We start from the raw sequence: 144,179 nt of genomic DNA, 5'->3' as shown, positions 1-144,179 counted from the left end.
ATGTCTCAGTGAAGACACATCTCATTTACTCGCTCGAGCATAATTCCTTAACACTTTTTTTTTCGCAGGAGAATAGTGCTCGTATATCTTGGTTACACGGTCAGATCGTGTGTCTTTTCTTCGGGAGTAGGCCGACAGATCTTCAAGTAATTTATCTTCTATGTATACATACAAATACCACCCTAACAGAAAATAATATAGGTAACGTTGATCGATTGTTTCGATACTGAATACAGGGCTTGTGTTGAGGGCGCTAATTTCAGAATAAATTATGCTGGAAAATTGTTTTTTAAAAGTTGTAAATAAGAAACTACAATGTAATTTCTTAATTATTGACATTTTTTAAGATATAAGCTCATCTTGATGTTATGCTCATCGAGACCTTTCATTTGAGTACCCACATGGCATTTTTTATATATCTTATATATATATGGTATTTGTGAAATATATAAATATATAAAATATATGAAAAATTGATGTGGGTACTCAAATAAAAGATCTCGATGAGTGTAACATTAGGATGATCTTATATCATTAAAAATATCATTAGGCGACAAAATACAATGTAATTTCTTAATTATTGACATTTTTTAAGATATAAGCTCATCTTGATGTTATGCTCATCGAGACCTTTCATTTGAGTACCCACATGGCATTTTTTATATATCTTATATATATATGGTATTTGTGAAATATATAAATATATAAAATATATGAAAAATTGATGTGGGTACTCAAATGAAAGGTCTCAATGAGTGTGACATTAAGAAGAGATTATATCTCTCAATATATAAATTTTATAAATGATAGATATAAATATAAATTCTAAAATTTTTTTCTTGTCACAACAATCCCATTTTTTTTTTAAATAATTTTTTTATCACAGCGTAAGAAAAATAAATTAATATCAATATGTTACTATGTGAACAATTACCATATACACGAGAAGAACAAGATTAAACTGAATAAAATTTCAGATTGTACTCAGTGACATCTGTATTGAAAAAAAATTTCAGATAGTAACTACTATAATTCAGAAAGAAAATGGCGCAGATGTCTCTAGGTATTATCCAAGATTCTACAGCGTATAATTCAAATTCTATAGGATACAATCTCAGAATATATCCAGTGGAATCTTACGTGGTATAATCTGAAATTTTACTGGGGGAAATGGAAGATTACAATGAGTATAATCCAGATATCACTCAGTATATAATCTGGATTATACACGGAAAAAAATAAATGAACATGATGAAATCATGTTGCAGCCACATGATTTGTCATGTTTCGGCTACATGACAATCACACTTCGGTAGTATGAGAAAAATCATGTAGCAGCAACATGATTTGTCATGTTTCGGCTACATGACAATCATGTTGTGGTAGCATGAGAAAAATCATGTAGCAGCAACATGATTTTTATGTAGCCTTAATACCACGAAATTAAGCTGCAACAACTATATATTTATGCTTCAGAAACATTTTTTATTATAAAGTAACTAGGTTTTTTAGGGTTTATAATATTGCAAATGAAAATAAGAGTAAATTATTGAATTATACAATTTGTGAACGATATCTTTGTTTATTCAAATTATACACCATTTTTATTGCCAGTAGCTTTGATTTGTGATAGAAGTAATTAAATTATTATTAATTGTTATTATTTTTAAATTTAGTGTCTTGTTGCAACATAATTCAAGCCTTTTTTTATCGATAGACAAGGTACAGTTAGAGGTAAAAGATTAAGGTTCGTTACACAATTAGCGTGACTATTTATTTTTACATTCCACGCATGATAATGACGATCATATGCTATAGTTGTTATACCATACATGACAAAAAAACATCGTTCGCTACTGCATCTGCAATATTATAAATCCGGAAAAATCTAGTTGCTTAATAATAAATAATTATTTTGAACCATAAATATTTAGTTGTTGCAGCTTAATTTTATGCTATTAAGGCTACATGAAAATCATGTTGCTGCCACATGATTTTTCTTATGCTACCACAACATGATTGTCATGTTGCCGAAACATGACAAATCATGTGGCTGCAACATGATTTCATCATGTTGCATTTACTATTTATTTTTTTCCGTGTACTAGCTACTATCTGGAATTTCTTTTCACTACAGATGTCACTGAGTATAATTTGGAATGTTATCCAGTGTAATCTTGTTCTTTCCATATACTAAGAAAAAAAATTAATTTCGTCAAATTTTTCATTTAATTTTCAACATGTTACCCTATGAATGAATGAATATGATAAATTTTGATTTCAGTACTTACTGAAAAAAAAGGTATTGGAAACTATCAAAAGTATCACTATGATAAATATACTACATTTACTGGGGAGTCTAAATAAAGTCATGTCTTTTCTCGAGTAACAGCTCTTATATATACCAACGATTTATGGGTTCTAGTAGAGGGTTTACGTGCCGATATATACGAGCCACGGTGTTAATCCGAATTAGAGATGGGGAGGATGCTTGGACCTGGCTCATAAATCCTCCAGAACTACCGACTTACAAATCGTTTTGGGGCTGGGACGAAATGTGCGCGCGTCGGGGGAAACACTAAGAAAACTGTTGAGAATTAAATTCTAAGATCGAACATTTTTTTATTCTCTGGAATTATTTTTTTCTTAACATAATTGACCCTAAATAAAATATTTTAACGTCGTATAAATTTTATTTAAAGAAATGAGATATTTCAATAAGGCTATGATTTATTTTTGTCATATATACGTGTATACGTATATGACATCGTAAATAATAGCAAAGCTGCACTCTACAGTGTGCATGTTTCAAAGGTATATTGAGAGTGTTTGCTGTTTCAAACGGATTCATGTGACACGCGAACTTTTATTTTTTCTCTTTTATGTGCATTGTTCGATTACTGTTGTTATTATTGTCACTATCACAATTATTTTTAAGCGCGTAGAAACATGAAAATTTTGCACGTTAAAATCTCACATCATGTAATTTGTATACAACTGCAATTTATGGGTGTGATAATATAATTTATTATGATTTATAAATTCTACGTATTGAGAATGTAAAAAACTATACATGCAATTTTTTTTAAATAATTTTTTTACTTCTAATTAAATTATTAAAAAAAAATTTTCCATTTTCTTAGCGGAAAGTTAAAAAATTTTTCTTGAAATTCTATTCTTGGTGGAAGTCATTTTTTCTTAATTCAAATTATAGTATAATCTTGTTCTTTCCGTGTATATGGTCATTGTACACATGGTAACATATTGATATCAGTTTGTTTTTCTTACTCTGTGATAAAAAATTTATTTTTAAAAAAATTGGGATTGTTGTGACAAGAAATTAAATTCTAAAATTTATATTTATATCTATAATTTATAAAATTTATAGATTGAGAAATATGATCTCTTATTGATGTTACACTCATCGAGACCTTTCATTTGAGTACCCACATGAGTTTTTCATATATTTTATATATTTCAAAAATATCAGAAATATCATATATAAAAAATATATAAAAAAAATCATGTGGGTACTCAAATGAAAGGTCTCGATGAGTGTAACATCATAATGAGCTTATATCTTAAAAAATGTCAATAATTAAGAAATTATATTGTATTTTGTCACCAAATGTCAATAATTAAGAAATGACCTTGTATCTTTTGAACGATCGACATTTTTAAAGATATAAGCTCACCCCGAGATTACATTCATTGAGACCTTTCATTTGAGTACCCACATCAATTTTTCATATATTTTCTATATTTATATATTTCACAAAATACCATATATATAAAATATATAAAAAATGCCATGTGGGTACTTAAATGAAAGGTTTCGATGAGCATAACATCAAGATGAGCTTATATCTCAAAAAATGTCAATAATTAAGAAATTACATTGTATTTCGTCACCTAATGATATAAGCTCATCCTCATGTTACACTCATCGAGACCTTTTATTTGAGTACCCACATGAATTTTTTATATGTTTTATATATATTTCACAAATATCAGAAATATCATATATATGTATGAGAATAATTAAAATAATTCAGTAGCACCATAACATAAGAACTGTTTACATAATAATAAAAACCAGTCCTAAATTTTTCTTCGTTTTAATTTAAAAATAAAATAGCAATAAAATTTATTGTCACCTGTCAAAAACATTAATTTGAATAACATTGAGTATTTTATTACATCATTTAACTCATATAAAATGTTCATTCGTTCATTAATACCAGTGTATACTTCAAAAGAGAAATCTGTTAAGTATGATATATACATGTAAATACATATAGACATACATGTTTACGTATAATAGTGGTGTCATGTCGCTGTCACATACAAAATTCCGCGTAAATAATGTGAATTTATGATTTCGATTGCAAAAAATAAAATAAAATAAAATTTATCGGCAACTCGTACAGTTACACCGAAAATAACGTTTAATATTTTTAACAGTTTATACAGTTTATATATGTAGCCGTTAAATAATTTACACAGGTTTATAAGAGAGAATGAGTTGGACGACATGTCGACCCAGCCAGATTTTAATTATCGATATCGATTTATTGGCAATATATAATAACGACGTTACGCGCCGCCACATGGACCGATGTTTATTTACATTGATGGTGGCAGATGGAAACATAATCCTTGCTCACGAATATTCACATCAATTTATTCTATCCTGTATAATAGAAAAATACCTTTTTGTAATTTTCCATCACGTCTATTATCTTTGCGTTTTCGTTACCTATTAATTTCAATCTGTAAATTTATAGCATTATTTTTTTACGCTTTTTAATGTCTATCGTAACTGTTGAATACTTTATATTTAATACGCGGCGATACATTAGCTCACTTAATAATTTTATAGATATAAAAAATAATTCATGGTATTAAAAATGATTTATTGATACACAGAAAGAAAAATTTCTTGACTCAAGAACAAAATTCTTGGCTCAAGAAAATTTTCGGGTGCCTGAAGGAAGACCGAAGTTGTGTTGGGCGAAGTAAAAATTTTTCAAGAAATTCTATTCTTGGTGGGAGTCATTTTTTCTTAAATCAAATTATCATAAATACTTGATACAATAAATTTTTATATTTGATCAAGATTTTTAGATACTTTAGAGAAGCAGCGCCACCTACTTCAGCTAAGAAAAAAATTTTCTCACCTTGAGAAAATTTTTCTCTTGAATATTTGATACCCATTTTATATTATTTTACGTGCAATTATACATATTGAATGAAAAAAATGATTCAATATTATTTTATCTTCCCATTCGACATGTTAATTATTAAAAATATTAATGAAAATTTACTTCTATCTTTATATTTAATTTTTTGGAGCAAGAGAGAAATTTTCTCAAGACAAGAAAATTTACTTCTATCAAGAACTAAATTTTTTGGAGCAAGAGGCTGAATTTTCTCAAAACAACAAGATTTCTTTGACTTAAGTAAATTTTCTTGGATCAAGATACGTTTTTCTTAAAGCAAGAGGATTAATTATGTTGGAATAAGTAAAATTTCTTGTGTCAAAAAAAATTTTTTTTTTCGCTCAAGAAAATAATTAAGAAGAAAAATATTTTCTTGGCTCAAGTGAACCTTTTCTTCTGTGTATAATAAACCTTTAAACTTTTTATAAAGATAACTTGAAGCTTTGAAAATCTTTTTCGAAAGTGGTTTTTTTGGAATAACTTTTAAACGGCTCTACCGATCAATTCCAAAAACTAATCAGCTCTTAACATCAAAAAACCACGTCGATCGCAGCCAATCCGGTCAAAATTGGTTGATTCGTTCGTGAGTTATCGTTGACGATAGAAAACCGAAAAAAGTGTTTTTTCGTAGGGGAGGGTGGGGCACAGCGGCCCACTTAAGCTTGTTATTTCTTTTTATGGTTTCTAACCATTAAATTTGTTTATTTTCCGTCTATTTCGAATAAATCAGTCGAAATTTTGCAGAAAATCGAAAAAAAAAAAATTTTTTTTCTGGGGCATGATGGCCCACTTCCCAAAAAAAGCATATAAAAAAAAATTTTTTTTTACTGAAGTCATTACTATCAAAATCTGGAGATTCTCCTCCCAATAGAAGTCGTCGGGGGAAAACCACGATTTTTACGAGTCTTAATTTAAAGATCACCAAGAACTCAAAGAAGAAAAAGATCAAAATGAAACAAAAAAAAAAGAACCTCAGTTTGACAAAAAAAAAAAAAAAAAAATCAAAAATCAAACCCAAAAAATTTGAAAAAAAATGCTTAAAATATAAAAATGATGATATCCATTGTCTTTATTGCATTGGACTTTACTTCGAATCCACAGTCATGGATTCAGTGTAAAAATTGCAATAAAAAATGGTCTTATGATTTTTGCGTCGGTAATGACGAAGATTATTCTCACGAATATGTCTGTGATCATTGCGAATAATCGTATATCGACGTTCTAAGTAGCAAATTGTCTTACTTCATTTTAAAGAATCTTCCATTTGTACGAAAATACAATTAGTCCGAAATTTATTATCACTTTAATAAAGCATTTAATATTTAATAGAGGTATAATATTTTAATTAGGATCATTCAAATATTTTATAAGCGAACTATAACTGCGTCAAAATTTAAAAAAAATCACCCTCTAAAAAATAAGGAGTTAGACCAATTGCTAATTAGACCGTCGATATCAAATTATCTCGATGTGATTTCTTAATTTTTGAAAATTTATATTTCATGTTTTATTCAAAATTTAATTTTTTTTAACGGTTTTAAAAAATTATTATAAATTTTATTATAAAGCTGTTAATTAGTTTTAAATAAATATTAATTAATAATATAATTAATTCCTTTTCTTGCACTTAAAAATTTTAAACCTACCCGACTAGAAATTTCAGTGAGGCAGTGATTTGGCGCAAGTAAGGCATGCCGAATTCCAAACTTGCAGTAAGTGAGGCATCCAAACCAGGCCGAAGTTTGGGATGTAACGCAGTTGCGAGGCTCAGCTTAACTTGGCTTCCTGATTAGATTGCAGTTTGGAAACCAAATTCGCAACGAAGAATCCAAATCAAATTCTTTCTTGATTTTTAGCTTTTTTATTATCAAGCGAAAATTAATAATAACAAATGCTTATTTTTTTATCTTCTTTTACTATTTTAAGTATAAATATTAAATTTAGGACTAAATTTTTTAAATATTTCATGAATAAAAAAAAAAACAAATTCTTTGTTGCTTTTATTTAATATTATTTTTATTATTTAATTTTATTTTTTCTGTAATTTTGTTTTGTTTTTTGGAGCGTTTTTTAATCTGAAAAGGTTTTTTTGATTGGTAGATTTGATAAGTCAACGGGGAAGGAGATGATGGAGGAGTTAGATACACTAATCACACATAACACTTAACTTTACTTCACACTCACCTTAATAGTAATTATAATTAGTAATTATTAATTATTAAAAATCGTACATGTCGAACGCGAGACTCGAACACGGTACCCGACGCACGAGGGCCCTATACCATACCGCGACGCTACGCCGATGATGAGCGAACTCTTACTTCAAAATACTTATAAGCACAATCAATGTTCGGCTTGCCTAATTTAAAACAAATAAGATTCGAATTGGGCTAGCGTAAGTTCGGAAAGCCAAGTTCGCTCCAAACTAGCAAAACTCAGGTTATCGTTACTTGAAACCAGTTCGGCGTTCCCATGATATATCAGACTTAAGGAATCCATGAAACTTTCCTAGTTACGTTCAAATATGGCAAGCCAAACATTTCGTTCTGCCTACCTTGGTTTTTATAAGGTACAACCTAGGCAAGCCTAAGTTAAGCAAGCCAAACTTGCCCCGAATTGATTCTTCGGCATATGCCTCACTGAAATTTCTAGTCGGGTACATGAGACACCATGTTTATATGTACAATACACAAATACTCTCATAAATACACACTTTTATATGTATAGAACTAAAAGGCTTAACCTTGGAAAGACTTAAAGCCAAATATCTTCTCCCACTCCGTTTTAGAGTACTTTGGCAAGAAACGCCGAAGTTCGTCAAACGTTTGGAATGCCTAACTTGCAGGAAATTATAAAATCCAAAGGTCTACGGAAGTTCGGTTTGCCAAACTTAAAAGTAATTGGGGCCATCTATGGTAAGACGAAGTTTGGCGAATGTTTGGAATACCTAACTTGCAGGAAATTATAAAATCCAAAGGCTTACGAAAGTTCGGTTTACCAAACTTAAAGGTAATTAGGGACATTTATAGCAAGCCAAACTTCGGCAAATCTTTGGTTATCGTTACTTCCAGCTAGTCAGGCATTCCAAAGGTTCGCCGAAGTTCGACTTGCCATAGATGTCCCAAATTACATGCCAATCTTCATTTTGCCTAACGTGGATTTAAGAAGGCGCAAATTAGGCTTGCCTAAGTTAGACAAGCCAAACTTGCCCCTCACTAATTCTTCGGCATTCCGGCATTCAGGTACCTACAAGAAAAAGTACAGAGATGGTATTCGGCGAATAATTGGTTACATAAGTTGACGATAATTGAAATCACATGTTGAGTCTCTAATTCAAAATTAGAAATATGAATAACGTAGAGTAAGACATCCTTAAAAGAACTCAAATAGGAGTTAATAATACAATTAACTTACTGCTTTGATTTCAAAAAACTGGGTTTTCAATTTTTTACCAGTCATAAAATTCGATTTTTTGTTAAATTTTTCAGTTCAATTAAATTTTTTCATTAATTTTTAAATTTATAACACAATTTTTTTTAATTTCCGAAAATCATAAACGATCATATCGGTTACTTGGATTTTTTTATTTTTTTATTTTATATATTTTTGTAAAGAAAAAAACAAATTTTTTTTTCTTAATAGTCTTATGAACATGGACTTAGCGCGATTTTTTTACAGTGAAACTGTTTTTGTTCGGATTTTAGTATTTTTTGTAATTATAATAAAAATTTACAATTGGTACCAACTTAATTAAATCTTGCGTTGGTTGCATTTTTTATAGCAAACTATCCCCTTGAAACTACAGTTTATGTAAAAATAATTCCAGCGCACCTTGGCGGGTGTAGATGCAAGCTGTGAAATATCTTTTTTTAACTGTAGTTTCCCATCTAATGAAGGATTACTATGCATTCTCGAATTATTTAGTCTGTGGCAGATCACTTTGCCCATCGAAAAAAAGTCAGGATCGAAATTTTTGCGTTGCTATAGTTTGTGCTGATTAAATTTAATAATTTCAATTAGATTAATTGTTATAAGTAAATATAATTAATTAATAACAGTCAAATAAAGTATGAATTACTGTTATAATATACAATTTAGGAAAAAAAAGTACCATAGAATTAAATAAAATTTTGCAACCTCAAAATACCGTTCTGCTTACAGTAAACATAGTCGGTAGTCTGGCGCTCCGTTTACAGCAGATTTGAACGGAACTTGGCGCCAGATTCTACCGAATCTGTGGATTATATTTTACGAAAACAAATCTAAATTATTCTTAACCTATAATTAACACTTTCATTTAATAGAAGACGCGAAAAATATTTCATTATTCAACTAAAAGAATGGAAAATAATTTTTTTTTTTTCATTTTAAAGCCATTATAATTTTTGAAAATTGATTAAATAAATTATAAAAGTTCATTATTTTCGTCAACTATGATTTATTTACCACAAATAAACCATATCTTTACCATAAATAAACTATTTATTTAACGCAATTAAATCGCTCAAATATATTATATATTTACCAGAAATAAATATTTATTTGGCTATATCAAAATATCTTATATCTTTGGCATCTTACTTCAATCAAATATTTTATTTTTTTGTGTAAAAAAATAAAAATCACATAAAAATGAATTCTCATATAACTGAAAATAATATCAATCCAATAAATGATTATAAAACAAGTTAATAATAATAGTAATTTAAAGAAACAACTTTTTTAAGCAATCATTGATTAAATATTATCCCACAAATCAGTTATAAATGTAACTACATTAAATTAACTTGTCTTTCAACATTTAGTTTCTTTAAAACCAATTAATTAAAAATTGAAAAAGCTTATGACTAACAGAAATAAAATATAAAATTTTCCCATTTATAACGTACCTTTCATGTTAACAAGTCTTTTTTTCATACTGATATACAAAAAAGAGATCGACATACCGTCAAGTAAAACGAGTCATCAACGGATGAACATGCACGGCTATACTTTCTATATACATGTATGTGTGTTCGTGTGATATATATTTATATATGAGTTATAGAAGAGAGCCAACAAGAGCTAGTGAGTGAATGACAGACAGTACGGACAGCAACCAGACAGGAGACTGACAGCGCGGCGGCAGGCTGACAGCTTTGGCCTCGCTCTCTGGTCGCTCTTCATGCGGTCATCGTAACATCAAGTAATACCAGCTACCGGCATACGTGTTGCTTCTCATCTCTTGTCCATCAACAAAAACCAATCCAGTTCCACCCTCTTTGTCTTTTATCTTTTTTTAATCTCTTTTACCTATACTTACTCACCTGAAATGACTGTATATATATACAGTCATACATACATATATATATATATAATCATAGGAATCCATTTCATTATTATTATTATTATTATTATTATTATTATTATTATTATTATTATTATTATTATTATTGTTGAGTCACTTTTTGACTGCCGTGACTTGTGAAATATGAATAAATAAAATTTTCCGTTATTAAATAATGACATTTGTTAAATTGCACTGTACTTTCTTAAATATTGACATTTTTTAAGATATAAACTCATCTTGATGTTATGCTCATCAAGAGCTTTCATTTGAGTACCCACATGCATTTTTTGATATATTTTTCATATATACATATATATAAATATATGAAATATATGAAAAATTGATGTGGATACTCAAATGAAAGGTTTCGATGAGTGTATTGTCGGGGTGAACTTATATCTTTAAAAATGTCAATAGTTCTCAAGACATTTGTTAAACTGCACTGTACTTTCTTAACTATTGACTTTTTTAAAGATATAAGCTCATTCAGATGTTACACTCATCAAGAGCTTTCATTTGAATACCCACATGCATTTTTTGATACATTTTTCATATATACATATATATATATATACATGAAATATATGAAAAATTGATGTGGGTACTCAAATAAAAGGTTTCGATGAGTGTATTGTCGGGGTGAACTTATACACAGAAAAATAGATTTCTAGACTGGAGAATAAAATTCTTGGCTCAAGTAAATTTTCGGGTACCCGAAGGAAGACCGAAGTTGTCTTGGCCGAAGTAAAAATTTTTCTTGAAATTCTATTCTTGGTGGAAGTAATTTTTCTTAATTCAAATTATCATAAGTACTTGATACAATAAATTTTTATATTTGATCAAGATTTTTAGATACTTTAGAGGGAAGCAGCGCCACCTACTTCAGCTGAGAAAAAAAATTTTCTCACCTTAAGAAAACTTTTCTCTTGAATATTTGATATCCATTTTAGATTATTTTAGAACGCAATTATACATATTGAATGAAAAAAAATGATTCAATATTATTTGATCTTCCCATTTGACATGTTCGTCAATAAAAATATTAATGAAAATTTATTATCGAGATATTTAATTTTTTGGAGCAAGAGAAAAATTTTCTCAAGACAAGAAAATTTACTTCTGTCAAGAACTTAATTTTTTGGAGCAAGAGAGAAATTTTCTCAAAACAAGAAAATTTTCTTGGTTTAAATAAATTGTCTTGGATCAAGATACGTATTTCTTCAAACAAGGGAATTAATTTTGTTGGGATAAGTGAAATTTCTTGTGTCAAAAAAAAATTTTTTTTTCGCCCAAGAAAATAATTAGGAAGAAAAATATTTTCTTGGTTCATTAAATATTGACGTTTTTAAAGATACAAGCTCATTCCGATGTTACAATCAAGAGCTTTCATTTGAGTACCCACATCTATTTTTGATATATTTTTAATATATTCATATATATATATAAATATATAAAATATATGAAAAATTGATGTGGGTACTCAAATGAAAGGTCTCGATGAATGTAATGTCGGGGTGAGCTTATATCTTTAAAAATGTCAATAGTTCACGAGAAACAAGATAATTTCTTAATTATGTATCTAAAGATAGAGCATTTTCGAATGCAGCCTAAATCCTTATCATAAAAAATTAACTATCAGTGAGAATGATAGAAAACCTTGAAAAGACAAAAATTCAAGTCAAGACCTTTACAATGACACTAAATTTCACTAAAGAAATTGATTTTACCATATGAATATCCTGGAAACAAAATTATTCTTATTCTTTTAATAATTAAATAATAATAATATTAATAATAAAAAATTATCGTTAAAATTATTATTATCATTATTATTATCCCAGAATTGCTCAATATACTTCAAACGTCAGAGTATAATGTTAATCAGTTACCGTTGGCTCATTAATAGCACCTAACTAACACATAACTTGCACTAACGACGTGCAGTCCTCATTAGTTAAAAGCAAACAAGTAACATTGGTAATCACGCATAAGAATAATAAAACGATATTGCGGTAGTATACATACATATATGGTGTAATTTATACATCCATAGGATACTTTCATGCGTATATATGTACATAAACGTCTGACAAGACTCAATTTAAGGAATCGAGAGTGAAGAATCTGATAAAGGAGGTTAAATAAATGTATATGACGATGAGCTTGTATAAAACAGAAGATAAAAAATCTAGAATGAAGAAGAGACAAAGTGTTAACCTGCGGCAGGTGAGTGGTTGGAATTATATGCTCGTATCAGTGAAAAAAGGAAAGAAGAAAGAATATATGTTTTGTGTGTGTGAGTTTACATACATAAAAGACAGCCGAGGTTACCATTATATACACAGCCTTGAATTACAATGCCCTGTAATGACACGGCGAGACTTTACTGTATAATTTATGTCCATAAAAATAAAATCATAATTACAGGGGGCGAGGACTGCGAAAAGCCGGGTAATAATACATGTCTGATGTTGTGTTTTTGTTGTTATTCTTGTTGTTACTGTTGTAACTTGTTGTGTGATTATGGTAGTGCCGATGGTTGCGTGCCATGACTTGACGCCGCGATATTCTATCCTAAGAAACCGTCCAACGCTAACCAAACTATTCCTTCTCTTTTTCTATGCGTATAATGCATATACGCCCGATAATAAAGAAAAGAATTAGCCTTTGAGTATATTACGAGTGTAATTTCACGATTAAGTGCATATAAAAGCTTTATTTTTTATATATGACTAATAAAGTGACGTATTGCGTATATTTTCTGTCTTTTATATCCCCAGGCACAAGGCGACTTATATTCTCCCCGGAAGAAGTCACTGCCAGCGAAAAGTTTTAGCGACTACTCGCCATCTGGTGGCGAGTGATAAACTAATTAAGTGTATCTTAAACGGTGTTTAATTTAAGGATAATTAAGGGTGAGCAATAAATTTGTTCCGTTTTAATTCTTTAATTGAAATGTCAGGATTTGAATCGATCGATTACAATACAAGAATCTTCACATCTAATTCAAATCATTACAACCCTTACATAAAAAAGGCTAGATTTATTATTAAACTTTAATAAAAAAAACAGAACTTAAAATATAATTATTTTTTGGTTGATTTTACGGTTTATTAATTATTATTATTATTCTTTACTTGTACACCTCTCGGTTTTTACAAGGCTGATTCCTCTTTTTCTCCTAGCTCTACGCTTTTTCTATTTCTCATATTGGACCTCAGCAAGTCCCACCCGACACTTCATTTCTGCTTTTAATTTTTGCGGCTGTGGACAGACTTGTGCTTTCTGTACCGTATTCACCCTGAACCTCACCTTCTCAGGCTGTTGGAACAGAATCATGGGGAAACCACAGAGAAAACCCATGATAGTCCAGTTGGAGCTGGGCTAAGTCTACAGTGATTGATAAGAAACTCTTCTTTATCGACCACTGGAGCATTAGGCCCCTCTCCTAGTGTGCAGAGATCCCTCGCGCTAGCCAACTGGTCACCCATTCAAATTGTTGCTTAAATGTGTGATCGCACAAGTCGGACGTGTGCCGCCCGGCTATCTCTGTCACTTCCAGAGGCTGGCAACGTAACTTAACGCACATATCTTTAATTATAATCACTGAAAAATATTGGTGCGTGCTGGGATCGAACCCGGGTCCCACTCTTTCGAAAAGCAAGCACCGAGCCGACCAGGCCATTGCCAGCCTTCGGTTTATTAATTATTTTGTGCAAGTCTCGAAATAGTAAAAATTATATTGAAAAAGTGTAAACACAGCTGAGGCTTTTTATAACATATGTCGCAAATTTATCAAACTATGAGCTATAAAATTTGAATGAAACAAAAATAAGCTTTAGCTAAAGCTCACTTTAGTCTTCATCTTCATTTTCATTCTCTTCCATTCTTTTCTCTTGCGAGAGGAAATTCTCACCTACGTTGATGTACATGTCGATTAATACAACACCTACTTTGTTATTTATATATAAGCATATCGGACTTATCTTAATATCAGCGGTAAATGTACGAAGCAAGGCTCGAGCGTTGTAAATGTGAATAATCTGAAAATTTTATCAATAAAAACAAAGAAGAGATAATTTTTTTTAAATTGTTAATTCTGATTACGAACTTGTAATTAAATTAACTTATATTCTGCATGATCTGAATGAAATTTTAGAATAAACAGATCCGAATACTCCCCTCAACATCATCAAGTAGTTCACATTACTGATATTATTTATTCGTGTGATTATTTTATGTTTGTTGACAGATGACAGATGTGAAGTTAGTTGATTTGCTTTTTGAATAGATTTTATTTTTTAGTCTATACATTGCAGTGCCACCTGGTGGCGATTTGCGTCAATAGGGATAGCATAATCGTTTTCTCCATGAAAAAATACATCTGCATACTAATTTTCATGACAATCGGTTGAACGATACGAAAATCGGTACTTTACAGCGCCACCTAGTGGCGAGTTACATCAATGGGCATAGCATATAAACCTTCTCCGTGGAAAAAATACATATACATACCAATTTTCATAATGATCGGTCAAATAGTTTCTGAGTTTATCGATGTCATGTATACAAACATCCTCTTTTATATTTATAGACAAGAAAAGGATTGTAAGATTTATCAATACAAGACATTTATACTATAAGGCTGTTTTTTTTTTTTTTTTTTTTTTTTACAATAGTGGAAAGACTTCCTGCGAACTTATTAGATAAAATATAAACCGTAAAAGGATAATCATTTTACAAACGTTTCGCGTGGCAGCGAACAACGTGCTGCAAATCGTCACGAGACTATAGTCATTCTACTTCTATTTCATTCTATTTTCTCTATCTCACTTAGCTTGTCTCGTATCGTGAAACGAGTAGAATAGCGGGGCAATAGAGGAGATTGCGCGTTGATGAATGCTCCCATTACACGAACACCGCTAGTTACTTCTCGCTGATAAACTACAATCATTACTCACTTTCCTGGCGTGACCTTATTTCCTTTTCCCGATCATCTTTATCATTACTTCACATGTATACACGTTTGCACAAATTATTAACAGTAAATATTTTATTGATTTTGATCAGTTAGTATTAATTCATTGTTATTGTTGAATCAATATATATGGGTTGTTACATTCTTATTAAATTAAATATATTGCTTCTAAATTTAATTTATAGTTAAATAGTTAAATAGTGAGATAAAACTTACTAAGTCAGATTAAAAATGACTTGATAAATTATTGTTTTAATTTATTTGAGGATAGCTCTAGATATATTTTATTTGACAAAGATTTATGCCATTTTTCCATCAAAAAAGTGAAAATAAATTTAAATATAGAGTTTTTTTAACTTTTGATAAATAATGCGTAAATTTGCAATAAATAACTATAAAATAGGGCAGAAAAATAGTAAATTTTTTCGGGAAGTTAAAAAATTTTTTTTCAAAAAAAATTTTTTTTTCGAAAAAAATTTTTTGTTTTCAATTTTTGAATATATAAATAAAAAAAAGAAAAAATAAATCTCTTCGGCGGGGAATCGAACCCCGGTCTCCCGCGTGACAGGCGGGGATACTAACCACTATACTACCGAAGAATACATTACTCGTGACAGCTAAGTTACTACATAAAGTGAAGAAAATGTGATAGAATCGATATGGCACATTATTAGAGATAGGTAAAGTCAAAAAATTGAATTTTTCACTCAATTACGCCATTTTTTCAATTGATTTTCTTCAATTTTTCTATCAATTATAAATTTTTCCATTAACTATCTAACACTTTTTAGTTCCTCGATTAGAAGTACAGTGTAAACTCTATATAACGACACTGAAGGGACCGTGAATTTTATGACGTTAAACAGAGAGAAGAAAAATTAGAATTAGAAAAAAAAAAGTTTACATTAGACCATATTTTTATTGTAGTTATGTGCATAGAAAGCAATTTTATTTATTTATTAACAGCCTTATAGCGTATATTCTGTTATTTTTATCTAACGTCTTTTGCTGCACCAATAATTTTGTTATATTTTTTTACATATCGACGATCTAATTAGCAATTGGTCTAACTCCTTATTTTGTAGAGGGTAATTTTTTAACATTTTAATGTAGCAATAGTCCAATTATAAATTATTTGAATGATCCAAACCAAAATATTATACCTTATTAGATATTAAATGGTTTTTTTAAGTGATAATAAAATTTTCACAAATTGTTTCTTCGAATAAATGGAAGATTGTCTAAAATGGAGTTAGACAATTTGTTAATTAGAACGTCGATATTTTTTTCATATCTTGCGATATTGAGGGATCTTGGTCATAAAGGAGATATTTTTCTAATAATTTAGCTGAATTTCTTAGAAAGTTCGGAATGCATGATGTCACTTAATTGTTGTCGTTATTGAGAGTGAGTATAATGCTATATAGAGTGTATCATTGTATGAAAGACAAGCTAAACCAACCAAAGACAAGTGATTTTGACGCTTTAAGGAGTTTGTCGTTATATAGAGTAACGTTATATAGAGTTTACACTGTATATTTAGTTTTAGATATACAGTACTTGCAAGAACATCACTTTTGCATCCGTATACCTGACCCATTCCCTTTCCACAATTGACCCCCTAAAATTGCATTTTTTGTTGTAGGCGTAAGTTAATTTCACAACTACAGTCAACGCTCTCTGTATTTGACTCGCCCGTACAGGACCATTCTCTGTATTTGACTCGTCCTTGTCCATAAGAGCTGTGTAAAATCGTCAAATACAGAGGAAGAATGTGGTCAAATACAGAGAGGTCCAATACAGAGAGCGTCGACTGTAAACACTTTTCTGGGTCATTAGTCGACCAGATATCTATGAAGCACGCGGGTGCTGTTGCCTAATACACTGAGAAAACAATTCATTTAAATGAAATGAGGCTCGTTAACTATAAATAAATCTCTTATTTAAATATCACCAGAAATATTTATTTGATACAAATAAATTTATTTATTTGAGACAAAGTTATAGTATATTTGAATGAAATCCAGATTTGTTTATAGTTAAGGTAGTTGTTGCGTGATAGGCATTTCAACAGAAAATTATGAAATTTTTTTTATTGAAAGATAAATATATTAATAATTCACTACCAAAATTTCAGATCAATTGACCGCACCGTTTTTGAGTAATTAATTTTCGAAATTGTATCTTTTACACGTAGAGGTATAGAGAGATGGTAAAGTTAGTATGAAATCTTCCATACCACTCGAGTGGGCCAAAGATTTCATACTAACTTTATCATCTCTCTATACCGCTACGTGTAAAAGATGCAATTTCAAAAATTAATTACTCAAAAACGGTGCGGTCAATTGATCTGAAATTTTGGTAGTGAATTATTAATATATTTATCTTTCAATAAAAAAAATTTCATAATTTTCTGTTGAAATGCCTATCACCCTACAACTACCTTAACTCTTCAGCACTCTCGCAAAACGATTTACTATCATTACTCGCGCGATGAGAAAAACTCTCACGCCTTTTGTGGAAGCGCACGCATGCTTATAGCCCCTTTAATTTAATAAATCTCAAACAAGAAAAATTTTTTAAAACAAATAAAAATTGACTTATTTAAAAATAATATTTTATAATAATACATCCAAACACAAATGCAATCTTACGAGAACCTCCGAACTGTACCGATCAGACCCGATTTTTTAAATTCTGACCCCTCTACTTTACTATTGCGATGAGAAAATATCTCACAGAGTTAATAAAATTTATTTTATTTTTTTATAGTATAGAACAATTAAAATAATAATATTGCAATCTGAAATAATATTAATTTTTTGGCAGATAGAAAAAAAATCACATAGTCATTCCATTTGAAATTTGAAAGAAAATTTGAGTTATTGATGAGCGTGACAGAAAATCTCATAGCGAGAGTGCTGAAGGGTTAACAAATATTTCTTTGGTGCTAACAATCGTATATTTCAACCAATTAAGATTTGTTAACTATAAATAAATGGTATGTTTGAATATACTCAAAGCAATGATTTTTAGTTTTAGGTTAAGAAAGTTGTAAAAGTGGTCATATCGAACGTTTGGGGTAAAATGGGCACTTCTTTTGGAATTATTAATTATACTGAAATTAACAATGACAATAAAGTTAGCCGACATCTAAAAATTTTTAGAATTTTTTTTATTGAAAAAATTTAACAAAAAAATTTTTTTTTTAATTTCATTTGTAAAAAATTCGAAAAACTGTAAGTTCAATTAAAAAAAAATATTATTTAGTTCTAATTTAACATATTAAGCAAAATAAAAAATGTCGACTAACTTTATTATTATAAATTAACAGACATCTGTAAATTTTTTCGACTTTTATAACAATAAAATTATTATGAAAAAATTTTAATTAAAAAATTTCACATGTTAAAATTAATAAAAAATAAAAATTATAAGTGAAAATTTTTAGAAGAATTTTTTTATTGTAATTAAGATCAATAGGTAAATTAATATTATAATAAAATAAATATAAAAGAAATAGTAGTTGGTCACAAAAAAAGTCAAATGTAAACAATACTCTTACATTCAAAAATAGCGACACCAAGCGTAATTTACTTGAAGCGAGATTTGTTAATAGTTAACAAATCTTTATTTGAATGAAATAAATGAGTCGATTCAATTAAATAAACCAAAATGAAGTAGTATTTGATTCACAGTAATATATATCCGAACAAAAACAGTTTCACTGTAAAAAAATCGCGCCAAGTCCACGTTCATAAGACTATTAAGAAAAAAAAATTTGTTTTTTTCTTTACAAAAAGATATAAAATAAAAAAATTAAAAAATCCAAGTAACCGATATGATTGTTTATGATTTTCGGAAATTAAAAAAAATTTTGTTACAAATTTAAAAATTAAAAAAAAAGTTTGGAACGTATTTAGTGTGCGCGGTTGCAAAATTTAAAAAAATTTAAATACACAATGACGCACACCAAGTACGTTCCAAAATTTTTTTCTTAATTTTTAAATTTATAACAAAATTTTTTTTAATTTCCGAAAATCATAAACAATCATATCGGTTACTTGCACTGATAGAAAGATTTATTTGTATTAAATAATATTTGTTAATAGTTAACAAATCATTTATTAGAGACCACTTTTTAGCATTAAACAAATATTTCTTAGTATTTAAAATGATGTTTTTGTATTTAATAAATCTGACATTCATTTATTAAATATTAATAAATCTTTTTAAATACTAAGAAATATTTGTTAAGGACTAACAAATGGCTTTTAATAAATGATTTGTTAAATATTAACAAATCTTTTTATCTATAAACAAATCCTTCTATCAGTGTGGATTTTTTAATTTTTTTATTTTATATATTTTTTTAAAGAAAAAAACAAATTTTTTTTTCTTAATAGTCTTATGAACGTGGACTTGGCGCGATTTTTTTACAGTGAAACTGTTTTGTTCGGATTTTAGTATTTTTTGTAATTATAATAAAAATTGACAATTGGTACCAACTTAATTAAATCTTGCGTTGGTTGCATTTTTTATAGCAAACTATCCCCTTGAAACTACAGTTTATGTAAAAATAATTCCAGCGCACCCTGGCGGGTGTAGATGCAAGCTGTGAAATATCTATTTTTAACTGTAGTTTCCCATCTAATGAAGGATTACTATGCATTCTCGAATTATTTAGTCTGTGGCAGATCACTTTGCCCATCGAAAAAAAAGTCAGGATCGAAATTTTTGCGTTGCTATAGTTTGTGCTGATTAAATTTAATAATTTCAATTAGATTAATTGTTATAAGTGAATATAATTAATTAATAACAGTCAAATAAAGTATTAATTACTGTTATAATATACAATTTAGGAAAAAAAAGTACCGTAGAATTAAATAAAATTTTGCAACCTCAAAATACCGTTCTGCTTACAGTAAACACAGTCGGTAGTCTGGCGCTCCGTTTACAGCAGATTTGAACGGAACTTGGCGCCAGATTCTACCGAATCTGTGGATTTAAATAAAAGAAATTTGTTAACATTAAATAAATATTTTTGATTCATTTCAAATAAATCTGTGCATTTGAGTCAAACAAACCGTTTTCTCAGTGTAGGCTTTACTCAATTTACAAACAAAACTAAACATTAAACGTAATAATTGTATTATTGGATAATGGGTATATTATTTAAATAAATAAAGAAATTTACGATCTTTCAGTTACATTCTTAATAATAATAATAATAGTAATACTTATTTTCTCACCTCCGGGCGGAAAGCGTCAATTTTCCTCCCGCTGCGCTAAACGAAAATGCCGCTTTCCGCCTCCGTCGAGGAGAAAAATAGTATACACACCACGGGCAGTAAATAAGAAAGTCTCAGATCACATGTTTATTGACCTCGGCTTCGCCTCGGACAACAATTACATGTGATCTGAGACATTTCTTATTTTACTGCCCTAGATGTGTAATATACTATTACCCTAATAATAATTTTAACAATTTATAGAGTATCTAAGAGTAGGGTGCGCCAGGAATCTATAGATTTCCTAAAGACACCCGCCTGATAAATTATAAAAACATTCGCTGGAAAATCCAGAACTTTACACTTATATAAACTTATTTCTGAGGTATGATTCTGTTCTTTATAAACTATAGTTTCAGAAAAATAAACATGGCAAAAATTACATGTTTCATAAAAATGTCTTTCACAAAATAAACAATTTTTTTTTAAGTCTATAAACATATAGAAAATATCATCTAAACTAAATATCATCTAATATCTTATAAACATCCATTCCTCAAAACAATATTCGATACTACGGATTAATTTTGAATTCTTTCGTCTAAATAATGACACATATTCCAACATGTATCATCAATTAGTAGATTTAACCCCCTCCAGGGTTTCGTTGCCCGTCATGATCAACTCGGTCTATTACAACTCCGGTTGAAACAACTCACTCAAAATAACTTATGTTGAAACAACTTTTGTCCAAAATGACTCTGTGCCAAAATAACTCCCGGCAAAAACAAGTCTGCACTGATAGAAGGATTTGTTTATAGTTAAAAAGATTTTTTAATATTTAACAAATCATTTATTAGAAGCCATTTGTTAGGCCTTAACAAATATTTCTTAGTATTTAAAAAGATTTATTAATATTTAATAAATGAATATCAGATTTATTAAATACAAACAAATCATTTTAAATACTAAGAAATATTTATTTAATATTAAAAAATGGTCTCTAATAAATGATTTGTTACATATTAAAAAATATTATTTAATACAAATAAATCCTTCTATCAGTGTGGAGAAAATGACTTCTGACATAATAACTCGATGATGCCCATATTTTTATTTGAATAGATCCACGATAAAAAGAAAACAAAAAAAAATTTCTGGGGGTCCAGGGGCGAAGCCCCGGTAAGGGTTGGGGGCGGAGCCCCCCATTTTAATTAACCCGTCAGCACTCACGTGAACTTTTCGGTAATATTTACTCTCGTGATGAGAGATTTGCTCACGTTTAATCTGCATGCGGCCGGGCAGCTATACAGTTACGAAGATACACGAACTAGCCCGAACGTTACCGAAAGTAAATTTTTTTTTGTTACACCTATAATCTCGTGATGAGAAGAATGCTCACAATTTCCGACGCGCATGGGAAAAATATTTTTTTTATAAAATATATATAATATTAAAGCATTTCAAAAGTTCATAATTTGAAAATAGGTAAAATTCCTCGAAGGTAGAAAAAATTTCATCTACCCTTTCCATTTGAAAAGAAAAAGTTTTCATTGTTTTAAATCGAGCGTGAGCAAAATGCTCATAACGTGAGTGCTGACGGGTTAATAAAATTTTATTATTTTAATTCATTTTATTGAAGTCAAAATTGTATTGTCTGAGTTATTTTGATCTAGCACCCTCCTCCAGGCCCTCAAATGAAACTATCAAGGAAAATAAGAATGGACCAACCCCAGATCGACTTAAAAGAAAAAGATTTTCACCAAACTTTAATACTTCGCCCAAGAAGTTGAAGTTTTTTCTAAGAAACAATTGAGTTTAAAATTTTTAAAATTTTAGATCTCATATTCATCATTTCAGGTCTAAGTATTACAAAATTTCAAAGAACCAAAATCAGGATGTAGTAGACCAAATTTTTAACGTTTCATCAGCATAATTCTGACTTCATCAGGTAACCTAAATCCGAACAAAAACAGTTTCACTGTAAAAAAATCGCGCCAAGTCCACGTTCATAGGACTATTAAGAAAAAAAAAATTTCTTTTTTCTTTACAAAAAGATATAAAATTAAAAAATTAAAAAATTCAAGTAACCGATATGATTGTATTTGATTTTCGGAAATTAAAAAAAATTTTATTGTAAATTTGAAAATTAAAAAAAAAAATTTGGTACGTATTTAGTGTGCGTGGTTGCAAAATATTTTACTTTTAATGAAATTCGTAAAATCTATTCACCAGGACTTAAAAAAAATTGAAATACACAATAACGCACACCAAGTACGTTCCAAAATTTTTTTTTTAATTTTCAAATTTACAATAAATTTTTTTTTAATTTCCGAAAATCAAATACAATCATATCGGTTACTTGGATTTTTTAATTTTTTAATTTTATATCTTTTTGTAAAGAAAAAAGAAATTTTTTTTTTCTTAATAGTCCTATGAACGTGGACTTGGCGCGATTTTTTTACAGTGAAACTGTTTTTGTTCGGATTTTAGTATTTTTTGTAATTATAATAAAAATTTACAATTGGTACCAACTTAAACCTCGCGTTGGCTGCATTTTTTATAGCAAACTATCCCCTTGAAGCTACAGTTTATGTAAAAACAATTGCAGCGCACCCTGGCGGATGTAGATGCAAGCTGTGAAATGTATCTTTTTAAATGTAGTTTCCCATCTATTGGAAGATTACCATGTATTCTCGAATTATTTAGTCTGTGGCATGTCACTTTTTACATAGAAAAAAAGTCAGGATCGAAATTTTTGAGCTTGCTATAGTTTGTGCTGATAAAATTTTATAATTTCAAGTAGATTAATTGTTATAATTGAATATAATTAATTAATATCATCAAAATAAAGCATGAATTACTGTTATAAGATAAAATTTAGGAACAAGAAGTACCATAGAATTAAATAAAATTTTGCAACCTCAAAATACCGTTCTGCTTACAGTAAACACAGTCGGTAGTCTGGCGCTCCGTTTACAACGGATTTGAACGGAACTTGGCGCCAGATTCTACCGAATCTGTGGATAAGATTCAAAAAAATTATTACTATTTTTTTTTTAACAATTTGGAAAATTGTTTTTCAACAAAAACGAAAAATTTTTTACAAATAGACGCCATTTTGTCAAAAATCAAAATTTTTCTTATTCCTTCGTCCAATACCTGCATTAATCTATCCTGTAAAAGAATTCACCATATTTTTTGATTTCAGATAATCCAAACCACCGAAATGGAGATCACCGCCAAGCGCCTTTTTTTTAGAGGTATTGTATTCTTGAAAGTAGGCTCTATTTAAATAACCATCACTTGTAATTGATAATTAAAAACTGTGTCTAGAAAAAATTCATAAAAAAATGTTGTTTTTTTAGCTTTGCAACTGCGTAAAACCCCTTAAACTTCAAACCGACGTTCTTTAATTCAAAATAATCTCATTGTATTTGAAACTATACATATATTAAATTTTTTATAAGATTATTACATCGTATTTATTATAATATCTTTAGAAGTAATCTTTACAAGTGATCGTACATACTGATATTAAATTAAATTAAATAGCTGTTTTATAGCTCCGTCAATAACTTACAATAAACCTTGAGTCACAGCGTGTGGGAAGTACAACACAGCTGAAACTTCTATAAGCCTGTCAATTTCACAATACACGCGATTAGAACCGCAGGCGTCAACATTCAAACGTATTTGTAGCTAATATCAATAATTCACACGCTAACTGTCTGTAGTTTTGCCACTGACTTCAATTTATAAACACTTACAACTTACATTCATTCTAATGTTTAGATTTGTATAAAATATGCACTTTTAACTTTTCTAAATTCGATATAAATAACAAAATATAAATTTACGTAATAATGATTTTAAGGAGTAAATTCAAAATGATGATTAATATTATAAAAAATAATGTCTCAGTAAATGAAATATACCGGACGTATAAATATATATACAATATAATATGCCATCAAAGTGTATATTTACATCTATATCTATATATAAGTACACATATATACAAACACGTTGAACGCCTACGGACGGTGACAGTGCCGGAAGATTTATGATGCTATAAAATATCATTTGTATTTCACATCGAAGCGGGGGTTTGATTAATGCACCGAGCTGCGCACGATGAATAACCGACATGTTGTTATAGTAACATCAATCTTGAAGGAAGCGCAGAGGGTGTAAGAGAGAGATAGAATGATTTCGCGGCGTTGATAAATCGTATAGATCGGTCACTCTCCCACGATTCAATCGTTGGCACTTACGCCGGTAAAGCACGACAAGACGGATAAGACAAGACACTCGCGTGTCGTGCTTTGTCAATCTTTATTTAAGGTACCAACACTCCATCTATCTTAGACGGTGTTTAATTTAAGGGTAATTAAGGGTGAGGAATAGAATTGTTCCGTTTTAATTCTTTAATTGAAATGTCAGGAGCTGAATCGATCGATTACAATACAAGACTCTTTACATCTAATTCAAATCATTGCAACCCTTACATAAAAAAAAGGCTAGATCTATTATTAAACTTTAATAAAAAACAGAACTCAAAATAAAATTATTTTACGGTTTATTAATTATTTTGTGCAGGTCTCGAAATAGTAAAAATTATATTGAAAAAGTGTGAACACAATGCTGAGGCTTTTTATAGCATATGTCGCAAATTTAACAAACTAAGAGCTATAAAATTTAAATGAAACAAAAATAATCTTTAGCTAAAGCACACTTTAGTCTTCATCTTCATTTTCATTCTCTTCCATTCTTTTCTCTTGCGAGAGGAAATTCTCACCTACGTTGATGTACATGTCGATTAATACAACACCTACTTTGTTATTTATATATAAGCATATCGGACTTATCTTAATATCAGCGGTAAATGTACGAAGCAAGGCTCGAGCGTTGTAAATGTGAATAATCTGAAAATTTTATCAATAAAAACAAAGAAGAGATAAATTTTTTTAAATTGTTAATTCTGATTACGAACTTGTAATTAAATTAACTTATATTCTGCCTGATGTGAATTAAATTTTAGAATAAACAGATCCGAATACTCCCTCAACATCATCAAGTAGTTCACATTATTGATATTATTTATCCGTGTGATTATTTTATGTTTGTTGACAGATGACAGATGTGAAGTTAGTTGATTTACTTTTTGAATAGATTTTATTTTTTAGTCTATACATTGCAGTGCCACCTGGTGGCGATTTGCGTCAATGGGGATAGCATAATCGTTTTCTCCATGAAAAAATACATCTGCATACTAATTTTCATGACAATCGGTTGAACGATACGAAAATCGGTACTTTACAGCGCCACCTGGTGGCGAATTACATCAATGGGCATAGCATATAAACCTTCTCCGTGGAAAAAATACATATACATACCAATTTTCATAATGATCGGTCAAATAGTTTCTGAGTTTATCGATGTCATGTATACAAACATCCTCTTTTATATGTATACATATATATATTTTTTAAATACTACGAAATATTTCTTAAATATTAAGAAATATTTTTTAAATACTAAAAAATGATGTTTAAGAAATGATTTCTTAAATACAAAGAAATCTTCTTAAATACTAAGAAATCCTTCTATCAGTGTATAGAAGATAGATAGATTTGAGCGATTTAATTCCGTAAAATAAATAGTTTATTTACGGTAAAGATATAGTTTATTTGTGGTAAATAAATCATAGTTGACGAAAATAATTAACTTTTAAAATTTATTTCATCAATTTTAAGAAATTATAATAGCTTTGAATTGAATAAAAAAAATTATTTTTTAATCTTTTAGTTGAATAATGAAATATTTTCCGTGTCTTCTATTGAATGAAAGTGTTAATTATAGGTTAAGAATAATTTAGATTTGTTTTCGTAAAATATAATATTTTAAACAACTTACCATATAAGTTAGGTATGACTTTTTCTAATCTCCAATTAATTAATAGTTCATCCATCGAAGAATAGAATTAGTGATCACTATTATGTACGCAAATAAACTATTTTTCTTCCCTCCGGGCGGAAAGCGTCAATTTTCTGCCCGTCGCGCTAAATGAAAATGCCGCTTTCCGCCTCCGTCGAGGAGAAAAATAGTATACACACCACGGGCAGTAAATAAGAAAGCCTGAAATCACATGTTTAGGGGGCGTCCATAAATTACGTGAGGCATTTTTGAGAATTTTTTAACCCCCCCTCCCCCCTTGATAAGATTTCGTAAGATTTTCCTCAACTCCCTCCCCCCTCCCCTAATCTCACGCGAGATTATTCAAAATTTATGTTTTGGCTGTAAACGGGTTGGATTATTGAGAAAAAAAGTGCCATTCGGCTACACCCGACATGGATAGGTAGATTTCTTGTTTAAATATTGAAAAAAACACGTTATTAAAAGGCCGTAATGTCCTAAAATTTATTTTTTATTATATTTTTGCAAATAACGATATGAGACTGACTACAGCAAATAGATATTTAAAGACATCTACCTAAAAAATAGGATTTTTTACATATAAAAGTCATTTGATGATAAAAGCTAAAATTTAATTTATTATTGATTTTTTTTGAATTTTTTCAACTACGAAATAAATTGAAAAAAGTATTAAAAGTCGACGAACAATAGTTTAAATTGAAGATAATTAAACATATTATGACAAAATTGTATTAAAATTACGACATGAGACCGGCTACCACCGATAGATTTCTAAAGAAATCTATACCTAAAAAATTAGTGAATCCTATCGATCAATAATCAAATTAAACAATCGAGCGCTACTTTGCTGCTCTGCAGGGTTCAGACGAATACAACAAACACTATTGTGTCAAATTTGGCCATATTTTATTATAGAAATACTTTTTCACGCAATTTTACACTGTTTTCTGCTAGAGAAAAAATTACGTGATATTTGTTAAGATCCCCCCTTCCCCCTAAGTGAGATTTGGTAAGATTTAGCATGATCCACTCCCCCCCCCCCCTAGAACACCTCACGTAATTAATGGACGCCCCCTTATTGACCTCGGCTTCGCCTTGGACAACAATTACATGAGATCTGAGACATTTCTTATTTTACTGCCCTAGATGTGTAATATACTATTTTTGAAACGTCGCTGTAGCTTTAAGTTGTAGTCAAAACAATCAACACTTGGTAATAATGGCGGTCACTTTTGGCGCGGTTCAAGGGACGTCATGAGAGCTATAGTTGCGAGTTTTAATACCAAAGATGTAGTTGTTTTCGAGAAATTCAGCATCTTTACCACAAATAAATGATATACTTCTGACGAATAATAAAATAATTCGAGTCAACTGTTATATTTACTTGTACCAAACCTATATAGTTGTCATAAGGAAATATTTAAAAAAACGACTCAAATAAATTGATTTGACAAATATTTCTTTTTTTCTGTGAATTCAACACATCCAGTTTCAATAGGAATTGATATTTAATTATTGTTATTGTTGTTATAATAACAGCATATCAAAAAAAGGCACTATAATTATTTGACACAACAAAGAAGGTTTTGATATGAAAAAAAGTGTTCTTTTTTGTACGAACTTACACAGGGCTATAAAGGAAGGCCTTAGAACCCCGGAAGCGGAAAGTTACTGCCAAACGATTAACTCGAGCCGCTTTGGAAAGTGAAGCCAACATCAGTTAGCAAGCTCCCAGGGCAATACGTTTCCTCGCCCTTATTTCCACGCTCGTCCATCATCCGAGAAACGATGATTTTATGCAGAAAGCGGAGCCGGGCGTAACGCACCGTAACGTAGCCGGCTAACGCGAGGTAATATATCATACAACAGCGAGTAGTCGTAGTACAAGGTCTGGATGGATACACATAGCTACATTTATATTCCTCGGCATATACATATATGTTCCAATGTAAACGCCCATATACGTTGCGAAATGTACAATAGTCTGTAGACTAAACCGCGAGACTGGAATAGTGCCGGATGAAATTCGACCCTAACACTTGGGAACTTGCGACCTGCTTGCGAGGTCATATAACTAATGCCAATATGCCATTGGTTTGAGTTTAAACCATGAAAAGGTTCAGCTATATGCCACACCAAATAAACCTGAAGGGAGTCAGCGTTGTTGGTTGTTGTTGTGTTGTTCTCTGCATTGTAAACGCTGTTTATGTGCCCCAATAATTTACCAGTGGGGCTTTTTGAGAGCAGGGGGTCTCTTGTACTCAGGACGAATGAGACTTAACCAAAGAGAGAGAGAGACAGAGAGAAAGACAGAGTGTCTGGGCGAATAAACAGGAACAGAGATTTACGCGAGAACACACTCAATGCCCTTTATATGCACATAACGTATGGTTGGCTATAGATCACAATTATGGTGTAATGGGTGGTACCTACTCTTGTATTCATATATGGATAAGATATTATTTTTGGCTGTCCCCAATCTCATCACGGTTTTTGTCAGTAGGCCTTTTGATCTAAAATGATAATTCCTTTGAGACTTGATGAGGTATTTCAAGGATAATAAATTTTATTGAGATCTGAGATCGTTGAGAGTTTTGCTATTTTTATTCTGATTTTAGTACAAACAATTCTGATTAAGGATTTTAGATTGAGGACTTTTTAATTCAGGGAGACCCTATTTATTTTGAGATTTCTGAGTTAAGAGGCGTGAGAAATATTAAACAATTAATCTATTAATTTTGTGCAAAGATTATTTTATTCAGTTGGCTAATAATTTTATTAGAACTTATTTTTATTCCATTTTAGTATTTTAAAGTTAGTTGAAGCCAAATTTTTGCAGAGTGAATACACTAATTAATATCAAATGATTTTTCATAATTTTAATATTTTTTTTTATAAACTTTTCTCATTCTATGCATTGGCTTGACTGTAATTTGGGCCGAAAACATCCTATTTTTTTTTTTCAACTTCAAAAATAAAGTACCGAAAGACAAAATAAGTTACTGTTCTATTCCGCTAAATTTCTAAATACACGATAACTCGAATTATTTAGACTCTATAACTCGAAAAAAAATTTTATAGTACATATTTGTACTCTATAACTCAAAGTTCACAAGAAAGACTTGAATAAGTCAAAAATTTTTAAATGATAATGTCAAATCTTGGACATTTATTTTCCTAATTCATGGAATGAATTCTCAGTAATATAAATCTTTAAAGAAATTTATTTTCAAAGTAGTTTTGTATTTAGTCGGCTCTTAACTTTCGTCACAAGATGAGCGAATTATACAGTAAAAAATTTTTTGTCTGCGTCAAAAAATTTTGTGTTAAATATTTAACACTTTTCTGTCTAAATTTAACACTTTTTGTGTTAATTCTCATAAATCAACCCAAAAAAATGTTAAATATTTAACACAAACTTTTTTTTTACGCAATGACGCAAAATTTTTTACCGTGTAAGCCTATTGTAAGTCAAAGTTTTATCCGTAACAACTTTTGTATCGTAAAATACTTGCTAAGTCGAAAACTTGATAACTCGAAATTTTTTTTACCCCTGATTCAGAAAGATAATTTGAAATGATTACCTTCATGTTAATTGTATATTCATATAGTATTCAAATCCGATACTTTTAAATCATTTTAAATCATTCTTAAGGGGCACAACCAGTGTAAAATTTTCAAAAAATCGATTTTTTTCATATTTCGATAGGTTATATCTTTAAAAATAACATATTAGAATTTCAAATCGATATCTCAAATAGTTTTTGAGTTACAGTCATTTAAATACTAGACGCTCGAAGACAAATGATCCGATCACTACCAAATTTTTTTCTGCATGTTCTGTAGATAGTTCTCCATACGATGATCCCCCAGTTTTTTGATCTGATCAAAAATCGAATTTTGGCAGGTCAATAACGACCAAAATATTGGGTAAAATTCAACTTTTTTTTAAAAACGCTGCCATTTTGTCAATTTTTGATATTTTTTTTCGACCGTGAGTCATCGTACGGACAATATCTTCTAGTTTAACGAGATTTTTTTAACTTCCCGCTAAGAAAATCGAAGATTTTCAAAAATCGGGAAGTTATTGTTTTCACCCCGTTTTGCAAAAACCGAGTTTTCATCAGATCTCGACGTTCGAAGGTCACAGGAAGCTTCCCTGACTATCCTCGCGAGGTTATCACAGTGTCTGTATGTGTGTGTGTGTGTGTGTGTGTGTGTGTGTGTGTGTGTGTGTGTGTGTGTGTGTGTGTGTGTGTGTGTGTGTGTGTGTGTGTGTGTGTGTGTGTGTGTGTGTGTGTGTGTGTGTGTGTGTGTGTGTGTGTGTGTGTGAAAGTATGTGAACCGCTTATAACTTTTGAACGGTTTGACCGATTTCATCGCGGTTGGTGCCATTCGAAAGAGTTTGACCAAACTTAGATTTTGAAAACTATTTGGACCGATTCAGATCAATAGATTTTGAGAAATCTTAAAAAAACTGAAAAAAAATTTTTTTTCAAATGTGGTTTTTTTGGAATAACTTTTAAGCGGCTTAAAGATTCAATCCAAAAAACTAATCAGCTCTCAACCTCAAAAAACCACGTCAATCGCCACCAGTCCGGTCAAAATCGGTTGATTCGTTCGAGAGATATCGTGAACGAAAGAAAACCGAAAAAAGTGTTTTTTCGGAATAACTCCGAAATTTCTAGCGCGATCAATTCAAAATTTAAGATTCTTTGTGAGGCTTGAAAAACTGCGTCGAATGCTGCCAACCGCGTGAAAATCGGTTCATTCATTCAAAAGTTATTGCGGTTTAAAAATTCAAAAAATAGTGTCTTATCAAATCTCTATCAGACTTTTGAGCTCGAAGAGCTCAAAAGCATAGGAAAACAATATCTTTGAGCTCGGAGAGCTCAAAATAACCCATAAATTGTATTTTAGAGCTCGAAGAGCTCAAAAACGTCATTGGTGCAATTTTAAGCGCCTAAGTATGGAATTAGCGGGAAGTTGCAGGGATGGCCTTTAGGGTCAACCGTTTTCCTAATTTTTTTTTTTTGGTTTTATCGACGGAGAAGACCAGAATCACTCCAACAGTGGAGGACCTTTTTTTTAGCGTCGTCGGAGATCGCGTGTAACTCGGAAAATATTTAATTTTTTTCTTCAAAAATTTTACCGTATATTCTTAAAATATGTATTAATATACTCTTAAAATTTTAAAACAATTCATACAGGAGTTTTTTTTTATATTAATTCCCAAAAATCGCCTTTTTTTTAGCCTATCAAACTGGTTGTGCCCCTTAATCATTTCAAATTAAATTTCTTAATCAGGGATATCTCTTGAAACTCGAATTATTAATAAGAGTTTCTACTGTATTTGCAATATGCATTTTCTTCAACTAACATAATCTATTTTACGACTACCGTTATAATGACATTGTTACGATATTGGATGAATAAAATCATCCATCAAATTTTCATCTGGAATTGATATTTTATCATAAATATTAATCCTCCATAAATTCCGCAGACTTACCAAAGGAATTTCTGAATTTGTTTTAAATCAAAAACAATTTCTTCAAATTACATTTTTCAATAATTAACTATTTATTCCAACAAATTATTTGCAAGAGCCCAAAATTTTAAATAAATTCCTACCCAAGACCAATAATAGATCGAAAATTCTAAAACTGACCTTAACTTAGAGCCTTAGTTGCCTCAGTAACGCCATCTAGCGTAAAACTACGACATTATAGAAGAATTACAGATTCCTGCAAGCTACATAACTTTAAAATAAACAACCGGGTTTGATTTCCTCAGTCTGACTCGATTAAATTATTACATTAAAGCCCACCCAGGCATGATAATCCAGAATATAGAATGACGTACCTCAAAGTAAAGGTCGGTCAAGCGTGATTGGGCACTGTGAGCGTAGCGCCCTCAGGTCCTTAAATATCCGTGTGTAAAACTTAGCAACCCCGTGGTAAAATGAAATTATATTTGATGAAGTTTATAGTCTGCCAGGTTAATTCCTTTGCAAACTCATATTGCATTGTGTATGTATAAATTTAAGTTCACCATACACACAAATAACTAAACCCAACAAATGCTTAAAGCGTGTGGTGTATTTAAAGCGAAACATAAAGAGTAAAAGAGGTACTTCCCAAGTCCTGGGGGAATAAAAAGAAAAAACTATTTACTTGGCGCTGCAAGTCATGTCCATCACACGGAACATAACCCGCGTATTTTTAAAAATGTCACCAATAAGCTTGAAATACTTATGATGCGATTAATAATCCTGAAGGTGTGTTCATCAGGTAAAAAGGAAAGGTAGATAGCCACACACCGTGAGCAAGTTGTTATATTGTATGTGCCAGAGGCTTGAGGCCGTGTTCCCTGTCAGTAACAACTCTCGTCGACGCGCTTGTACAACCACCACCACCACGGCGACTTCTCTTACCATTGCTAAGATTCTCTTTCTCTTGTATGAGCACACATATAAGAATGATCGAATACAACGAACAAACTAGCAAAGCCAACTAAGCAGCCCGCGGGACCTTTTACAAATATATAAACCTGCTATTTCCTCTACGTGGCAAACAACCGATGACTCGACGCGAGGCGTCGCCTTTCCACCCAATTAATTTATCCAACGTATGGTATGCATGTATAGATATTTATATATATTTATATGGATGGGTGTATGTATGTATGTGGGTAAAATGTATACGAGTAGCTTGGTGGCGACGATGGCAATTTATTTAGTGCGGCACGCCAAGCGCGTGCACCCTCGTGTGTGTAGTTTAATTGATGTTGTACGATCGATGTTGCGGAGGGTCGTGGCCCACCTGGCTGTGGGTTCGCACGTTAGCCTGTCACTGATTGAGGACCGTAAAACCGTAAAACCAACCAATAATAATTGTTTTATATCGACGAAGATGGATAAAACGACACACGGCGTGCTAACAAAATATCATCATGTATCGTCATGTGGATAAGGGATTTATCATTTTTGAAATATGACTTTTATGGGAGTTTTGATATGCAAATCCGAACAAAAACAGTTTCACTGTAAAAAAATCGCGCCAAGTCCACGTTCATAAGACTATTAAGAAAAAAAAATTTGTTTTTTTCTTTACAAAAATATATAAAATAAAAAAATTAAAAAATCCAAGTAACCGATATGATTGTTTATGATTTTCGGAAATTAAAAAAAATTGTGTTATAAATTTAAAAATTAAAAAAAAAATTTGGAACGTATTTAGTGTGCGCGGTTGCAAAATATTTTACTTTTAATGAAATTCGTAAAATCTATTTACTAGGACTTTAAAAAAATTGAAATACACAATGACGCACACCAAGTACGTTCCAAAATTTTTTTCTTAATTTTTAAATTTATAACACAATTTTTTTTAATTTCCGAAAATCATAAACAATCATATCGGTTACTTGGATTTTTTTATTTTTTTATTTTATATATTTTTGTAAAGAAAAAAACAAATTTTTTTTTCTTAATTGTCTTATGAACGTGGACTTGGCGCGGTTTTTTCACAGTGAAACTGTTTTTGTTCGGATTTTAGTATTTTTTGTAATTATAATAAAAATTTGCAATTGGTACCAACTTAATTAAATCTTGCGTTGGTTGCATTTTTTATAGCAAACTATCCCCTTGAAACTACAGTTTATGTAAAAATAATTCCAGCGCACCCTGGCGGGTGTAGATGCAAGCTGTGAAATATCTATTTTTAACTGTAGTTTCCCATCTAATGAAGGATTACTATGCATTCTCGAATTATTTAGTCTGTGGCAGATCACTTTGCCCATCGAAAAAAAGTCAGGATCGAAATTTTTGCGTTGCTATAGTTTGTGCTGATTAAATTTAATAATTTCAATTAGATTAATTGTTATAAGTGAATATAATTAATTAATAACAGTCAAATAAAGTATGAATTACTGTTATAATATACAATTTAGGAAAAAAATGTACCGTAGAATTAAATAAAATTTTGCAACCTCAAAATACCGTTCTGCTTACAGTAAACACAGTCGGTAGTCTGGCGCTCTGTTTACAGCAGATTTGAACGGAACTTGGCGTCAGATTCTACCGAATCTTTGGATGTCCCAGCAATTCGCTCGCGAGCTCTCGTGTTTAAGTAATATTGTATTATGTCTGACAGATGTATCATTTTCGAGTTAAAAGCTTGTTATATTATTGCACGCCTCATAATGCTGACTGGGATTTTGCATTGTTTTCATATTGTTTAGGTCAAGATAGTTTCCGAATTTTCACACTGCTTCTATTTTGTTCATATTAGTTCTGTAAAACTATAAAAAGGAGATTAATGATCAGGAAACATGAAATATGTACACGATTTATGAGTTATTTTTGTCAGATACTTGAAGTCAGAGTGATGCTGATGACGAAACGGTGTTGTTTGGTATCAAAGGAAAAATTGATCATTTTTATAGTTTTTTATACCTGATATATTGATGATTATTTACGAAAATTCTAATGAAATTTTGAATGGTATAAAAGTTTTTAATAGCTTTGAATGTTTTTAGAAAAAAATTAAACTAGTAGCTTTTGTAAATTTTTCTACAGCCTTTTTTTCATTCAAAAATAAAAATTTTAAAGAAAAAATTTGAATTTGGATCATTTTTGTATAAGTTATGAGTGAAAAATCAAAAAAAGATTTTTTTAATTTTAATTCGAAATATAAAAAAATTACGGTGTCGCGACTAGATAACCGCGACAAAAAAAAAAAAAAAAAAAAAAAACCAGGACAAAATAACCAAACGACAAAATAACCGAAGAAAAATAAACCGTGGACAAAATAACCAAACGACATTATAACCACGTAATAAAATAATCGAACGAAATAGTATATTTCTTACCTAGGGCAGGAAAATAAGAAATGTCTCAGATTACAGGTAATTGTTGACCGAGGCGAAGCCGAGGTCGACAAACATGTGATCTGAGGCTTTCTTATTTCCTGCCCGTGGTGAGAATAGATAGATAGATAGATAGATAAAAAATTTATTTGACTCTGGAACCTAAGCTCCCTCAAAGCCATCAATATTTAAATTACATTGGTATGAATACTATTTTTCTCCTCGACGGAGGCGGAAAGCGGCATTTTCATTTAGCGCAGCGGGCGGAAAATTGCCGCTTTCCGTCCGGAGGGGAGAAAAAAATATTTTCGCATAAACACACAAAATTTATGAAAAAAGAGCACAATACGGTAAAAAACTCATGTGTTGGCCTATTTTCGAATAAATACACACAAAATCCGTGGAAAAAGAGCACATCAAAATAACGCTTACTTCCCCTTCCCCTTCCACTTGAAGCGGGGCAGGCTCCTAAAATTAAAATTAAATAATGCTGTGAAGCGGGAAAGAATAGGAGTTACGGTAATTATTACGTCAAGCGTTCCACATTCACGTAACATGATAATTGGTAGGAAAGGATTGAAAAAGGAATTAGAGAGGACCTTCTTAATGTGAGTTTATAGAATATGCGAGAAAAATTATTAGATAGCTCGGACTGGGATTCGAACCCAGAACCTTCCGAAGACATGTCGGTTACTTTACTATTTGAGCTACCCGTTCTATACTAAACTTCCTTTTCGCTTATTCTATATACATTAAGCCACACCGTCCATCTTACGGTAAGCATTTTTAAATCATACTTGTTGATCTATTTTCGAGAGATTAATTATAAGCTTTTATGATCTGGATATTTTGTCATCCTATTATTTTATCCATGGTTATTTTGTCTGCGGTTTTTTTTTTATTACGGCCCAAAAAATTACATAAGAAAAAAAAAAATTTTTTTGAATCGGATGCTTCACATAATACTCAATTAAATTTATATTGTATTCCGTCGTCTGAATTTTCTTACTAAAATAAAATTACCATTTATTAACCTTTTTTTATATTTAACTATCTAAAATTTTATTAATAATTCTACGCATTTTTAAACAATCTTAATTATTCAAAAAATAGAAAAAAATTTTTTTTTAGCAACAAATATTCAATATTTGTTAATAAAATATTTAATATTTATATTAATAGACATATTTAAAGTGTACAAATTTTTATTTTTCTTATTTTTTAATAAGAATTAAATGATTATTTTACGGGAGAGGAACTTAAAAATTTTCCAATATAATTTTTCCATTTGAATCGGCTTTAACTTAACAGATTTGAGTGGTAAATGATTATAATGAAAATTAGTCATTTAAAAGCGATAAAATAAATAGCATGGTAGGAATAATTATTTGTTAATGTATCTATGATTTATGACAAACGTCAAGTATAATTTAAACGAAAAGGTTTATCCGGTAGAAAAATAAATAAATAAATAAAAGTAAAATAGAAAATAAAAAAAAAAAAAGGTAAAATAAAAAGCCAACACGCACAGACTTCCAACGGCGGCGGTGTCGGAAGATTTACGATAATGGCAGAGATACGGAGGGAAGATTTATTCGCGCGCGATCGAATGGAACGAAGGCTCGTTAGTTAGGTTTGGGTTAGGTAGTCGATATGATGTCAGGCGCAATTCGTTTCGTAGCCTAATTATAAAAGCGTCCGGGATCTCGCGTCGGCATCGTTTCAACTTTTGGTACGTAAAACTCGTTGAGACCCCCGCACAGATTTTTATAAATTATTCAGCCAGAGGTTCCCAAAGAAAGATAAAACCTATATATGTATATAGTTAGATGCACGAATCAATTGTATAGAAAAAAATGTTTAAATTTATTCGATTAGATTTGTTTTTTTTTTTTTTTTCGACTTCGGAGATGTAATGCATTATCATAATTAATGCATCACATTAATCAAACAGTTTAGTTGAATAAAATTATGGTTGTTTTGTTGATAATAGCCTGGTAGGTGACTAAATTATAGATGAGATTTTTTTTAATTAAAATTTTCAGATTTATTCACTCTAATTAATCATATATTCACTTAATTAAATACACTCGATGTAATTACGGATCTGTAACTCTAAATAATGTCCCAATTGTTTTTTGTTCCACTAATTCTTATGAGAATATTTTGTCGACTGTTTATTTATGTTAATACTTTACTGAAGGTAGACGTTTAAAATTTTTAATGACTTTTGTCAAGCATAAATACTTTAAAGATATTATTTAAGATAAAAATATTTCAACACATGACCGTACAAAATAATACATAAATAATGTCTTATTTTAGTAAAATTAATCAGACCCGAATCTCTAATTTACATGTTTTTAACAGTAAATATTATTATAATTGACTTTATGTTTTACATAAATTATTGATAGCAGTGGAATACTCTTTTAAAAATTTCTGAATTTTATGGATTTATCTTAAGAATTGTTTCATAATTTTACTTATAAACACTTAAGGTTGCAACAAAAAAATTTTTATACTTTTCATGAATTTACGGATAAAGAAAATTGTTATATATTGTTGTACTCCAAATAATTCTATATTGTTTTTTTCAAAAATATCACCCGTAAAAAATTCATATAAGTATTAGAATGAAAGGTATCGATAAATGTAACATCAGAACGATCTTATATTTGCGGAAATGTCAATATTTAAGAAATTATGTTGTATTTTATAAACTAATGATATTTTTAAAGATATAAGCTCATCATGATGTTACACTCATCGAGACCTTTCATTTGAGTACCCACATGAATTTTTTATATATATCTTGAATATCAGAAATATCATATATATATAAAATATATAAAAAAGTCATGTGGGTACTCAAATGAAAGGCCTCGATGAGTGTAACATCATGATGAGCTTGTATCTTTAAAAATGTCAATAATTAAGAAATTACATTGTATTTCGTCACCTAACGATATTTTTAATGATATAAGCTCATCTTAATGTTACACTCATCGAGACCTTTCATTTGAGTACCCGCATGAATTTTTCATATATTTTATATAAGTGATATATATAATATTTGTGAAATATCTCATATGTATAAAAAAATTCATGTGGGTACTCAAATGAAAGGTCTCGATAAGTGTAACATTAGGATGAGCTTATATAATTCAAAATATCATTAGGAGACGAAATACAATGTAATTTCTTAATTATTGGAATTTTTTAAGATATAAGTTCATCATGATGTTACACTCATTGAGACCTTTCATTTAAGTACCCACATGATTTTTTTATATATTTTATATATATGATATTTCTGATATTCGTAAAATATATCAAATATATAAAAAATTCATGTGGGTACTCATATGAAAGGTCTCGATGAGTGTAACATGAAAATGAGCTTATATCACTAATAACATCATTAGTTGACAAGTTACATTGTCATTCCTTAATTATTGACATTTTTAAAGATATAAGCTCATCATGATGTTACACTCATCGAGACCTTTCATTTGAGTACCCACATAATTTTTTTATATATTTTATATATTTCACAATTATCATATATATCACATACAAAATATTTGAAAAATTGATGTGGGTACTCAAATGAAAGGTCTCGATGAGTGTAACATCAAAATGAGCTTATATCTTTAAAATTGTTAAGAAAACTTGTAATAGTGAAATAAATAAGAAAATACTTGTTTTTGAATACCCATATCATTTCATAATCCTAATTAATATCCAATTAATATCACCCTTGAATAATAAGCTTATAATTACTTAAACGACTTATGGAATAAGTAAAATTCCTAGTATATAATAATTAGTATAATTTACTAGTATATAATATAATTAACTTCGGACTTGTTTCAAGCTTTTATGAGCAGAGATATATTAGTACAAGATTTAACGCGGTGCATCTAACTATTATTTACTCAAACTATTATTTGTGCTCATTCAATAACTTTACAAGGAATAACTTCACTCAAAGAATTGAAGATTTTTTTCACACGCATAAATTACAGAGTTTAATTATTGTTTAATACACTATGTGTAATAGTAGAGATCCAATTGTACATCCTTATAAATGATATTTGTTGGTACCAACATGTATGTCCGGGGATGGAGATGGAGAAAGACATGTGTGCATGTATATATATATATATATATATATATATATATATATATATATATATATATATGTACATGTAAGTGCATTTAATGGAGTAAAATAACTGGTAAGTGGTTATTGGAGCGAGTGAAGGTAATGTGAAGGATGGAGCTATTTGGTCTTAATACGTTTTCAAGAGGCATCTTGTAATGTCGCCGCTAATGCTCTCTCGACATTTATTATAAAGTCGCTTTCTCTTATCGCACAGTTTCACGTGTATCGCTCTTTAATATATATGTATTCGTATAAATATATATAAATGTAATAGTGGTTCTTTACAAGCGCTACTTGCAGAACCTTTAGATTGAAAATGTCAAACACCCGCTCAACGATGTAAATTACGATTGCTATCTATCGAATGCTACCTCCTCTACTCCGTATGTCACCGGAAATTTATTTCCTTCGTTATAAGAACGAACCATCCACCAACTACAAAACTACCAGTCAACTACTTCCTTTTCCATTTGTTTATACGCGCTAAAATATTTATTTCTAAGCACGTTCTACCGTTTGTATACATAATACATCTCTTATATTACTTCGATTCGAGTTTTTTATAATCGCATACTATATATTATATATATTTGCCGATGTATGTATTTACATATGTATACATCACGCTGAAAGAAAAAAACAACTATTTTTTTTTGCAGTTTCCCAGGAAAATTTGTGTTTTACTAAATTATTATTTTCTAAGAGCCCTCTTCAAAAGTCAGGTTTCGACTAAAAATTTTTAGAATGTTGAAGTATGTATACAGTGAAAAAAAAAATTTATTTAAAAAAAAATGAGCAATAAGAAATCAAGAAATTAACAATCGAAAGAGCTTATAGATTTAAAAATTGTCAATAATTAAGAAATGACATTGTATCTTGTTAAGTAATGATATTTTTCAAGATATAAGCTCATCTTGATGTTACACTCATCGAGACCTTTCATTTGAGTACCCACATGATTTTTTTATACATTTTATATATATGATATATTTGTGATATTTGTGAAATATATGAAATATATGAAAAATTCATGTGGCAACTCAAATGAAAGGTCTCGATGAGTGTAATATAAAGATGAGCTTATAGCTTTAAAAATATCATTAGGAGACAAAATAAATGTAATTTCTTAATTATTGACATTTATTAAGATATAAGCTCATCATGATGTTACAGTCGCCGAGACCTTTCATTTGAATACCCACATGTATTTTTCATATATATTTTACATATATAATATTCCTGATATTTGCGAAATATATAAAATATATGAAAAATTGATGTGGGTACTCAAATGAAAGGTCTTGAAAAGTGTAATACTAAGATGAGCTTATATCTTCAATAACACTGTTAGTTGAAAAGTTACAATGTCATTTTTTAATTATTAACATTTCTAAAGATATAAACTCATTTTCATGTTACATTCATCAAGACCTTTCATTTGAGTACCTACATGATTTTTTTTATATATTTGGTATATATATGATATTCGATATATTTGTGATATTTATAAAATATATAAACAATACATGTGGGTATTCAAATAAAAGGTCTCGATAAATGTAATATCAAGATGAGCTTATATCTGTAAAAATATCATTAGTTGACAAGATACAATGTTATATCTTCATTATTGACATTTTTAAAGATAAAAGCTCATCATGATGTCACACTCATCGAGACCTTTCATTTGAGTACCCACATGTATTTTTCATATATATTTTATATATCTGATATTCGTTATATTTGTGATATATATAAAATATATGAAAAATTCATGTGGGTACTCAAATGAAAGGTCTTGATGAGTGTAATACCAAGATAAGCTTATATCTTCAATAACACCGTTAGTTGACAAGTTATAATGTCATTTTTAATTATTGACATTTTTAAAGATATAAACTGATTTCCATGCTACACTCATCGAGACCTTTCATTTGAGTACCCACATGTATTTTTCATATATATTTTGTATATCTGATATTCGTTATAATTGTGATATATATAAAATATATGAAAAATTCATGTAGGTACTCAAATGAAAGGTTTTGATGAATGTAATATCAATATGAGCTTATATCTTTAAAAATATAATTAGGAGACAAGATACACTGTAATTTCTTAATTATTGACATTTTTAAAGAGATAAGCTCATCTTGATATTACACTCATCAAGACCTTTCATTTGAGTACCCACATCAATTTTTTATATATTTCTCATATTTTTTTCTATATATGATATTTGTGAAATATATAAAATATACAAAAAAGTGATGTGGGTACTCAAATGAAAGGTCTCGATGAGTGTAACCTCATGATGAGCTTATATCTTTAAAAATGTCAATAATTAAGAAATTACATTGTATTTTGCCAACTAATTATATTTTTCTGTACTCAAATTTATTCTTGATCGCGTCAAGTTTTATTTAAAATATAAAATAAATATATAACATGTAATTACGGTTGGTATTATCATGTACCTAGAGCGATAGACACTGGTATGTGAGAGATATTATACATGACGCGAGTTTACATGGACCTACTGGGAGTTCCTGGGTGCCTGTATTGAATTTAATGGCGCAGTACATGCTTCCGTCAGGGATAGGACGTGGTCTTCCATCGCGTACTCATCGCCCTGTCCTATAAATCACGAAACGTGGGATTGTACATCCGTGTCACCCCACGTATATACATATATAGATATATTTATAAATGGACATACATATCGCAAAGACTGGACGTTGATCAGGCAAATGGCCTTCGTGATTATCATACGCTTGTTGTGAATATCATTATGATGAGAGACTTGATCCTTTGTCTCCACATCACTGGAACATGATTGGGATATTATTGGGACGTCATTGTGATACGGGGTGGTTGTATAGTCAAGGGTTTTGTGATTAATTACCAGTTAACTAGGTGATTAGTCTATGAGACGGAGTAATGTATGTAGTTGTTGTTAGGGTATGATTAATGTATATCTTTGTAAGTGACTTAATTAAGGACTTCATAGTAATTAATTGCATTACAAGGCTAAGACTTGTTATTTTATTATAGTAAGGATGAATGATATATTCTATATATGTCTGAAGCTGATGTAAAAATAATATTTCATTTTTAAGTTTCTTGCTAAAATATAATAGTTCATTATTTCTTATATAAAAATTTTTTAATTGTTATTAACTTGTTGATATATATTTAAAGTAAAGGATGATATACTTAAGATAATCATATCAGAAATATAGTATATACAAAAAATTGATGTGGGTACTCAAATAAAAGGTTTCGATGAATGTAGCATCAGAATGAGCGTATATCTTTAAAAATGTCAATAATGAACAAATAACATTGTACCTTGTTTCCTAATGGTATTTTCAAAAATGTGAGCTCATCTTGATATTGTACTAATCGAGACCTTTCATTTGAGTACCCACATGAATTTTTCATATATTTGATATATATTATATATTTCATAAATATAAGAAATATCATATATGTAAAATATATAAAAAACTCCATGTGGGTACTCAAATAAAAGGTCTCGATAAGTATAACATCACGGTGAGCTTAAATCGTTGAAAATGTCAATAATTAAGAAATGACATTGTATTTCGTCACCTAATGATATTTTTAACGATATAAGCTTATCTTGATATTAAACGCATTGAGACCTTTCATTTGAATACCCACAAGAATTTTTCATATATTTTATATATTTCACGAATATCATTTATATAAAATATATAAAAAAAATCATGTAGGTACTCAAATAAAAGATTTCGATGAGTGTAACACCAGAATAAGCTTATATCTTTAAAAATGTCAATAATGAACAAATAACATTGTATCTTGTTCCTTCATGGTATTTTCGAAGATGTAAGCTCATCTTGATATTGTACTAATCGAGACCTTTCATTTGAGTACCCACATGAATTTTTCATATATTTTATATATTTTACAAATATCAGAAATATCATATATATAAAATATATAAAAAACTTCATGTGGGTACTTAAATAAAAGGTCTCGATAAGTGTAACATCAGGGTGAGCTTATATCTATAAAAATGCCAATAATGAACAAATACCATTGTATCTTGTTCCCTAATGGTATTGTTAAATATGTAAGCTCATCTTGATATTGCACTCATCAAGACCTACATTTAAGTACCCACGAATTTTTCATATATTTTATATACTTCACAAATATTATATATATAAAATATATGAAAAATTCATGTGGGTACTCAAATAAAAGGCCTCGATAAGTGTAATATCAGGGTGAGCTTATATCTTTAAAATGTCAATAATGAACAGATAACATTGTATCTTGTTCCCTAATAGTATTTTCAAAGATGTAAGCTCATCTTGATATTGCACTTATCAAGACCTACATTTAAGTACCCACACGAATTTTTCATATATTTTATATACTTCACAAATATCAGAAATATATATATATAATATATAAAAAACTTCATGTGGGTATTCAAATAAAAGGTCTCGATAAGTGTAACATCAGGGTGAGCTTATATCTTTAAAAATGTCAATAATTAAGAAATGACATTGTATTTCGTCTTATCTAACTTATCTTGATGTTACACTCATTGAGACCTTCCATTTGAGTACCCACATCAATTTTTCATATATTTTATATATGTGACATATATGATATTTGTGAAATATATAAAATATATGAAAAATTGATGTGGGTACTTAAATAAAAGGTCTCGATAAGTATAACATCAAAAAGAGCTTATATCTTTAAAAATGTCAATTATTAAAAAACAACATTGCAACTAGTCAACTAATGATATTTTTAAAGATATAAGCTCATCTTGATATTACACTTATCAAGACCTTTCATTTGAGTACCCACACGAATTTTTCATATATTTTATATATTTCACAAATATTATATGTATAAAATATATAAAAAATTCATGTGGGTACTCAAATAAAAGGCCTCGATAAGTGTAATATCAGGGTGAGCTTATATCTTTAAAATGTCAATAATGAACAAATAACATTGTATCTTGTTCCCTAATAGTATTTTCAAAGATGTAAGCTCATCTTGATATTGCACTTATCGAGACCTACATTTGAGTACACACATGAATTTTTCATATATTTGATATATTTCACAAATATCAGAAATATATATAAATCTAAAATACATAAAAAACTTCATGTGGGTATTCAAATAAAATGTCTCGATAAGTATGACATCAAAAAGAGCTTATATCTTTAAAAATGTCAATTATTAAAAAACAAAATTGCAACTAGTCAACTAATGATATTTTTAAAGATATAAGCTCATCTTGATATTACACTTATCAAGACCTTTCATTTGAGTACCCACATGAATTTTTCATATATTTTATATACATATTATTTGTGAAATATATAAAATATATCCAATATATAAAAAATTCATGTGGATACTCAAACGAAAGGTCTCGATGAGTACTATGTCAAGATAAGCTTACATCTTTAAAAATACCATTTGGGGCTAAGATACAATATCATTTCTTAATTATTGACATTTTTAAAAATATAAACTCATTTCCATGTTACACTCACCGAGACCTTTTATTTGAGTACCCACATGCATTTTTTATATATTTCATATATTTCACAAATATAATATATATCACATATATAAAATATATGAAAAATTGATGTGGGTACTTAAATAAAAGGTCTCAATGAATATAACATCTAAATGAGCTTATATCTTCAAAAATATCAATAATTAAAAAATTACATTTTATCTCGTCAACTAATGAGGTTTTTCTGTACTTATATTTATTCTTTATCTTGTCAAAACATAAGTACATCAAAAACTAGATCACTGTTTCGTTGAATAAATAAATTTTCTAATTACGTAGTACTTGCATGAGTTTAAAATTGTAATTTTCCAAGAAATACTTTAAAAAAAAATTCCGCTACAACTATTATTTAAAAATCCATTATTTATATTTGTTCTTTGTTAAATTTTCTATATCAGCCAACCGATGTATAAAATTATGTTTTTCACATTATCTTAACACACTTACTTCAACAACAACTAATTATTAGTCATGTTAATTAAGCTATTATTTATATCGGATGAGCATGAAAATAATATAAATTAACTTACAAGTGCGGAATAATTGGGAATCACATAAATATGTAAGAGTCTAGAGGATATATAAAATAGACGTTGGCGTATACTGCCGGGGGGCTAGAAGGGAATACAGAAGGGTAGAGAGACGCAAAGAGAATATGATTAATATTCAGCTGATGGTAATTTTGAATCTCACACACTTGTATATATTATATATCTTGTATCTATATACTACGAACTACATACCGTCACTCCACACAACATAGTAACGTTTAAACCAACTGCTCATAAAATTATACAATATTTATGAGTCACAGATGGACATATTTTAAATTATTAACTCTATCCGTCTGACTGTAATGCATTAATGCGTCCGACTATATCTTAACATTTATTCAATACTATCTGTCACTTTCATAGATATTATTAACATTGTCAAAATTTATTTGATCATTTAAATAAGCCAAAATATTCAATGAAAATTTATTAGCCGACATCTGAAAATTTTTGTAATTTATTTTATTGAAAAATTATTTTTAAAACTATACGTGCAATTTTTTTAATTTATATTATTAAGAGAATCAGAAAAATTTTGTTTCCAAGATAGTTATATATGATGAAATCGGTTTTTTTAGTGTCATTGTAAAAGTCGTGACTTAAATTTGTGCCTTTTCAAGGTTTTATATCATTCTCACCGATAGTCAATTTATTATGATAAGTATTTAGGCTGCATTCGAAAATGCTCTGTTTCTAGATACATAATTAAGAACTGACCTTGTATCTTGTGAAATATTGACATTTTTGAAGATATAAGCTCATCCTGATGTTACACTCGTCGAGACCTTTCATTTGAGTACCCACATCAATTTTTCATATATTTTATATATTTATAAATATTATACATATGTATATATGAAAAATATATCAAAAATTGATGTGGGTACTCAAATGAAAGCTCTTGATGAGTGTAACGTCGAGATGAGCTTATACCTTGAAAAATGTCAATAATTAAGAATTGACCTTGTATTTTGGCAACTATTGACATTTTCAATGATATAAGCTCACCCCGAGATTACACTCATCAAGACCTTTCATTTGAGTACCCACATCAATTTTTCATATATTTTATATATTTATATATACTATATATATGTATATATGAAAAATATATAAAAAATGTATGCGGGTACTCAAATGAAAGCTCTTGATGATCGTAACATCAGGATGAGCTAACATCTTTAAAAATGTCAATAATTAAGAACTGACCTTGTACCTTGTCAACTTAAGACATTTTTAAAGATATAAGCTAATCCTAAGGTTACACTTATCGAGACCTTTCAGTTGAGTACCCAAACGATTTTTCATATATTTTATATATTTATATATACTATATATATATGTATATATAAAAAATATATCAAAAATGCATGCGGGTACTCAAATGAAAGCTCTTGATGATCGTAACATCAGGATGAGCTAACATCTTTAAAAATGTCAATAATTAAGAACTGACCTTGTACCTTGTCAACTTAAGACATTTTTAAAGATATAAGCTAATCCTAAGGTTACACTTATCGAGACCTTTCATTTGAGTACCCACATCAATTTTTCATATATTCTATATATTTATATATATTATATATATGTATATATGAAAAATATATAAAAATTCATGTGGGTACTCAAATGAAAGCTCTTGATGAGTGTAACATCAGGATGAGCTTATATCTTTAAAAACGTCAATAGTTAATAATATACAGTACAATTTAACAAAAGTTATTATTTAATGAAGCAAAATTTTAATTTTTTATAGTTCACAAGTCACGGCAGTCACATAGTGACCGCAAGTTTGCTTTTTCTATTTTAATTAATAAAAAGAAGTCAAAAATTTTTCAACCTCAGCTAATTTTAGTATCATAAAAATTTATTTTAATAAATGTATGACTCATTAATATAAATTTATATCGCTATTACACTTTGCATTACTTAAATTGTCTTTTATTATTCAATTTTATTTATTACCACTGAAATCAGGACATTGAAAAAGAATCCATTAAAAAATTCTTCCTTTTTTCTTATAATATTCATAAACTATAAAATAGTTTGAAATTAATTATCACAATGTAAAAAATTTATTTACGGAAAATTAATATTTGTTTTCTTTTTAATATAAATATACAAAATTTTTATTTATATTTACTTATTTATATTTTGAACTATAATATTTAATTCCTTTGACCATTGATGATCGAGTGTGCTTAGTCAGTAAGAAGTCAACGCTGAGGTTGGCAGATGACATATTTCTAAAGATAGAGTGAAAAATATATTTACAAAAATTATTTAATTAGTAAAAACTAAGCTAGTATAATAGAACCTCAGTTAAATTAACTTTAATAAATTAGAAACTTTCAAGTCTATTTTAAAAAAATTTTTAAAACATATTAATGTTTGATTTTAAATGTCTTTTTAAAAATACTTTTTTTGCCCTCCGGGCGGAAAGTGGCAACTTTCGTCCCGCTGCGCTAAACTAAGTTGCCGCTTTCCGCCTTCGTCGGACAAAAAAATAGTATACACTCCTCGGGAAGTAAATAAGAAAGCCTCAGATCACATGTTTGTTGACCTCGGCTTCGCCTCGGCCAACAATTACATGTGATCTGAGACATTTCTTACTTTACTTCCCTAGGTGTGTAATATACTATAATTTTTAAAACCGAGGTCCTATTATTTAATATTAAGGTAAAAGCCCCAATAGATGATCATGTACCAGTATATGATGTATACCTATATTTATGAATATAGATATACAAATACATGGAGTGATCATATACTGGTACGTGATCATCTATTGGGGCTTTTACCTTACTAGTAAATACACTGAGAAAAAAAAATTATTTTTAAAAAAATGAGCAATGTAAAGATAAAAATTTTTTTCACAATGACTTTTTTATGTTAGAAAAATTTATATTTCATCAGCTAAAAATTGAAAATTGTATAAAATTTTTAACAAATTAATTTTTTGTCACAATGCCCATTTTTTTTTTTTAAGTAAATTTTTTTTCTCAGTATTCATCAGTGAAAAATTAAAAATACTTACAATAAATAAGGCTTGATTTCTTCAGCAGTCCATTTATTTTTAACTTCAAATAACTCATTAAATCGTTTTACTACGTCGCTCGAAAGTTTTGATTCAGGAAACGATACAATATCTTTTCTCTGTTTTTCAGCATTCCACACAATAACTGCTGTACCATATAAGTGTTCTAATTTCGGATTAATACCTATAAAACAAATAAATTTAATTATATAAAATTCAATAATTATAACTATTTAAATAAATAATTATTTAAAAAATAATTTACTATCAGGAGTTGCCAATTTCCAAGCTTCCATAAAACGATCGTAGTCATTAACAGGTGAGCTAGACAGTAAAACTTCAGCCAAACGTCTGCACACATTTTTCTCATCATAAGTATACAAATCATCGTCACTATTTTTCACAGCATATTTATGAAAAATAGTATCAAATATTGGTCTTGGTATTAAATCTTGCAAAGCCTCATAAGTTTCTTCTTTATTTACTGAATTTATTTTCCAAGAATTTTCTTCCATAAAATCTAGCATCAGTGTCAAGGCTTTGCTTTCAAATTCGAATGAAATTAATCTATAGTAGCCTAAAAATTGAAAAAAAAAAAATAAATTTACTATTTTACAAAAATAAAATTAATTATATCAGTCTCTAAAAAATACCATCAAGTATTGGAATAGAAAATTGAGTTATTGCATGCTTCAATTCTTTTTCACTCGCTTGGATACTGCTGAAAAGTCTATCCCAATCATATAGGGTTTCTTTTTCAATGTACTTTTCATATTCTGGTCCCTTGAAAGACGAAGGCTCCAATAAATAAATTAATTTGTTGATTTCTGGTTTACAAATTGAACTCTAAAAGCAAAAATTGATTTATTAAACAATGACTTTTGTTAAATTGCATTGTACTTTCTTAAATATTGACGTTTTTAAATATATAAGCTCATCCCGATATTACACTCATCGAGACCTTTCATTTGAGTACCCACATGCATTTTGATATATTTTTCATATATACATATATATAAATATATAAAATACATGAAAAATTTATGTAGGTACTCAAATGAAAAGTCTTGATGAGTGTAATATCGGGGTGAGCTTATATCTTTAAAAATGTCAATAGTTCTCAAGAAATTTGTTAAATTGCATTGTACTTCCTTAACTATTGACATTTTTAAAGATATAAGCTCATCCCGATGTCACACTCATCAAATGCTTTCATCTGAGTACCCACATGCATTTTTTGATATATTTTTCATATATATATATGATATATATAAATATATGATATATATAAATATATGAAAAATTGATGTGGGTACTCAAATGAAAGGTCTCGATGAATGTAATGTCGGGGTGAGCTTATATCTTTAAAAATGTCAATAGTTCTGAAGACATTTGTTAAATTGCACTGTCCTTTCTTAACTCTTGACGTATTTAAAGATATAAGCTCATCCCGATGTTACACTCATCAAGAGCTTTCATTTGAGTACCCACTTGCATTTTTGATATATTTTTCATATCTATATATATGTAATATATATAAATATATGAAATATATGAAAAATTGATGTGGGTACTCATATGAAAGGTCTCGATGAGTGTAACATCAGGATGAGCTTATATCTTTAAAAATGTCAATAGTTCTCAAGACATTTGTTAAATTGCACTGTCCTTTCTTAACTCTTGACGTATTTAAAGATGTAAGCTCATCCTGATGTTACGCTCATCAAGAGCTTTTATTTGAGTACCCATATGCATTTTTGATATATTTTCTATATATCGATATATATAATGTATATAAATATATGAAAAATTGATGTGGGTATTCAAATAAAAGGTCTCGATGAGTGTAATGTCGGGGTGAGTTTATATCTTTAAAAATGTCAATAGTTCACAAGATACAAGGTCATGTCTCAATTATGTATCTAGAGATAGAGCATTTTCGAATGCAGCCTAAATACTTTTCATCATAAGTTGACTATCGGTAAGAATGATGTGAAACCTTGAAAAGGCACAAATTTAAGTCAAGACCTTTACAATGACACTAAATTTGACGAAAAAAACTTATTTTATCATATCTTTATCTTAGAGACAAAATTTTTCTTATTCTCTTAATAATATAGATTTATATTTTTAAATCAATAAAAAATTTTTATCATATATTTATTTTAAATATCACCTCAAAATATTTGTGAAAAATCCCTCGCGTAGGAATTTTTTCTATTTCTATCTTGTCTCCATCAGACTTCGGAACATCTTTTACAAACTTTAAATTTGGACATAGTAACAAAGAATTCGATGTTTCAGCTTCTTCAATTTTATACGTACGAGTGTCAGTACACAAAAGTACAGCATCGTTTTTTTCTCCTTTGAAAAATAAACTAAAATAAAATTTTTTTTTTTTACTAATCTTGACAATATTATGATTATTTCACTTACGTTTTTCCTTGCTCAAGAGTTTCTAGCATGTGATCATCTAATTCTAGCAATTTAATGTCACTAGCACCATGCTGGTATTCCAAGACTTGACAAATTTTCTTTACTTGAGATTGATTTAATTTTGCTAAATTTAATGTTGCTAAAATGTCATCATCATCTCTTATTTCCCTAAAAATAATACAAATACCATAAGTCGTTGAAATAAATAAGTAAATAATTATTTTAATTTTATTACTGACAACATATTGATTCTAAGGGTAAGCAAGCAATAATTTTTTTTTTTTTTTTTTATAAAGTAACTAATAAAATTGAATAATATTAAATTTCACATTCTATTCCTCAAATTACTCAGCAAATAAATTAACAAAAAAAAAAAAACATTTAGCAGATATTTATTAAATTTTAAGAATTTTTGTAACAAATAAATTATGGCAAAAAAAATTGTCATTTAGAATTATAAAAAATAAAAAATGCAATTTTTTTAAAATAAATTTGTTTGTTAAAAAAAATTCAAAAATTTTTAAGTAACTGCTAACTTTAATTATGTCATAAATAAAAAAAAATTACAACTGCAAATTTTATGACATTAAATTAGCCGACATTTGAAAATTTTGAAAATTTATTTTATTGAAAAATAATTTTTAGAAAATTAAAACAAGAATTTTCACATGTAGAAAATTTAAAAAATTATCCGTGGAATTTTTTAAAAATAGTTTTTTAGTTCTAATTTTTAATTAAAAAAAAAAATCAAAAATTTTTGAGTGTCGGCTAACAATTTTCATCATTAAATTTAGCTGTCACTTGACATTTTTTTATTTTTTTTAACAGACAAATTTCTTCAAAAAAATTGCATTTTTAATTTTTAAAATTTTCTAAATGCCAATTTTTTTTATAATTATTTATTGTCATAATTTATTTGTTACAAAAATTCTTAAAATTAACAAATATCCGATAAATTAATTATCGTGCAAATTTTTTATGACATTAAAGTTAGCAGTCGCTTGTCCATTTAAAAATTTTTTTTAATAAATAAATTTGCTCAAAAAAATTATTTCTGAAAAATTGCATTTTTTATTTATTCAATTTTCTAATTGTCAATTTTTTTTTTTCTCTGACATAATTTATTTGTTAAAAAAATTCTTAAAATGATGAAATATCTGCTAAATTAATTTTCATAAATTTTTTTTATAAAACCTAAAAAAATTATAATAATAAAGTTAGCCGACATTTTTATTTTTTTTATTTTGCTAAATTTATTAAATTATAACTACAAAATATTTTTAAAAAATTGCGCTTATAGTTTTTGAAGTTTTAAACAAATGAAAAAAATTTTTTTTCATTTTTTTGTTACAATTTTTTAATAAAAAAAATCATGAAAATTTTTAGATGTCAGCTAACTTTATTTTCATAAAAATTTGTATAAATTGTCAGCTGTCAGTTGATTTCAGTATCATTTTAAAAAACTTAAAAAATAATGAAAATAAATTATCAATAAATAAATTTACACATTAGCACAATACCTTGTGTCATCTCCCATGATAAATTTTTTGAATAACTTCAATAGAATTAGCTAAAGTTATAATAAACAACACTTTATCTACTTTCATTAAAATAACAATCACTTCACATAAACAATCTAACTCAAGACTGACAATGAATGCTTGATCATAAATCTAAACAAAAGCAACTGACAACAACTGACTGCGCCATTTTAGTCAAAATGGTGCCGCATAATTCCCGCCAAATTATGTCTACACACTTAATATAAATTTAATTCATTTAAATAATTATAATTGTTGTAAATATCAGGTAAAAAAAATTTTTTTTAATAAATTTTTTATTATTTTAACATTTTAATAGGAAATAAAAAATTTTTAAGTGAAATAATTGATGATAAATTGGAAAACTAAAAAAATTACCGACCTTGATTCGAGTGTGTCCGAAGATACCCGAAACAACACGAGCGCTTATACTTTACGATCATTATTCATTATTCTGTCTATCCAGTCATTTACACTGTAACAAATATATTTTTATTAATTATTGTGCCTTTTGTTTAAAAAAATCAGCGACTTTTTATTTACTGTAATTATTTAAAATAACTTTTATCTAATTAGATTATTTATAATGTTTTTTTCATTAAATTAATCAAGTTAATTTGTATTTTTCAGGTTATACTAGCCTAGTGATCGAGCGATGTCATCGGACATAAATATGCATACCGAAAAAGTAAATAATTAATTTTATTTTTATTTAATTTAATTTTATTATTTTTATTTTGACAATCGAAGCATGTTAATTTATTTTTTATTGACAGTCCGAGTCAGGTGCTACTTACGGAGGATGTGAAGGTCCAGATGCCATGTATGTAAAGCTGGTGAGCAGTGATGGTCATGAGTTTATCATAAAGCGCGAACATGCTTTGACCAGTGGTACAATCAAAGCTATGTTAAGTGGACCGGGACAGTTTGCTGAAAATGAAGCCAATGAAGTTAATTTTCGTGAAATTCCGTAAGTTTATTTGCATCAATGACATTTAAGTTTTATGAAAATAAAGTTAGCAAACATCTTACAATTTTTGTTATTTTTTTTATTGAAAAATTTATAACAAAAATATTTTTTAAAAATTCCATGTGTAGAAAATTTTAAAAGCAATGATGAAAATTAAGTTAGCCGAAATTTAAAACTTTTTTTTATTAAAAAAATAATTGCAAAATAATACAAAAAAATTTTCATTTATAAAAAACTTAAAAAACTCTAAGTCCAATTTTTTAAATTTATTTTTCAGTTCTAATTTAATAATTAAAAAAAATTAAAAAATTAAAAACGTCGACTAACTTCAATGTTATAAAACAATGCATGCAATTTTTTGACACTGAAGCTGACAGACTTAAAAATTTTTTGATAACTTAATAGCAGTTAAATTATTATGAAAAAAATTAAACAAAAACATTGCACATGTGAAAATTAAAAAAAATTATTAGTGTAAATTTTTGGAAGTATTTTTTATTATTGTAAAAAATTCAAAAAATTGACAGCTGTCAGCTAACTTCACTATCATAATTTAAAAAATTTTTTTTGTTATAATTTAATTAACGTAAAAAATATAAACAACTTGTTAATGTCTGCTAATTTCACTATTGTTTAATTTAGCAGTGACTAGACCATTTTATTTAACAAACACACTTTTTCCGAAAAATTATTAATGATAGTAAAATTATTTTCTGCCCTCCGGCCGGAAAGTGGCAACTTTCTGGCCGCTGCGCTAAACAAAGTTGCCACATTCCGGCTACGTCGAGCAGAGAAATAGTATACACACCTTGGCCAGTAAATAAGAAAGCCTCAGATCACATGTTTGTCAATCTCGGCTTCGCCTCGGCCAACAATTACATGTGATCTGAGACTTTTCTTATTTTACTGGCCTAGGTATGTAATATACTATATCAGAAATTTGACTATTTTTGTTTTTTTTAAATAATTAAAAATTATAAGTAAAAAAATATTTTTTTGCCCTCCGGGCGGAAAGTGACAACTTTCGTCCCGCTGCGCTAAACTAAGTTGCCGCTTTCCGCCTTCGTTGGACAAAAAAATAGTATACACTCCACGGGAAGTAAATAAGAAAGCCTCAGATCACATGTTTGTTGACCTCGGCTTCGCCTCGGCCAACAATTACATGTGATCTGAGACATTTCTTACTTTACTTCCCTAGGTGTGTAATATACTATATCAGAAATTTGACTATTTTTGTTTTTAAATAATTAAAAATTATAAGTAAAAAATATTTTTTCATATAACCTGCATTGAAAATGTGAGTTTCAATGCCTGTTGAGCCAACCGAAACTAGACAATTTCAGACCAATGCGACTGTGCCGGGCAGGTATCAATTATTTCTTCCCGACGGACAGAAAATGACGATTTTCTGTCCGCGAGGTGAAGTTGCAGCTTTATTTTCAATCCTATCAATTGTTTGTTTATTTTATACCTTTATAATTGTCATTCTAACCGTTAACTGTACTGACATATTATAATTCTGTTATTAAGCATAAATAAGAATGATAAAAGAAAACTTGTCAATTTACGAATAATGTTTGGTAAAAAATAAACTATTACTTTCTATTTTATTATAAGTTTCATAATAAAATGGTATTTTCGCTGTTCGTCTGAATCTATCTAGTTCTGGTTGGCTCCAGACATTGAAATTCGCATTTTTAATGCAACTTATATGAAAAATATAATGTGTGACGCGGGATGAAACACGATTTCAGACCGAGTGATGCCAGCCCTCGCTTCGCTCGGGCAGGCAACTTCACTCTGGTCTGAAATCGTTTTGTTTCATCCCTAGTCACACAATATACTATTAAAAAATTACACTTGTAATTTTTTAAATTTCTACATGTCAATTTTTTTTGCTATAATTTATTTATTAAAAAATTTATCAAATATCTGATAAATTAATTTTCATTAAATATAATACTGAAATTAAGACATTTGATAATTTTTTTAGAATTTTTAAACAAAGTAATTACTAAAATAAAAAAAATTATAAATATAGAACTTTGAAAATTTTATGAATGCAAATTTGTTGTTGGTACTGACTTAATTGATGAATAAAATAAAAAAAATAGTCAGATGTCTGCTAATTTGATTTTCATTGATAAATATATATTTAAATGATACTAAAGTAAAGCGACATATGATAATTTAAAAAATTTTTTTAACAAATAAGGTAAAAGCCCCCATTATTGACATTATAAGAGTGATGAATATTTGAATTTTTTTATGTTTCAAATCAATATTGTCAACTTTTTTTTATATAGGACACCCTAATCACTGTTTTTACTTTTCTAATTTAATTAATTAACTTTAATAACAATAAATTTAATAATTATTATATCAACTTAAAACCAACAGGTCGAATGTATGTATTATTGACAGCGCAAAAAAATCAAAGAGCCGATTATTGACATACCATTGACCTCATTATTGACAGGTCTTTTATTACAGTTAAATTTATATTAACAATAATCATTTTTACTAACTAAAGCAAAACTATCAATAATTTTTATTATTTTAAAATTCATTTAAGATCTAGTTTTTCTATATTTTTTACCAGGTTTTTTTTAGCAATTTTTTCTAGTCTCAAATACTTTGATTCTTATAAAATCACATGACAGTTTGTAAACATTAATACGTTGATATGTATGTTGAGGGGGTTGGTTACCTTACATTATGGCCTATGTCGTTAGTTGACGCAAGTTAATTTTTGTGTCCCTATCATTGACATCTGATATTTTTAAATTAATTTTAACTCGATAAAGTATAAATAAATGATTATATGGTTATTTAGACTATAAATAATCTAAAATAATTTTAAACAATGCAATTACATGAAAAAAACATTGAGAAATCTGGATTTGAAAATAAGGTCTTTCTTAACGATATTGTTTAGAAATTACAAAACGTATAAGGGTGATTCTCTGTAAGGATGTTTTTTGCTGTCCCAGGCATTTTTTTATTAGAAAAATTGTTATTTTGTTACTAAAAAAAATTTATTATGAAAGTAAAAAAACATTTCTATTTGGAGCATTGAAAATTAAAATGAAATAAATTTTGGTTTTTTTGCTATAAATTCGTAAACCACCGAAATAACAGTCCCCTGGGCTGTCCCACTCCCAAAATTAAAACTTTAAGATTAAATTTTAAGTTATTAGTCCATAATATATAATTTGGTCCATAATGTTTATAAACTTAATTAGTTAACTAACAATCTTCTTCAATGAAAAGTACCGAAAATTAATTTGTTTCATTAAATTCATTAAACCAAAGTTTGTCCCAGGCATTTTAAGAACAGCCTCCTGCCAGAAGTTCAAAGCCAAAAAAACAATCCAGCGTACTACAAAGACAGTGAAAATATTATGAGAATTAAAATAACTGAGAAATTAAAAGGAAAAGTATGCAAGGAGTTTTGCAAATTAATAAAAGAAATAGAGGCAATACCAAGAGAGTGTGAAAAGGATGAATGTAAAAAAAGTAGTGATAATACAGAGGCTGTGTAGGTAGATGAGGTAAAATAGCACGCATGCGACTGTAAGTGCATGGAAAATGATGAGAAAATAATCAAATAAAAGTAGTGTAGGATAAAGTAACCGAAAGTGAAGTGAGAAATGGTAGCACAGTCACAATATAATTTAAGCAATTATAGCAAAACTACATTGTAAAGTAGAAATAGTGCAAACCAAAAATAAGAAAGTGATATTAGGATAAGAAAAATTAATGTGAATAGAGAACTAAGTATTAGTATATAAAGAGTATAAAAAAATAAAAAGAGAAAACGACTGTAATCTTTGTAAAACACAAAACTTGTGATACAAATAAAACTTATTATTATTATTATTATTACAATCCAGCGTACTATGTTATGTTCTGTAAGGTTTATAAGGATCTAAATAGCCTTGAGTTAATAACTATAGGGCTGTTAGCGCTTTATCACCATTTTATTTAGTGTCAAAACACCGTTTGTGCTGGAAAAATGTGTCTGGGCCGCGAGAAACTCAGTCCCCTGGCAACTATTTTTATTTATAATTTATTTATAAAATTGGATCAATAAGTCTAAATATTATTCTAATTAATGTAAACATTCATTGAGAACTTGAAAAGTTGAATGCATTGAAATAATTTGCTTGATTTTTCTCAATTTGATAAGAAAAAAACAGTCCCCTGTCATGTTATATGGCAAAAGACACACAAATATCGAAAAAGCAAAAATTAATTCGGCTGTTTATTTATTATGATTAAGCTGATAGTTTTGTAGCCCTTGTTAATTTTTTTTCTAATAAAATCAAAAATAATTTGGTCAGACAATTTTGTACAGATTTAAGACGTCCTTACAGAGAATCACCCATAAACAGTTTTAGCCTACTTGAAAAAATAAAATTTTTTCGCGGTAAATAATTTATGTCTTGGAATATCATGAAATATCAAAAATTGTGATTATTAACAGATTTTAAAAATTAAATAATAAAACTAAATAGGATGCCAATAATAGGGGCTTTTACCTCAAATTACATAAAAAAAAAAATTATCTAAAAAACTACATAATTATAAACTCCGAAAAAATTATAAATTTATTTTTTTTAATTTTCTAGACCTAGTTTATTTCTAAAAAAAAATTGTCAAGAGTTAGCTAATTTCAGTGTCATTTATTTTATCGTTGATTATTTAATAAATTAACTCATAAATATTGTTCCTATTTTTCAGATCTCACGTACTCCAAAAAGTTTGCATGTATTTCACCTACAAAGTGCGTTACACCAACAGCAGTACAGAAATCCCTGAATTTCCAATCGCACCAGAGGTTGCTATTGAACTGTTGATGGCCGGTAATTTCTTGGACTGTTAAAGACTTTAATGTTACATAAGCTTGCTTGTAACACGAATAACAATTAATAAGAATCTTTAGGCCTTACTACAATGTAAACATTTTACAATTTTATACATTGCCAATTGAAATTCGTGTTACTTAATATTATTTCAATTATTATTTTTATTTTATCTATTAGTGCATACTTTTATTTTATCTGTAATAAACATACTGAATATACAGCTCAATACGAATAAGTTTTATTAAATAATATAGTCATCAGTAATTAACGGCATTCTTACATTTAATTATTGAACCAATAATATAAACATTATTATTATCAATTATGTAAGGTAGATTTTACTAATAAATACAATTTCTAAAAGTATTAATTATTTTATTTATTCCCAACAATTTTATTTTTTTTTTTTTTTTTTTTTTTTCAAACAAACTAAATAATTTTTTTTTAATTAAAAAAAAATTTTAGTTAAAAAAAACTGAAAATATATTTATTAATTTATGATAAAATAATTTTATTTTATTTACTTCGAGTTTCTTTTTCAAGATCTTTAAATTTAGCTTCCAATCTTTTAGAATAAGCCGCTAATTTATAAGCAGCTTGCTCTAACTTAGCAACACTGTCATCAATTTGATTAATATTATCCAAAACTGGCTGTAATTTTTTGTATTTTTGATTTAACGCATCCAATGATTGTGATACATTAGTAGAAATTGTTTTTAATTCAGCGTACTTAGCTATTGTCTCTTTATTCAATCTCTCAAGTAATCGATAATCAGCGTGTGTTGATGTTAATTCATCTTGTAAATATTCAGCAGTTTTTTCGAACATCGTTGTTGCTAAACGACTCAAGTTGGGATCATGAGGATCCAATGCTTCAAAACTACTGGTGCTCGTTGATAATGTTGTACCATGCTTTGGTGAATGACATCTTGAATGATCGTGCTCAGGTGTGTCGATAAAATGCGGTTTATTATCTTGCATATCTTCTGTAACTTCATTGCTGTTTGTTGTCATTTTTTTTATTTATCTGTTGAATTCAATTTTATATTATTATTTACATGAAACAGTATGAAATTTTATAAAAATAAATCTATATTATTAAGAGAACAATATATAAAATTGGTTTTTATGGTTAAATTTGGTATTCTCTATCAATAGATACATAATTAAGAAATAACCTTGTATCTCGTGAACTATTGACATTTTTAAAAATATAAGCTCACCCCGACATAACGCTCATCGAGACCTTTCATTTGAGTACCCACATCAATTTTTCATATATTTATGTATTTATATATATGTATATATGAAAAATATATCAAAATGCATGTGGGTACTCAAATGAAAGCTCTTGATGAGTGTAACATCAGAATGAGCTTACATATTTAAAAATATCAATAATTAAGAAATGACCTTGTATCTTGTGAACTATTGACATTATTAAAGATAAAAGCTCATCCCGACATTACACTCATCAAGACCTTTCATTTAAGTACCCACATCAATTTTTCATATATTTCATATATTTATGTATTTACATATATGTATATATGAAAAATATGTCAAAAATGCAAGTGGGTACTCAAATGAAAGCTCTTGATGAGTGTAATATCGGGATGAGCTTATATCTTTAATAACGTGAATAGTTAAAAAAGTACAGTGCAATTTAACAAATATCTTGTGAACTATTGACATTTTTAAAGATATAAGCTCATCCCGACATTACACTCATCGAGACCTTTTATTTGAGTACCCACATCAATTTTTCATATATTTCATATATTTAGGTATTTATATATATTTATATATGAAAAATATGTCAAAAATGCAAATGGGTACTCAAATGAAAGCTCTTGATGAGTGTAACATCAGAATGAGTTTACATATTTAAAAATATCAATAATTAAGAAATGACCTTGTATCTTGTGAACTATTGACATTATTAAAGATAAAAGCTTATCCCGACATTACACTCATCAAGACCTTTCATTTAAGTACCCACATCAATTTTTCATATATTTCATATATTTATGTATTTACATATATGTATATATGAAAAATATGTCAAAAATGCAAGTGGGTACTCAAATGAAAGCTCTTGATGAGTGTAATATCGGGATGAGCTTATATCTTTAAGAACGTGAATAGTTAAAAAAGTACAGTGCAATTTAACAAATATCTTGTGAACTATTGACATTTTTAAAGATATAAGCTCATCCCGACATTACACTCATCGAGACCTTTTATTTGAGTACCCACATCAATTTTTCATATATTTCATATATTTAGGTATTTATATATATTTATATATGAAAAATATATCAAAATGCATGTGGCTACTCAAATGAAGGCTCTTTCAATAAATTTTATTTTTTTATAGTTCACAAGTCACGGGCAGTCACATAGTGACTGCAAGGTTGCTAATATTTTTTTCATACTATTTATAAAACTATTAATTTAATGAATTAAAAAATATTATGATTCTAAATAATTGTTATTTAAATTGAGACATGTGATAATTTTTTTCAAGACGTTAATTATAGCAAAAAATTGAGATGTAGAAATTAAAAAGATTAAAAATGCAATTTTTTAATAATGATTTTTTAAAACAAATTTGATTGTTAAATAAAATTTAAAAGATGGTCAACTGCTAAATTTGATGTCACATTAATTATAGCAAAAAAAAAATTTTTTTTAATTATAATTCTAAAGTTAGCCGACGTTTTTTATTTATTAAATTATAGGTAAAAAAATATTTTTAAAAAATTGTACTTGTAATTTTTAAAAATTTCGAAATATCAAAAATTTTTTTTTAAAATGATTTTTTCCATTAAAAAAAATTTCATCTTCAAAAGCTTTAAAAAATTATAAGCGCAATTTTATAAAAAATAATTTTCTAGTCTTAATTTATTTAAAAAAAAAAATAAAAAAAATTGTCAAATGTCTGCTAATTTATGTTTTAAACAATTTCTAATTTCAATAAAAAAAAAAAAAAAAAAAAAAAAACATCTTTATAAAATCAATCCGAAAAACCTTAATTTCAGTTTTATAAAATAAAAAAAAAATGCATGACCCATTTGTATGACATTAAAATTAGCAGTCACTTGACAATTTTTTAATTTTTCTTAATAAATAAATTTGCCCCGAAAAAATTATTTCTAAAAAATTGTATTTTTTTAATTTTCTAAATGTCAACTATTTTTTCTAATTTTCTTTGACATAATTTATTTATCAAAATAATTCTTAAAATTATATCTGCTAATTTAATATTCATCCCACTTATCAATAAATTATGACAGTAAGTAATTTTTTTTAATAAACAAAAATTACCTGACGCTACTTTCAGTGTCATAAATTTTCCCCAATAGTTAATTATTTTTTTTCAACAATAAAACTTAAATTATTATGCGCGCAACAATCAAATTAAATAAATTTTTACCTTTTTATTGTTTCTCCCTGACAACTATAAATGTAACACCTAAAAAAATACATAAATTAGATGAAATAAATCCCAACTAATTAATAATTTATAAAAAATTAATACTTACGTATTAAAATAAATATATAAATATATTTATCAACATATATTTATATATATTTATCGTAAAATAACGATCGAAAAATATACATATAAAATCCGACTGTCAAAAAAATCTGTCAGTATAGATTTTGAGGTTATGTGTGTTTAAACTGAGCAAAATAATGAGAATAATGTATATAGATATAGATATTAATATCCGTATAGTTGTAACTGATATATACTCATCAATGTTCGTATTTTACGTGGATTTAACGTCATTATTTATCATATATAATATAATAAAAATAAATAATTCAACTAATATGATCAGTGAGTATAATAAAATAAATAAAATAATTATTTATTGTTAAATAATAAATTTTATTTAAATTACAACCTACAAATAGTTAATCTGTATGAAGAATGTTATTATAATTTTGTGTTTATTTTTTGACAGTTTTTAATTTAATAATTATTTATTTATTTATTTATTTCAGATAAATTTATACGTCAAAAATTGGATCTAAATACGTAATAAAAAAAAAAGGATAATAAAATAATAATCTAAATAAAATAAAAAGATAAAGTTAATAATAAAATATGTCACAGCCGGATTATGAACAAACAACTCATGACCATGCATCATTATTAGTTTTATTAAAGTCAATTGGTACGCAATTAAAACCAAAATTATTATCTCGATTATACGAACGTATTAACAAAAGTTTAAGTAAATTAAATATTGTTGATTCAAGTGGTAGTACTCGTGAAATAATAATACGTTTTGTACGTGATTATCCTGTTGAAAATATTGATTGGGGTGATTTTCAAACTCATAGACGTTTATTAGGTTTAGTAACATTTAGTAAATATGATGAACAAAATGAATTCAGTGAATTGTGCCGTTTACATGAAACACTTAAAGTTAAATATAATGATACATTATATGATTCACGTGCCATATTTTTTGGACCAGTTGAATCTGATAGTATTAATGAACCTCCACCTGGTTTTGTACCACCGCCTAATTTTAAGACGAGTGCTATTTATTATGCTGATGAATTGTGTCCGAGTTTAGAGAGTCAAATTTTAGAATGTTTAAATGCACTTTTTTGGATCCTCGAATCTAAAAGACTTAAGAGATTAAGAGAAAAATCTGATCGTGCTCCACTGCTGCGGGCTCCTTTTGAAAAAAAGGAGCTCATTGGACTGGATTTAGAGTCAAGAAATAATAAAAAAAAATGCTCAGGACGTATGACTAAACATATTGCTGATTTAAGTCTTCAAGCTGGTAATTTTTATATTTGTTTAATTAAAATATACTGATAGAAGGATTTATTAAATTTTAATAAATATTTTTTAACATTCAATAAATATTTATTTGGGAGGAAATTATAATTATAATATTTAATAGTTAACAAATATTTATTAACAGTTAATAAATATTTTGTTGAGTGAATTTGTTTCGCATGTCATGTGATATCAAGATTGCTTATAAACAAAAATCATCTTTATAAATTATTTGCATTAATTATATTACATTATAAAAACGTTTATTGTAAAATACCAAATTTTATCACAGCTCATAATTATCTTTTATATTTTTAAATATTAAAAACGTTAATTTATTTAGTGAATTTAATTATTATCATGTATTCCAACAATAGAGTTATAAAAAGTGTAAAAAAAATTGCTATTTTTGCTTTTTATTTTAAATAAATATTTGTTAACAGTTAACAAATATTTATTTACAGTTAATAAGTTGTACTTAATAAATTACTTATTAACTGTTAATAAATATTTGTTAACTGTTAATAAATATTTATTAACATTTAATAAATAATTTATTAACTGTTAATAAATATTTATTAAATCCTATGATGTTAAAAAACTCATTTATTAACAGTTAATAAAGCTTATTAAATATAAACAAATCCTTCTATCAGTGTAAAATTACCAGACATTTGAAAACTAAAAAATATTTCTATTTATTCAAAAAATTCCACGTATTAAAAATTTAAAAAACTATACGTGCAATTTTTAAAAAATATTTTTTTAACTTCTAATTAAATTATTAAAAATAAAAATAAAAATTTTTCAATGTCTGCTAATTTTAGTTTTATATTTATTTATCATCTAGGGATCATTCTGGTTCCGGCGCTCGAAAAAAAGAAAATATTCATTATTTTTTCACGCAGAAACTATTATAGATATCAATATAAAATTTATTAAGCTCAACAAATACACTCTTGAATAACACTAAAAATATCAAAATTACATTTAGAATAAATAAAATTTTGCTTTATTAAATAATGACTTTTGTTAAATCGCACTGTACTTCTTAAATATTGATGTTTTTACACATATAAGCCCATTTTGATGTTACACTCATCAAGAGCTTTTATTTGAGTAACCACATGCATTTTTGATATATTTTTCATCTATACATATATATAAATATATAAAATATATGAAAAATTGATGTGGGTACTCAAATGAAAGGTCTCGATAAGTGTAACATCGAGATGAACTTATATCTTTAAAAATGTCAATAGTTCTCAAAATATTTGTTAAATTGCACTGTAATTTTTTAACTATTGACGTTCTTAAAGATATAAGCTCATCTTAATGTTACACTCGTCAGGAGCTTTCATTTGAATACCCCCATGCATTTTTGATATATTTCCCATATATACATATATATAATATATAAAAATATATAAAATATATGAAAAATTGATGTGGGTACTCAAATGAAAGGTTTCGATGAGTGTAATGTTGGGGTGAGCTTATATCTTTAAAAATGTCAATAGTTCACAAGATATTTGTTAAATTGCACTGTACTTCTTAAATATTGATGTTTTTACACATATAAGCCCATTTCGATGTTACTCTCATCAAGAGCTTTTATTTGAGTAACCACATGCATTTTTGATATATTTTTCATCTATACATATATATAATATATATAAATATATCAAATATATGAAAAATTGATGTGGGTACTCAAATGAAAGGTCTCGATGTGTAACATCGAGATGAACTTATATCTTTAAAAATGTGAATAGTTCTCAAAATATTTGTTAAATTGCACTGTAATTTTTTAACTATTGACGTTCTTAAAGATATAAGCTCATCTCAATGTTACACTCATCAAGAGTTTTCATTTGAGTACCCACATGCATTTTTGATATATTTTCCATATATACATATATATAATATATAAAATATATGAAAAATTGATGTGGGTACTCAAATGAAAGGTTTTGATGAGTGTAATGTTGGGGTGAGCTTATATCTTTAAAAATGTCAATAGTTCACACGACATTTGTTAAATTCCACCGTAATTTGTTAACTATTGACGTTCTTAAAGATATAAGCTCATCTCAATGTTACACTCATCAAGAGCTTTCATTTGAGTACCCACATACATTTTTGATATATTTTTCATATGTACATATATATAATATATATAAATATATAAAATATATGAAAAATTGATGTGGGTACTCAAATGAAAGGTCTCGATGAGTGTAACATCGATATGAGCTTATATCTTTAAAAATGTCAATATTTCACAAGATACAAGGTCATTTCTTAATTTTGTATCTAGAGATAGATCATTTTCGAATACAGCCTAAATACTTATCATACTAAATTAACTATTGCTGAGAATGATATAAAACTTTGAAAAGGCACAAATTCAAGTCAAGACCTTTGCAATGACACTAAATTTCCCTAAAAAACCCTATTTTATCATATGACTATCCTGGAGACAAAATTACAAACCAGAATGATCTCTTGCACTAATAAATACTCGAAAATTAATTAAAAAAAATTTTTTCCCATCATTAGGTCTTCGTATCGAAGCTCTGAATTATTACAGCACAGCAGCAGCAAGTCTCCAAACAGTAAACGATTGGCTGTGGCTAGGAGCAGCATATGAAGGTCTATGTGCGACGTCTTCAATGATCCTATACCCAAACCTCCGTAGATCATTGACTCTCCACCGGAATTCCTCATTACAAGAGACAAGCCCGGGTAAAAGACGTGAATCTCAATCCCTACCCAGCCCAACAAACGAAGAATCCCCTAAAACTCACATACCGCACTTGCTACCACCGGAAGAAATCGCCAAAAAGTACCGAGAAGCGATTGTTCATTACAGTAAATACCAAAACGCCGCTATCGTAGAAACCGAAGCGAGTTTCAAAGCAACTCGCATATCAATAGAACAAAATAGTCCCCTGCAAGCGGCATGTTTTTTAAACAACGTCGTCTTCAATCACATAAATTTAAGCGAGCTGGAAAAAATCGAGCGATTTACAAAATTAGCTGAATTGTATTCTTCCTTTGGCTTCAGCCGAAAAGCTTCATTTTGCATGCGATTAGCCGCACTGAGATACGTATCACCGAACAATCCAAACCGCGACTGGAAACAATGTTACAATTTATTACTACAATCTACCTCAGGCTTCAAATTGTCCCTCGACCCAGCAGACATGACTGATGATAACCGCAAAGGTTGGCCAAAAATACAAATTCAAATTCTCAATGAATTAATAATAGCTGCCAATCGAATGGGCAATGCAGCATTAGCAACGCGGCACATGACATTTATTTTACAAACATTATTCAATTACTTATCACCGAACGACCGTAAGGACATTGCATTGCAATTACAGGGTGTTGCGCAGCAATGTGAAGGTGCACCTGTGCCCCTAGTTCTCGAGTCTGGTATCGTAATCCCTCCTGCTAATTTGATTAACATACCTACCACCAAAGAATTTAAATTAAAAAATTTACAAGCTCACCTTCAGCCGCAAAAAATTGAGCGGGTCAAGGAAGATCATGGCCCGTTTTTATTTACACCAATTAATTTTGGATCTTTAGAGCGGAAAAATGTATCCAAAAATTCCGTGGAATTTTTGTGGGTCGACGGTGATATTTGTGAAGTATCAATTCAATTAATTAATCCTCTGCCGTTTGAATTAGTTGTCTCAAACATGAGACTTTTGACTAGCGGCATTGTTTTTGAATCTCTTCCAGAGAGCATTACGTTGCCTGCAATGGCGGGACCAATTGGTGTGTCTCTAGCTGGGACTCCCAGAGAACCTGGTACTTTGGAGATCCACGGGTTCAGTACTCACACACTTGGTGTTAAATCTAATTGCCGGTTAAGAAATATTCCAGGTATGCCATATCCATCTTATAATATTACTGTAATTCCGGCTTTGCCAAAAATTGACCTTGCTACTAGCTTGCCACAAACTGCTAGCTTCAGCACGGGTCAGAATATTGTCACCAGTGCTAGTGTCTCTTTATACGGTGGTGAAAGTACTGAGTGTACTGTAACAATAACTAATTGCGGGCAAGTACCTATTGAGACTGTTGAGACTTCTATTAAATCTTCGTTGAGTAAAATTAAAGAGTTAAAAATATTTCAATGGAGCGATGATAATTTTAATTCACAATTACCATTATTACCTGGCGCAAGTGCTAGTCTTACGCTTTATCTTTTTGCTGATATGGAATTTATTAATAATAAAGATCAGGTGCAAAAAAATAGCCCGAGGATTAACAATGCACATGGATCTAAATCTTGGCCGTCTAAGAGTAATTTAACGCAGTCAAAAAAAAAATCATTGCCGGGTAATAGTGGAAAAAATTCGGGGATTAATTCGCAGTTGGCTAAATTAACTATCCAACCTCCGTCGAATATTATTGTAGAGGGACAATTAATGATTAAGTACTCGGGTGGTGAGGGACTGACTGCTGGGTACTGTAGAGTTTCTTCGGTTTTTATTTCTATTGAAATGCTACCTAGTGTTAATATTACTAGTTGGGATGTCTTGCCAGCTGAAACATCTAGTCAATTTTACTTAGTACTTGATGTAAATAATATGACTAATCAAGAAATGGAATTGTATTATACACAGAGTAAGTGTATTTATATGGGAGGAAGAGAATCATGTAGGATTCCGGTTCCTGTTGATAGATGTCCGCTAGATAAATTGTCGACGATTGAGAGTGGAGATGTTGATAATGAGTTACAGAAACTTTGCTCGCAACATACGGCTGCTTTGGTGGATATGAGGTGGCAGTTGTTGGGGACTGATTTGACTGGAAAAGCTAATTTAAATGGCATTACTTTTACTCGAGACATGCTGGATCTTGTACGGATGAGTCCTTTGCAGTGGGGTAATTATTATTTTTTACTAATAACTGGCAGTCACTACGTGACTGCAGACAATTGCGAACTATAATAAATAAAATTTTGTTTTATTAAATAATGACTTTTGTTAATGTGTAATGTAGTTTCTTAAGTATTGACAGTTTTTAAGATATAAGCTCATCATGATGTTACAATCATCAAGAGCTTTCATTTAAGTACCCACTTGCATTTTTGATATATTTTTCATATATACATATATATATGTAATATATATAAATATATGAAGTATATGAAAAATTGATGTAGGTACTCAAATGAAAGGTCTCGATGAATGTAATGTCGGGGTGAGCTTATATCTTTAAAAATGTCAATAGTTCTCAAGACATTTGTTAAATTGCACTGTACTTTCTTAACTCTTGACGTATTTAAAGATATAAGCTCATCCCGATGTTACAATCATCAAGAGCTTTCATTTGAGTACCCACTTGCATTTTTGATATATTTTTCATATATACATATATATATGTAATATATATAAATATATGAAGTATATGAAAAATTGATGTAGGTACTCAAATGAAAGGTCTCGATGAATGTAATGTCGGGGTGAGCTTTTATCTTTAAAAATGTCAATAGTTCTCAAGACATTTGTTAAATTGCACTGTACTTTCTTAACTCTTGACGTATTTAAAGATATAAGCTTATCCCGATGTTACAATCATCAAGAGCTTTCATTTGAGTACCCACTTGCATTTTTGATATATTTTTCATATATACATATATATGTAATATATATAAATATATGAAGTATATGAAAAATTGATGTGGGTACTCAAATGAAAGGTCTCGATGAATGTAATGTCGGGGTGAGCTTATATCTTTAAAAATGTCAATAGTTCTCAAGACATTTGTTAAATTGCACTGTACTTTCTTAACTCTTGACGTATTTAAAGATATAAGCTCATCTCGATATTACACTCATCGAGACCTTTCATTTGAGTACCCACTTGCATTTTTGATATACACATATATACAATATATCGCGTGCCTAATGCCAAAAGGGCGTATTACAGTAATTAGATAGGGTTTTATGCCAAAAGGGCGTATAAAAAAATTTTTTTTTGCCATTCTTTCTAGAATCGCTCGAAATGTAAAGATCTGCAGAAAAAAAATTTTTGACGTACTAACGCCAAAAGGGCGTATCTTAAGATATACGCCCTTTTGACTTTAGGACATTGTCGGTCTAAAGCCAAAAGGGCGTATAAAAAAAATCAAGATTTTTCAAAATTTCGAAAAATAGTCAAAATTGTTCGGAGAAAATTTGTATAAAAAAAATTTTTTAAAAGTCAACATTTTCGATGGTAGTAATTTCAAATTTTCATCATCTTGGACAGACCAATGATTAAAAAAGCATATGAATTAATAGTATATTACACATCTAGGGCAGTAAAATAAGAAATGTCTCAGATCACATGTAATTGTTGTCCGAGGCGAAGCCGAGGTCAATAAACATGTGATCTGAGGCTTTCTTATTTACTGCCCGTGGTGTGTATACTATTTTTCTCCTCGACGGAGGCGGAAAGCGGCATTTTCGTTTAGCGCAGCGGGACGAAAGTTAACGCTTTCCGCCCAGAGGTGAGAAAAATTTTTTCGCGTACTAAAATGTTCATATTTTTTATAAATTTCTTTTTTTTTTCAGACGAAAATGTAAAAGATGCACGTATAGAAGGTGCAGGAATTGTACCCCAATAAACTTTCCGTATTTTGATATTAGTTTTTTCTAGTATTTTTTAACTTCGAATTATTATAATAATTTCTTGCCCGCAATAGCTGCAATAAAAGATATATTTTTGTTTAATTGTCTACTTTAAGCGCAAGCGTAGGTATGCTCTACTCGCCTAAAAATTCAAACCTCCGATTCCGTTGCGTAAAATTGGTGTTAAAATCCATAACATGTATGCATAGAATGAAAAACGCCTTAACGGGAAGTTAAAAATTGTACGCCCTTTTGGTTTTAGATCACTAAATTTTCAGTGTACTAAAGCCAAAAGGGCGTATAACTTGAGACATACGCCCTTTTGGCTTTGGAAATTTTTTTTTCATTTTTAGGCTTAGAACATGTTTACAAAAGGATTGGCACCAAAAAAAAAAAAATTATACGCCCTTTTGGTATTAGGCACCCGATATATAAATATATAAAATATATGAAAAATTGATTTGGGTACTCAAATGAAAGGTTTTGATGAGTGTAATATCAAGGTGAGCTTATATCTTTAAAAATTTTAATAATTAAGAAATCACAATGTATTTCGTCATCAAATGATATTTTCAAAGATATAAGTTCATCTTGATGTTACTCTCATCGAGACCTTTCATTTGAGTACCCACATGCATTTTTCGATATTTTTCATGTATACATATATATAATATATATAAATATATAAAATATATGAAAAATTGATGTGGGTACTCAAATGAAAGGTTTCGATGAGTGTAATATCGGGGTAAGCTCATATCTTTAAAAATGTCAATAGTTCACAAGATACAAGGTCATTTCTTTATTATATAGCTGGAGACAAAATTTTTTTTTATTCTCTTAATAATATAGATTATTTATTGAGATGTTATAAAGTTGGTTTTTTTGGTTACAGAAGTTGTTATTAATGATACGGCAGTAAAACCCCAAGATGAAATTACTTGCACCATTGGAGAGTGTGTCAGTATTGGAGTTGGAGTTTGCAATGCTCTCGAACGGCCGCTGAGTAATTTGTGCTTAACTATCGATTTTTATCAGGATTATCAAAATGGTACTTGTAATTACAAGCTTGATAATTTACTGGCAATCGCTGGAGCTAGCAAAGTTATGCTTCCTACGGTAAGTTGGTGAAAAAAAATATTTTTATTTAGAAACTGGTTGACAGTTTTGTGATCAGAAAGTCATAATCGATAAAATACTAAATTTTTGGGGTTGTATACATATATATTACTGAGAGAAAAAAATTATTTTTTGAAAAATTAGCAATAGGATAAGAAATTAATTTGGAAATTTTAAATAATTTTATTTCTTAGCTGAAGAAATTAAAACATCACAGTAACTTTCTTGTTTAAAGAGTTTCTTTGATTTGGAAAAAAATAATTTTAGATAAGCAACTTGCGAATTTTCGTCGATATATATACTATTGGTAAAATATATAAAATATACGAAAAATTAATGTGGGTAATCAAATGAAAGTTCTCAATGAGTGTAATATCAAGGTGAGCTTATATCTTTAAAAAAGTCAATAATTAAGAAATGACATTGTATCCTGTCTCCTAATGATATTTTTAAAGATATAAGCTCATCTTGATATTACACCCATCGAGACCTTTCGTTTGAGTACTTACATGAATTTTTTATATATTTTACATATTTTACAAATATCAGGAATATCATAAATATAAAATATTAAAAAAAAATCATGTAGGTACTCAAATTAAAGGTCTCAATGAGTGTAACACCATGATGAGCTTATATCTTTATAAATGACATTAATTAAAAAATGACATTATATCTTATGAACTATTGACATTTTTAAAGATATAAGCTCATCCCGATTTTACACTCATCAAGAGCTTTCATTTGAGTACCCACATGCATTTTGATATATATTTATATATTTATATATATAATATATATAAATATATGAAAAATTAATGTGGGTACTCAAATAAAAGGTCTCAATGAGTGTAACATCATGATGAGCTTATATCTTCATAAATGACATTAATTAAGAAATGACATTATATCTTATGAACTATTGACATTTTTAAAGATATAAGCTCATCCCGATGTTACACTCATCAATACCTTTCATTTAAGTACCCACATCAATTTTAAATATATTTATATATATTATATATATGTATATATGAAAAATATATCAAAAATGCATGTGGGTACTCAAATGAAAGCTCTCGATGAGTGTAACATCATGATGAATTTATATCTTTAAAAAAGTCAATAATTAAGAAATTACATTGTCTTTCGTCACCTAATGAAATATTTAAAAATATAAGCTCATCTCAATATAACACTCATCGGTGCCTTTCATTTGAGTACCCACATGAATTTTTTATATATTTCATATATTTCACAAATATCAGAAATATCATATATATAAAATATATAAAAAAATCATTTGGGTACTCAAATGAAAGGTCTCAATGAATGTAACATCATGACGAGCTTATATCTTTGACTAACTTAATAATTAAGAAATTAAATTGTATTTTGTCTCCCAACGATATTTTTAAAAATATTTTATAAGCTAATCTCGATATTACACTCACCGAGACCTTTCAGTTGAGTACCCACATGAATTTTTCATATATTTCTCAAATTTCATATAATATTCGTGATAAATATAAAACATAAAAAATTGATTATTCTATCGCCTATGAATAATAAAATAATCAAATTAATAAACAGTATTAATTAAATGATCAACAGTTACAAGAATACGGACGTGCTTATCACGAATGCCGAGTGGTGTTTTTCATGCCAGGTCAATTCAAATTAGACATCCGATGTAGTAGTAACCATGACAATTCATCGTCATCAAGTTCCAGTGATAAAAATTTAACGATAGCTGACAATGAATGGCGTTATATACCACCTATTGAAATAACCGCCGAAGACTACTGATATTTGTACAAAAAACCTCCTGTATGTATATGTAAAAAAACCTTAAATTTATTATTTTTAATTTACAATAAACAACATAAAATCTTACTTAAAATTTTATTTATTAAAATGATAATTTATCGTCAAAATATCAGCTCATTTAAAATATCATTTACCAATAATTATTTATTTAAAAGATAAATTTATTGTCAATATTAGTCATTTAAAATATCATTTAACAATAACTATTTTTTTTTTAGATTTACCTAGCTTATAAATTTTATTATTTTGTAAATTTCTTCTAAATTTTTTATAAAATTCCAGGACATTAGTGCTGACCCAGACTTGTTTTTCATTAAAATCTAAAACTCTCAACGCTTCAAGACTTTGCGCCCTTGAAAGTGCAACATAAGATTGTCCGGCATCAAAAACATTGCTAAGATTCATCTCCACACAATCTAAAGTCAATCCTTGGCTTTTGTGAATCGAAAAAGCCCAAGCTAATTTCAAAGGAATTTGTTTCCGATGAATAAAACTCCCACTGGCCATTTTTAACATCCACTTTTCCGCTTTAGCGTGATAAATTTCTCCAGAACAAAATTGTACAACTGGAATTTCATCATCAAACCTCAAAACAACTCCACGAGCTCCATTAACCAATCCACTGTTAATATTAATATTTTTAAGCAGCATAACTTGCGCGCCAATTTTAAGCGTAAGTTTTCCCGGAACTGGCAATTGTTGATCCAGTGTCTGGGTCATAGATTCATCAGAATCCTGAGCAGAATAATATTTAGCAGTACCTTCAAGTTTTTCCAACTGAGATTCATTTATTTCATCAGCTTCTTTTACATGCGAGCAAAGTCTCGTAGCTAAAATACCATCTTTTTCAATTTTCTGCTTAGCAGTCGCTCTTAGAGTCTCTTTAATATCATCAGTTACTCTTCCAATCCTCACACTATTGAGCAACTTAACAAACGTTGGATCTTTCTGCCTGTGAACTATTTGAAGCTCAAAATTACAAGTGATACAAGTGTCCCAAGCTTTGCTTTCGAAGCAAAATTTAATACTTTCATTTTTTCTAACGGGAGGAAGCTGAAAAAAATCACCGCATAAAATTAATTGAATCCCACCAAAAGGTCTGTCATTTCTGCGAACATGCCTTGCTACAGCTTCAATCCTGTCGAATAATTCACCGTCTACCTAAAAAATATTATTACTTTTAAAGAAATTATTAATTTTAATTCATTTACAAGCATTTATGGAATACACTCACATACCACACGGAAAAAAATAAATAGTAAATGCAACATGATGCAGTCTTGGTAAATAAACATGATTTGTCATGTTTTGGCTACAAGGAATTTAAAAAATTTTTATTTTAAAGATTTTTTTAGCCGGGTTAAAACTAAAAAAAAAACAGTAAGAATAGTGAGAAAATTTTCAATCAGTCGCCATTTTTTTTTAAATTAAAATTTTCAAAATTCCGTACGTGCGACGATATTTACAACCTTACTGATTAAAAAGTAATTTGGGTTTTTATTTTCACATGATCCGTTTTTGAGTTATCGAACCAACCATGGAGGGGGAAATTTTTTCTAGTGCTCTACGAGATTGTTAATAACTTTGTAATAATTAAATATTTTTTAATAAAAATTTAGGGTAGTAATCTTTAATGTACCCTTAATAAAATAAAAAAAATCCGATCCCCAAATTCTTTTATTTTCCCTGTCAAAAAAATTCCCGAAAATCACCTGTTTTTTTCGATGAGAATCATGTTGCTGCCACATGATTTTTCTCATGCTACCACAACATGATTGTCATGTAGCCGAAACATGAAAATCATGTTGTTGCAACATGATTTTCTCATGTTACCGCAAAATTATTGTCATGTAGTCGAAACATGACAAATCATGTGGCTGCAACATGATTTCATCATGTTCATTTACCAAGACTGCATCAAGTTGCATTTACTATTTATTTTTTTCCGTGTATGCTTGTAAAGGTGAACCCTAAGAACTCCGCCGTCCGTCTTACGGCAATAAATAGATATTATTCTTTTTAAATAAAATTATTAATTTTGAATCATTTTAATTAATTCAAATTAATTTACAAGCATTTATGGAATATACTCACATACCATGCTTGTAAAGGTGGACCCTAAGAACTCCACTGTTCATCTTACGGCAATAAATAAATATTATTTTTAAAGAAATTATTAATTTTAAATCATTTTAATTAATTTTAAATAATTTTAAATCATTTTAATTAATTTTAATTAATTTTAATTAATTTGAGATCATTTTAAATCATTTTAATTAGTTTTAAATCATTTTAATTAATTTGAAATCATTTTAATTAATTTGAAATCATTTTAATTAATTTTAAATAATTTTAATTAATTTGAAATCATTTTAATTAATTTGAAATCATTTTAATTAATTTGAAATCATTTTAATTAATTTGAAATCATTTTAATTAATTTGAAATCATTTTAATTAATTTGAAATCATTTTAATTAATTTTAAATCATTTTAATTAATTTTAAATCATTTTAATTAATTTTAAATCATTTTAATTAATTTTAATTAATTTTAAATAATTTTAATTAATTTGAAATCATTTTAATTAATTTTAAATCATTTTAATTAGTTTTAAATCATTTTAATTAATTTGAAATCATTTTAATTAATTTGAAATCATTTTAAATAATTTGAAATCATGTTAATTAATTTTAAATAATTTTAATTAATTTGAAATCATTTAAATTAATTTTAATTCATTTGAAATCATTTTAATTAATTTTAAATCATTTTAATTAATTTGAAATCATTTTAATTAATTTGAAATCATTTTAATTAATTTGAAATCATTTTAATTAATTTGAAATCATTTTAATTAATTTGAAATCATTTTAATTAATTTTAAATCATTTTAATTAATTTTAAATCATTTTAATTAATTTTAAATCATTTTAATTAATTTTAAATCATTTTAATTAATTTGAAATCATTTTAATTAATTTGAAATCATTTTAGTTAATTTTATTTAATTTTAATGAATTTTAATTAATTTACCATTGAAATTTCATCAATAATCAAGTGCTTTGTTTTTCGCCAAACTGAAGCAGAGGAAGGACGTGATGCAAGTTGATAACAACGCTCTAAAGTACCAGTACCGAGACCAATTCCAGCAAACTGATGAAGTGTTATACCTCCAATATGACAAGCAGCTACTCCAGTACTTGCTGTGACAGTTGTCACGTCTGGCGGCAGCTCCGCAATGATTCTCTTCAAAAGATACGACTTTCCAGTCCCAGCTGAGCCGGTGAAAAAAATATTGCTGCCGCGTTGAACAGCTGTCAATATTTCTGACTGCTCTTCTGTCAATTCGGCAACCGTTGGGTTGCTGTACAATTTTTTAGCCGGCACTTTTAAACTATTTTCACTGTTTATTAATTTACGCTTACGCACACTACTCGGAGAAGGTGTTGTTAAAGTTTTACGCGAATTTGCAACTACTAAAGCTTTTTCTTTAGCGGCTTTTAATTCACCAGCTGTCGCGGGACTTATGTCCTGAGCACCACCTAAATTAACATTAGCTGCTATGTGCTGCTTCAAAGAACTCACCTTTGTCTCGGGCTGGCCTGTCATTTTTACAAAAATAGTCTTTAGGAATGAAGTCAGCTGAGCTGCTGGAGCGTTGGAGATTAAAAGTGTACAACGCTCTTCGTTGAATTTTATTGTGGCTTTACCTTCGTGCATGAAACGATTGAGAACATTTATTCCACGGATTAGGAGTTTAAATGTCGTGTTTGATTTTTCTGCTTGGACTTGCACTAACATCTGACGGAGGTTGTTTCTTATCAGTCGGAGCTGCGCTGATCTGTAGTTTACTTTTCGGGTTGTTGTTCCGGAGGAATTTGTCCATTCTAACACTACTGTGCTGTTTACATAACAACCTTCTGGATCCATTTTTTTATTTAATTGGTTATTTTATTATGTTGATAATTTACTTTTTTTTTATTTTGCATTTAGGTTTGAATTAATAGAAAATACACGAGGAGAGTTAGGACAGTGACACTTTTATATACACACTGATTGAGGTTAAGGTTAAGTAAGGGTTTGTTTATGTACCGTTATTCTTAGTGCAAGCTTAAGCAGTTTTCGCGCCAATTTTTATGCATCATTCTAATCAGCAGACGCTGCTGCCAACTATCGGTGATTAGAGATATCTGTTTCATACTGAAGTCAACAGTTTGTCATTTTTTTTTTGGATTAAAACTTAATTTTTTTGTGATAAAATTAAAATTTATTTAGCAGATATTTGATAATGTTAAGAAATTTTAATGAAATTAAACTTAGCTGTCACCTGACCAATTTATAATTTTATATTTAACAATTAAATTAATTATAAAAAATTATTTTTTAAAAATTGATGAAAATTAAAGCCGACATCTAAAAAATTTTTGGATTTTTTTTATTAAAGAATTATTACAAAAAAATAAAAAAAAATTTTTTTCATTTATTAAAAATTTCAAAAATTATAAGTGCAATTTTTTGTGTCTAGTCTCCATACACAAGTATTTGACCGAAAAAAAATCATTTTTTAATATATTTTTGTTAAAATAAAAAAAAAATTTTTTTTCAAAAAAATAAACAAAATCTACATATTTTTATATTTATTATTATTATGAGTTTTACTTGTATACCGTTTTCTGGTTTTTACAAGGTTACTTTCCGCTCTATATTATCAATTCAGTTTTTTCAACCCTTTTTATAATCAACATATTCTCCGCTCTTTTTATACTCAACATGTTCTCCACTTTTTATTATCAACATGTTCTCCACTTTTTATAATCAAAATATAATTTTCGTACATATAATTTCATTCCAATGCGGCTGTGGACCGACTTGTGCTTTCTGTACTGCATTTACCCTATTCCTCACCCCTTTCTATCGGTTGTTGGAATAGTGGCGATGGGGAAACCACAGAGAAAACCCATACCAGTACCATATTTTTATATTTTTAGAGAGTGTTTGCACGCTTATATGTGAAAATTTAAATTTTTCGGATAAGAAAAAAATTATTATTTCCACACTCACTAGGGAAAATAAAGAGGAAATAAAGAAGTGGTGGGAGAGGGTACTGAGGATGAAGATAAGATACGGAAGGAAATAGTGAGAATAATGAAGGGAAGAATAAAAGGAAGAACATGCAAGGTGTTAAGAGAAATAGAAAGTATCTTAAAGAAAAGTGAAAGAGAAAAAGCGATAGGGAAAAAGGAAAAAAGTAAAAATGAGGGAAAAGGGTAGAATAGGAATATAAAAGCAAGGAAGAAATAGAAAGAATGAATGAGTATGTACGAATGGAAAATAAATAAAAATTAAAAAAAAAAAAAAAGGCTATGGATTGAAGGTATGAGTAAAAATAGAGAATTAGAAAGAAATTCTACGTAAGTTATAAACGAAAAATGTAACTAATACCTTTATATGTATAGTAGAGTGAGGAGGAATATATGTGTAAAAATGTCTTGTAAAACACTTTTATCTTTATGTGATACAAGTAAAAATAAATCTATCCATCTATTATTTCCACAAGAGGTTATAAAAATAAAAAAATGCTCTTGTAGATTTTGATCAAATCTACAAGAGCATTTTTTATTTTTTTTGTTTTAACCATTTTTTTAGTCGTGAAAGCTTAAAATCAATTCTAGCCATTTCGGGAGTAATATGAAAAAATGCTCTTGAAAATAAAGGAAAAAACTTTAAAATAGTTGAATTTCATCGATCTTGATAAATATATATTCCTAATATTTCCAAACAAAAATTTAATTTCAAAATTGCAGCTCAAATAACGAATTTAATAAATTTTCGAAAAAATGCTCTTACAGACAATTCAAATACACGCCATTATCACTTTGAAAAATTGTGCTAATCGATATTTTCATGAAGATATCGATTGTTAAAGTTTTCAATTGTCGGGATGTTGGCTGAATTCACACTCATATTTTTTTTGTCATAAGTTATTTATAAAAGAAAATTTAAAAAACTGTGAAGTGACAGCTAAATTTAATGTCATTAAAATTAGCTGTTATTTGAAAAATTTTTTTAACAAAAAAATTTTTTCCAAACAATTATTTTAAAAAAATTGCATTTTTTACTTTTTAAAATTTCTACGTGTCAATTTTTCTTTATAATTTTTTTGATATAAAATTCTTAAAATTATCAGATATATGCTAAATTAATTTTTAAGAAATTTTGATGAAAATTAAGTTAGCCAACATTTAAAAATTTTAATAATTTTTTTTATTGAAAAAATTATTACAAAAAAATAAGAAAAAAATTTTTATTCGTAAAAAACTTGAGAAACTTTCAGTGCAATTTTAAAAAGATATTTTTTTGTTCCAATTTAATAAATGAACAAAAAATAAAAAAATTAGAAACGTTGGCTAATTTTAGTATTATGAATTTTTGTCACAAATAAATTATGGCAAAAAAATTGATATGTAGAAATTTAAAAAAATTAAAAATAGAATTTTTTAAAAATAATTTGTTAAAGAAAATTAAAAAATTGTGAAGCGACAGCTAAATTTAATATTCTTATAATAAATTTAAATTAAAAAAAATGATAATAATTAAATCAGCTGACATCTAAAATTTTATTTTTTTATTTTTATTATTAAGAAAAAAATTTTTTTAAAAAATGACATTATACTTAACAGTTATCAGACATTTTTTTAGAATTTTATAGCAATAAAATAATTATGAAAAAAAAAAATTTAGTAAAAAAATTCCAAATGTGAAAATTAAAAAAAAAAAAATATCAGTGCAAATTTTTAGAACCTTTTTTTTTTATTATAATTGATCTGTTATAAAAATTAAAAAAATTGACAGTTGTCAGCTAACTTTATTATTATCAAAAAAAAAAATACACTTGTAATTTATAGATGTGGAATCTAAAAAAAAAATTTTTTTTTAATAATTTTTGACACTGAAATTAGCAGGACACAACAATTTTTTTGTTTTTATTTAAAAATAACTGGTGTAAACAATTATCACTAAAAAATTGCATTCATAATTTTTTGGATCTTCTAAAGATGGAATTTTTGAAATAAATTTTTCTTGCTAAAATTTATTTATTTAAAAAATTCTTAAAATTATTAGATATGTCTCTCAATTTCAGTTTCATATAATTTAGTTGTTACAAAAATAAAAAAATTGACAGATGTCTCTTAAGGAAGTATAGGACGTACAGTCCGTTCACTGAGTTTCATCTCACAATGCATATATATAGCTATACTATAGTACGTGACTTAAGATGGATTAATTTTGTTCGAGACTGTACTTTCAGAAAACTTAAGGACGTTCCCAAGGAAAACACTTTTCTTGGAATATCGTTCAAATTTTGAATCCAGATACTTATAAGTGTCCTTTATACGTAGAAATTTTTTAAAACCCTTCTTGCGGTGCTAAATTTTGAATAATCGAAAGTTTAAAATCACATATTTAACATGTGATCCCTATCCTAACCCTCATTGTAGCGCACTTTTTTTTTAAATAACTACAGTAATTTTCTTAGAATTTTTATAAAAAACTGAAAATTGTTAATTGAACATATAATAAACATATTTCTCAAAAAATAACAAAAAGGAGCGGTATTCATTTAGTTATAAAAAATGTTGAAAGTGAGTTACTTTTCACTTTTTTTTCATTACTCGATCAAAGAGAGATGGTGGCTTGGCAACGCTGCGTTGGGCGGGAAGTTTTAAATACCCTAAAGGCGCAGCAGTTGTAAATAAATGCGAGTTGCTCACAAATAGGTTAACTGTAGGATGTTGTAAAAAAAATGTGATTTCGTAAATCTCTGGAATATTTATTATGAATTATTTTTCAACATTAATGCTCCATATGTTAACATTATTAATAATTATAGATTCAAAAATATAATTAACAATATAGTTTGTATAAAAACTCTTGTTTCATTTACTAACATAAAATGAAACATTTTAGAAATATATTATTTTTTAGACAAGTTTTTTTTTAATTTTTTTTTTGGTGATTTTAATTTCTTTATCATTATTAAGTCATTATTAATAAATTGTTTTTTATTAATTTCTCTTCAAAATAAAAGTAACCTTAAAATATTCAAACTCTATTACACTCGGCTCAAATATAAATAAAAATATACAGAAAGAGATTACAATGTTGCCAGATCGGAAAAACGACGCAATGGGTATATTTTTGGACTTCTGCGCACGTTCGCGCCACTGAAAATGTACAGTGGATCGCAACTTTTTGTTGTTGCATTTATAGTATGGTTTATATGGGGAGACCGTTTTTAAAGTTGAGCACAACTGCTACTTGGGAACGTCCTTAACAAGTTTTTACTAGTGATTTAATGAAATTTAGCTTGCCGGAATAATCTTTTATGCAGTAAATAACTATATTATTATCAAATAATTGATAATTTATTTTTAATTTGAATAAAATAATAAGTTTTTTAATTTTAAATATTTTTTAAAAAGTTTGGCAACGCAATAAATTTTATCGTGGTTGCGCATGCGTTGACTGCTCTATTCGTGTTTTTGATGTGTACGTGTGTATTATGTTTACAAGTAATGCTATTAGAAATATCAAAATATTAAAGAATTAAAATATTGATTATTTAATTATGTTATGTTTTATAATAAATAATAACAATTTTATAATATTTTTCTTAACCTATTTGATATTTCTTTTAACCTATTTCATTGAAGCTTTAAATTTCCCGCGCGACCCACCATGTACGGCGTTGCCGTCGACATAACCCACATTTGCTATGGCTGACTATTTTTTTAAAATTTAGATTTTTCAAACTCAATTATTTTTCTAACTAAGTACCCTCAACTTAATTTTATTTTTTCAATAATTTTTGAAAATTTTTTTTTCTCTTACAATGAGTTTTTCGAAGCTTTCTCATTATTTTTTCACCATGAAATTTATTAAAACAAGAGTAGGTGTGAGATTTGGTATGTCATTACAATGTTAAATGACCTGTTTTGAATCTTGTTTTATAAATAAACTATCAACCCTAGGTCTCTGAAATTTTAACACAACACGTATTAAATATATTTCTATCGATCCTAAAAATTTTAAATTGATCTCATTATTTCGACTTAACTCCCATACCTCCTTAATTTCAGTGTCATTTAAAAATTTTTAACAAAAAAATTCTAGATTTAAAAACTAAAAAAAATTGACAAGTGCAAATTTTTAATAAAAAAATCCTAGATCTAAAAACTATAAAAAAATTACAAGTGCAAATTTTTTAAAAACTTTTTTTTTATAATTTATTTTTAATAAAAATTTAAAAAAAATGTCCAATGTCTGTTAATTTTAGTATCACGTGACTTTTTCAACTTACCAATTGTCAGTCACAGAAGACACGTGTGCGTCTTAAAATTTCAGAATCCGGAATCGGAAATCTGTAACACGTGATATATATTCGGCTTTACCAAGAAAAACACAAAGAAAAAAGTGACGCCGAAAAAATATATACAACGTAGAAAATATATACGATATCTCCAAAGTGTTGATAAATTTTTTTATTTTTTATATACATCCAGATTGGTTATAAATATTAAAATAAACAAACTCATCAATTAACCTTGCCGGCTTACGGAATTTAAAAATTTAAATGAACTTAAATGAGATTTTATTGAAATTTATAATACAATAAATAAATTTTAAATAAAAATGACTGATCAATTGCCGTACCGTGTTGAGTATGCTAAAAGTGGACGAGCTAGTTGTAAAAGTTGTAAAGGAAATATCGCTAAAGATGTTTTAAGACTAGCTAAAATTACCCAGGTATGTTTTTTTTATATATTAAGTATTATTTAGGTTAAAATTCACGTGTAGTTATTATTTAATTGTCTGCTGATATTTTTATCTTAGAGTCCTTTTCATGATGGTGTTATTACAAGCTGGTTTCATCCTGATTGTTTTTTTGCTAAAACAAAACCTAAAACTATTGGAGACATTGCTAATTTTGATAATATCAAATGGGAGGATCAAGAAGTTATCCGTAAAAGAGTTGGTAAGTCATGTCACTAAAAATTATTAGTAACTTAATTATTTTTTTAATTTTTCATCCAAGTAAATTTTTTTCTAATTAAAAAATTACTTAAAAATTTAATTGATATTTTTTCAAAATTTAAAAACCTTTTTTTCTTCAACAACTGGCTGTTGCACCAATTTTAAATGCATAAAATAATAAATAATAATTTTATTAAATATCTATGAAAATTAATTTAGCAGATATTTGATAATCTATATTATTAAGAGAATAAGAAAAATTTTATCTCCAGGATAGTCACATGATAAAATCGGTTTTTTTTTTAGGGAAATTTAGTGTCATTGCAAAGGTCTTAACTTGAATTTGTGCCTTTTCAAAGTTTTATATCATTCTCATTAATAGTTAATTTATTATAAGTATTTAGGCTGCATTCGAAAATGCTCTAGCTCTAGCTACATATTAAAGAAATAATCTTGTATCTTGTGAACTATTGACGTTTTTAAAGATCTAAACTCACCCCGACATTACATTCATCGAGATCTTTCATTTGAGTACCCACATCAATTTTTCATATATTCTATATATTTATATATATTATATATATGTATATATGAAAAATATATCAAAATGCATGTGAGTACTCAAATGAAAGCTCTTGATAAGTGTAACATCGGGATGAGCTTATATTTTTAAAAACGTCAATAGTTAAGAAAGTGCAGTACAATTTAACAAATTTCTTGTTAACTATTGACATTTTTAAAGATATAAGCCCACCCCGACATTACACTTATCGAGACCTTTAATTTGAGTACCCACATCAATTTTTCATATATTTTATATATTTATATATATTATATATATCTATATATGAAAAATATATCAAAAATGCATGTGAGTACTCGAATGAAAGCTCTTGATGAGTCTAACATTGGGATGAGCTTATATTTTTAAAAACGACAATATTTAAGAAAGTACAGGGCAATTTAACAAATATCTTGTAAACTATGGACATTTTTAAAAATATAAGCTCACCCCGACATTACACTTATCGAGACCTTTAATTTGATCACCCACATCAATTTTTCATATATTTTATATATTTATATATATTATATATATGTTTATATGAAAAATATATCAAAATGCATGTGAGTACTCAAATGAAAGCTCTTGATGAGTGTAATATCGGGATGAGCTTATATTTTTAAAAACGTCAATAGTTAAGAAAGTGCAGTACAATTTAACAAATTTCTTGTAAACTATTGACATTTTTAAAGATATAAGCCCACCCCGACATTACATTCATCGAGATCTTTCATTTGAATACCCACATCAATTTTTCATATATTTTATATATTTATATATGAGTGATTCTCTGTAAGGATGTTTTTTGCTGTCCCAGGCATTCTTTTATTAGAAAAATTGTTATTTTGTTACTAAAAAAAATTTATTACGAAAGTAAAAAAACAATTCTATTTGAAGCATTGAAAACTAAAATAAAATAAATTTTGGTTTTTTTGCTATTAATTGGTAAACCACCGAAATAACAGTCCCCTGGGCTGTCCCATTCCCAAAATTAAAACTTTAAGATTAAATTTTAAGTTATTCGTCAATAATATATAATTTGGTCCATAATGTTTACAAACTTAATTAGTTAACTAACAATATTCTTCAATAAAAAGTACTGAAAATTAATTTGTTTCATTAAATTCATTAAAACAAAGTTTGTCCCAGGCGTTTTAAGAACAGTCCCCTGCCAGAAGTTCAAAGCCAAAAAAAAAAATCCAGCGTGTTATTTTATTTTTTGTAAGGTTTATATGGTCCTAACTAGCCTTAAATTAATTAATAACCTTTCTGGTTATTAATTCCTTACTTTAATTCTCCTATCTCTGAATTTAGATTCCTTTATAGACCTTTATAGACCTAAACATCATAAGGAAGCATTTTTATAAATATAAATAATTAATTAATTAATAACCATAGGGCTGTTAACGCTTTATCGCCATTTTATTTAGTGTCAAAGCACCGTTTGTGTTGGAAATATGTGTCTAGGCCACTTCAAAACTCAATCCCCTGGCAACTATTTTTATTTATAATTTATTTATAAAATTGGATCCATAAGTCTTAATATTATTCTAATTAATGTAAACATTCATTGAGAACTTGAAAAGTTGAATGCATTGAAATAGTTTGCTTGATTTTTCTCAATTTGATAAAAAAAACAGTCCCCTGTCATGTTATATGGCAAAAGACACACAAATATCGAAAAAACAAAAATTGATTCGGCTGTTTATTTATTATGATTAAGCTGATAGTTTTGTAGCCTTTGTTAATTTTTTTTCTAATAAAATCAAAAATAATTTGGTCGGACAATTTGTACATATTTAAGACATCCTTACAGAGAATCACCCATATGTATATATGAAAAATATATCAAAATACATGTGGGTACTTAAATGAAAGCTCTTGATGAGTGTAACATCAGGATGAGCTTACATCTTTAAAAATATCAATAATTAAGGAATTACCTTGTATCTTGTCAAATACTGACATTTTTAAAGATATAAGCTCATCCTGATGATACACTCATCAAGACCTTTCATTTGAGTACCCACACCAATTTTTCATATATTTTATATATTTATATATATATGTATATATGAAAAATATATCAAAAATGCAAGTGGGTACTCAAATGAAAGCTCTTGATGAGTATAACATCGGGATGAGCTTATATTTTAAAAAATGTCAATAGTTAAGAAATTACAGTGCAATTTAATAATTATCTTGTGAACTATTGACATTTTTAAAGATATAAACTGACCCTGACATTACACTCATCAAAACCTTTCATTTGAGTACCCACATCAATTTTTTATATATTTATATATATTATATATATGTATATATGAAAAATATACCAAAAATGCAAGTGGGTACTCAAATGAAAGCTCTTGATGATTATAACATCATGATGAGCTTATATCTTTAAAAACGTCAATATTTAAGAAAGTACAGGGCAATTTAACAAAAGTCATTATTCAATAAAGCAAAATTTATTTTATTTATAGTTGACAAGTCACGGAAGTCACATAGTGAACGGTTGCTAGTTTTAAGAATTTTTGTAAAAAAAAAATTGACATGTAGAAATTTTAAAAAATTACAAATGCAATTTCTTAAGAATAATTTTTCAAAACAAATTTATTTGTTAAAAGAATAATCAAGTAATTTTAATCTCATTAAATTACTTTAAAACTCACTAATATAACTAAAATTTATTTAATTAAAAGAAGGAGGAGCTGGAGAACCAGAGGCATCGAGTAGTACCAAAGGAAAAGGCCGCAAACGCGCGAACAATGACGCCCTGAAGGACTTCAAGATCGAGTATGCCAAATCAAACCGTTCAATCTGCGTAGCATGTGAAACCCCAATCATAAAAGACAGTATCCGTGTCTCAAAAATGGACTATGAGAGCGAAAAGGCTGTCAAATTCGGCGGAATCGACCGCTGGCATCACCTCGAATGTTTCTCAAAAATCCGCAACGAACTCGAATTTTTTTCTTCAGGAAACAATCTTCCAGGTTTCAAAACTCTTAAAAAAGAAGACCAAGCACTCATCAAAAAAACTTTACCAGCCATAAAAGAATCCGAAGCTCCCCCCGTAAAGAAGCTTAAATCCGAGCCAGTAGACACTGCTGAAGATGAAGCAATGAAAAAGCAGAATAAAAAATTATTCGACACCATTGACAATTTAAAGTCGGTCAAAAAAGCAGACATGATTGCTGTATTGCAGCAAAACAATCAGTTTGTCCCAGACGGAGAGTCTAGACTCCGCGATTCTCTTGCTGACTTGTTAGTTTTTGGCTCTTTACCACCCTGCGACAAATGCTCAGGACAATTTAGGTTCAAGTCAGGCTTAGGCTATCGCTGTATGGGAAATATTACCGAGTGGACAAAGTGCGAGAATATGTCCGTAGACCCCAAGCGTTCTAAAGTAACAATCCCCGGTGCTTTAAAAGAAAAATATGATTTTTTCGCGTCATATAAATCAAAACCCGAGCGACGTATTGTTAGAGTAACCGCACCGTCAGGTGTCAATGTGACTGGAGTTAAAAAAGAAGACCAAGTTGACGGTCCGAAGGTAAATAGAGGTCCAATGCCGCTCCGAGGAATGCAATTTGTAATTGCAGGAAAAACTAAGAAGAGTAAAGACACTCTTACTAAAGAAATAATGAATTTAGGAGGCACTGTTACGTCTAAAGTGAGCGACACAACAGCTGCGGTGATTTCTACAGAGGCTGCTGTGGAAAAAGGAGGCAAGGTTATTGAAGATGCGGAGAAGCTTGATATTCAAGTTGTGTCTGAGGACTTTGTTGATGAAGCTAAGGACTATAAAGACACGCCAATTCCTTTGATTACTAAAAAAAATATCGCAAGTTGGGGCGGCGATCCCAATGCTCGTGTAGTTGCTTCTCTCGCAAAGTCCACCTCAGCTGCGCGTGGTAAAAGTATTTACGAAAAATCAGGCAGTGGGAAGGTTAAATTGAGGATCAAAGGCGGTGGTGCAGTTGATCCTCAAACAGAACTTGAAGATGTCGCTCATGTTTATCAGCGTGGTAATGAAAAATTCACGACTCTTTTGGGATTAACTGATATTCAGTCTAAGAAAAATAGTTATTATAAAATCCAAATTTTGAAGCATGATCAAAAGAATAAGTTTTGGTTGTTTAGAAGCTGGGGACGAATTGGAACGACAATTGGCGGGCATAAGCTTGAATCTATGTCTTTAGAAGAGTGTATTTCTATGTTTGAAGAGGTTTATTACAAAGAAACGGGAAATCATTGGAAAAATAGAGAGAATTTTGTTAAGCATCCCCATATGAAGTATCCTATCGATACTGAGGACTCTGATGATTCTCAGGTTGGTTCTTTGGAGTCTGAAATTAAGAGCGAGCTTAAGAAACCGGTTCAAGAATTAATCCGGCTTATTTTTGATATTAATATCATGAAAAAAGTTATGAAGGAATATGAATTAGACACGGAAAAAATGCCACTGGGGAAATTGTCTAAAAAACAATTAGAAAAAGCTTATCAAGTTCTTACAGAGCTTCAGGAGTTAATTTCTAAAGGAAATCCTGAACGTATGCTGCTCATTGATGCTTCTAATAGATTTTATACTCTAGTGCCGCATTCTTTTGGCGTGCAAGATCCGCCGATTCTTGAAACTGAGGAAGCGATTAAAGGAAAGTGTGAAATGTTGGACTCTTTATTGGAGATGGAGATTGCGTATAATTTACTCAGTGTTAAGACAGATGAAAATCAAAGCCCGATTGATGCTCACTACAAGCAACTCAACACTGATATTGATGTGTTGGAAAGAGACAGTGAGGAATTCAAACTTGTGGAGACTTACACCAAAAATACCCACGCAGCAACTCACACGGCTTATGAACTGCAAATTGAGGATGTTTTTGTTATCAAGCGCAAGGGCGAGGATAAGAGATATAAGCCATTTGCGAAGTTACCTAATAAGAAATTACTCTGGCACGGATCTCGTACTACTAATTTTGCGGGAATTTTGTCTCAAGGATTGCGTATTGCTCCTCCGGAGGCTCCGGTTACTGGGTATATGTTTGGTAAAGGTATTTACTTTGCTGATATGGTTTCTAAGTCGGCGAATTATTGTTGCACTAGTAGTCAAAGTCCTACTGGTCTGTTGATGCTTTGTGAAGTCGCTCTTGGTAATATGTACGAGAGGTACCAAGCTGATTATATTGAGAAACTTCCGAAGGGTAAACACTCGACCTTTGGTAAAGGAAGGACTGGGCCTGATCCTAATCAAGCTTGTAAGAAAGATGATGTGGAAATTCCATGTGGGCCTCCAGTTGATCAAGACATTCCGGGTAATGCCTCGCTGCTTTATAATGAGTATATTGTTTATGATGTTGCTCAAGTTAAGGCTCAGTATCTTGTTCGCATGAACTTCAAGTACAAATATTAATTTTATTTTTGATTACTAGTGTTTTTTTTTTTTTCTTTTTTTTTTAAGTGTCAAGGCTTTATTTTTGTAATTCGAGGAATTAATTTGTGGGATAAATTTATTTTTTTAGATCAATAATCAAAATAATGTTAGCGTAAAAAAATATAATGGTAAATTTTTGAGATACTTAATAATAATTGTGCGTGGTTATTAAATTAAAAAATGTCATTGTATGTAATCAATTTGTCTAAGTTAAGTAATTTTTTATGATACTGAAATTTAGACTTCTGATGATTTTTAAAATTTTTTTAACAAATAAAGTAATCCATTTTTTGAAACTCGAAAAAATTATAAAAATAATTTTTTATACCTAATTTATTTTTCAAGAAAAATTAAAAAATTGTCAAGTGCTAATTTTGAATTAAAAAAATTTTTAAGTTATGAAAAATTTATATTACTTCATTAAAATTATAATAGTAATAATAATCATAATATTATTATTAATTAATAATAATAATAATCGGGGTGGATATTATAATTCTTATTTTATAATAATTTTAATGAAATAATATAAATTTTTCATAACTTTAAAATTTTTTCCAGTTGCCGCTAATTTCAGTATCATTTTTTTTTTTTTTTTTTTTAAATAGTGTTCGTCATTACTACTACTTATATTGTTAATGTATCTACCTCTTAATTATTAAACATTGTTCACAAATTATTTTAGTAATTTAATAAATAGTATCTTAATACTAAAAATTTTTGTCATTAATTTACTTTGAGAAATTTTAAGAGATTTTGAGAGCAGAGTGAATGGTTTTTAATTGATTTTATTTTACTGAGAGAAAATTTTTACTTGTAGAAAAATTTTTTTAATTGATTAATCATTAATCGTGTAATTGTAGATTTCTTAAATGAAAAATTTCAACTTTGAAAATTGATTTAAAATTTATTAATTGATCATTGTGTAAATTTGGTTTTTTTTTTAGATAATACTGATAATTTTCAGAATTTTTCTAATAAATAAATCATTAGCAAGAATAATTTAAAAAGTTTCATCTTTAAAAGCTCTAAAAATTTAGAAATGTAATTTAAAAAAAGAAAATTCTTATACCTAGTAAATTTTTCAAGAAAAATTAAAAAATTGTCAAGTGCTAATTTCAATATCATTTTTTTTTTTTTATAGTGTTCGTCATAACTACTATTTATCTTATTGATTTATTTACCTCTTAATTTTTAAACATTGTTCACAAATTATTTTAGTAATTTAATAAATAGTATCTCAATACTAAAATTTTATGTCATTAATTTACTTCGAGAAATTTTGAAAGATTTTTAGAGCAGAGTGAATAGTTTTTAATTGGTTTCATTTTACCGAAAAGAAATTTTCACTCAAAAAATTTTTCTAATCGGTTTATAATTAATTGTTTTTACTTGTCTTAAAATTTATTGATAATGATGATACTGATAATTTTTAGAATTTTCCTAACAAATAAATCATAGCAAGAATAATTTATTTAAAAAATTCCATCTTTAAAAGCTATAAAAAATTAGAAATTTAATTTAAAAAAAAAAAATTTTATACCTAGTTAATTTTTCAAGAAAAATTAAGAGATTGTAAAGTGTGCTAATTTTAATTTAATTTTTTTGGATTATATATTCAAAATAAAATTTCTTAAGTACGACCTAAGCGTAAAATAAAAGATTTGTTTTTTATCTTAAAAATATTGAAGGTAAAATTTTTGAATAGTATTTATTAATAAAGATTAATCCATTTGATTATTTATTGGATATCAAAATTAAATATACAGGCTACAAGGTATTGTTTATTTATTAAACAAGTTTGATAGTAATTTGAATAGCCTGTTTGCAAAAGATGAAACGTCTACTTCAACTTCTTCTTGGGGCGGATGTTGTTGGTGTGTCCGCACTTCTTTTTACGACAGTTAGTCGCTCTAGGGTGAAGACGAGCGTAACACTTACGGCAGATCATCTTGTCACAGTTGTATTTTTGTGCCAGGATCTTGAGTGTTGGCTCAATAACTCCACCACGAAGACGAAGGACCAAATGTAAGGTCGATTCTAAAAAAAAATATTTTATTAATTTATCAATAAATTTTTTTATAAAAAAAATTATAAATATTTAAAAATCAGCTGTTAAAAAAAAAAATTTTTTTTTTGGTAATAAAAAATATTTCAATATTAAAAAAGTCAGCTGTTAAAAAAAAAATTTTTTTTTTTTGCAATAAAAAAAATTTTAATTTTAAAAATTCAGCGGTTAGAAAAAAATTTTTTTTTTTTTTTGAATAAAAAATATTTTTAATATTAAATAATCAGCTGCTGAAAAAAAAAATTTTTTTTGCAATAAAAAAAAAATTTAATATTAAAAAATCAGCTGTTAAAAAAAAATTTTTTTTAAATAAAAATTTCAATGTTGAAAAAATCAGCTGTTAAAAAAAAATTTTTTTTAAATAAAAATTTCAATGTTGAAAAAATCAGCTGTTAAATTTTTTTTTTTTTAATAAAAAAAAATTCAATATTAAAAAATCAGCTGTTGGAAAAAAAAATTTTTTTTTTTAAATAAAAAAAAATTTCAATAGCAAAAAATCAGTTTTTAAAAAAAAATAATTTTTTTTTAATAAAAAAAATTTCAATACTAAAAAAAAATTCAATACTAAAGAATCAACTGTTGAAAAAAAAAAAATTTTTTTCTGGAATAAAAAAAATTTTAATGTTAAAAAAAGATTTTTTTTTTTTTTTTAATAAAAAATATTCAATTTTTAAATATATTATAGTATCTAAATATATTAACCTTTCTGAATGTTGTAGTCAGATAAAGTACGTCCATCTTCCAATTGTTTTCCAGCGAAAATCAAACGTTGCTGATCTGGAGGAATTCCTTCCTTGTCTTGAATTTTGGCTTTGACATTTTCGATAGTGTCAGAAGCCTCAACTTCCAAGGTAATGGTTTTACCCGTCAATGTCTTCACAAAGATCTGCATTTTAAGTTTTCTGAAAAAATAAAGTAAAAAAAAATTATTCCTCACGTAAACCTAACCTCAAAATAATTTGATTTAAAATTCAAAAAATAAAATAATCCAAGTAAAAATAAAAATTGAATTTGAATAAAAAAAACAATTAAATTTGACATTTACTCAATTTTTATGAATTTGTACAATTTAAAAAGTTGAATAAATAATTTTTAATAAAATTAATAGTTAAAAAACATGTGCGAGTGCCAACACGCACATGTTAATGTTTTCAATCATGATTTAAAATTGAAAACTTCAATATAAAGTAAATAAAAAATAATAAAATAAATTACTTTGATGAAATTTGTAAATAAAATATTTAAATCTAATAATAATTGTATAAAAATGTAAAAATCCTTACGGTGGTGATGTATATCTCCAAAACTTTATCCGAAAAAGAGACTTTGTCTACAGTTACAGTAATTCTTGCGCAAACGAATTGTATAGAGCCGCCATCTTTCGTTAAGAATTTGACAGGCATTATTTTTTAACAACAATTGACAATAAAGTTAAGGAGGTCCTTTCGCCGCCAATGTAAAATAAAAAATATTAGATTATGAGTAAATTTAATTTTTTTCTAATAGTTAAGGTCCTTATTTATCTTATAGTGAGGTTTAAATTATACTTTACCGGACAAATTTTTGAAAAAATAAAATTTTTAAATGTTAGTATTTGTTCAGGGTCTTACGAGAAAATCAGACGTTTGCAGTATTTCTCGAATTATACTATCAGTCATGGATTAGATGAAGTAAAAAAAAACTAAAAATCAGATTTTCGAAATATTCAGGTTTCTTTTTTTGCAATAAAATATATCAGTTACCGAGATATTTATTGAGAAATTAATATTTAAAAATCACAAAAAATTCTCAAGTTACCTACAATAAAATGGAGTCAAAAGATTTGGCAACGTTGCGTAGCGCGCGAGCTTCAGACCATTCAATAAATTCAAACTAAACTTTAACGCGCTTATGTTTTTCATGCATACTTATTAGTTAATTTATTGTTAACAAATTTTCATAATTCATAATTGAAAAATAAAACAATAATTAAATATACTAGCATTCCTGCCATGAGACATTAGAATGTTATGGTTTTGTGACTAAACATTTTTAATTAATTTATTTATTTACACTGACTGCAAAAAGTTAAACACGGTTAAGGTTATATTGTGCAAATAAAAATGTAAACAACCGAAATAAAGCGTTGCCAAATCACGGACAGGTTACTAACAGCTGATTTACAACAGTCAAATTAATTTTTGTATTTAGCTATTTTTTTTTTTTAATTTTCAAAATTTCAACGATTAATGCCTCATATACTATTTATTTTTAATTTTAGGAATTTTTATGGGTTTTGTATTTTAATTTATTGAAAATTTACTACTACAGTTGTTATGACTCAACTGGAGCGAAAGGACTTCCTTAATTGAATTATTATTAAAAATTCACTACGATACAACCGTACAAAGCCAAACGAACTTTTCTTATTTGTCACGTGAATATTTAATCAAGATTTTTAGATACTTTAGGGAAGCAGCGCCACCTACTTCAGCTGAGAAAAAAATTTTCTCACCTTGAGAAAATTTTTCTCTTGAATATTTGATACACATTTTATGTTATTTTAGCGTGCAATTATATATATTGAATGAAAAAAAATGATGAAATATTATTTGATTTTCCCATTTGACATGTTAATCAACAAAAATATTAATGAAAATTTACTTCTATCTTTATATTTAATTTTTTGGAGCAAGAGAGAAATTTTCTCAAGACAAGAAAATTTACTTCTATCAAGAACTAAATTTTTTGGAGCAAGAGGCTGAATTTTCTCAAAACAACAAGATTTTCTTGACTTAAACAAATTTTCTTGGATCAAGATACGTATTTCTTAAAGCAAGAGAATTAATTTTATTGGAATAAGTGAAATTTCTTGTGCCAAAAAAATATTTTCTTGGCTTAAGTGAACCTTTTTTTCTGTGCAGAAAGTTCTTAGATCAAGAAAATTTTCGGGTGTCTGAAAGAAGACCGAAGTTGTGTTGGCGAAAGTAAAAAATTTTTCTTAAAATTCTATTCTTGGTGGAAGTAATTTTTTCTTAATTCAAATTATCATATATACTTGATACAATAAATTTTTATATTTGATCAAGATTTTTAGATACTTTAGGGAAGCAGCGCCACCTACTTCAGCTGAGAAAAAAATTTTTCTCACCTCCAGGCGGAAATCGTCAACTTTCGTCCCGCTGCGCTACACGAAAATGCCGCTTTCCGCCTCCCTCGAGGAGAAAAATAGTATACACACTACGGGCAGTAAATAAGAAATGTCTCAGATCACATGTAATTGTTGTCCGAGGCGAAGCCAAGGTCAATAAACTATTAGATGTATAATATACTATTCTCACCTTGAGAAAATTTTTCTCTTGAATATTTGATACTCATTTTATATTATTTTAGCGTGCAATTATACATATTGAATGAAAAAAAATGATGAAATATTATTTGATCTTCCCATTTGACATGTTAATCATAAAAAATATTAATGAAAATTTACTTCTATCTTTATATTTAATTTTTTGGAGCAAGAGAGAAATTTTCTCAAGACAAGAAAATTTACTTCTATCAAGAACTAAATTTTTTGGAGCAAGAGGCTGAATTTTCTCAAAACAACAAGATTTTCTTGACTTAAACAAATTTTCTTGGATCAAGATACGTATTTCTCAAAGCAAGAGAATTAATTTTGTTGGAATAAGTGAAATTTCTTGTGTCAAAAAAAAATTTTTTTTTCGCTCAAGAAAATAATTAGAAAGAAAATTTCCTTGCTGGAAGTCAACACTTACTGAGAAAGCGCTGGCTATCAGGGTCCTTAACTTTCTTAACTTGCGAGGATTTAGTTGAGTTACCGACAGATCACAGAGCGCTGCGATGTAAAGCCATTTATATTTTGTTCCAAGTCTTTCACACTTCCGTGATTGTAGACAGTCTAGAAAAAAACAAACCAATGATTGATAAGTAACAGTGAGACGTTTACGTCGTAATAAATATATATGTATACATAAGTGTTAAGAAAAAATAAAATATAATATAATAATAATTCAGCACACCAGCCAATTTAAATATATTTAATTATATATTTAAATTAAAGGTGGATTAAAAAAAAGACACTAGTTGTGCTTTTTTAAATTCCGTGTGTGATGGTTGATTTTTATCAACCTATTTTCCAAATGATTGTTCATTTCAATATGAACGTTGGCAGTATTCCCAATTTGTATCTCAGCTGATAAACTCGATAGATTTATTATTATTATCACATAATACAATAAAGTATTTATCAACTTTTTTTTTTAACTTATTTATATTTTTCGTTGAAATATTAATTATTTAAGACGTTATCATGGCGGATAACGTATTAGAAGAGTGTAGCAGTGAGCAATTGGAAAAAGTCCTACAATTTCAGGTAATGTTTTTTATGATGACTTGCTTCTTATTTCAATAAATTTACATTTAATTTCAATAATCGGAATTTATGTTATTTATGTAAAAAAAATAATTTTATAGAAACTTTCTATAATTTTTATTTTGTATTCAATTAAAATTTAGAATTTTTTTTGTTGAAAAAATATTAATTCATTTTTAATATTACAGGAATTGACAACCATTGAAGATTTATCTATTTGCCGGGATGTATTACAGAGGCACAACTGGAATTTGGAAGTTGCTGTTCAGGTATTTTAAAAACTTATATTAAAATTAGATGATAATTAATTTAGCAGATATTTAATAATTTTTAGAATTTTTTTTAGCAAATAAATTATGGCCAAAAAAAATATACTAAAAATTGACATGTAGAAATTAAAAATAATTAAATATGCAATTTTTTAAATATAATTTTTTTGTTAAAAAAATTAAAAAATGGTTAAGTGACTGCTAACTTTAATGTCATAAATTTAGCAGATATTTAATAATTTTTAGAATTTTTTTTAACAAATAAATTATGGCCAAAAAAAAATATAAAAAAAATTGACATGTAGAAATTTTATTAAAAAAAAATTAAAAAATTATTTAGTGACTGCAAACTTTAATGTCATAAAATTATCTGATGTTTAAAAATTTTTTATTTTTTTTTTTATCAATTAAATTACTTAAAAAAAAATGAACGTATAATTTAAAAAATTTTCTACATGTCAGCTAATTTAATTTTTTTTAAAAAAAAAAAATCATTAATTATTTTAAGCTTACAAAAAAAATTCTTTATAATAAATAAAATAAAAAAAAATTAATTTATCATGAAAAGTAACTTAGCAGATATTTAATAATTTTAAGCATTTTTTTAACAAATAAATTATGACCAAAAAAAAAATATAAAAAAAATTGGCATGTAGAAATTTGAAAAAAAATTAAAAATGCAATTTTTTTAAAATAATTTTTTTGAACAAATTACTTTGTTGAAAAAAATTAAAAAATTTTCTCGTGACTGTTAACTTTAATGTCATAAAATCAGCTAAATTCCAAAAATTTTTTATTTTTCTTTATCAATTAAATTACTAAAAAAAAAATTGAACGTATAATTTAAAAAGTATTTTACATGTTAGCTAATTTAATTTTGATTAAAAAAATAATTATTAATTATTTTAAACTTACAAAAAAGATTCTCTAAAATAAATAAATTAAAAAAAAATTAATTTATCATGAAAATTAATTTAGCAGATATTTAATAATTTTAATAATTTTTTAAATAAATAAATTATGGCAAAAAAAAATTTAGAAAAAAAAAATTGTCATGTAGAAATTTAAAAAAATTAAAAATGTAATTTTTTAAAAATAATTTTTCAAACCAAATTTGTTTGTTAAAAAAAAATTAAAAAATGGTCAAGACTGCTCACTTTAATATCATTAATTTATCAAAATTTTAGGAACAACTTAATTTATACGAAGGAAGACCTTCAATGTTTGCACAAGATTCACGTGTAAGACCACCAACAGTTGTCGATGATACTAGTTCAAGAATTTATTTTAGTCCACCTGGCAGCTCAGGAAGCGGTGGTGGATTTTTATCTTTTGTATTTTCCATGTGCTACAATTTAGTGACTAGTATATTACAAATAGTGTTCGCTATTTTCCGAACTAATGTCCGACCTGGTAAGACATTTTTACAATTAACTACCTATACAATATATAATAGTTACTGAGTTCTTACAAGCAAAATTAATGATTATTTTTCTGGTACATGTTTATTTAAATAAGCTAAAAAAATTTTTTTTTTATTATGGGAAATAATTTTTCTTGTAGGGAAAAATAGACTTTGAAATGTTTAATTTTATTTTTATTGTATGCAATGTGTTTCTTTTTATTTCAGTTGCTTCAGATCCAATAGAAGATGTAATGAATTTTATCAGATCTTATGAAGAAAAATACGGTACAAATCATCCTGTATTTTACCAAGGCTCTTACAGCCAAGCATTATCAGACGCTAAACAAGAATTGAGATTCTTGTTAGTTTATTTACATAAAGATGATGCTCAAAATGTTGAGCAATGGTGCAGGTAAATTTATCAAGTTATTTATTTTGAAAATTTTTCTATCAATAAGCCTGAATTTTTTTTATTTATAAGTATAGTTAATTCTATAAATTTTATTTTTTTTAATTAAAATTTGTACAATAACAAAAAAATTTTTTTTGGTAAATTATTAATATTTTGTTATTTTAAAATAAAATATAGAATTAATTTAATTGATAATAAAAATTGAATTACAGAAACACTTTGGGAAATGCTGAATTGATTAGATTCATCAATACTAATACATTATTCTGGGCTTGTAATGTACAATCTGGTGAGGGTTACAAAGTTTCTGAAGCCTTAAAAGCCGGTACTTATCCCTTTTTAGCGCTTATTGTCCTCAAAGACAATCGTATGACTATTGTTGGACGGTAAGCATTTTTTTTTTTTAAATTAAAGATAGATAAACATGAATTTTATCATGGGACTGTATCAAAAAGTGTAATTAAGGTAAAAGCCCCAATAGATGCTCATGTACCAGTACATGATCACTCAATGTATTTGTATATCTATATTCACAAATATAGCGGGCGAGTAACAGCTAGTATTACGATATTGCCTTGTAAGTTTAAAATCTATTTATTATTTAATAATCTTTGTATGTACATGCTTAAAAAATTAGCTTATTATATATTTATCAATATAATGGTTAAATTAAAAGACGAAAACACGGTAAAATAAAATGCCGGATTTTATTAAAAAAAAAAAATCAAACTTTCGTAGACTAAACTTAGAAAATAAACGATTAAATTCAAAAATCTTATCATAATTTTGATAAAATTTTAGTAATATACATTTGCGATATTTTAGTAGATAAAATAAGATTTTTAATTAAAACCCTCTTGTATTTTTAAATTTTTTTTAAATTACATGACGTGCATTTGTTATTATTACCAATTTTCTATCTATCTTCTATATATATATATATTTATATATATATATATATATATATATATATATATATATATATATATATATATATATATATATATATATATATATGTATATATATATATATATATGCATATAATATATACTATATGCATATGTATGGCCTATATATATATATATATATATATATATATATATATATATATATATATATATATATATATATATAAATAAAGATAAATTGCTGTGGGTTAGTCTCGCTAAAACTTAAAAACGGCTGGACCGATTTTCAAAATTTTTTTTTTGTTTTGTTCGCTATAGTTCAGGGATGTTTTAAAAAGAATAAAATTTTTGGAAAACCCGTAAGTTCAGCTAAAGAAAATCAACAGATCTAAAATTATTAATCGTCTATCTTCTGTATATATGGACAAAAAAAAAATTTCATAAGTTCAGTGTTGATTTTTTGGGATCTTGATTTTCAGGCGATAATAAGAAGCGAGTTTCATTTAATAACTTGACAAAATTCTAACCGCACTACATACAGCCAGTATTTTTATTCTTTGTCGAAGTAGATTAGAATTTAAAGATTGATAATCGCCGATCGAAAGGTGTAACAAAGTGTATATTGTAGGTGATACGAAGCTCACCGGGTCAGCTAGTAATTAATAAAAATAAATAAATTTTTTACCAGACATACACGGAAAAAAGTAAGCTGTAATAAATAATAGTCGTTTTATAATAAGTAATGATCAACTGCTAAAAATTACCATTTCAAACCGTAAAATCGTGATTTTACTATTCACTCTATAATATTTATCATTTAAACGCTACAATTTATTCTTTACATGGAAGAAAATACTATTTCAAACAGTAATATTCGTTATGTGAATGTCGAAAATGTTAAAGCATAATAATTAAGAATTTTGATTTTTATATTTATCATTTCGTACCTAAAAAATGATCGCATGATATGTAAAAAGTATAAAATAAAGTTACTAAATTTCTAATACAAGCAACGTCAATATTTACAAAGTAAAATGGTAAATTTTAAACGCAACGCTAAAACTTAAACTATAATTATTGACTTGCTTCGACTGGTAAAATGTATATTTTAAAAGTAGAATTTTTACTGTTTCAAATGTTAAATTCTCCCAGAGTGAGACCCCCTTCTCTTTCATCTGAGTTCCCCTTCTTCTCATGATATGGACTATATATTGAAATGGCAATTTTTACTGTTTGAAACTGTAATTTTTTAAGATGAGAGAGTCGTTATTTACTATAGTGACAGCTACTAATCACATATTTTCGATATTAATTTATAAATTGTGACTTTTACACTTTCTACATTAAGTTCTGTAATATTTATATTTTTGCCACCCTGATGTCCGCTGTACTGTTTGAAACTATTAAAATTGACCGGAATTCGAGTGAATTTTACAGTTTACTTTTTTCCGTGTACCAATTATAATTAATAAAAATAAAGAAATTTTTAAATAAATTTTTTACCAGACATAGTATTAAAAAAATAAAATTATCTTCACAGAAATTTGCTTTTAAAATATTTTGGGAAATAATTGCTTCTTTTTTCATTAGTGTATATTATATAGTATAGCTATAGAAAGCTAATGAATACATTTTAAAATGAATTGTCCCTTTTCTAAATTAGTAATCATTTTGTTAGAGACAGGTATGAGGAGAGGTAGTTAGATACCTATATAAGGACTCAGTGATACAGTCTTGTGATCAGTTCGTTAAAGTGTTTGACTCAGTAAAGGTTAAAATTAAAAAATTACTAAAATGCATTACAGAATGGAAGGAATACCATTCCCATCAGACATAATGTCCCAGGTTCAAGCACTAATGGATCACAACGAAATAAATTTAATTCAAGCTCGCCAGGATCGAGCTGAACGTAGTGCTAACCAATCATTGCGTGAACAACAAGATCAAGCTTACGAGGAGTCATTGCGCGCTGATCAAGAAAAGGATCGTCGGCGCGAGGAAGAACGTAGAGCACGTGAAGAACAAGAGGCTCGCAAACTTGCTGAATTAAATGCTCAAGAAATGGAAATCGAACGTATTCGTGTTGCTAAGGAACTTACTGTACAAAAGGTACCGGCTGAACCGGAACCTAATCATCCTAATATCTGTCATTTACAAATTAAATTAGGTGAAAGGACGTTGAAGCGAAGATTTCTTATGTCGAATACTTTAGAGGTAAATATTATTGATTTTTTTTTTTTTTATTTATTTATTAATAAAAAAAAAATTGTTTTTTTAAAGTAGTTTGGTAGTCGCAATCTGAGGTTAAATTAATAGATACTTTTTTTTTCTTTTTTGCAAGTGATCACTCGAAAAATAGCATAAAATATAAAATTATCTATAACTAGAATTTAATTGAATAAATTCAATTCATAATTATGGTTAAATAATTATAATTATATGATTATGATATTAAAAAATTAATTATTTATTTATTATTTAATTTCAATGCCAAGGCAGTATAGCCAGATGGCAAAAGTATACAAAAAGAGTTACAATAAAAGTACACGTATGACTAATGAAAATATAAAATTTCAAAAATATTAGATATTAAGAATTGATCGTTTTTGTTTACTTTACTTTGGAATACAATTATGACAAATACAAGAAAAAAAATAAATTTGAGTATAAAAATTGAGCATTAAAAATTTAAGAGTTAAACTCAGTGGTACAAATTATACAAATTATAGAAGATGATAATCTGAGATGATCTAGAACGATAAATTCATGTAACAGAAATGTGTAAATGAATATCAAAGGTTTGAAAATTAGGATTCATTGTCTTCTTTAAAAGTTTGAAATTAAGATTTATTATCTCGTTGACGTTTCATGAAGAATTCAAAAGTACTAGTTTTAAAAGAATTTAAGCTAAGTGAATTTGTGACTTCAAATGGTAATTCCCTCCAAATTCGGATCGCAGAAACTACGAAGGAATGTTCAAAAGTAGTAGTTGAGAAGTTTGACATTTTAAAAGACACATTGATTTGTTTAGCAGCAATTCTTTCCGATCTTCTAATATCTGTGGATTCTTCAACGAAGAGACTTCTAAGGAACTTTGGTTCACCTGATTTTATAAGTTTGTAGATGAAGCACGCTAACGAGTACATTCGTTTAGATTTAACCGTGAGCCAGTTTAATGAATGCCTGTAGGGAGTGATATGTTCATCTCGTCTTGAATTAAAGATGAATCTGATGGTGTTGTTTATAAGACGTTGAAGTTTGTAGTCTAGCCTTTTGGATAAGTCAATCAAAACTATGGAACAGTATTCAACAATTGGAATTATGGTAGTCATGACTAGTAGTTTACGCGTTGAAGTAGAGAGTATGTTTCTTCTGTGTTTTAGACAATTTAATGTACCATAGACCTTACGAGTAATGTAAGCCACATGGATATCCCAAGAGAGATTATTAGTTAGGTGTATGCCCAAATGTTTGGTTGAGTTTACATAAGGTATAATATTACCGTCAATGATAATTTAAGGCAAATCCCAGTTGTTCAGATTTCTTAGTTTTTTATTACTCCCTAGTATCATAACTTTAGTTTAATTAAGTTAAACTAAAATTTAATTTAATTTAATTAAATTAAAAGTATTTGGTAAATCATAAAATTTTTATAGAATAGATTTGAAACATCGATTTATCTATTGGAAAGTTTTTTTGTGGTGTCAAGTTGGCCGATTTTTTATTAATCCTCCATTTCCGGAGTTATTGAACAAGGACACTCATAAGAGATCGTGTATTTTTGCCAAACTTTAATTAATTAGGGTAGAAGTACCGTTTTTGGTCATCTTAGCATCGTTTTTGGCTAGTTAACAATTGAATTAATTTATACTGAAAAGAAAATTAGCAGATAGCTGACAATTTTAAGAACTTTTTTTTATTAATAAAATCATTACAAAATTTAAAAGAAAAAATTTGAATAATTATACGTGCAATTTTTTAAAAATATTTTTTTATTGCTAATTTAATTAATAAAAAAAAATGAAAATTTTTCACTGTCGACTAATTTTAGTTTCTTAATTTTTAAAAAATTATAATATTATAACCATATTATTGTTGAATTTTAAAAAATTTATATTAAAACAAATTGAGCTTGTAATGGTTTATTAATATAAATTCATTTGTATCATTTATGTGAACAATAAACGGTATTTCTATAACTCTTAAACGGTGTAAAAAAATCGGATTTTTTTCTATAGATATATTTAATCATAATCTTTGGAATAAATATAAAAAAATATGGGGTCAGGTTTAAGTCATTGGGCTACCAAACTACCTTAATTTTTAATTTTTATTGAAAAGAATGCTTAAATTTTTGAGAATTTTTTGAAGATTAGTTGTGTTATTTTAAATTCATAAGTATTAAAAAAAATAATCAGCTCATTTATAGCACCAGATGATTTGCATAATTAAGAGAATAAGAAAAATTTTGTCTTTGGCATATTTATGTGATTAAATTAGTTTTTAAAATTAAATTTAGGACCATTGAAAAGGTCGAGACCTGAATTAGTGCCTTTTCAATGTTTCATATTTTTTTCGGCAATATTTAATTTATTATGATAAGTTTTCAAAGTTTTTATAAATAGATTCAAATTTCGCGATAAACAAAATTTGTTTATTTATTTATTTTGTTTTGTACATATCAATGTGGTTATTTGTCAAAAATTAATTTATATAATTAAGAGATTAAGAAAATTTTTTAACGGGTATTATATCTTTATCGTAAATTGGGTTTGATATTTTTTCAGCAATAGTCATTTATGATTTAAATAATTGAGAGAGTAAGGAAAATTTTGCGACGAGCATATTATTATTTTTAAAGGAATTTTTATAGTTTAATTTGGTATCATCAGAAAGGTCTTGATAAGAATTAGTGCCTTTTGGTTTTTTATATTTTTTAGTAGTCAATTTTTTATGTCAAGTTTTTAGAGGAGTTTTTAATAGTTTGTTGGTTCTATAAATTTATTCAGTCACATTTGTCCATTAAATTATTTATAATTGATCCTATGATAGCACTATTATTTTTAAAATTTATTTAAAAAGTACCCAAACTACTGATTATAAATATAAAAAAATCAAGCCAAAGTTTTCTGATTCATAATTCGTAAATCCCGGCAGTCACGTAGTGACTGCCAATAGCTAAAATAAAAAAAGGTAAAAGACCCAGTTATTGCCATTGGCTTAGTTGTTTGACACTTGCAATTTTAGTCTAATTAAAAAAATAAAATGTTTCCGAAAAATCAATTATCGTAGAATTTCTTATTCAAAAATTATATTTATTAATTTATTAGAGTTGATTTATTTTTTTTAATTAAAATGAAATTTCAAGTGTCAATAACTAAGCCTATGTCAATAACTGGGTCTTTTACTTTACAATTAATGTTTTATAATGTTTTAATTTATATTTTATAATGTTTTAATTTATATTTTGATTGATAATAATCTTAATTTTTTTTACAGGACGTATACAACTGGATATTTAGTCAACCCGATTCACCAGCAAATTTTGAAATAACAACAAGCTACCCCAAGAGAGTAATTTATCCATCTATAGAGTTACTAAGTCTCCACAAAGCCGGATTAACTCAACGTGAAGTTTTACACATTAGTAACTTAGACGACTAACCTTTTATTAAAAAATAATTCACATAATATAAATAAACATTTAAAAAAATAAATAAAAATAAATCCATTCAAATAAAACTAATCATTTAAAATTTTTTTTTTTTTTTGTGAATAAGTAAATGCAAATGCGACTAATTTGATAATTATTATAAAAATAAAGTAAAAGTATAAATGTTTCTATAAATACATATATTTATATTTGATACACTTATATTATATACTTGATTTACGCGTAAGAAATTTCATTTGTAATAAATTTCGATAATTATTCTTATTAATAATAATATTATTATTATTATTATTATAGTTGATTAGTCAATTGATTAAATATAATAGATTAGTAAATTCAAATTTAATAAATCAATTATTTAATACGTGTTTAAAAAGTTTTCCATTCCTATTGATTAAGATAAATGCAAAATGTAAAATTAAATTGCAGTTTTTTTTTTGTTATTATTATTATTATTATTATTATTATTATTATTATTATTATTATTATTATTATTATTTAATATAAACACAATGCTGTTAGTACCCTTATAGATTAATAATTTAATGTTAATAACAGCGTGATTTAAATTAACATTTTTTTTTGTTCTTAAGAATATAAAATTCATTATTTTGTAATTATTAAACATTTTCTGCACACCAAATGATTAATCGATTTATTTATTTATTGATATTTAAAATCGAATTATTTGTCAAGCATTTACATAATATAATAATAAAATAAATGATAAATAAATTTCAGTACTTAATTATTAAAATAATCATTAAAATAGTTGATTTTTTATTTAAATTGTAGAGATGATTTATTTCAGCTAGGTATTAATGATAAAAAAAAAATAAATAGGAAAAAAAAGATAAATATTATTTATTTCTTAAAATAATTATTAAAATTTTAAAAATAAAATTATAAAAAAAAATGTTCTATATATTCTTCAAAATATTTACAATAAAAAATTGAGCTTAAATTTGAATTTCAGTAAAAAAAAAATATGTAAAATTTTAAATTTGAAGAAAAAAAAATAAAAGAAAGTAATAAGGAAAATCATTAGACTTATTACTTTTAATTGAAAGTCTAGTCCCTTTGTTAAAAAAATTAGCAAAATTTTTCTAAGGGTAGGAAGGTTGCTCATTAAGCTTCTGGTAGATTAAAGTCGTTACAGTTATTTGAAAAATAACAATAGAATTAATAAATTTAATACTTATAAGAGTGCTTTCATTTAAAAATTGTAAACTATGATTTGATTGTCATTAAAACTCAAAAATTTTAATTATTGAATTTAAAATAAATATTTTTAAATTATCGGAAAATTGTTAAGAATTATGTTTTATTTTACATAAAAAATTTTGAAAAATTAAACTTTAAATTTTTCATGTGAAATTTTTCTTTTTAACAAAATATTTTTTATTATTTTTATAAAAATTAAATTACTATGAAAAAATTTTAACAAGGAAAATTCGAAACTAGAAATTTAAAAAAATTGCAAGTACAAATTTTTAAAAAATTTTGACAATTTTTGATTTTTTTTAATTTTCTACATTTCAAATTTTTATTAAATAATTTTTTTCAATTAAAAATTTCTAAAAATTTTCCGATATCGGCTAATTTAATTTTAATATTTTCTATAAAAATAAAAAAAAATTGTCAAATGTCTTCTAATTTCAGTGTAATAAAAATTTAACTTGTTCTTTACACTAAAATTTTACAAAACTGAAGTTAGCAAACATCTGTCATTTTTTGGACTTTTCCAACAAATAAATTACTACTAAAAAAAAAAAATTTATTTAAAATTATAACATGTCAGCTAACTTGTTTCACAAAATTTTTAGTGATACTGAAGTTAGCTGTCAGCAGCAGTCAATTTTTAAATTTTTATACCAAATCAATTACAAAAAAAAAAAATGCTTTAAAAAATTATCACTAATAATTTTTTTTTAATTTTCACATGTGGATTTTTTTTATTTAATTTTTTTTCATAATAATTTGATTGTAAAAAAATTTTTTATGTGAAAGTTTCTAACTTCAGTATCAAAATTTTTACCACACAATTTAATCATACTGAAGTTATCCGTCAGCTGTGAATTTTAAAAATTTTTTTAACAAATCAATTACAATAAAAAAATGCTTCTAAAAATTTTAACTTGTAATTTTTATTAATTTTCACATGTGGAACTTTTTAATTAAATTTTTTTTATAATAATTTAATATGAAAATTAAGTTAGCTGACATCTAAAAATTTTTAGAATATTTTTCATTGAAAAAATTATTACAAAAAAGTAAAAAAAAATTTCATTCGTAAAAAACTTGAAAAACTATAAGTGCAATTTTTAAAAAATATTTTTTTGTTCTAATCTAATTATTGAAAAAAAATTTAAAAAGTCGGCTAACTTTAGTAGGTACTATAAAATTAAATTAGTCGACATTGGAAAATTTTTATAATTTATTTTGTTGAACAGTAATTTTTAAAAAATTAAAACAAAAATTTTCACATGTAGAATATTTATGAAAATTAAAGTAGTGGATATTTAATAAACTTTAGAATTTTAAGAAATAAATTAGTGCAAAAAAAATTAGAAAAAAAAAATTGACATGTAGAAACTTAAAAAAATTAAAAGATGCAATTTTTTTTTAATTAATTTTTTGGAAGAAACTTTTTTGTTAAATAAAATTAAAACATTGTCAAGTGACTGCTAACTTTAATGTAGAAAATTTTAAAAATTATACGTGGAATTTTTTAAAAATAATTTTTTAGTTCTAATTTTTAATTAATAAAAAAAATGAGAATTAATTTAGTAGATATTTAATAATTTTTAGAATTTTTTTAACTAATAAATTATAGAATAAAAAAACTAAGAGAAAAAAAAAATTGACATGTAGAAATTTCAAAAAATTATAAATGCAAATTTTTAAAAATAATTTTTCAGAAAAGGTTTATTTGTTAAATAAAATTAGAAAATTATCAAGTGACTGTTAACTTTAACATCATTAAAAAAAATTAGGAAAACGGTTGACCCTAAAGGCCATCTCTGCAACTTCCTGCTACCTCCATACCTAAGTGCTCAACAATTCACTTATTTTTTAAGCTCTTCGAGCTCAAAAATATAATTTGTGTGTAATTTTGAGCTCTCCGAGCTCAAATAAATAGCTGTTCTGTGCTTTTGAGCTCTTCGAGCTCAAAAGGCTGATGGAAGTTTTATAGAATACTATTTTTTGAATTTTCAAACCGCAATAACTTTTGAATAAGTTAACCGATTTTCTCGCAGTTTACGGCATTCAACGCAGTTTTTTGAGTTCTTCAAAAAGTCTTCAAGCGCGAACTGGTCAGACTAAAAATTTCATAGCAATTCTGAAAAAAAACATTTTTTTCAATTTTTTTCGACAACGATATCTCACGAATAAATCAACCGATTTTGACCGGGTTGGTGGCAATCGACGTGGTTTTTTTAAGGTTGAAAGCTGATTAGTTTTTGGAATTGATCGGTTTAGCCGTTCAAAAGATATTTCAAAAAAACGAATTTTTGGAAATTTTATTTTTGAGATTTCTCAAAATTGATCGACTCAAATTCTGTAAATTAGTATCATAATTCTAGGGGCAAAGGAACTTTTCAGAACACCGCTTATTTCGATCGAATCGGATGATCCGTTCAAAAGTTATGAGAGATTTACATACATACACACACACACATACATACATACAGACACGGTGACATCACCGCGGAAATAGTCAGGAAAGCTTCCTAGGACCTCAAAACGTCGAGATCTCATGAATACTCGATTTTCGAAAAACGGGGTGAAAACAATAACTTCCCGTTTTTTGAAAATTTTCAATTTTCTTAGCGGGAAGTTAAAAATTAGGAAAACGGTTGACCCTGAAGGCCATCCCTGCAACTTCCCGCCAATTCTATACCTAAACGCTTGAAATTGTACTTATGACGTTTTAGAGCTCTTCGAGCTCATAAATACAATTTGTGTATTATTTTGAGCTCTCCAAGCTCAAAAAATTGCTTTTGTATGCTTTTGAGCTCTTCGAGCTCAAAAGTTTGATAAAACACTATTTTTTGAATTTTCAAATCGCAATAACTTTTGAATGAATGAACCGATTTTCACGCGGTTGATGGCATTCGACGCAGTTTTTTAAGTTTCATAAAAAATCGTCAAGTTTATATTGATAGAGTGGAAAACTTCGGAGTAATTCCGAAAAAACACTTTTTTTCTGTTTTCTTTCGTCAACGATAACTCACGAACGAATCAACCGATTTTGACCGGACTGGCGGCGATCGACGTGGTTTTTTTATGTTAAGAGCTGATTAGTTTTTGAAATTGATCGGTAAAGCCGTTTAAAAGTTATTCCAAAAAAACTACGTTTGAAAAAAAATTTTTTTGTAGTTTTTTTTGCGATTTCTCAAAATCTACCGGTCCGAATCGTTCCAAAGTATATACAAAATCTAAGTTTGGTCAAGTCCTTTCGAATGGCACCAACTGCGATCAAATCGGTCAAGTCGTTCAAAAGTTATAAGAGGTTTACACACATACACACACACACACACACACACACACACACACACACACACACACACACACACACACACCATCGCGGGAATAGTCAGGGAAGCTTCCTAGGACTTCGAAACTTCAAGATTCGATGAAAACTCAATTTTTTGCTCGACGGGCAGAAAGCGTCAACTTTCGGCCCGCTACGCTAAACGAAAGTGCCGCTTTCTACCTTCGTCGAGCAAAAAAATAGTATACACTCCACGAGAAGTAAATAAGAAAGCCTCAGATCACATGTTTGTCAACCTCGGCTTCGCCTCGGCCGACAATTACATGTGATCTGAGACATTTCTTACTTTACTTCCCTAGGTGTGTAATATACTATTTCGTAAAACGGGGTGAAAACAATAACTTTTCGATTTTTGAAAATCTTCGATTTTTTTAGCGGGAAGTTAAAAATCAAAAATTGTTGAGTGTCGGCTAACTTAATTTTCATTAATTTAATTGCTATAAAATTCTAAAAAAATTTTTTCTCACCTCCGGGCGGAAAGCGTCAATTTTCCTCCCGCTGCGCTAAACGAAAATGCCGCTTTTCGCCTCCGTCGAGGAGAAATAGTATATTACACACCTAGGGAAGTAAAATAAGAAATGTCTCAGATCACATGTTTATTGACCTCGGCTTCGCCTCGGACAACAATTACATGTGATCTGAGACATTTCTTATTTTACTGCCCTAGATGTGTAATATACTATTAATATCTGTCAACTTTAGTGTCATCAATTTATTATTGATAAATTGAAAATTCGCGAACGTTTTATTTTTTTATTTTGGCAAATATCCGCTAGGAGTCATTGATGTCTGCCGTAATTCAGTTATAAATACTGTATCCACGCCTAAACTCAAACAGATGCAAACAGATGTAGTAGAGTGAAGCATGAAGTGAAGAGTGACTTTCCAATTTAGCTGACATATCGGAGTTGATTTAAAACAAAATTAAATCCAATAAATTTTTTATTTTATTTCTGTTAATTAACAACAAACAGCTGATCGATTGTTGTCATCGTGAGTGGTCAATATTCTTCATAAATAAATAACCTGATAAATTAATTAATAATGAGTGAATTGAGTCAGGAGGAAGTAAGTATACGTTTTTTTTTATTGTGGATGCTACGTAACATTAAAACCTCGATTTGCTTTATAAGTCATGTATCATCAATGTTACTATCACTTTGTCTTATTATTATTCATTTATTTATTTTAGTTTTTTTTCTTCATGAATTACAAATTTTTTTTTATTGTCACTAAATTATTGTATAAAAAAAAATATACTTTTTTTCCTTATTAAATTTCAATATTTCCCGCAAGTTTTTTTTTTTTTTTTTTTTTTTTTTTTTTTTTTTGAAAATCTCTTTGTTTCTTTATTCGTTTATAAAATTACGAGTCATCAAAAAACCTGAGAGACAAAGACTGTTATATTTTTAAATTTATCATGACTCTTGATCTTTTGTTCAACCACAAAATTATTTATTTATAAAACATCTAAAAAATTAATTTTATCAATATTTAAATTTTTATAAAAATAAAATAATTATTTTATAAGTAAAAAAGTGAACAATATTAATAAATTATAGTTGTAAATATTAAATCTTGTGACATTGACAATAATTTAACAAAAATCAATAATTTTCCTGGCATAGTATTTTACAAAGCAAACTATAATTTTTTTAATGAAATTTATTATTAAAAAATTAATTTTTTTTTGCTATTTATACTGGAGAAATATATAAAAAAATGATTGAATTATTCGTGTATGTAGAAAGAAAATTAATTGTAAATATTATTACTATAGATGCGCAAGCGACGACTGGCCCGCTTAACTGGACTTGATGGTAGCAACAGCAATCCAGTGAGCTCTCCTGGATTGAGTGTAAATAATGTTTTTGAATCTCCAAGCACACCAGGTCCTTCGACGGGTCCTGATTTACCAGCGACTCTAGGATTACTCCAGCAACAGTCGCCAGCTCAAGAATCTTCAAATGATACAGATGTTCCGATGGATTTTGAGGAAAATAACGAAAAACAGACGAATAATATTTCTATTGATGTTGATTCGGGAATTGAAAATATGGAAGTTGAAGAACAAGATCGAAAAGATCATACTTCTAGATCTAGGGTACGTAATTATTTTTATTTTATTTATTATTTTATTAATTATTACAGAATACTTTCATGAAGTTTATTTATTTATTTATTAATCAACATACGCCTATCGGCAGTATACATCAGAAAAAATTATTTAAAATTAATTAAAGAATATTCATTAGAATTTAATTAGAGAAAATAAAAAAAAACGAGAAAACCTTTGTGTAGTTTACATGTAAATACACTGAATCTGCCACCGTAAAATTCTACTTAACTATTTAGATTATTCACAAGGATTTACAATTCTGTTGATTTAAATTCTTTGGATTTTTATAAGGTAAAAGACCCAGTTATTGACACTGAACTAGTTATTGACACTTGCAATTTTATTTTAATTCAATAAAACAAATCGACTCTAATAAATTAATAAATAAATTTTGAGATAATTGATTTTTTGAGAAAATTTTATTTTTTTAATTAGAATAAAATTGCAAGTGTCAATCAACTGGGCCAGTCTCAATAACTGGGTCTTTTACCTTAACTTAATTTTAATAAAAAAATTCCACAAAAATTTTTAAAATTTACTATTGTAAATTTTTAAAAAATAATTTTTTTTTTCATAATTAATAAAAATTGTCAAATGTTTGCTCGTTTCAGAATCATTTTTCTAAAATCGATTATTCATTAAAGTATTTTCTTGAATGAAAGTAATACTCTATTTAATTGAAGATAACAGCTAAATTATCTTCAAATAAATTATTATCAATTTATCAATATTTGGCTTTATTTAAATTTTACTATTTAAAATTTTTTAATATTGAGATCATTGGAAAATAATGGTAATTATTTGAAAGTAGGGTCTACAATTTTTTAATCCAGTTAAATTATATTAATTTTTTTTCTGCTTGTTTTTATGGCGGATTTGTGATAAAAAATGTCGGGAGAGAAAAAAATAAAGATTTCGATAGCTTTTTTGCCTTAAAAATTTAGAAAAAATTTTGACTCATGTTTTTAAATAAAATTTATATTTTATCTTTTTTTGATATATTTTTTTTTTTAAAAGGACTTACATAAAAAAAAAAAACGAACAATTTAAAAAAAAAGTTTGATATCACAATTTTCTAAAAAATTTATAAATTTTTTTGAGAATTTTTTAAAATTGTGATAATCATTGAATGTTTTAGTTAATTTGTATAAAATTTATGAATTAGTACATTTATACGAATTGAATTCATAAAGTCTTGCGCTTATAGAAATATTTATACAATAATTTGAAAATAAAGTGGCCAAAAAAGGTACACTGGCCACAAACGGTACTTCTACCCTATATCAATAAAATCAAATAGAAATTTCGTTCAAAAAAATGAAAATTAAAATGGTTGACCCCACTTGTAAATATTTACCATAATTTTCTACACTTAGTTTATTTTTCAATAAAAATAAAAAAATTTTATTAAAGAAATTTTTTCATAGATATACTGAAACATAGTCATAAATATTTAGATAGATAGATAATAAATTTTATTTGATCCTGGAGTTCTAAGCTTCTTCCGGACCATCAACAATACATAAAGATAATAGTTTACAAGTATACATTTGATACAATGTTTGCAATACAATTAAACTGTAAGATTATGGTAATTACATTGATTGCAAGAAGAAGTTAAAACAAGCTTGTGTAAAATTTTCAAAGTTGTCAATTGCTGTAATATCAGCCGGTAATAAATTCCAAATTTTTATGCCGTGAATCAGGAAAGAATTTTCATAGATAACAGAATTACTTCTTGGTAAACGCAGATAGTCATTCTTGACATCGTCTCTCCTTAAGGGGTTACATTAAAAATAAAATATTTTATTCAAACTTTTTACTTTCTTAGATACATGTTTAATAAGGAATAAATGAAATTAAAAAAAAAAAAAAAATATTAAAAACTCTGCCATTGTGACGTTATTTCCGGCGAGCCCTCGGAAAAAAGATGCGTCCGCGTGACCAGCAGAACTTTTAGCAGGATTATTTGAGATGAAAAAAAAAAAATATGTGCTCTAGTTAAGACTTCAAACTAGGTCTTGAACGAAGGAAAAAAAAATTGAAAATTGGATTTTTGGCAGAGGTTTTTACAAAAAAAATTAATTAAAATTTCGCGGGATTTTCTTTTAAATAGTTGTAATTGAAAAAAAAAATTCTTTGTTCAAGACCTTGTAAATTATATCTCGAACACCTGTCTAAAATTTCATCAAAATCGTTTGAGTAATTCTCGAGAAATTTTGACAACCGTCTTTGAAAACATAGTTTTGAGAAAAACGTGTTTAAAGTTTTGAGAGACAATCCAACAGCGCCTTGAAATTATTATTCGGATTGATTTAAAACTTTAGGACAATATTTTAGAGATGTAGAATTTAATAAGACAAAAAAAAATGAATTTTTTGAAACCGTGAAACCCATGTAACCCCTTAATGCAATCGGCAGAAATTTTAATTTTGATTATAATTTAGTTTGATTTCTTTGTAAAATAAACAAGCTATGAATTAATTTTTCACATTAAATTTTAACCAGCCTAGTTCTTTATAATATGGAATAGTATGCTCAAATCTCGAAATTAAAAAAATTTACTAATTAATTTGATCAATTTTCAATAATTAAAATGAACAATTGTAAACAAAAAATTCATATTTACAAAAAAAAATAATAAATCAACTATTATATATTTTAGACAACAAGTTCCAGCGCAGACGTCTCAACAGACCAAATCCACAACACAATATCCCGAGTCCTGCGTGTCTCGTGGAAGCAACCAACCGAGCAAACAATATTCCTCCCCAGCTTATCATCAAACTCATCACTGGACCGCGCACTTCCTCACACAGATTTAGTAAACGAATCCCTAATGGAAGTCCTCCAGATGTTTGCCAACAACGAGGACCCCCTGAAAGACATAACCAGTGATATCCTATCAGACGGCGAAGACAGCCCAAGTCAAACGAGCCCAATGATAAGCCCCAGTGCAATAACATCACTCGAGCCTTCAACGACCATAGCACTCCCCTTGATGGTGACAAACGAAAACAAAAACCACCCACGAAGTCTCTTTTATCTCCTTGACTGTTACAGCCGCGCCGCAGTAGAAGAGCGCAATAACCCAAAGCGTTCCAGCGTTCCCCCAATATCGGAAGTATTGATATCTTTGCGCGCCCAGTGTGTTCAGTTTGCAAGTCTAGTTCTGCAAGAAATAATCGGGGTCCCAGATGACGCAATCTCCAACGGATCATCAGTATCTCCTTTATTGTACCCAGTGTTATCCCAAACTCTACCTCGTGGATTTTTGCACGAATTAGTTACAAGAACCAACAACAACCCCCAAGCTTTTAACAAAATTTTTACACCATTGCTCCAAGGGTTGTACTTATCAATGCAACAAGTCAGCTTAATTGGCAACACTCATCGCCGGCCAATAGAAGCTCTGGAAGAATTAATAGACGTGCGTCTTGGTACTAATGGCAATGCTCGGCCAATTTGTAAATTAATTACTCATCAAATTCAATTTTTACCCGATTTTATGACAACTGCCGTAGGACGTGAATTAACACGCACATCTTTTCTCGGTCCATTTTTATCCGTTTCAGTATTTGCTGAAGATCAACCAAAAGTAGCTGACAAATTTTTCAGCGGCAATGCAATAAATGACAAAACAATTAATTTAACTCTTCAACAAGAATTAGAGAGCACAAGATCTTCATTGCATAAAATAGTCCATGCTATTTTAGCAACTAGCACATGCCGTGAAGCAACACTAGCTTATTTAGCAACATTATTACGGCATAATGAAAAACGCGTGCAAATACAGACTGAAGAATTTTCACTAGCAGGCGATGGCTTTATGTTAAATTTATTGTCAATCCTCCAAATGTTGTCGGTTAAAATAAAATTAAGCTCCATTGACTCGCTCTATCCATTTCACCCTTCAAGTTTGGTGGAGATAAAAAATGACACGCGTCTTAAATTATCATCCCAGGAAGTGGCTGATTGGCTAAAGGACTTAGAAAAAAATCACAAGTGGACTGAAGCTAAATTTCCGACTCAATGTTGGTTTTTAACGCTTCACTGTCATCACATTGCTCTAATGCCGGCGTTGCAAAAATACAGGCGTAAATTACGCGCATTGCGCGAGTTGCAAAAAATGCTGGATGATTTGCAAGCTTCAGAGTCTAGTTGGAAAGACGCGCCTTATGCTGGACATAATAAAGAGCTTATTAAACGCTGGAAGCAGCAGCTTAAGCGGTTGACTAAATCTAGAGCTTGTGCTGATGCTGGGTTAATTGATCCGGTTTTAATTAGACGGTCGCTCCATTTTTATGGATCGGTTGCTGAAATTTTGTTGGGGTTACTAACGCAGACTGACGCTTGTGTTGCATTACCTAAATTACCTCTGCCACAACAGGTACCTCATAGATTTACTGCGCTGCCAGAGTGGTACGTTGAGGACATAGCGGAATTTTTATTATTCGCGCTGCAATATTGTCCGACTGTGGTGGCTAATAATTTGGATAATTCTTTAATTACTTGGCTATTAGTGACTATTTGCACGCCACACTGTATCAGAAATCCGTATTTAATTGCTAAAATTATTGAAGTGCTTTTTGTTATCAACACAAGCAGTCAGGGACGTAATGACATTTTACATGATCAAGTAATGTCTCATCCTATTACTAAAACACACTTGGCTTCGTATTTGATGAAGTTTTATACTGATGTTGAGACAACTGGATCCAGCTCGGAATTTTATGATAAATTTTCTATTAGGTATCACATTAGCTTGATACTTAAAACTATGTGGGACAGTCCTATTCATCGTGTTGCGATAATTAATGAGAGTAATAATGGAAAGCAATTTGTTAAATTTATTAACATGCTGATGAACGACACCACTTTCTTGTTGGATGAGAGCTTGGAGTCGTTAAAAAGGATTCATGAAGTTCAAGAATTAATGTCTGATAAAGCTAATTGGTCGGCGATGTCTAATGAACAGCAGCAGTCAAGAACGAGACAATTAACTGCTGATGAAAGACAAGCGAGGTCTTATTTGACGCTTGCTAAAGAAACTGTTTCGATGTTTCATTATTTGACTGTTGATATTACGGAACCTTTCTTACGGCCTGAACTTGTTTGTCGGCTTAGTGCGATGCTGAATTTTAATTTAAAGCAACTTTGTGGACCTAAATGCAAAGATTTGAAAGTTAAGAAACCTCTTAAGTATGGCTGGGAACCTAGGACACTTTTGGGACAGTTGATTGATATTTATTTACACCTTGACTGTGATAATTTTGCTGCTGCGCTGGCTAGTGATGAGGTTAGTATTGAATTTTTAGTACTTTGGGGGAGTTAATTAGTTAATTTTTATTTTATTAGACTGTATTCGAAAATTTATCTCTAGATACATAATTAAGAAATTAACTTGTATCTTGAGAACTATTGATATTTTTCAAGATATAAGCTCATTTCGATGTTACACTCATCGAGACCTTTCATTTGAGTACCCACATCAATTTTTTATATATTTTATATATTATATATATATATGTATATATGAAAAATATATCAAAATGCATGTGGGTACTCAAATGAAAGCTCTTGATGAGTGTAACATTGAGATGAGCTTATATCTTTAAAAATGTCAATAGTTAAGAAAGTACAGTGCAATTTGACAAGTGTCTTGTGAACTATTGACATTTTTTAAGATATGAGCTCATCCCGATGTTACACTCATCAAAACCTTTCATTTGAGTACCCACATCAATTTTTCATATATTTATATATATATTAGGGTGACGCAAAAAAACCGACTATTTTTTTTTTTTTTTAGTCGAGTGAAAAAAATGTTAGTTTTTGATGTTTTAAGAGCCCTCACTAAAGGACAGCTCAAAAAAAAATTTTTAAGAGGTCACTCCAAATTTTTTAAAATTTCAAAAATCGCCAAAAATCGAATTTTTTTTTTTTTTAATTTTTTTCTCGTTACGGTATAATTTTATAGACCAAAAAAAAATAAGTTTCTGAAAGTTTCAGTTCAAAGTTTAAATTTTGAAAGGTCGCTCATAATTTTTTTCTTTTTTTCTTTAATTAGCCATATCGCCGACTTTGAGTGTTAGGAGTGGTACGTTGGGGTCTTTTTGGTTTGAAAAAATCTTAAACTACGCGGCAAGGTCAAATCTCAACCAAGCTGGTTTCTAAGACCAGCTTGGGATTCGAACCCACGCCTGGCAGTTGATTAAATAAAATTATTAAATTAAAAAAAAATTATATTTTCTATGTTGTGCTTGATTTTTAGTTCATCTCGTGATATATTTTTATCGATTATTGTACTAAATAAAAAAAAAAAAAAAATGCATGGAGTTTTAATTTGAATAGTAAAAGGTCGCTCGAAAAAATCTAAACTAATGCACTAATAAATTGAAAAAAATTATGAGCGACCTTTCAAAATTCAAATTTTGAACTGAAATTTTCAGAAACTTATTTTTTTTTAGTCTAGAAAATTATACCGTAACGAGAAAAAAAATAAAAAAAAAAAAAAAATTAGATTTTTGACGATTTTTGAAATTTAAAAAAATTTGGAGCGACATCTTAAAAATTTTTTTTTTAATGTCCTTTGGAGAGAGCTCTTAAAACATCAAAAACTAACATTTTTTTACTTGAGACTCAAAAAAAAAAAAATAGTCGGTTTTTTTGCGCCACCCTAATGTATATATGAAAAATATATCAAAATACATGTGGGTACTCAAATGAAAGCTCTTAATGAGTGTAACATCGAGATGAGCTTATATCATTAAAAATGTCAATAGTTAAGAAAGTACAGTGCAATTTAAAAAATGTCTTGTGAACTATTGACATTTTTAAAAATATTAACTCATCCCGATGTTACATTCATCGAGACCTTTTATTTGAGTACCCACATCAATTTTTCATATATTTTACATATTTATGTTTCACAAATACCATATATATAAAATATATAAAAAATGTCATGTGGGTACTCAAATAAAAGGTCACGATGAGTGTAACATAGAAATGAGTTTATATCTTAAAAAATGTCAATTATTAAGAAATGACATTGTATTTCGTCAAATAATGACATTTTTAAAGATACAAGCTCATCCCGATGTTACACTCATCAAGCCCTTTTATTTGAGTAATCACATATATATTTCATATATTTATATGTATTACATATATGTATATATGAAAAATATATGAAAATGCATGTGGGTGCTCAAATGACAGCTCTTGATGGGTATAACATCGAAATGAGCTTATATCGTTAAAAAAGTCATTAGTTAAAAAAGTACAGTCCAATTTAACAAAAGTAATTATTTAATGAAGCAAAATTTTATTTATTTATAGTTTACAAGTCACGGCAGTCTTTATTTTAATTTATTTTGAAAAAAATTAACAATGATTTATTTGAGTTTTTTTTATTATTATTTAAAGTAATTTTTAATAATTTTTATTTTAATTTTATTTTTACAGAGATCCTTCTGTAAAGAATTATTCACTGATGCAGCAAATCGATTAGGAAGAGCTAATATTAAAACAACAACCGAAATTGAAAGATTTCTGGCACTAGCAGAACGTGCTGCAGTTATTGCACGTGATAATCTTGCCCGTGAAGAAGATTATGGCGATGCACCAGATGAATTCCGTGATCCACTTATGGATACACTGATGGAAGATCCAGTTAAATTACCTTCTGGTATAATTATGGATAAGGCTGTTATAATAAGGCATTTATTGAATAGTTCAACAGATCCATTTAGTCGACAGCCGTTGAGTGAAGACATGCTGACACCAGGTAATTTAAAAACCAATTTTTATATATTTTTCAGTGATAAGGTAAAAGTTCCCAATATTGACACTATAAGAGTGATCATGAATATTTGAATTTTTTCATCGTGTTTTAAATCAATATTGTCAGTTTTTTTTTTTTTATAGGACACCTTAATCATTGTTTTTACTTATGTAATTTAATTAATTAACTTTAATAGCAATACATTTAATAATTATTATATTAACTTAAAACCAATAGGTCGAATGTATGTATTATTGACAGCGCAAAAAATTCAAAGAGCCAATTATTAACTTACCATTGACCCTATTATTGACAGGTCTTTTATTACAGTTAAATTTATATTAACAATAATCATTTTTACTAACTAATGCAAAACTATAAATGATTTTTATTATTTTAAAATTCGTTTAAGACCTAGCTTTTCTATATTTTTTACCAGGTTTTTTTTTACCAATTTTTTCTAATCTCAAATACTTTGATTCTTATAAAATCACATGACAGTATGTAAACATTAATAAACATGGCCAAGAAGCTCTTTTTGAGTCTAATTAATCAGATTAACTAAATTAATTAATATACTAATTATCTCTTTTTTTTTTTTTCTTAAAACCCTGATAAATTTTGCTGTTTATACTAAAATAAATTTGTAAGTCTAATAATGTGATACTATTTCAACTGATTCTCTCGAATCCAATAAATTTAGTATTTTCTTTTATTGTTATAATATCACTGATGTATATTGCCGATTGGCGTTTTCTAAATAAATAAATAAATAAATTAATACGTTGATATGTATGTTGAGGGGGTTGGTTACCTTACATTATGGCCTATGTCGTTAGTTGACGCAAGTTAATTTTTGTGTCCCCATCATTGACATCCGCTATTTTAAAATTAATTTTAACTCGATAAAGCATAAATAAATAATTGCATGGTTATTTAGACTATAAATAATCTAAAATAATTTTAAACAATGCAATTACATTAAAACAACATTGAGAAATGTGGATTTGAAAATAAGGTCTTTCTTAACAATATTGTTAAGAAATTACAAACGTATAAGCAGTTTTTTCCTACTTGAAAAAATGAAATTTTTTTGCGGTAAATAGTTTATACCTTGGAATTAAATTTTATTAATTTTTAATTTTAAAAATATGTAAAATTGTTGTGAAATATCAAAAATTGTGATTACTAACAGATTTTAATAATGAAATAATAAAATTAAATAGGGTGTCAATAGTAGGGGCCCTATCAATAATAGGGGCTTATACCTTATAGTGTGATAATTCGTAAATCTTAGCAGTCACATAGTGACTGCAGGTTGCTAGTATTTTTTTAATTAATTATAAAATAATAGTGTTATGCTGATTTAAATTCATTTTTAAATTATTTTATAAATTAGTTACGAAAAAAAAATATTTAATAAAATAAATCTATTTTTATTTTTACAGATCCTGACTTGAAAGAAAGAATAGCCGCTTGGAAGCAACAGAAAAGACCGTCAAGCAACTATTAATAAACAAGTGATTGAGGTGTGAGCTACTGATTAATTAAAATAAACAATTATCTCTATAAAAATAGATAATTTTATTGCATAAAAATAATATTATTCATTAATTCATATATCTGCGTTCATTATTATAAAAAAAAAAAAGTTAAAGTAAAAATCGAAATTATTAATTAATTAATTAAAAAATTAAACCACTGAATGTTGAGTTATTATACGATTATATTAACACAGGGCAATGATCTCATCAATAAGCAACCATTGCGCTCAATTATATAAATCTAAAGTTTTTTATACACTTATAAATAAATCAATGAAATAACAATAATTAATGAAATAATTATGAGTAAGTAATTGACAGACTGCAGCCATCTAACTGCCAATTTAAAATTCCAGAAATCATTAACAATATATATAAATATATATATGACATTAATTAATAATAATAAATTGATGTTAGACTGTAAATATTTAAGTAATTTTCTGTTTTCTTAAATTACCAATTTATTGTTGACTTTTTTTTTTTTTTTTAATTAATATCATTATTATTGTAGGCTGTTTTAAATTTAATTATCGTATTAGGTAAATTCATGACACTGAAGTTGACATTATAAATTTTTTTATAATTTTATCACAGTAAAATTATTGTTAAAAAATTCTGCATGTGAAAATTTTGAAAAATTTTTAGTCGAAATTTTTTAAAGAATTTTTTTCTTTGTAATTTTTTTGTTACAAAAATAAAAAAAAATTTACAATTGTCTCCTGGCTTCAGTATCATGTAAATTAACTTATTATTACTTTCATATAATCCAATAATTAAAATGATAGTGTAACTTTAAAAAACGTAAATAAAGTCAAACAGTTAAAAAAAAAAATATTATAATTTAATTTAAGTTAAAAATTTTTTTATTGTAATCTTAATAACTTTTAATTGGTTTAAACATTTATTGTTATTATTATTATATTGGTGATTATTTTTTAATATAACGAAGCATTATTATTACTTACGTAAATATTCGAGTGTCTGTAGGATGTTGTAGTGGTGATCAATAAACTATTTGATAAAAATAGAAAGTGAGAAAATATTACGAAATAGTTAATATTATAATTATTATTATTATGGAATGTGAAAAAATTGTGTTATAATCTTCAAAAAACTGTACATGTGTACTGGTGCATTTTACCATTAATATGGACAAATATTATAGTGCATATTATTAGCGTTTATGTAAATATATATTTAAATATTGAGAATTATTTTCATTTAAAAAATAATATAATTCTCGTATTGATTCATCACTATCATACTTATATTGAAAAATTTATTGTAATAAAATCAGGAGTAAGATAATATAAGAAACATCTAATTTGTAGTAAATATAATCAATAATATAGGACGATAAAATAAATATTAAATTTCAAATTTAATTATACTGCTAGAAAAAATTAATGAGACAAATAATTTATTAATTTTGATAATTAAAAAAAATTATATTTTTTTTAAATAATAATAAAGTTAGTCGGCTAACTTTATTATTTTTTTATTTTGTTTAATTTCTTTAATTAGAACTAAAATAAAATTTTTTTAATTGCACTTACAGTTTTTCAAATTTTTCACAAATGAAATTAAAAAAAAAAAATTTATTTGCAACGATTTTTTCAATAAAAAAAAATTCTAAATATTTTTAAATGTCGGCTAACTTTATTGTCATTTTTTTTAAAGGTTGAGTAAAAAATTAAAAAATTTGAACCTTAAAAATTTTTATACAACTAAAGTTGGCCAACGTTTTTAATTTTTTGATTTTTTTTCAATAATTAAAATAGAACAAAAAAATATTTTTTAAAAATTGCACTTACAGTTTTTTGAGTTTTTTACAAATGGAATTTTTTTTTATTTTTTTGTAATAATTTTTTTAATAAAAAAAAATTCGAAAAATTTTTAGCTGTCGGCTAAATTTTCAGACAATTTTTTAGAAATTTCTAAAATATTTAAGAAAATCTTTTGATTCTTTAATTTTTTCCAGCAATTCCATATCTTATAATTATTTTTTTTTCATATCTATAACTCAATTTTTTTTTTTTAACTATGCACCTTGCTTATCGATATATTATATAATTTGCGACAGGATTTCCTGGTATTTATTTAATATATATTGTGCGTTCAAAGAGAGTTGTAATTAACCATACTAGAATTACTAGAATAGTGATTATTTTTTATATTTAATTGAAAAATATATAATTTCCATTGTTTTTAGTGGAACCCAACTAAAATTCTTAATTTAAATATTGAGAAATAGATTCTAATTAAATCTAACTGATCAATAAATAAAGGTAAGTACATACAAGTTAAAATGTCGCCTTTGATTATTATAATACTGAAATCAGCTAATGTCTGATTTTTTTTAATGATTAATGATGATGAATTTAACAGATATTTATCTATTTTAAAAATTTTTACAACAATTAAATTATAATGAGAAAAATTTAGTAAAAAAATTCCACGTAAAAATTAAAAAAAATTATTAGTGTGAAATTTTTTAGATATTTTTTTTTATAATTGATTTGTTATAAAAATTACAAAAATTGTCAATTTTCTGCTAATATATAAAAAAAGTCTTTATTTATTGTTACAAAAATCAAAAATATTGACAGATGTCAGCTAACTTGAAGATAATTTTGAATTATTATAAAAAACTTTTCTTTATAAAATATTTATTTATTTTAAATAATGTATTTTTATTAAATTTATATTATCACTTAATAATAATATTTCAGAAATCATTATGTACAAATATTAGAGATAATAATAAATTTAGCCGACATTTTTTATTTTTTTTTTAAATTATTAAATTAGAACTAAAAAATATTTTTAAAAAATTGCACTTACAGTTTTTAAAGTTTTTTACAAATGAAAATTTTTTTTCTTTTTTTTGTAGCCATTTTTTCAATAAAAAAAAAATTAAAAAATTTTTAAATGTCGGAATAATAAATTTTCATCAATATTTTATGAAAATGAATTCAACAAATATTTAATATTTAATAGTTTTAACAATTTTCGTGAGAAATAAATTATTGCAAAAAAAATTGACATGTAGAAATTAAAAAAAAAATTAAATATGCCATTTTTTAGAAATAATTTTTTGGAACAAATTTTTTTGTTAAATAAAATTAAAAATATAATCAAATGACTGCTAATTTTAATGTCATTAATTTTTCCAATAAGAAAATTGGAATTTTTCAATAAAATTTTTTTTTATGATAATTTAATTGCTATAATATTATAAAAAAAATTTCTACCGTCAATTAATTTCAGTCTTTCTAAAATATATTAAATTTTAATGAAAATTAAGTTATCCAACATTTAAAAATTTTTAGAATTTTTTTATTGAAAAAATGACTACCTACTAAAGTTAGCAGGCGTTTTTAATTTTTTATTGTTTTTTTCATTTATTAAATTATAAATACAAAATAATTTTAAAAAATTGCACGTGTAGTTTTTTAAAAATTTTACAAATGAATTTTTTTTTTTTATATTTTTGTAATAAATTTTTCAATAAAAAAAAAAATTCTAAATATTTTTAAATGTCGGCCAACTTAATTTTCATTACTTTTCATGAAATTTTTTAATAGTAATAATTAAAAGTTAGCCGACATTTTTTATTTTTTTATTTTTCTTAACTCATTAAATTATAACTAAAAAATATTTTTAAAAAACTGCACTTATAGTTTTTGAAGTTTTAAACAAATGAAAAAAATTTTTTTTAATTTTTTTGTAATAATTCTTTAAGGAAGTATAGGACGTACAGTCCGTTCACTGAGTTTCATCTCACAATGCATATATATAGCTATACTATAGTACGTGACTTAAGAAGGATTAATGTTGTTCGAGACTGTACTTTCAGAAAACTTAACAAGTTTTTACTAGTGATTGAAATGAAGGTAGTACCCTCGCCAAAGTCGTTTTCTTAGGATTTTTTTTAAATTTTGGTAGATTAATGTTCATATAATTCTGCATCGATTGGCGCAATTTGAGAATTTTTTACCATCTAGTTTCCGAGATATTTAATTTTGAAGTTTGAGTTTTGAACGCTCTTATACATTACGGTATACGGGATATCGAAAAATTTACCTACAAACATTTTTATATCTTAGAAACTTTTCTTAGGATCTTTTTAAAAAACTAGAGTAACGTTAACTAACAACTAAACAATTTAAAAAAAAAAATTAATTGATAATTACCACACAGTTTCAGAGATATTTATTAATAAGTAATGAAAAATTTACCAGACTTTAACTGAGGAGGGGATACGTTAATAAAGCTGTGGCAACAGCGCAAGTTTTGTTAGCCGCGAAAGAAGTATGAGACGCGCATGCGCTGACAAATTTGAAAAGTTTAATTTACGTTAGGTGTAATATTATAGTTATTAATTTTATTTTTCTAAAAAAAAAAACTATGATTATTTTATGAAAATAAGTATTTTTTTATGATACTAAAGTTAGCCAACATTTTTAATTTTTGACTTTTTAATAATTAAATTAGAAAAAAAAACTTTTTTATATTGCATTTACAGTTTTTGAAGTTTTTTTCAAGTGAAATTTCTTTTTTATTTTTTTGTAATCATTTTTTCAATAAAAAAAAATTCTAAAAATTTTTAAATGTCGGCTGAATTAATTTTCATTTTTTTTTATATTTATTAAAAATTCGAAAAGTTAACAATTATAATATAATAATATATATTAATCTTTCAATATATGTAAATAAATAAATAAACGCATGTATCAAAACAGAGGTAAGTCTACAGCCAGTCCAAAACACTACAGTATAACCACTATAAAATATCTTAACGCTCACGCAGTGTTGCCAGACTTTTCAAACGATCAGTATCTCCTTCGTGATTGGCTGAAATAAGTACATAAACAGCAAAAAGTTTTAGGCTTGTCAATAATGGCTTTCTGGTATGTGTACCGTACACTCTGGCATAAACTTTTGACGACGGAAGTCGCGAGGGTAATACCTTAATGAAATTTAGCTTACCGGAATAATCTTTTACGCATTAAATAACTATATTATTATCAAATAATTGATAATTTATTTTTAATTTGAATAAAATAATAAGTTTTTTAATTTTAAATAAGGTAAAAGCCCCAATTATTGACGGGGGTCTAAATATTGACACCCTAAATTATTTTTAAATATATTAAATTATCTGTAATAAGAATAACGACCAAATAAATTTTTATTAAATTGCACGCCTCATAGCGCGAAGCGCGTGAGGTTGTGCTTTATACTCGACTCGTCAAGCTTAAGCAATTTTGTGATCTTTAAATGCCTTTAAATCACAACCATATATCACTTATACAATAATATAGGTAGATGTACACGGAGAAATCACTTAAATCAAACCATCTTTTACTTTCTAAAATCATTTCATGTAGCTATTTTGAAAAAAAAAACGTTTTGAAAAAAATTTTACGTGGACGTCCGGATGTCACCCCATTTTGGATGTACCAATGATTACTCCCGAACAAATTGATATTTCAAGACCGGACCTTTTTATTAGTTTACGAATGCGATGAACTGGGTCCGTATTTCATATCAGTAGCCTAGTTAACGTATTTTTTTTTTAAATTGAATTTTTATTAAAATTTATTACGATATAACCGTACAAAGACAAACGAATTTTTCTTATTTGTCACGTGAAAACTATGGCGCCACTTGATAAAGCTAGATTTTTTAGACTGCGTGCGCATATAACAAGAAAAAAGGGCGCTGATATTAAAAAAAAAAAAAAATACTCCGTAAGAAATTACTTAATTATAATTTTCTTTTTTTTATCAGTTACACAATTTATTTTTTCTTAAAAAATGAATGAGCGTTATGAGGCGTGCACTTTTGGATTTTCCAAACTTTTTTTAATTAATTAAAAAATTGAAAAAAATCACATTCAGTTCAAAATATTAAATATTAATTATTAAAAAAAAATAAAGTTAACACCAGTTCATCAAATCAGCTTACGAGCGTCTATTTTCTTAACAACTTTGGTTAGAAAAGCATTTTTTTTAACTGCCGAGTTTAAATTAATTTTTTCATGTAATTATATGATCTATTTTTTTTTTTAATTAACAATATATGAAATATTTATAAAATTAAATAATCGAAATTAATTGTATGCTTTATGATATTTAAATAATGGGAGTCAATAACTAGTTCATAATTTTTATGGTGAATCCCATATTGACAGCCAGTCGACAGCGCTATGACGCCTTTTTTTTTTAAGTATAAAATACGTTATATACGCGATTATATTCAAGGCTTTTAACTGTCAAATAACTCGGCGTGTTTTAGTGTTAAATAAGTTTTTAAATAAATTGTTATATTTTTCATAATAATTATTCATTCATAGAAATTATTATTAATTAACTTTAATAATATTGATTACTTTATATCAAGTTTTTGATAAATAACAATATAACCAAATGATTCGACGCATGTGCAGTAGGGGCGTCAATAATTGGGGTTACGGTACGTCAATAATTAGATCAATCAATTTTTTAACCCGTCAATAATTGGTGTATCCAGATCATATATTTAATTATTTAAAATTAATTAGTAAATATCACTGATTATCATTTTAAAAAAAGAAATTGATTAGTTAAAACATTACTGAAGACATTACCACAAACAAAATTCATCGATATTTATATTTGATTGCTTAAAAAAAATGAAATCATAACTTTGTCTCTTATAGCGTCAATAATTGGGACTTTTACCTTATTTTTTAAAAAGTTTGGCAACGCAATAAATTTTATCGTGGTTGCGCATGCGTTGACTGCTCTATTCGTGTTTTTGATGTGTACGTGTGTATTATGTTTACAAGTAATGCTATTAAAAATATCAAAATATTAAAGAATTAAAATATTGATTATTTAATTATGTTATGTTTTATAATAAATAATAACAATTTTATAATATTTTTCTTAACCTATTTGATATTTCTTTTAACCTATTTCATTGAAGCTTTAAATTTCCCGCGCGACCCACCATGTACGGCGTTGCCGTCGACATAACCCACATTTGCTATGGCTGACTATTTTTTTAAAATTTAGATTTTTCAAACTCAATTATTTTTCTAACTAAGTACCCTCAACTTAATTTTATTTTTTCAATAATTTTTGAAAATTTTTTTTTTTCTTACAATGAGTTTTTCGAAGCTTTCTCATTATTTTTTCATCATGAAATTTATTAAAACAAGAGTAGGTGTGAGATTTGGTATGTCATTACAATGTTCAATGACCTGTTTTGAATCTTGTTTTATAAATAAACTATCAACCCTAGGTCTCTGAAATTTTAACACAACACGTATTAAATATATTTCTATCGATCCTAAAAATTTTAAATTGATCTCATTATTTCGACTTAACTCCCATACCTCCTAAAAAAATCATAAAATTTTTTAGATGTCGGCTAACTTTATTTTCATAATTTTTGATTAAAATTTTTTTCATGATAATTTCATTGCTATAAAATAAAAAAAAATTTCTAGTGTTAATTAATTTCAGTGTCTCTAAAATATATTAAATTTTTACAAAATAAATTGATGGGAATTCCATTAAATCCTACTCAATTATTTTGATTGGTTCTAAATAGAAAAGTTGAATTGGCGCTATTACCGACGTAATAATAACGCTCGACATTATCAGATATATAGTATATTTAAGCGTCGTACTAGTGCGTAAATTTTATATATTTACACGTCATTCATTTCATACATTCCAATTCCAAGTACTTGACGTAAGTAAACATTCGTTTAATTTATACATGTATAACAAGGTCTTTCAAATCTAACCATTAGAATTTGAGCCACGCCAGTTGTTAGTCATTGTCATTACTAATACTGATATTTTAGGTTTGAACAGTAATTTTGTGGAGCACGTTAACAGTCTGTTGATCACAGCCGTTTCATAATCTACCGTTAGTAGGTCGTGAAAAAATATATTGTAAAGTGTTTGATCAACATTTTTAATTTTTCTATTTTTATTGTAAGTATTGTTGGCATAAAATTTACTATTAAATTATTAATTAATTTACACGTGTAATAGGTTAATTGCTTATGAGGTTAAGGAGGTCCTTTCGCCGCCAATGTAAAATAAAAAATATTAGGTTATGAGTAAATTTAATTTTTTTCTAATAGTTAAGGTCCTTATTTGGGTTGCAGTCAACTAGTCAGATTGACAACATTCCGAATTAATAAATTTCTAGAACTTAGAAAGTAAATATAAAATATAATTTAAAATAATTAATTTTACAAATTTTAAAATTTCGAAAAATATAAACTTGAATAATGAAAAAACTAAAATTATATTAATAGAATCTTTCAAAGTCACAAAGTCTCAATAAATTAAAAAACATAATAACGAAAATTTTTACGCCAGAATGAATGAACAGAGGAACACTCATTTAGCCGAAAAATGTAAATATATAGTTATTTGAATGAGTAATTTTCGGCCGAATCATTATTCGTATGGATGAGTATTCGGATGAATATACGTCGGAACGAACTTTTTTCGAAATTAAATCAATTTTAACTCTTGAGGAATATAAGATTTATGTTTACCTATATTCGATAGCTCAGTATTTTATAATTTGCAAAATTGTTTTTCGGCTGGTATTATATTTAAGTTAATGTATTTTATAAACTTTGAATGTAGCGGAATTTTTAATTTTCTAAAGTTTTGATAATTCGGAATGCTGTCGATCTGACTGGTTGACCGCAACCCCCTTATTTATCTTATAGTGAGGTTTAAATTATACTTTACCGGACAAATTTTTGAAAAAATAAAATTTTTAAATGTTAGTATTTGTTCAGAGTCTTACGAGAAAATCAGACGTTTGCAGTATTTCTCGAATTATACTATCAGTCATGGATTAGATGAAGTAAAAAAAAACTAAAAATTAGATTTTCGAAATATTCAGGTTTCTTTTTTTGCAATAAAATATATCAGTTACCGAGATATTTATTGAGAAATTAATATTTAAAAATCACAAAAAATTCTCAAGTTACCTACAATAAAATGGAGTCAAAAGATTTGGCAACGTTGCGTAGCGCGCGAGCTTCAGACCATTCAATAAATTCCAACTAAACTTTAACGCGCTTATGTTTTTCATGCATACTTATTAGTTAATTTATTTTTAACAAATTTTTATAATTCATAATTGAAAAATAAAACAATAATTAAAAAATACATTAGAAATATACTTTCTTTGTTGCTGTAAGATGGACAGCGGAGCTCTCGGTCCACTTCACTTCCCCCCTCCCTGGGCATCAGGTACACTGATAGAAGGATTTATTTGTATTAAAAAAATATTTGTTAATAGTTAACAAATCATTTATTAGAGACCATTTTTTAGTATCAAACAAATATTTCTTAGTATTTCAAATGATTTGTTTGTATTTAATAAATCAGATATTCATTTATTAAATATTAATAAATTTTTTTAAATACTAAGAAATATTTGTTAAGGACTAAAAAGTGGTCTCTAATAAATGATTTGTTAAATATTAACAAATATTTTTAACTATAAACAAATCCTTCTATCAGTGTAGCATCTCAGGGTAGTAGGAAGTGGTAGATTATAGTGAGTTAGCGATTAGCTATTTACTGAAGTTTGTTGTTGTTGTTGTTGTAGTACAACAACAATCAATCATCACAAATTTGAGATAAAATACATTAGAAATATACTTTTTTTACAAATATAAATAATGCTGTGAAGCGGGAAAGAATAGGAGTTACGGTAATTATTACGTGAAGCGTTCCACATTCACGTAACAGGATATTGATAGGAAAGGATTGAGAAAGGAATGTGGAGAGGATCATCTTAATGTGAGTTTATAGAATATGCGAGAAAAATTATTAGATAGCTCGGACTGGGATTCGAACCCAGAACCTTCCGAAGACATGTCGGCTACTCTACCATTTGAGCTATCCGGTCTATACTGAATTTCCTTTCGCTTATTCTATATACATTAAGCCACACCGTCCATCTTACAGTAAGCATTTTTACAAATATAAATAATGCTGTGAAGCGGGAAAGAATAGGAGTTACGGTAATTATTACGTGAAGCGTTCCACATTCACGTAATAGGATAATGGTAGGAAAGGATTGAGAAAGGAATGTGGAGTATTCCTGCCATGAGACATTAGAATGTTATGGTTTTGTGACTAAACATTTTTAATTAATTTATTTATTTACACTGACTGCAAAAAGTTAAACACGTTTAATCTTATATTGTGCAAATAAAAATGTAAACAACCGAAATAAAGCGTTGCCAAATCACGGACAGGTTACTAACAGCTGATTTACAACAGTCAAATTAATTTTTGTATTTAACTATTTTTTTTTTTTAATTTTCAAAATTTCAACGATTAATGCCTCATATACTATTTATTTTTTAATTTTAGGAATTTTTATGGGTTTTGTATTTTAATTTATTGAAAATTTACTACTACAGTTGTTATGACTCAACTGGAGCGAAAGGACTTCCTTAACAGGCATTTGAATTTTTTTTAATTTTTATTAAAAAATAAAAAATAAATTCAATCTAGAAAATTATTTAAAAAAAATTGAAATAAGTTTTTAAAGATGAAATTTTTTAAATAAATTATTCTTGATATAATTTATTTGTTAGAAAAATTATAAAAATAATCACGTGTTTTAATTATGATACTAAAATTAGTAGAAATTTGATATTTTTTGAGCCAACAAAAATTCTAAGTAAAAAAATATTTTTTAAAAATTGCATTTAGAATTTCTCAGATTTTTTACAAGCAATTTTGTTTAAATAATTTTTTTCAATAAAAAAATTCTAAAAATTTTCAGATGTAAGCTAATTTAATTTCCATCTCTCAATTTTAGTAGTATTATTTGTTAGTGAATATAATTGTATACAATGTCTAAGTATATAAAATATAAATAAATTTATTTTGTAATAACTGTCAATAATAAGATCACTTTTATTTTTAGGTGAAGAATCAACAAGCATCATGAGTTACGGATATCAGGTAAAAATTATATTCAAATTATTGATCAAGAATCACCAATGTTTTTTTTTATTTCACTTCAGTGCATGTAAATCTGATTACTTATTAGTTTAGTAAATATTGCTGAAGTTTATGATACTGAAATTAACAGACATTTGATCATTTTTTAGGATTTTTTTTTGCAAATAAATAAATGAATTAATAAATAAATAAAGTAGTCGATAAGTGTACGGAAAGTCGGGAGCAACTTATACTTCTAACCATAAAATCAAGACGTTTAAATTTTATTTGAAGATTTACTTATTGTTTTTCTTTAATTTAAATAAAAATCAAATATTTTTTTAAATATTAATTTGTGGACTGAAAAAAAATTACTAAGGTAAAAGCCTTAATTATTGACAGGGGTCTAAATATTGACACCCTAAATTATTTTTAAATATATTTAATCATCTTTAATAAGAATAACTATCATATAAATTTGTATTAAATTCTAATTAATTAAAAAATTGAAAAAAATTACTGTCAGTTTTTTTATATTTTTAAAAGTAATTAATCATTTATGGAAATTATTATTAATAAACTTTAATAAAATTGATTACTTAATAATAAGTTTGGATAAATAAGAATAAGCAGATGATTGTAGGCTGCTTAGTATAGATGTCAATAATTGGGGTGAAGGTATGTCAATAATTAGATCAATCAGTTTTTTAACCTGCCAATAATTGGTGTCTCCGGGTAATCAATTTAATTATTTAAAATTAATTAGTAAATATCAGTGATTATGATTTTAAAAGACGAAATTGATTAGTAAAAAAAATCAAATTATAACTTTGTCTCTTATAGTGTCAATAATTGGGGCTTTTACCTTAGTAAAAATTGTAAAAAGTCGACATGGAAAAAATTATTTACAAAAAAAAACATTAAATAATAATACTTAAAAAAATTTTTGATACTATATTTATCATTTTTTTAATATTAAAAGCTTTAAATTTAATGTAACAATTCTTATCTTAAATGAGTCATGAAAGCAAGTAAAAAAAAAATAAATCAGAAAGCTTTAATTTTTTTTTGAATAAAAATAGAAAAGTTTAAGATAAAATTAGAAAAGTTTAAAAAATAGAAAACAAATTCAAAAAATTTCACTAATAAAAATAAAAAAGAGTATTGATATTTTTTAGAAATATTTTTGGTAGTATTTTAATACATTAAAAAAAAAAGTCACTTGAATCAAGTAAAATTTTTTAGTTAAAAAATTTTTCAACTCTAATCAAGACAATGAAGTTCTTCAAAATTATTTTCTTGATTCAAATTAATTTTTTTTTTTTATTAATAGATATTTTTAATTTTTGATGAATAACTTTTTTGATGACATTAAAGTTAGCAGTCACTTGATCATTTTTTTTTTTATTTTATTTATCAACAAAATTTGTTCCAAAAAATTATTTTAAAAAAATTGCATTTAAAATTTTTAAAAATTTCTGTATGTCAATTTTTTTTCCTAATTTTTTTGCAATCATTTATTTGTCACCAAAATTCTTAAAATTATAAAATATCTTCTAAATTAATTTTCATAATTTTTTGTGTAGTAATTTATTTAAAAAAAAAAAATCAAAAAGCGATCAGATATCAGTTAATTTTATTATCACTAACTTTTATTATTAAACCGTAAAAATCCTAAGGGCCCACCAATGCCGTATTCAGGAGAGAAGCCAAACCTTCACGAAGCTCACTCTAGTGGACCTCCTGCCCCTGGAGTTCCTCCTTATCCTTCAAGCGCCGGTTACGGTTTCAATCCAACACCAGGATCATTCAACATGCCTCAACCTTTTTCTTCCCCTTACCCAGCAAGCCCATACCCAAGTCCTTACCCTCCATCTTCTAACCCATCGATGCCGTATCCCGGCCAAGCTAATGTACCTTCTCCTTATCCTCCAAGCGCTTCACTATCTTACCCAATGAACCCTGGAGCTACTTTTCCTCCAAGCTCAACTCATCACCCCGCACAAAATCCCAGCTTTTCAGCACCGCCTTATGCACCTCAATCCTACCAACCAAATCTTCCTCAACAGCCTAACTACCCTAGCATGAGTTATCCCGGCCAACCGGGTGTCAATCCTGGCATGAGCATGAATTCAAATTATCCTGGCCAAGCGAGTTCTCATACTAACGCTTATCCTGGATCCTATCCCGGGGGCCAAGGGGCAGGAGCTTATCAATCAGCTACTACTATCGCTTATAGGCCTTATTCTTCTGCCTCTGCCCCCCGGATGACTCAGGTTAATTTGAAGGTGAGACTAACGTTTTTTTTTCTACTCTATTTTTCTCTCAATCAATCAATACTCAATAGTATTTCATTTATTTTCTATAAAATTATTTAATTGAATTTTTTTTAATTATTAATTACTAGCAACTTGCAATCACTATTTTTATGCAATAAAATTATCTATTGCACGCCTCATAGCGCGAAGCACGTGAGGTTGTGCTTTATACTCGACTCGTCAAGCTTAAGCAATTTTGTGATCTTTAAATGCCTCTATCACAACCATATATCACTTATACAATAATATAGGTAGATGTACACCGAAAAGACACTTAAATTAAACTATTTTTTACTTTCTAACATCATTTCATGTTGCTATTTTGAAAAAAAATTTTACGTGGACGTCTGGATGTCACCCATTAGTTTAAAAATTCGATTAACTGGGTTCGTATTTCATATCAGTGGCCTAGTTTACGTGTTTTTGTTTTAAGGAGGTCCTTTCGCCGCCAATGTAAAATAAAAAATATTAGATTATGAGTAAATTTAATTTTTTTCTAATAGTTAAGGTCCTTATTTATCTTATAGTGAGGTTTAAATTATACTTTACCGGACAAATTTTTGAAAAAATAAAATTTTTAAATGTTAGTATTTGTTCAGAGTCTTACGAGAAAATCAGACGTTTGCAGTATTTCTCGAATTATACTATCAGTCATGGATTAGATGAAGTAAAAAAAAACTAAAAATCAGATTTTCGAAATATTCAGGTCTCTTTTTTTGCAATAAAATATATCAGTCACCGAGATATTTATTGAGAAATTAATATTTAAAAATCACAAAAAATTCTCAAGTTACCTACAATAAAATGGAGTCAAAAGATTTGGCAACGTTACGTAGCGCGCGAGCTTCAGACCATTCAATAAATTCAAACTAAACTTTAACGCGCTTATGTTTTTCATGCATACTTTTTAGTTAATTTATTGTTAACAAATTTTCATAATTCATAATTGAAAAATAAAACAATAATTAAAAAATACTAGCATTCCTGCCATGAGACATTAAAATGTTATGGTTTTGTGACTAAACATTTTTAATTAATTTATTTATTTACACTGACTGCAAAAAGTTAAACACGGTTAAGATTATATTGTGCAAATAAAAGTGTAAACAACCGAAATAAAGCGTTGCCAAATCACGGACAGGTTACTAACAGCTGATTTACAACAGTCAAATTAATTTTTGTATTTAGCTATTTTTTTTTTTTAATTTTCAAAATTTCAACGATTAATGCCTCATATACTATTTATTTTTTAATTTTAGGAACCTTTATGGGTTTTGTATTTTAATTGATTGAAAATTTACTACTACAGTTGTTATGACTCAACTGGAGCGAAAGGACTTCCTTAATTGAATTTTTATTAAAAAATTCACTACGATACAACCGTACAAAGCCAAACGAACTTTTCTTATTTGTCACGTGAAAACTATGGTGCCACTTAATCAAGCTAGGTTTTTTTAGACTGCGTGCGAATATGACAAGAAAAAAGGGCAACGATATTTAAAAAAAAAATAAAAAATACTCTGTAAGAAATTACTTAATTATAATTTTTTTTTTAATCAATTACACAATTAATTTTTTTCTTAAAAAATGAATGAGCGTTATGAGGCGTGCACTTTTGGATTTTCCAAATTTTTTTAATCTATAGTAATAAATGGAGAGCCGGTTTTTTTGTCCGGTTATATTGCGAAAACTACTGAACCGATCGGAATAATAATTACACCATAAGATGCAGCGTGTTTCGGAGAAGGTTTTAGTATATGATATGGTGGTGATTACTTATCCGGAACCTATATTTTTTTTACTTAGAAATAATGAATTTTTATTGTAATTAAATTTATTCTATTCGATTGTCATTTGTTTAAAATAAATTTTTTAATTCTAGTGGTTATGTTTATATACTAGGCAGATTTCTTCACTTATGGAACCTGCAATTTCTTTAAGATAGTTGTAGCGTGATCGGCATTTCAACAGAAAATTATGAAATTTTTTTTATTGAAAGATAAATATATTAATAATTCACTACCAAAATTTCAGATCAATTGACCACACCGTTTTTGAGTAATTAATTTTTGAAATTGCATCTTTTACACGTAGCGGTATAGAGAGATGATAAAGTTAGTATGAAATCTTTGGCCCACTCAAGTGGTATGGAAGATTTCATACTAACTTTACCATTTCTCTATACCTCTACGTGTAAAAGATACAATTTCGAAAATTATTACTCAAAAACGGTGCGGTCAATTGATCTGAAATTTTGGTAGTGAATTATTAATATATTTATCTTTCAATAAAAAAAATTTCATAATTTTCTGTTGAAATGCCTATCACGCTACAACTACCTTAACTGAAACTTTCAATGCTCATTACAATTTTTTTTTTTTTTCATATCAATTATTATTAATTTTTGTAAGAAAGACACGGGAATGTTATAATGATTGCACATTGAAAGTTACAATGAATATTAGCTAGAATAATTACATGGATAAAAGGTGCATGCCAATTCGATAGAATTGGGAATCTGTGCAAGTCAAAACAATACTCTAATTAAATTTCAAGTCTAGATCTAAAAATGCAATTCTATAAAGCGCCCAGCGGAGCGGAGGCGTTACAGCTAGTTGTTTATAATAAATCAAATACGATAAAAAAAAATTCTTTAAAAAATTGCTACTGATAAGTTTTTAAAATTTTCACATGCGGAATTTTTTAATTAATTTCTTTTAATAATAATTTTATTGCTATAAAAGTAAGGTGAAAGCTCCTATTATTGACAGGGCCCCTACTATTGACACCCTATTTAATTTTATTATTTCATTATTAAAATCTGTTAGTAATCACAATTTTTGATATTTCACAACAATTTTACATATTTTTAAAATTAAAAACTAGTAAAATTTAATTCCAAGGTATAAACTATTTACCGCAAAAAAATTTCATTTTTTCAAGTAGCCCAAAACTGCTTATACGTTTGTAATTTCTTAACAATATTGTTAAGAAAGACCTTATTTTCAAATCCACATTTCTCAATGTTGTTTTTATGTAATTGCATTGTTTAAAATTATTTTAGATTATTTATAGTCTAAATAACCATGCAATCATTTATTTATGCTTTATCGAGTTAAAATTAATTTTAAAATAGCGGATGTCAATGATGGGGACACAAAAATTAACTTGCGTCAACTAACGACATAGGCCAAAATGTAAGGTAACCAACCCCCTCAACATACATATCAACGTATTAATTTATTTATTTATTTATTTATTTATTTAGAAAACGCCAATCGGCAATATACATCAGTGATATTATAACAATAAAAAAAATATTAAATTTGTGGATTCGAGAGAATCAGTTGAAATAGTATCACATTATTAAAGACTTACAAATTTATTGTAGTATAAACAGCGAAATTTATCAGGGTTTTAAGAAAAAAAAAAGAGATAATTAGTACATTAATTAATTTAGTTAATCTGATTAATTAGACTCAAAAAAGAGTTTCTTGGCCATGTTTATTAATGTTTACATACTGTCATGTGATTTTATAAGAATCAAAGTATTTGAGACTAGAAAAAATTGGTAAAAAAAACCTGGTAAAAAATATAGAAAAGCTAGGTCTTAAACGAATTTTAAAATAATAAAAATTATTGATAGTTTTGCATTAGTTAGTAAAAATGATTATTGTTGATATAAATTTAACTGTAATAAAAGACCTGTCAATAATAGGGTCAATGGTATGTCAATAATCGGCTCTTTAAATTTTTGCGCTGTCAATAATACATACATTCGACCTGTTGGTTTTAAATTGATATAATAATTATTAAATGTATTGCTATTAAAGTTAATTAATTAAATTACATAAGTAAAAACAGTGATTAAGGTGTCCTATAAAAAAAAAATTGACAATATTGATTTGAGACATAAAAAAATTCAAATATTCATGATCACTCTTATAGTGTCAATAATGGGGGCTTTTACCTTATTAATTTTTTTTCAGTCATCTCCAACCGTAGTACCGTTCCCTAGTTTCAACTCTCGGGAAGATGCTGAAGTTCTTCGGAAGGCGATGAAAGGATTTGGTACTGACGAAAAAGCCATTATAAATGTTCTTGCTAATCGTACAAATCTCCAGCGCCAGGAAATAGCTGTTCAATTTAAAACTCTTTATGGAAAAGTATGCTCAAATTTTAATTTCTCTTTTATTTTTTAATGAATTATATTAAACATAAAATACTTTGATTGTTTTAGGACTTGATAAAAGACTTGAAGTCAGAGTTATCTGGAAACTTTGAAGATCTTGTCGTTGCTATGATGACACCAATTCCTGATTATTACGCTAAAGAACTCCATGAAGCTATGTCGGGTATTGGAACTGACGAACATGTCTTGATTGAAGTAATGTGTACAATGTCCAATCAAGAAATCCATGTTATTCGCCAAGCATATGAAGCTAGTAAGTTGATAAAAATTATTTATTAAATCTTGATAATTAAAATGACGTTTAATAAATAAAAAATTTTAATCTAATACATTAAAGATTATGGTAAGGATAAATTGATTGCAATTCACAGTATTATTATGCTGAGTTATTATTTGAATTAGTGACATTAAAATTCTATATTTTAAATTCTTATTTTCTATATTAATTTCTAAGTTTAAATTTGATTTTACTTTGTTTATATACAAATTATTTAAATTAATTTTTTGAGAAAAAAAGTTTTGAAAAAAAAAAAGTAAATTTGTAAATTATACTATTAAGGAAATTTGAGAGTAACTAATGAGTCAAAATAATGTTAAAATTTTTTTTTTAATTTTAGTCTTCCCAATATTCGTCAAAATTCTTTATTTTAATTTAAAATAATTTAAACAGTTTAATAATTGATGATTTTTACTTATTTAATAAAGTAATGTAATAAAATGACTTTGGTATTTATTACTTGCCGGATTAAATAAACAAATTTGGCAATAGCGCGCTTGATTATACCTGTTGACGCGATGTTGTCAAATCTTTATTCGAATAAATAGCTGACGATAAACGAGTTACAAACATAAAATTTGACTTTAAATATTTCAAAAATTATATCGGTAATGTATTATTATTAAATTGTTTTTATATTTTGCAATAATCCAAGTTTCTTGTGTATAGTTTTTTTTTCCGTTAGGGGGTGTCCATAAATTACGTGAGGCATTTTTGAGAATTTTTTAACCCCCCCTCCCCCCTTGATAAGATTTCGTAAGATTTTCCTCAACTCCCTCCCCCCTCCCCTAATCTCACGCGAGATTATTCAAAATTTATGTTTTGGCTGTAAACGGGTTGGATTATTGAGAAAAAAAGTGCCATTCGGCTACACCCGACATGGATAGGTAGATTTCTTGTTTGAATATTGAAAAAAACACCTTATTAAAAGGCCGTAATGTCCTAAAATTTATTTTTTATTATATTTTTGCAAATAACGATATGAAACTGACTACAGCAAATAGATATTTAAAGACATCTACCTAAAAAATAGGATTTTTTACATATAAAAGTCATTTGATGATAAAAGCTAAAATTTAATTTATTATTGATTTTTTTTTAATTTTCTCAACTACGAAATAAATTGAAAAAAGTATTAAAAGTCGACGAACAATAGTTTAAATTGAAGATAATTAAACATATTATGACAAAATTGTATTAAAATTACGACATGAGACCGGCTACCACCGATAGATTTCTAAAGAAATCTATATCTAAAAAATTAGTGAATCCTATCGATCAATAATCAAATTCAACAATCGAGCGCTACTTTGCTGCTCTGCAGGGTTCAGACGAATACGACAAACACTATTGTGTCAAATTTGGCCATATTTTATTATAGAAATACTTTTTCACGCAATTTTACACTGTTTTCTGCTAGAGAAAAAATTACGTGATATTTGTTAAGATCCCCCCCTTCCCCCTAAGTGAGATTTGGTAAGATTTAGCATGATCCACTCCCCCCCTAGAACACCTCACGTAATTAATGGACGCCCCCTTAAAGTTGGGAGATTAATAATGAAAAAAATAATTAAAGTTTCAACAAAAGTTTGTCCGCCATAAGAGCCCGTGTATAAGGAGATAAAATATGTGATTTTTAAAATTTAATATCTAAGTAACTAAACGGTGAATCTTTTTTGAATTTTGGGATTAGATAAATGACGTATTTATTTATACGTATACTTAATTTCAAAGCTCAAAGTTGGAAATTATTTTTTACATTAGATTCGCTCGAACTTCCTTAAGTAATTATTTTATTTTACAATTAAATAAATCCTGTAATTTTTCAGGATATGGAAAATCATTGGAGGACGATCTTCGGGAAGATACTTCTGGCAATTTTAAACGTTTAATGGTCTCATTGTGCTGTGGGCATCGTGACGAATCATACGAAGTTAATCCAAGTGCGGCTATGGAAGACGCTCGACAACTTTTACAGGCAGGAGAGCTCCGTTTTGGCACTGACGAATCCACCTTTAATGCTATTTTAGTTCAACGCAATATCCTCCAGTTGAAACAAATTTTTGCTGAGTATCAGAATATTACTGGGCATTCGATTGAAGATGCTATTAAGAATGAATTTAGTGGTGATATTGAGAAAGGTCTTCTGGCTATTGGTAAATATATTCATTATCATTATTGTCACATTTAGAAAATTAATTTTTAAAAAATTGCATCTATAATTTTTTAGAGCTTTTATTTTTAAATAAATTTTTTTTGCTATAATTTATGTATTAAAAAAATTATCATCTGTCTCTCAATTTCAGTATTATAAACAAAAACAATTTCTACTTATTAAAAAAATTGATTTTTATTTTTAAAATTATTTATAGCACTATTAATGTTTTTTTAAAAAATTAATCTTCTATCAAAATATTACAAATAATTCAACAATATTTATTTTTTTTTTTTTTTTTATATTCAAATTCGATATTGCTCAATATGTTCTTGATTTATAGATGTCAAATTTTATTTATCATATTTATACTTCATCAATTATTAAAAAAAAAAATCCAGATTTATTTTAGTAAAAAAAATATATCCTTTTTATTTTATATTAAACTTTTTTTTTAAATAATTGACTTCATCAATTAATTACATAAGACTGAACTAGTTTCCGGAGTTTTTTAAATCCTTTGTTTAAAAAGTAGCACAGAACAATTTGTTACATGATAACTATAGCTAGTGTGTAAATTTTTTTTTTTATTTATTTACAAGGTGATAGAAATCATTAATCAGCTTGAAATAAATTTTAATGATTATTTTTATACAGTTAGTTAGTGTAAAAATAATTATTTATTTAAAAATTTTAGTTATCTTATTTTTTCTGAATTATTTATTTATCGATTTATTTATTAACTTACGCCTATCGGTAATATACATCAAAGAATACATAACTTGCAGTCACTATGTGACTGCTGTGACTTTTGAACTATAAAAAATTAAAATTTTGCTTTATTAAATAATGACTTTTGTTAAATTACACTGAACTTTCTTAAATATTGACGTTTTTAAAGATATAAGCTCATCCCGATGTTACACATATCAAGAGCTTTCATTTGAGTACCCACATGCATTTTGATATATTTTTCATATATATAAATATATAAAATATATAAATATATGAAAAATTGATGTGGGTACTCAAATGAAAGGTCTCTATGAGTGTAATGTCGGGATGAGCTTATATCTTTAAAAATATCATTAGCTGACAAGATACAATGTCATTTCTTAATTATTGACATTTTTAAAGATATAAGCTCATTCCGATGTTACACTTATCAAGAGCTTTCATTTGAGTACCCACATGCATTTTGATATATTTTTCATATATTCATTTATATATAAATATATGAAATATATGAAAAATTGATGTGGGTACTCAAATAAAAGGTCTCGATGAGTGTAATGTCGGGATGAGCTAATATCTTTAAAAATGTCAATAGTTTATAAGATATTTGTTAAATTGCACTGTACTTTATATTTTCATATATTTATATATTTTATATATTTATATATATGAAAAATATATCAAAATGCATGTGGGTACTTAAATGAAAGGTCTTAAAGAGTGTAACATCGGGATGAGCTTATATCTTTAAAAATGTCAATAATTAAGAAATAACATTGTATCTTGTCAGCTAATGATATTTTTAAAGATATAAGCTCATCCCGATGTTACACTCATCAAGAGCTTTCATTTGAGTACCCACATGCATTTTGATATATTTTTCATATATACATATATATAAATATATAAAATATATGAAAAATTGATGTGAGTACTCAAATGAAAGGTCTCGATGAGGGTAATGTCGAGATGAGCTTATATCTTTAAAAATGTCAATAGTTCACAAGATACAAGGTCATTTCTTAATTATGTATCTAGAGATAGATCATTTTCGAATGCAGCCTAAATACTTATCATAATAAATTGACTATCGGCGAGAATGAAATCTTGAAAAGGCACAATTTCAAATCAAGACTTTTGCAATGACACTAAATTTCACTAAAAAAACCGATTTTGTCATATGATTATTCTGTAAACAAAATTTATCTTATTTTCTTAATAATATAGATTAATTAATTAAAATTTATAAATATATATCAATAATAAATTATTTAAATAATTTCTTTTAGTTCAATGTGTGAATCACCGTGCTGGATATTTTGCGAAACAACTTCACAAAAGCATGAAGGGAATGGGTACAGACGACCGTAGACTTGTCAGACTTGTTGTAACACGAGTTGAAATTGACATGGGCGAGATAAAGCAAGCGTACCTTCAGGAGTATGGAAAATCATTAGAAGATGCTATTGCTGTAAGTTAAAAATTTTAATATTTAATTTTAAAAAATTTTTAAATTATAAATAACAATGATAACATAAAATTTATTTTTTTAGGATGACTGTTCAGGACATTACAAGAAATGTCTCTTGGCACTGATTGCCTAAATAAAAACATGACTACAAAGGTATTTTGCATTTGATCATAAATCAGAAATAATTATTCAAGGCTATCGAATTTTATTTATTATTCAATTTAATTTAATTAAGCTAAAAAAACAGAAAGTATTAAAGTGAATTTATGAGCTTGTGTGTTAAAATTAAATTGAAATTTAAAAGACAAATTTTTGAAAATTATAATTTTTTATACACAGTAAAATTAAAAATTAATTACATGTTTTATTTTTTATTTTTTATTCAATGAATTTTTGTAACGTAGAAGTCAAGTGATAATAGAAAATATATAATTCAAATAGATAGTGCATAAAATTTTTAATTATATAACTATTATACTCAAATTTAGAAGTGAGCATCACGATCAATTTACATTTATTTAAAAAATATTAAGTACAATTTTAAAGACAAGAGAAAAAATATTGAAAGTTTCTATACAGCCAAAATAGTAATTGTTAATTTCACTATAGATAATTTTATATAATATTAAAGCCTATGCAGCATAAAATTATATTTTTATGAATATACATGTTGATATTTTCAAATTATATTAAAAAAGATTGAATTTATAATATATTAAGCTTCCAGTTAAAGTATATATTTATAATCTTAAGACAACAATAAACCTCAAATCATTGAATATTTTAAATTTCATGTATTCGATATTTAAATAAATTTAAAACATGTGTCGTAATAAATTAATGTTTCTTTTTTTGACGCCTCTAAAATATTGTGGGACAACTGATTAGAAGCAAGAAAAAATAATCTTTAGTGTAAACTAAGAAATATTTATGATTGATATTTTGTCATCATCTTTGTAAACATAAGTTGGCAATAATTTAATTTTTTTTATCATTTGGGGCATTCCATAGTGACTGGTGGGATATTTCACTCTAGAATTCCATCAATTATAAGCTATAATTATGTGACTGAAAATTATACTATAGTAAAATTTATCTAATAATATAGAAGAATAACTAAAAGTTTGGAAAATCCAAAAGTGCACGCCTCATAACGCTCATTCATTTTTTAAGAAAAAATAAATTGTGTAACTGATAAAAAAAAGAAAATTATAATTAAGTAATTTCTTACAGAGTATTTTTTTTTTTTTTTTTTTAATATCAGCGCCCTTTTTTCTTGTTATATGCGCACGCAGTCTAAAAAAATCTAGCTTTATCAAGTGGCGCCATAGTTTTCACGTGACAAATAAGAAAAATTCGTTTGTCTTTGTGCGGTTATATCGTAATAAATTTTAATAAAAATTCAATTTAAAAAAAAAATACGTTAACTAGGCTACTGATATGAAATACGGACCCAGTTCATCGCATTCGTAAACTAATAAAAAAGGTCCGGTCTTGAAATATCAATTTGTTCGGGAGTAATCATTGGTACATCCAAAATGGGGTGACATCCGGACGTCCATGTAAAATTTTTTTCAAAACGTTTTTTTTTTCAAAATAGCAACATGAAATGATTTTAGAAAGTAAAAGATGGTTTAATTTAAGTGTTTTTTTGGTGTACATCTACTTATATCATTGTATAAGTGTAATATGGTTGTGATAGAGACATTTAAAGATC

The 144,179-nt window shown here is 27.3% G+C and overlaps 10 protein-coding genes and 1 non-coding gene across 18 annotated transcripts; 6 read left to right on the top strand and 5 right to left on the bottom strand.

Moving 5' to 3' along the window:
- Positions 1 to 16,056: 16,056 nt before the first annotated feature.
- Positions 16,057 to 16,128, bottom strand: Trnad-guc. Its single transcript has one exon. It is a non-coding gene; the product is annotated as a tRNA-Asp (tRNA).
- A 21,341-nt stretch (positions 16,129 to 37,469) lies between these two features.
- Positions 37,470 to 62,380, bottom strand: LOC123270697 (biogenesis of lysosome-related organelles complex 1 subunit 2). Of its 2 annotated transcripts, XM_044736858.1 has the most exons (5): positions 62,305 to 62,328; positions 62,196 to 62,234; positions 59,264 to 59,783; positions 56,432 to 56,439; positions 37,470 to 37,846 (listed from the first exon to the last, which is right to left on the bottom strand). In XM_044736858.1, the coding sequence occupies exon 3, from the start codon at positions 59,768 to 59,770 to the stop codon at positions 59,273 to 59,275; it is 498 nt and encodes a 165-aa protein (XP_044592793.1). In that variant the 5' UTR covers positions 59,771 to 59,783; positions 62,196 to 62,234; positions 62,305 to 62,328; the 3' UTR covers positions 37,470 to 37,846; positions 56,432 to 56,439; positions 59,264 to 59,272. The 2 variants fall into 2 exon arrangements, with proteins under 2 accessions (XP_044592793.1, XP_044592794.1); XM_044736859.1 differs by lacking the exon at positions 62,196 to 62,234 and having other exon boundaries at positions 62,305 to 62,380.
- Positions 48,013 to 53,077, bottom strand: LOC123270696 (sister chromatid cohesion protein DCC1). The gene is made up of 7 exons (XM_044736857.1): positions 52,895 to 53,077; positions 51,375 to 51,542; positions 51,115 to 51,316; positions 49,592 to 49,784; positions 49,204 to 49,515; positions 48,939 to 49,122; positions 48,013 to 48,147 (listed from the first exon to the last, which is right to left on the bottom strand). Exons 1-7 carry the CDS (start codon positions 52,909 to 52,911, stop codon positions 48,045 to 48,047), a joined length of 1,179 nt encoding a protein of 392 aa, XP_044592792.1. The 5' UTR covers positions 52,912 to 53,077; the 3' UTR covers positions 48,013 to 48,044.
- On the top strand, positions 53,335 to 58,984 carry LOC123270699 (elongin-C). Its single transcript, XM_044736860.1, has 4 exons — positions 53,335 to 53,459; positions 53,546 to 53,603; positions 53,692 to 53,885; positions 58,632 to 58,984. Exons 2-4 carry the CDS (start codon positions 53,571 to 53,573, stop codon positions 58,771 to 58,773), a joined length of 369 nt encoding a protein of 122 aa, XP_044592795.1. The 5' UTR covers positions 53,335 to 53,459; positions 53,546 to 53,570; the 3' UTR covers positions 58,774 to 58,984.
- Positions 62,381 to 62,472: 92 nt separating the features above from the next.
- On the top strand, positions 62,473 to 73,222 carry LOC123270693 (protein brunelleschi). Its single transcript, XM_044736854.1, has 5 exons — positions 62,473 to 62,606; positions 62,774 to 63,567; positions 66,132 to 68,477; positions 71,103 to 71,326; positions 72,941 to 73,222. Exons 2-5 carry the CDS (start codon positions 62,877 to 62,879, stop codon positions 73,133 to 73,135), a joined length of 3,456 nt encoding a protein of 1,151 aa, XP_044592789.1. The 5' UTR covers positions 62,473 to 62,606; positions 62,774 to 62,876; the 3' UTR covers positions 73,136 to 73,222.
- A 144-nt stretch (positions 73,223 to 73,366) lies between these two features.
- LOC123270649 (ATP-dependent DNA helicase PIF1) lies at positions 73,367 to 77,304 on the bottom strand (the record flags this gene model as incomplete). The annotated part of the gene is made up of 2 exons (XM_044736787.1): positions 76,192 to 77,304; positions 73,367 to 74,317 (listed from the first exon to the last, which is right to left on the bottom strand). Coding segments are annotated over exons 1-2 (1,848 nt in total), but the record flags the coding sequence as incomplete, so codon positions are not given.
- Positions 77,305 to 82,529: 5,225 nt separating this feature from the next.
- Positions 82,530 to 89,243, top strand: LOC123271021 (poly [ADP-ribose] polymerase). The gene is made up of 3 exons (XM_044737237.1): positions 82,530 to 82,965; positions 83,053 to 83,194; positions 86,464 to 89,243. The coding sequence occupies exons 1-3, from the start codon at positions 82,852 to 82,854 to the stop codon at positions 89,172 to 89,174; spliced, it is 2,967 nt and encodes a 988-aa protein (XP_044593172.1). The 5' UTR covers positions 82,530 to 82,851; the 3' UTR covers positions 89,175 to 89,243.
- Positions 89,244 to 90,923: 1,680 nt separating this feature from the next.
- Positions 90,924 to 92,689, bottom strand: LOC123271023 (ubiquitin-60S ribosomal protein L40). The gene is made up of 3 exons (XM_044737239.1): positions 92,547 to 92,689; positions 91,966 to 92,165; positions 90,924 to 91,235 (listed from the first exon to the last, which is right to left on the bottom strand). Exons 2-3 carry the CDS (start codon positions 92,153 to 92,155, stop codon positions 91,039 to 91,041), a joined length of 387 nt encoding a protein of 128 aa, XP_044593174.1. The 5' UTR covers positions 92,156 to 92,165; positions 92,547 to 92,689; the 3' UTR covers positions 90,924 to 91,038.
- A 2,586-nt stretch (positions 92,690 to 95,275) lies between these two features.
- On the top strand, positions 95,276 to 104,335 carry LOC123271022 (FAS-associated factor 2). The gene is made up of 7 exons (XM_044737238.1): positions 95,276 to 95,635; positions 95,824 to 95,904; positions 97,092 to 97,317; positions 97,535 to 97,721; positions 97,934 to 98,107; positions 100,436 to 100,844; positions 104,130 to 104,335. Exons 1-7 carry the CDS (start codon positions 95,573 to 95,575, stop codon positions 104,292 to 104,294), a joined length of 1,305 nt encoding a protein of 434 aa, XP_044593173.1. The 5' UTR covers positions 95,276 to 95,572; the 3' UTR covers positions 104,295 to 104,335.
- On the top strand, positions 102,626 to 120,602 carry LOC123271020 (ubiquitin conjugation factor E4 B). 2 transcript variants are annotated; one of them, XM_044737236.1, is made up of 6 exons: positions 102,626 to 102,645; positions 109,902 to 109,930; positions 110,643 to 110,966; positions 113,647 to 116,280; positions 118,452 to 118,773; positions 120,219 to 120,602. In XM_044737236.1, the coding sequence occupies exons 2-6, from the start codon at positions 109,907 to 109,909 to the stop codon at positions 120,281 to 120,283; spliced, it is 3,369 nt and encodes a 1,122-aa protein (XP_044593171.1). In that variant the 5' UTR covers positions 102,626 to 102,645; positions 109,902 to 109,906; the 3' UTR covers positions 120,284 to 120,602. The 2 variants fall into 2 exon arrangements, with proteins under 2 accessions (XP_044593171.1, XP_044593170.1); XM_044737235.1 differs by lacking the exon at positions 102,626 to 102,645 and having other exon boundaries at positions 109,660 to 109,930.
- Positions 120,603 to 121,252: 650 nt separating this feature from the next.
- Positions 121,253 to 142,640, top strand: LOC123270258 (annexin B11-like). Of its 6 annotated transcripts, XM_044736232.1 has the most exons (9): positions 127,967 to 128,066; positions 128,182 to 128,314; positions 131,298 to 131,335; positions 132,994 to 133,602; positions 137,622 to 137,798; positions 137,873 to 138,077; positions 139,931 to 140,257; positions 142,281 to 142,462; positions 142,545 to 142,640. In XM_044736232.1, the coding sequence occupies exons 3-9, from the start codon at positions 131,318 to 131,320 to the stop codon at positions 142,593 to 142,595; spliced, it is 1,569 nt and encodes a 522-aa protein (XP_044592167.1). In that variant the 5' UTR covers positions 127,967 to 128,066; positions 128,182 to 128,314; positions 131,298 to 131,317; the 3' UTR covers positions 142,596 to 142,640. The 6 variants fall into 6 exon arrangements, with proteins under 6 accessions (XP_044592169.1, XP_044592167.1, XP_044592168.1 ...); XM_044736234.1 differs by lacking the exons at positions 127,967 to 128,066; positions 128,182 to 128,314 and adding an exon at positions 121,253 to 121,348; XM_044736233.1 differs by lacking the exon at positions 128,182 to 128,314 and having other exon boundaries at positions 127,983 to 128,066.
- Positions 142,641 to 144,179: the final 1,539 nt, after the last annotated feature.

Source organism: Cotesia glomerata, linkage group LG8, assembly GCF_020080835.1.
Source record: "Cotesia glomerata isolate CgM1 linkage group LG8, MPM_Cglom_v2.3, whole genome shotgun sequence".
In the NCBI taxonomy this organism is placed as follows: Eukaryota; Metazoa; Arthropoda; class Insecta; order Hymenoptera; family Braconidae; genus Cotesia; species Cotesia glomerata.
This window is presented reverse-complemented; position numbering and strand designations above follow the sequence as displayed.

What these genes read in the sequence shown, in the direction of transcription:
- LOC123270696 (XM_044736857.1), bottom strand. An exon ending in ACTCTTGAGCAAGGAAAAAC is followed by an intron (nt 51,317 to 51,374) that starts GTAAGTGAAATA and finishes ATTTTATTTTAG; the next exon opens with TTTATTTTTCAAAGGAGAAA. An exon ending in TTCTATTCCAATACTTGATG is followed by an intron (nt 49,516 to 49,591) that starts GTATTTTTTAGA and finishes TTCAATTTTTAG; the next exon opens with GCTACTATAGATTAATTTCA.
- LOC123270699 (XM_044736860.1), top strand. Translation starts at nt 53,571, where the DNA reads ATGTCATCGGACATAAATATGCATACCGAAAAA. An exon ending in TAAATATGCATACCGAAAAA is followed by an intron (nt 53,604 to 53,691) that starts GTAAATAATTAA and finishes TTTTATTGACAG; the next exon opens with TCCGAGTCAGGTGCTACTTA. An exon ending in GTTAATTTTCGTGAAATTCC is followed by an intron (nt 53,886 to 58,631) that starts GTAAGTTTATTT and finishes CCTATTTTTCAG; the next exon opens with ATCTCACGTACTCCAAAAAG.
- LOC123270697 (XM_044736859.1), bottom strand. Translation starts at nt 59,770, where the DNA reads ATGACAACAAACAGCAATGAAGTTACAGAAGATATGCAAGATAATAAA.
- LOC123270693 (XM_044736854.1), top strand. Translation starts at nt 62,877, where the DNA reads ATGTCACAGCCGGATTATGAACAAACAACTCATGACCATGCATCATTA. An exon ending in GATGAGTCCTTTGCAGTGGG is followed by an intron (nt 68,478 to 71,102) that starts GTAATTATTATT and finishes TTTTGGTTACAG; the next exon opens with AAGTTGTTATTAATGATACG. An exon ending in GCAAAGTTATGCTTCCTACG is followed by an intron (nt 71,327 to 72,940) that starts GTAAGTTGGTGA and finishes AATGATCAACAG; the next exon opens with TTACAAGAATACGGACGTGC.
- LOC123271021 (XM_044737237.1), top strand. Translation starts at nt 82,852, where the DNA reads ATGACTGATCAATTGCCGTACCGTGTTGAGTATGCTAAAAGTGGACGA. An exon ending in GACTAGCTAAAATTACCCAG is followed by an intron (nt 82,966 to 83,052) that starts GTATGTTTTTTT and finishes TTTTTATCTTAG; the next exon opens with AGTCCTTTTCATGATGGTGT. An exon ending in AGTTATCCGTAAAAGAGTTG is followed by an intron (nt 83,195 to 86,463) that starts GTAAGTCATGTC and finishes TTTAATTAAAAG; the next exon opens with AAGGAGGAGCTGGAGAACCA.
- LOC123271023 (XM_044737239.1), bottom strand. Translation starts at nt 92,155, where the DNA reads ATGCAGATCTTTGTGAAGACATTGACGGGTAAAACCATTACCTTGGAA. An exon ending in TGACTACAACATTCAGAAAG is followed by an intron (nt 91,236 to 91,965) that starts GTTAATATATTT and finishes ATTTTTTTTTAG; the next exon opens with AATCGACCTTACATTTGGTC.
- LOC123271022 (XM_044737238.1), top strand. Translation starts at nt 95,573, where the DNA reads ATGGCGGATAACGTATTAGAAGAGTGTAGCAGTGAGCAATTGGAAAAA. An exon ending in ATTTGGAAGTTGCTGTTCAG is followed by an intron (nt 95,905 to 97,091) that starts GTATTTTAAAAA and finishes TCAAAATTTTAG; the next exon opens with GAACAACTTAATTTATACGA. An exon ending in AATGTTGAGCAATGGTGCAG is followed by an intron (nt 97,722 to 97,933) that starts GTAAATTTATCA and finishes ATTGAATTACAG; the next exon opens with AAACACTTTGGGAAATGCTG.
- LOC123271020 (XM_044737236.1), top strand. Translation starts at nt 109,907, where the DNA reads ATGAGTGAATTGAGTCAGGAGGAA. An exon ending in GTGAATTGAGTCAGGAGGAA is followed by an intron (nt 109,931 to 110,642) that starts GTAAGTATACGT and finishes TTATTACTATAG; the next exon opens with ATGCGCAAGCGACGACTGGC. An exon ending in ATCATACTTCTAGATCTAGG is followed by an intron (nt 110,967 to 113,646) that starts GTACGTAATTAT and finishes TATATATTTTAG; the next exon opens with ACAACAAGTTCCAGCGCAGA.
- LOC123270258 (XM_044736234.1), top strand. An exon ending in TCGCCAAGCATATGAAGCTA is followed by an intron (nt 138,078 to 139,930) that starts GTAAGTTGATAA and finishes GTAATTTTTCAG; the next exon opens with GATATGGAAAATCATTGGAG. An exon ending in GAAAGGTCTTCTGGCTATTG is followed by an intron (nt 140,258 to 142,280) that starts GTAAATATATTC and finishes AATTTCTTTTAG; the next exon opens with TTCAATGTGTGAATCACCGT.